This window comes from Pangasianodon hypophthalmus, chromosome 3 (genome assembly GCF_027358585.1).
Source record: "Pangasianodon hypophthalmus isolate fPanHyp1 chromosome 3, fPanHyp1.pri, whole genome shotgun sequence".
Classification (NCBI taxonomy): Eukaryota; Metazoa; Chordata; class Actinopteri; order Siluriformes; family Pangasiidae; genus Pangasianodon; species Pangasianodon hypophthalmus.
The window spans coordinates 19,857,590-20,001,768 of NC_069712.1; the positions used below are offsets into that span (position 1 = coordinate 19,857,590).

The 144,179-nt window shown below is 38.4% G+C and overlaps 2 protein-coding genes across 5 annotated transcripts in view; one reads left to right on the forward strand and one right to left on the reverse strand.

Moving 5' to 3' along the window:
• The first annotated feature begins 15,330 nt into the window (after window positions 1-15,330).
• gfra4a (GDNF family receptor alpha 4a) lies at window positions 15,331-103,332 on the forward strand. Its single transcript, XM_026933276.3, has 8 exons — window positions 15,331-15,786; window positions 85,734-86,012; window positions 86,172-86,252; window positions 92,675-93,020; window positions 94,169-94,278; window positions 95,266-95,400; window positions 100,441-100,625; window positions 100,966-103,332. Exons 1-8 carry the CDS (start codon window positions 15,729-15,731, stop codon window positions 101,098-101,100), a joined length of 1,329 nt encoding a protein of 442 aa, XP_026789077.3. The 5' UTR covers window positions 15,331-15,728; the 3' UTR covers window positions 101,101-103,332.
• Window positions 103,333-113,573: 10,241 nt separating this feature from the next.
• atrn (attractin) overlaps window positions 113,574-144,179 on the reverse strand; it is a 55,356-nt gene continuing 24,750 nt past the window's right edge. For 2 of the 4 annotated variants that reach the window (XM_053232680.1, XM_053232682.1), the window contains 18 exons: window positions 143,723-143,928; window positions 142,965-143,086; window positions 142,555-142,693; window positions 142,076-142,278; window positions 141,683-141,899; window positions 140,841-141,026; window positions 139,903-140,151; window positions 139,655-139,792; window positions 139,469-139,562; window positions 138,929-138,981; window positions 138,229-138,323; window positions 136,989-137,067; window positions 136,713-136,870; window positions 130,990-131,051; window positions 127,493-127,571; window positions 122,653-122,760; window positions 116,270-116,384; window positions 113,574-116,155 (listed from right to left, as the gene is read on the reverse strand). In XM_053232680.1, the coding sequence (XP_053088655.1) occupies window positions 116,031-116,155; window positions 116,270-116,384; window positions 122,653-122,760; window positions 127,493-127,571; window positions 130,990-131,051; window positions 136,713-136,870; window positions 136,989-137,067; window positions 138,229-138,323; window positions 138,929-138,981; window positions 139,469-139,562; window positions 139,655-139,792; window positions 139,903-140,151; window positions 140,841-141,026; window positions 141,683-141,899; window positions 142,076-142,278; window positions 142,555-142,693; window positions 142,965-143,086; window positions 143,723-143,928 (2,428 nt within the window). In that variant the 3' untranslated portion in view covers window positions 113,574-116,030. Of the gene's footprint in view, window positions 116,156-116,269; window positions 116,385-122,652; window positions 122,761-127,492; window positions 127,572-130,989; window positions 131,052-136,712; window positions 136,871-136,988; window positions 137,068-138,228; window positions 138,324-138,928; window positions 138,982-139,468; window positions 139,563-139,654; window positions 139,793-139,902; window positions 140,152-140,840; window positions 141,027-141,682; window positions 141,900-142,075; window positions 142,279-142,554; window positions 142,694-142,964; window positions 143,087-143,722; window positions 143,929-144,179 lie in introns of those variants that run through there. The other 2 variants (XM_053232681.1, XR_008301458.1) reach the window with 2 other exon arrangements.

Consider the following 144,179-nt stretch of genomic DNA (forward strand, 5'->3'; position numbering starts at 1 on the left):
TATTTAGTCCTGACAATTGTTATCATCATCATTTAGAGCTTATTATCACAATAATTTTGGTTAGTCAGCTATCACCTTATTTCTCTTTTCTTTCTACTTATCAACTAAAGTGCCTATGTGTAGAGTCCTTTCCTTCACCTCAAAGAAAATTTGAAATGATTATTGCTAAAAACTCTCCAGTAGCAAAATCATTGAAATAACATCCTAAATGCTAATATTTTCCTGAAAATACACACACCTGTAGTTGAGAGTTGCACTCTTGTTGTATGTGGTGGATATCTGTGCTTGTAGTAAGGATTATATTCGTAATCTTTACTGGAGGGCCTGTAAATAAGGATGGCCATTGCAAAACCTGATTTTCCTGAAACCATTTATGTTGATGCTGAACTGTGTTTGCAGTCATCTTATTGGTCTGCAACCAAGTCATAACCCCCTGGCAGAAGCAACCAGGGCTAAACCATCCTAGAATCCACTGGTGCCATCACTATCCTCAAGAGCCCACTGGCCACTAGCCACAGTTTTCTCATGTGTCCTTTTCCTTGCAAGTGTTCCACTGGTCCATAATTTTAAAAACTTGTCCTAATTGTGATTAATGGTATTTTAGGCTACTTATGTATTTTAATATCCATTGCTTGAATGTGTGTGGGTCAAACAATCATCAGTCGCTTGTGTTAAAAGAACTTCGATGATGGGTGACAAGAGGATTTTACATACAGTACTATGCAAAAGTCTTGGAGCATATGCAAAGAACTGGTGTAGAAAAGATGCCTTCAAAAATAATGAAATTAAATGTTTCTACATAAAAAAAATATTATAAAGAGCAGTAAACAGTAGTAAATGAGACAAAGTCAATATTTGGTGTGATGACCCTTTGCTTTAAAAAAAAGTAGTCTCAGGTACAATTTGTGCAGTTTTATGGAAATTAGCTGGTAAGTGTTACTGAGCATCTTGCAGAACCAGCCACAGTTCTTCTGGAGGCTTTGACTGTTGCACTTGCTTCTTATTTTTGCAGCAAAACCCAGCAGCCTTCATTATGTTTTTTGTCTAAAAAGTGGTCTCTTATGTAATATGCTGCTTTCTTTACTGACATACAAATGTTTTTCAGTAACATTTAATTTTGTGCTGGAAAACTAATGTTTGGAAATCTAGAATGTTTTTGTACTGTCTCGATAATGTAGAAGTCATAAAATAAAAATCTATGAAAGTTGTACTAAAAAAATAGGGTGCCTAAGACTTTTGCACAGTACTGTATGTTCAACTTCATATTTATACCCCCAAGGGAACTAGACATGGTAAAAGTCACGATATAGTTTCTGGAGACTAAGAGGGGCAAAGAGTACAGAGAGTAAAGCAGAGGCTAAAGCTTGAATACTTGTCATGCTGCTGCACAATAATTAACTGTATGTGGGAGAGGTTTCCCAGCAGAACATTGCCCAGAGCATCACACTGCCTCTGCCGGCGTGTCTTCTTCCCATAGTGCATCCTGGTGCCATCTCGTCCGATGCACAAGCACCCGGCCATCCACATGATGTAAAAGAAAATATATCCCACCTCTTGACAGGTGCCAATGTAATGAGATAATCAATGTCATCGCTTTACTTGTCAGTGGTTTTAATGTTATGGCTGATCGGTGTATACAGTGGATGTAAAAAAAGTCTTCACATCCCTGTTAAAACTGCAGGTTTTTGTGATGTAAAAAATCGATATCACTTCATTGATGACAGGTATATGATAATTACTTTTAAACATGAGTTTGAAGGCAGTTGGTTAAGTCTGAGCATAGTCAAATGCCCCTGTATAGACTCTTACCCAAGAAGACAGAGTGCTGTATTACAAGCAAAAGTTGCTTTAAAAAAACTATTAGCTAATGAGTGAGCACACGTATGCAATGAGGTTATTGTAAGTTTTTTCTTTTTCTTTTGTTATTCACTTGAATTTTGTTGGTTGCTATGTCACATTGAAGGTTGAAAAAAAGTTAACATGATTTATTTCATTTTTTACCTCACAAAAACCTGCAATTTTAACAGAGGCGTGTAGACATTTATATCCACTGCAACAGTTAATGTTATGATTATTGGTAATTGTCATCATATTTGATGCCAAAACAGGTTATCATAAGCATTTTTTTTGCCCAAGTGTGCTTTAAAAAGTATATGGCTTAAAATAGATGTTATTACATATACCATAACTGTCATATCAGTTATAATAAGTTAGTAACCCAAGCCCAGGATCAAACCAGGGACACTGGAGCTATGGACAATGCTGCCATTTTTTTTCTTTCATTCATTCATTTATCCTTTCTTTCTTTCTTTCTTTCTTTCTTTGAGCAGTGAGAAATTAATTTTATTGGCAATGCAAATAATAATTATGATCACTAATAACACAGATAGAAAACCATGAAGTAATCATATAACTGCTATATTAAAGGGGTTACTTTGCGCTATCCATTAGGGCTGGGCGATATCTAGAAATAATTTTAACAATATCCTTTTATAAAAAAGTGTGAACCTATTATATCACACTGACTGCATTCCATATGAAGGTCTGTTTACTGCAGGGTTGCCATGGTAACCAGTTTCTCATTGATCACACTGGTTTCATGTTGACAATCCTTTCAACACACTCCGTACTGTTTGGAAGAGTAGACACACTATCTGGTGTCACCTAGAAGGGGATGGATTTCCTTTTGAGTCTGGTTCCTCTCAAGTTCTCTTCCTCATGAGTTTTTCCTTGCCACTGTTGTCTTTGGCATGCTCATTGGGGATCTAAATATACAGTCCCCTCCGAAAGTATTGGAACAGCATTTCTTTTGTATTTGCAATACAGTGAAGGCATTTGGGTTTGAGATCAAAAGATGAATATGAGACAATAGATCAGAATTTCAGCTTTCATTTCTAGATGTGTTAAACAACTTAGAACATGGCATCTTTGGTGGCAGACCACCCAATCTTTAGGTGAGCAAAAGTATTGGAAAAGATAATCTTAAAGTAATTTTTTTTTGGGGGGGGGGGGTGGGGGGGGGGGGTGTTTCTCCCTTCTGTCTCCTATTCAGGAGGTGAAATGCATGCTCAATTGGATTAAGTTCTGGTGAGTGACTTGGCAAGTTGAAAACCTTCCACTTTTTCCCCTGATCCATTGTTGTCCTTTGTTGTGTGTTTTGCAGTGTGTTTTGGGTAATTGTCTTGCTGCATGATGAAGTTCCTCCCAATTACATTGGATGCATTTCTCTGTAAATTGGCAGACAGAATGTTTCTGTAGACTTCTGAATTCAGCCATGCAATCCCAAGCCATGACGCTACCTCCAACATGCTTGACTGATGAACTTGTACGTTATGGATCATGAGCAGATATTTTCTTTCTCCAGAGCTTTTGTGGCTCATATCTGAAGAAAAAAAAAACACATGGATTGTTCTGCCTTCATCCTGCCCTGTGGAAAAACCCTTGTTTTTGGGTTTTTCTTCACAGCTCTTTCAATGTTTCTGTCATCAGCTACTGTTGTTTTTCTTGGCCGACCTGCTCCATGTCTGGTTGTTAATACATCAGTGGTTTATTTCTATTTTGTGACATTCCAAACTGTTATATTGGCTATGCCCAATGCTTGTGCAATGGCTCTGATCAATTTTCCCTCTTTTCTCAGCTTCAAAATGGCTTGATGATCAGATATTTTGATGTTTTACAGTGTGAAAGCACTGTATTAAAATTAAGATGTCACTTTGATGTTCTGTAACGATTGCCTGTAGTGTTAAATATAACTAAGTGCAGCTGTAGCCTATAGGCAGCGCTCAGGATAATGCAAACTACGTAGCTAGAAACATGTTTGAATTCACATGAGATATCCATCTAGCTAATGAACTTAGCAAGCTACTGAAACCCCAACAGCATTTGGCTAAGTTAGCTAACTTTACCCTACTGTTGATAATCAACAGAATCATCGATAATTCCTTGGAGATCATTATACCTCATTGTGTGGTGTGTTCTCTCTGTCATGACCAGAGTACAGAACAGCTTCTCCACTGGCTAGGCATGTTTTCCCTTATCCAGTCCACCTTGTTTTGCTAAGACCTACCAGTGCTAGGTTGTATTACCTCATTTCTCCTGCCACTTGTTCTGCCTTTCCAGCTTCATACATTGTCCTGACATTCCATGTGCCTATGTGGCAAGTCTGTTGGATGTGAGAAGGAGGATCGGCTGTACAGCTTCCATGTGGCTTTCATTTTACTGCGTCAAGCTTGTCAAGAAAGGAGCTCCTTTGTGCCCCAACATGAGTCCTTGATTTTGTTTCAGTGTGGACGTTTCTGTAAACATGAAGCTCAACCAGCTTCACCAGAGCTCTTTTGACCAACAGATTCTTTTTTCTGTGAGACTGGGTTGTGTTACAGTATATGCCCATTATGTTGCTGTAAATGAGAGATGCACACAGTCAAACTTGTTTATTAAAAAAAAGAGAGAAAGCAAAAGAAAACAAAAGGACCAAATGACCAAACACAGAGACCGTGGCCCAGAAGGTCTCATCTACTCATTTACAGAATATGGGCATCTATGAGATAGGGTCAGTGGAGAAGGAAATCAGTCTGTGACCAACAATGAGGGTGGAACATACATGGTATTTCTATTGCCTGGTAGTGGAGGCTCAGATTGACTGGGGGAAAGGAACAAGACTTGTGATTACACAGGGGAACAATAAGTAACTGACACTGAAACTCTGGGTACAGAACATGGCTATTTGCTACTTAACAAGCTATTTCATTTTAAAAAAAAATAAAAAAAGTTGTGATGCAGCCACTTTCCTATAGGAAAATGTAAGTAAATTAATAGTTTATTACAGCCAAGCACTGGAGCTAAGTGCAAAAATCAAAACTCAGTCCAGGAATTTGCTTTAAAATGACCTTCTAGATTTGTTCAAAATAACATGAATGAAAGTGCACCACCTAGTATTACGACATAGGGATACATTAGATCCAATGCATTCAGGAAATCATGAATAGACCAACCTGAACATAGCTCTGCACTAGCAACTTGGCATTTTATGCCATCATTTACTTTAAACAATGCCAATTTATAACACAACACTACTGCGCAGTTTCTTCTTTCCTGCAAAGCTTCCTTGATGATTCACCTATTTTAAGTTTTTATCTGCTTTCACATAAACCACAGAAATTAAATATACAATGGGCTGTATACATAGTGAAATGCATTAGTATTCAGAACTCAAATATTACTATAGACTTAAGGGCTATTAAGTGAGTTGCATGAGAAGGCTGGAGTTTGCCTAAAGTAAACTAAAGCCCATTTTGTTGTGTGATATATGCTCAAACGAGGAGCAGTCCAACATCACTGTCTGACAGGTTGATGTAACCACAATATACTGTACTGAGATAAACATCAAATACATAAATATGACACCATTAATTAATTAATAGTATTGGCCCTTTAAAGAGATATTGCTTATCTCTAGGACTCTGTTTTTTTTTTGGATAAAGTTATGAATAAAATTAAAGTGAGCTGTGAGCATATCAAATGAATGATTGCTCTCCTTATCCTTCAAACTGTGGCCACATTTTCTTTACTGAAATGTGCATTAATAAATTTACTTTAATTTCAATTAACAAAATACTGTCATACTTTTATTAATTCAACAACTCAAACTAGTGAATTAAAAACGTGATACCGCCCATGCACATACTCAAACTTTCATGATCTCAATTTATATCTCATGGGTTCTCAAGTTGTTATATCTCGGGTTGTGTGCACAATTAACTATCAGTACCTGAAATCAAAAAATAAAATGCAAAATAATAAAATTTGCTAGATCTGAAGTGCTGTTTTTTTTTATAAGCTTCCAAATAATGAGTGTAGAATCCATATTGTAAAATTATATCAAATTTGCAGTGATTAATGTGATTGATGTGAATGTGTACTGGGATTATCCCTGATTATTTAAGGCGAGGCAAGGCTTAAAGGTAAGTGCTTGTTTTTAATGGTGGTAGTAAAGAGGCTATTGAAAAACTCTGTCTCAGATACCTCTACTTAAGAAAAAAAACTGGCAACCTTGGAGGCATGAACTACATGCAGGTAAATTGCATAATCTGAAAATCGAACCAGAAAATTGACATAACCCCTGATAATCTCTGATTATGCGTAATTATGCACATATTGTTCTGCATAAATATTGATGTTTTGGACTTCACCAACTCTGAATAAGTCCCAAGCTAAAGGTGAAACAAATCTATTCAGCACAATTTGTATTCGTCAATAATTTCTTTAAAAGGAATTTAATTGATTTAATTGTAAGAGATTTTTCTATTGCTAAATTATTTTAATGAAGGGCTCAATGTTTCATATTCATCACCATTTCAGAAATCTAGGAGCATGAATACTAACAAAAATTCAGAAGCACTCACAAAAGCGTTTGGGCTACCAACATGCAGTATGCTCATGCTGTTTGCAATACATGTGCTACAGAGGTAAGACATGTAGCTGAAGTGTTACAAATATAATCTATCTAGCTAATAATAAGCTTGATTTTTCATTGTAGTATCAAAGGACTTTCACACCAGGATTAATGTTGCTAGCTAGTCATCTCTCACCAGCCAGTGGAGAGACAAACAATGCAACCTGGGATTCTAGCACAACACTAGCCAGTTCTAAATAAGGTCTGATATAAAAGAATACGTATCATTTTTTAGCATTATTTAGGTAGCTGCTTTCCTGACCATCACAATCACCAACAGCTGGTTAAAAAGTCAATTAAATGAATGGAATTTGTTCATTTTCTGGTGGAAGTTGTGGCGTGAATGGAATTGAAAAAAATGGAATTTATGTTTGCTACATCTGCTACTAAAGCTTTTCTTTTCTCTCACTTTCTCTGTGCTGTCTTTCTGCTCTCCATCGTGGTCTAATCGACTGAACCAATCATTAGTAGGGCCTGTAAGTGTCCTAGTGGTGACCTGCTACATGTTTTGTGTGTGTGTGTGTGTGTGTGTGACTTGTCAGAGAGCATATGTAAGCAAGAAGAATATGCAAAAAAAGGGAAGAGGAAAATAGAGTGACCCACTGGGAAACTTTTCAAACTTCCTGAGTACCAGTCTGCCCCTCTGCTCTCCTGATTTTGGGTGCTACTCATGAGGATACTCATTTGCATTCTCTGTGAGTCCTGAGAGCATACATCACTAAAGGAGTCTCAGGGATTCTTACCAGATACTTAAAATGTAATATGCATTGGAAGAGATACCCCATCAACCTTCCAGGAATTTCATTATACTTGCTGCATAAGGGTAGCAACCCCTGGGCTGACAATACCATGTAAAGAGTGGCGAACTCTGCTCAGACATGGCTAGGTCTTCTGTAACAAGAGGCCATGTGCAGAGGGGAGAATCCAATCATAGACGTATATTAGGGAATATTAGAGAAACTCCAAGACATAAATCTAACTTCTGGTCCAGAAAACAGTCCAATATAAGAAGGGTATTTTTCCTCTTCTAACACACTAAATTCAGCTTATGAAATCCACAGCAATTTTCTGATCAATCAGGTCCGTTTACACAGGTACAGCACTAAACTGTGCCAGAGCTGGGCACCTCTTTGCTACTCTTTGTATAGGTGTATTATCTGTATCTGCATTATGTATTATAAGTGGATTATAGCCTACAATTTACCAAGATGCTACCTATCAATCAATAAATCAATTAACTATTTTTAGTTCATTTATTTCCTTAAGCCTACTTATTTTTAGCAAACTCTACAATGTTTACAATACAATAATATCCCATGGGGGGGAGGGGTCTTAAAAAATGTCAAACTTTAATTTTATTTACTGCATGCACATATTAAACTTCTGGCATCTCACTGCTGATCCAACTGGACCCCATGTGTAAAGACCTAGAGCTTAAATTCACTACTTCGTTGAGCAAATGTTTGGAATTTAACAAGAGGAAGATACTTGTATGCGTATGTCATTTTATCCCTAAAAATATTTTTAGCAGATGGTTTTCAGTTACAATCCAGGAATAACCTCCTACTGCACTGTTTAATATTTTTCCAGAGTGAGAGTGAGAGCAAGAAAAAACTTCTGTAAGCAGACTGTAGATAAGAGGAAGAGGAAATGCTTTAGATGAGAGCAGAAACAGTACTTCTTTTATGTTTAGGAACTTCGAGCATTACTTTATTCTAATGACCAACCTCATCTAGCATGTACACATAGTATGTAGGTGACTCTCTCTCTCACACACACAAAAAGGATGAGCACTGGATGTTATTTTGCTATTTGTTTATTTATCTAGTCTCTGTCTCCTGTGTCTGTATAATTGACAATCAAGATCACAGAACATCACAGTTTCTGAGTACCAAGTGAAAGAGCAAAAACTGCTTGTTTACAGCACACTGCTATGTAGGCCTGCATCAGCAGGCTGCTGTGCGTCTATCTGCATCGCAAATTGCTTTGTGTATGTACAATGCTGACAAACACACAAACTAGCTTGCTAACACTAGTGAACTAGAGAGAACAAAACTGTCATTGTCACCAATTTATTTTTATTACCTCATCTGTGTATTTTGTTCTCCTGTCTGTCAAAAATGTTAGGTACGAGCCAGGGTTAGCACTCTAGCCGAAACAGACAGTACTCTTGTAGTATCATATTGATTCTCACTTTGTCCCCTATTTGGTTTGTTTATGTCACACACCTGTCACCACTGAAATCACAAACTACACTTCCCCGAATCATCAGCATTTCAACTAATTAAAAACCACATCACATGACTGTTCACATGTTCAGCAGCCACGATACCAGTCTTCAGACTTCTGATTGCATTTACCTGTTCTCAATCAGCACACTCAGTACAAATAACCTGCACTCAGACGCACTTTGTTAAGTCTTGCTCCTGCAATTCACTGGTGTTTCTAAACCTTTCTAGTTTGGATTAGTTTGGTTTGAACTTCTGGTTGGTCTGCCCTGATTCTGTTAATAAACATGCACTTGCATCCAACGCTGCTGTTGTCTGATAAAAGACTTCACCTACCATGGACAAAGCAGGTTATGGCAGGTGGCGAAGTATTGGAGGACTACTGGGGGAACAACAACAGCTGACTGCCACTCATGCAACTTGAGATGAACTGACTCTACAAAACAAAAACTAAAAAAAAAAAAGAAAGAAAAAAGAAAAAAAAAAATACAATGCTCCTTCAGTGTCTTGAAATAAGATGGAGATCCCACAAGATGCCAATATTTTCAACAACTAAATTGGTCGCTTTATTTTTCCTCGCAAGATCACCTAACTGACAATAACAGGATTGCTCGGGTGATTTCCCTGCTCACTGGGAGAGCACTAACCTGAGCTAAAGCAGCATGGCCTGACGGGTGAGGTCACTCACTTCTATGATAGTTTCGCTCTGGTATACTACTACGTCTTTAATCATTCCCGAAGGGCAAAGAGTGAATGACTCATGACACTCAAACAAAGGCCAAGAAGCACAGCCAAGTATGCTATAGAGTTCAGAACCCTTGCATCAAGCAGCGGATAGAATGAGCCAGCCCTCATTTCCTCACTTCCCATCAGGGACTCAAACAAGACATTGCCATTCTAAGACATTCACTGATCTCGTCATATGCCTGGACAAGTTGTTAAACGAGAGAAGACAAGTGTCCCTATTCTCAAGTCCGCTGAATGAAAAGGAAAGTCAAAACCCTGAGCTCATGCAAATTTGTCACACACAACTCAACAGAACATCTACAATGTAAAGAAAGGGGTCAATGCTTTTAATGTGGATACTTCACTCACCTCATGGCACAGTGTCCAACATGCCATAAAGGTCATGTGGCTCCTATGGAAACTCAATCCTCTAATTTTCTGGTCAGAAAGTGAAATTCCAACCTAGACAACCCACTGGTACTAATCATGCATGAACTGTCCTACTATCACCATTAAATATACATCGATTGACAGCCCAGACACAGGAAAACCCGTTGTGATTTCTGGTGTTATTTAGAATTCAATGACATGTTCATGGATGAGTCTAAGGTCTGTGAGGTCACTGAATGGCCCACACCAAAGAATGCCTAAGACTTACAAAAGTTTCTGGGCTTTGCCAACATTCATAGGCAATTTATTAAATTTAAGCAATAGGCAATTTATTAAATTAGTCAGTTTCTGTTCCATAGTAGTCCTTCTCAGTTCACTACTGCAGGGAGGACTCTCTAAGCTGACCAGGTTTTAGCTTTTCAGTTATTGAAAAAGGCATTCACTACACCCCTTATACTATACATTCTGACCCAGCATTGCCATTTATAGAGAAGGCGGATGCGTCATAAATAGGGGTTAGGGTAGTTCTCGTACAATGTCAAGGATATCTCCCCAAACTGTATCCAGTGACCTTCTTTTCTTGTTGGCACTCTCTGGCCAAACGTAATTACAACATTATGAACCATGAACTGGCTCTCCAAATAGAAAGAATGGAGACACTTCTAGGAGCTGGACAGCCATTTGTAGTACAATGACCACCGAAACCTAGAGTATCGCAAAACAGCTAAATGTCTGAACCCTCAAGAAGAAAGAAAGGCTATGTTCTTCTCACCATTCCATTTCACATTCCCTTAGTTTCTTGAAATTGCTGATGCAATTTCAAGCCTGTACCCAGGTCCTCCACTGAAACCATTCTCCTATAATCATGTTTTGTAAGAGCCATTACCTGGATTACACAGATATTCCAAACATCATCCAAGATCTCCCACACCTCCTGAATGTCCCTCATGCAAGGCCTATGTACCTCCTAATATCCATGATAAACAAGTCACATGGGCTCATACATCTCAAGCCACAGGTGTGAACAAAAAAATAAACTTTTCCACACTAAGTACTGCTGGGACTCTCAGACTTCCAAAAAAATTCATTAGCTCAATCTGAGGTCCTAGAACTCTCCCTGCCAGTAAATCATTCCCCAGGACCCTTGGTCACATCTGGCTGTACATTTCGTCACAGATCTGACCATACTAATCAACAATTACAGGTTCTTCAACTTGCCTTACAGCCCTACCCATTGCATTTGAAATAGCAGAGCTTCTATTCCATCATGTATTCAGATACTTCGGAATACTCCTTTTCAGTGCTGGGATATTAGTGCTGGGATATTAGACCCCACTGTTTCCCTCGAATGCTACATTACTAATTCTTCTGTAGTTAATGAGTGGCTTTGGAAGAGTGGAGATCTAGATCTGGGAGACATGCCACAGATGCTTGGAACAAACAGTAAGACCACGCAAAGAGTTCGCAGATCGCCAGTGACCCGATACGTTTATGACTCCGAAGTAATGATGTTCATTATGCCGATGATGCAGAAAGCTCATACACTTTCATTTGATGCATTAACGAAGTAACAGACTTGTCGCCAGGGCTCTTTTTTTTTTTTGGAAATTGTGTTTGGCAGCACTGACACTGAGCTTACACAAATTGGTTTATATTGGATGTATATGTTGCAATGTAGGCTATTTATTTTTAAATTATTCGAATGTGGAGATTGTAATGAGATCGGCAACATTTAAGGTTTTGCACACAATTTGCTTTATAAAACGGACAGATGCCAGACCTTAAAAAGACCACACAAGGGAGAATGGAATCGCAATGGTTGCAATTAAGATAATATGATAGTATGACTATCATGGCATTAAACCATCTACAGCAAAAAGCCTACAAAACGATCAGACTAAAGGTAACAATTAGTCCTTATGTAGGCTAAAGCAATTAACATATGTAGAAGCACAAAGCACTAACCACAACAATTAACTACAACCAGAAATGCATAACAGTCAGTAACTAAAAAGCATTGTGAGTGCTGATGTGAACACACATAAATGCAAAATCTGAACTTCTCTAGACCTCTGAATCTTCACACCAACGTATCCTTCCATTTGCACTTGAACTTGCACTAAGATCTTTTCAAATGCAAGCTTAATAAAGTGTGACTTGTGTTTGTGCAATGTACTACACTGGTGTACCCAGTGCTCAGAGAAAAGGATTTTTTATCATGTTGCAGTTTATGCTCCCAAAGTTAGCACAATGATAAAAACTGTGATGACAGTTAGCATGGCCTGTAGTGCACAGTGGAACGTACCAAGAATATTAGCTATTGTCCATTTTCCATCTGAATGTTCTGAGTTTTCTGTACGCATAGCAAAATGCCAGGTCTTTATCAACAGAATACTCAAGCCAGTACTGACTGTCATACCATGATCATGATGTTATAATGACCGTATTTTCACCAAATTTGTCTGTGCTATTTTCAGATATCCATTATTAGCTAATATAAAACTTGTCTACATTTTAGGAAAAAAATCAACAACTGCTAGCTCCATGGATGTAGGCTATTACAGCTCAGCTCAACTCCTTTAAATAGCTTGGCAAGGCAGTATTCACATCTGGTCCTGCAAGACTACCATTTTACTGTTTTAATTTTTAGGGAATAATAAGTTAATATTTTTGTTAAAAAAAAAGAATGAAAATGCAATAATTAATTTTGACCAAGAATTGACCAGACAAAAGACAATATTGCTTAATAGTGCTTTGAATTTATTATTCAAACTAACTGGGGAGACACTAGCGGTTCTGTGGGAAAGCCAGCTCAGTAAAGCCCACCTGTGGCAAAGGGTATGGGTTTGTCCTACCAAGATAATATCACCTTCCCTGTATTCCTATTAAAACACTTCGTCACTGGTCCCCTGGTCAAAGTTTCATCTACCATTGTTCTGCCACCACCACTGAATCTAGAAGGAGAACAGGTATACACTGTCATGGAAATTCTGGTTGTGAGATGTTGGGTAGCCGAATTCAGTACTGACTGGGAAAGATGCTGAGTCCCAGCTTATTTTGGACTCAGTCCTAATCAGGGATCTTCATGCCCACCAGCTAGCACCATTCCAAGAGTTAGAAAAAGAAAAATATATCAAGAAAAATATATCAATGTGCTCCCTGAGTGAGCTTTTCAGGAATTACAAAATTCCTGCTAATTGCAACACCACTAAACAGCACGGACTGTGAGGACATGAGGTGACTCACAGAAACCCACGAACACCATATAAATTCATTTTTTTGTCCCCAACTCAACAGCCTTTTTTCCCTTTCCATCCACAAATCCAACATCATCATAAAGTTCGTAGATGACATGACCGTCATAGGACTGATCTCTAACAACAAGGTGTCAGCCTACAGGGAAGAAATCAAGAACCTGGAGACGTTTCTCAACTCCAAGAAAACCAAGAAGAACTAATTCTGGACATCAGAAAACAAAATTACAGTGAAAACAAAATTACAAAATTCACCATCCCATCAGCATCAAGGGTGAAAAGGCTGAGGCAGTCAACACTCCAGCGCATCAGTAAAAATAAAAACACACAAAAACATAACTGGATCACAGCTTCCAACACAGGAAGAAGTTTACAGAACTCGCTACACCCAGCGAGCCAATAACATCTCCAAAGACCTGACCCACCCCGGCTATAGCACTTTCACCTGTCTGCCTTCTGATAAACGCTACAGGACCCTGTAAACCCATGCATCCAGACTGAGGAACAGTTTCCTCTTTCTTACTACTCAACACCCAGCGTTTACTCCCCACACTGTAACAGCATCTCACACTACTCTGCAGTACACCACTGTGGACATCAGCCATCACACCATTCTGGCCACATGTATAATCCACGATTGTCTTCCAAGTGCAATTCAAACTTTCTAAGTGCAATAAATGTGATTACCCATTCTGTGCAATTCCCTATACTACACTTACATTGTGCAATTCCCTATACTACACTTACATTGTGCAATTCCCTATACTACACTTACATTGTGCAATTCCCTATACTACACTTACATTTACACCTGTGTACATATAACTACTTATTTACTTGATATCTCTTTACAACCTACTGTGAATACTGCTACAACCCTCTTCTGCACATGTACTTTTGTACTTTGTTATTACTCTGTTACTTTGTTACTTTTACCACATTGCACTTTCTACTTTATTTCTACTGACATTTTATTATTTTTTATATTTGAATATGGTCTTTATTTGTATCCTTTATTTTATATTTATTGTCTTACCCTTTACTCTGATGGCATCTACTGGCTTGCACTAAACAACATCTCACTGTACTTGTACAGTGACAATGAACGTATCTTATTTTTTCATTTTTAACAAAAGAAATCTTAAACACTATAGCTTTAAATACAATGGTATTTACTGCCCATCTCTATGACTTATAGCCATTATTAGACATGCCTATACTCTATATATTATTTTAAAGTTAGTCAGCAATGCTCACTTGAATCCTCTCACCATCTCTCTTTCTTTCTCTCTCTCTGCCTCTCTCTCTCTCTCTCTCTCTCTGTCAACAGATGGGCTATTAGTGTGCCTGTTGCCACGGACATGCAGTTTGTGAGATAGGAGGCTGTGCCAAACCCCTGCCGGCTTGACTTCACTTACTATGCTTCTTTCTCCCCTGCCAACTGCCCCCCTCAGTTTCCCCCTGTAGGTGATACTGTCATAACTGCCATAACTGCAGCACTGACATTATAACATGATTATTAAGAAACAGCCCACAGTGCAAAGCACTATGGCATATAGGGGCATGACAGAAAGAAATATTCTCTCCTCTCTCTCTCTCTCTCTCTTTCTCTCTCTCACACACACACATCTATTCATATCTAACTCCTTGTTTTCAGTACACATTCACTAACAAAGTTATAAACAGATCCAGGCATTTGCAACATGTGCCTTTAGGTTTGTCAAATGCTGCAAATTTCTCTTTTTCTCTTGCAAATTTTTCTACAGACACTCACCAAGTACACAAAGCAAGCATATGTGTGTGAGAGTGAGACAGATTAAAGATTTGCCAATCTTGGAAATGTGGAAATGTCACTCATGACTTATTTACAGTGAGGGTGAGAGTTGCAGAGCTCAGAATTTTCAGGCTCTGAGTTATGAATATTTCTTTTTAATTTGGAGCATCAGTTTTGGAATGATCATATGAAAAAAAAATGCTGAACACTGTTCAACACACAGGGACTATGCATGTCTGAAATGTCTGTAACGTTACAAACGAATAGGTGTTGTATTGTCTTATTTTAAACACAGATGGCATTTCAAGTGAATGCTTTCCACACCTAACCACTCTAAAATTCAGATTCAGCATGCAAACAAAGTTAGAGAGAACAAGATAGATAGATAGATAGTTAGATAGATAGATAGATAGATAGATAGATGTGTGTGTGTAGTTAATCAGGTGTTTTGATCCGTTTTCCCGCCTCTGACCCTTTCTCTGCGCTCACGCGCGCGCGCGCACACACACACACACACACACACAGCAACGCCAATCTCACTTCAGGATACAGCCGACACGTTCCACGCTCTGGGCACCATGTCCTAATAGCTGTGTGTGGATGTGTGTGTGTGTGTGTGTGTGCATGTTTGTAAACCAAACTGATTCCGATTTAGTGAAATCCGGTGCGAGTCGGTGGGGCTGCACCGCTCCACATTTTTGCGCAACTATTTTCATTCATCCAGCGTCACAGCTGAAGAAAACCATGATCCGAGCTAGTTTCTGCATCTGGCGCGCGCTTTGGGTCGCTGCTCGTTCCGGACTGTTAAAGCGGCGCTGAAAACCGCTGCACTCTGTTTGTCTAACTTTGATCGCGGTGGTGACGAGCGATCACTGAAGTCTAAAACTCTCTCCTCTGTTGGACTCATGGCTCTGTGGAGAATGGACCTGATCAGACTCTGTTTGCTCCAGATGCTTGTAATAGGTGAGTTTTCTTCATTTTCAGTCGCGCGCTCTTTAGTCTGTATTCTCTGATAGGGTTCATGCAGAACGCCAGTAAACAAGCCCAGCTGCAGCCGATGCGGATTGTGCGCAGAGCGACGAGTTGTAATTCTGTCCTCTCCATGCACGAGCCCTGCTTTTCTTATAGCCATGCTCCGTTTAGCCTTCTCAGTTGCTTTTCTTCCCTCTATAGCAATGTCACGATATCATCGGAGTTTAGAAAGTTAAGTCAATAACCTTGTGCGCGCTGGGTCTGTAAGCGCAGCTGTGGCGCATGTACAGCGCGTAAGACAGATCAGCCGACACGCTAATGTGATTATGTTTGTGTGTTATAATTACCTGCCGTGATGTTTAATAGCCTCGATCACGGCACATTAACCCCGTCATTAAACGGCAATGGCGCTGAAAGGCTGCGCGGCGTCACGCTGAGGAAAGCAGGTAGAGAGCAATGAGGACGCGGCAGCCCCCCTGCACAAATCAGTGCTATCCATGATCTTAAAGTTCCTGTCCATCTCTCCAACGACTTCTAATGTACAGTGTCCGTCCCTAATACCAGCAAAACCTCATCTTAATGTAGGGGTAATAGTGAACAAATTCTGATCTGGAGCGCACAAAACCATCAGTCCTGTCTCTATACTAATTATAATGCATTCCTGTATTTATGCCTCAACTGAGCCTACTACTACAAGTTAACCTATTTAGACCTAACTGGAAAAATGGTATGAATTAGGCAACATGGAAAAATCTGAAGGTTTGTGTTAACCTATAATTTAGGTTAATAAAAGATGGAATGAAGCTATTTTTGATCTACATTTTAAGATGCTAAGAAGCCTGTGCTAAGAAAGTCTGAAAGATGGCGTCAGATATTTCAGTCATATACTCCCTTAGTGGATGGAAATTCCTTTGAAAGCGTATATTGCATTTTCAGTGAAGTTAATCAAACCCCAAACTCAGTAAAACCCACATTTACTCCAGACAAAAATAGAGAATTTATTTTCAAACATGAAGTGTATGTAAACAGTGGCAAAAAGAATCCTGCAGTGAGATAACACTAGTCCTTAGGAGAAAAGTGAGAAACTTGCTGCATCACTCCAAATGCAAAGTGGAATTTCAATAACAGGGTTATATAAGTGTCCTCATCATTAAAACAGGTGTGTGCACGCACACTCCCTCGTTCACACAGTGTTCGAGGTGGCATATGAGAGGATGTAAAACAACCATCCGACTGCTACAATATCTGTAGTAAAGGCCTTTATTTGCTCTATGTACACAGCTTTCACAGTTGCCTGTACATCATTTCCTGTATTTCCCCATGTACGTTGGAAAGATTCATTAGTGCTTATCCTAACCAGCAACCTTAACAGACAGAAGGTGTCAAAGCTCACTTTGAGCCACACTTGTACCACTTGAGCAGATGTGGGTGAAATGTTTTGCTCCAAGGTAGAGCACTTCCTCTGGGGATGGGCTGCACTCTGCAGCAGTGAGAGCATGGAGCCCAAAACCTGTTCAACCACCCTAGGCACACCTTGTCTAATCAGTGTTACACACATGCTTTCTTTCATGTTCCATACACACACACACATACGGCCCATCACTGTCATAGCAGTAAAATGCTTTCCCTACTCTGTGACCTATAAACTTCACATTGAGATACTCTCCTTACAAGCTTGACATAAGCATAGTACATACACACAGGAGTGAAAACAAGCACATCCCCAAACATGTCCCACTAATGCCAGATGGAGTCAAATCTTCTTGCTTGTGTATTAGATAACATATATCTATGTGTATTGGCATATCAGATGGCAAAAAAGCTTGCAAATGCATGTGAAACCAGGGGAGGAGGTTTCTATATTATTTAATTAATACATTTTTAGAAACTAGTCTAATTCAAGCAAATCACTGGCAGCTGTAGCTTATAAAATTCACCTGAATAAAAGCAATAGCTGCAGAGCCAGTAAAGTTACCTTTTAGTTCACATTAATGTTAGATGTACTAAATAACTAGTTATATTTTCAGGTATTAAAAGCACTTTTAATATTTTATCAAAATACCTTACAACAATACGCATCTTGCATCAGTGGGACTTTTTCCAGTATTTGCGACAAATGATTTGAATTTTCTCGAAATGTTTTCAGACGGAGCTAAATCCTGAATTGCTTCAGCTGGGTGATTTGAAATTTTGAAATTTTTTTGATTGTTTGATTGATTGTTGACTAATCATGATAATAATAGTGATATTGAAGTGCTTGATGAAGTGGAATCTGTGATCTGTAGCTTGTCTTATTCTCAGCTGCTCTTTGCACTCTTAGGAGTGCAAGTTCAAGGGTTGTGAATGTATATTTGCAATACATTTAATTCATAAAAATTCATTTCTGGTTATGACCAGGGGTGGAAAATACTTGAGTAATTGTACTTTGGCCCTGTTCACACCTAGCATTAAACATATATCATGGGACAGCTCTAAGTACAGGTGTGGAGGTCCAGTGTGTATCAGAGATGCATTGTCACTCAAACCACCTTTGGAGGTGGTTTGGGACACATACGACCACATACCTTTTGTAGTGTGAACCCAAAAGCATCTCTCTGCATCCCAGATAATAACGAAGGACCACCTAATTCAACTGCATCATTGCCCTAGCTGGAAAATATATAATCATTGTGAGAATGATTGGAAATCGCACTGAACCGTAGAGTTGTCCACCATTAGGTTAATGGGTACAGGTGATGCTAGCAGATGAAAGTAGCTGCTTTTCGTAGCTTCTTTTGTCATCTCATCTCCCGTCTCATCTTCCCATAAGTAGATCGAAACATCTGAACAGTGGTGGCTTGTCCATAGAGGCAGGAGGGGCAGAGCCCCACCATTTATATGATCCATTCTACAAATATTAATCTTCATAAAGTCCCCATTCACAATGCCATACTTTTAAAATTCCATTGAAATACTAATGACTTCTTTTCAATCACCAATGATTTAAAAAATTATTTGACTAAACTGATTTTCCATTGATTTGCTCACGTTTGTAGATGTTGCTTAATTGCAGGGCAACATGCTCAGCAGGCCCACTTAGCTTCCCATAAGGTTATTATTGCACCTACAATTGGGCTAGTTCAAAGATGCCAAGATACCATCTTGTTTTTTTTAAGAAAATAATCTGAATTATATGTAATTATGCAAAATGGCAAAGTGTAAGGGCAGACAGTATGTCTATGATGAATAGAACCATATCTATGAAATACTGCAAAGACTGAGAGAGGGAAAGGGGGATTATATAGTGAATAATGTCTGTACATTAGAAATACGTGTGAAATACTTGTTTCCCACTCAAAGGCAGAGAAAAAGAAGAAACGTCTCTTGAGGTGTAGTTGAACTGGAAATTTTGCTGAAACTTGTCAACTCTGGTTAATGATATTATCTCAAACACAGTTGAACGAACCTACAACAAAAATCACTCAAAACTAGCTGCTAGACTATATGCTGAATGACTGTCAACTCACAACTACCTATTACATGGTTACTGTAAAAGTATACTACATAGTAGCCTATAGCATAGCAAGACAAGTGTGATAGCTCACAATTTAATTTTGTTTGACGCCATGTCGTTACTAATGTCAGCCTGCCCACCCAAACTCTATGGTCACGAGCCGCTGCTGCATTTTAAAGAGCCAGTACAGGTACATGAGATAGGATTCACAGGACATTTCTGCCTGAAAACAAATGTAAAGGAAGACTGACATAATAACTGTGCACAACACCCTTCCTCCAGTGGATATAATGTATGAAATCCAATTACAGGTGGTCACTAGAGACGCATTCAAAATGCCAGATGTAAACGGCTATGCTTTCTCGGCTGTCCGAAAACACATCACTTGAGACAGATGTTAATAAAAGGGCCTTGGCTACTATACTTAAGTATTATTATTTTAGGGTATTTATACTTTATTTGAGTATTATTGAAATTGAATACTTGTAGTCTTACTTCATTGGATTTCCATGAAAAAAAAGTCATGAAGTCTGTCTAATTTGAAAAAGTGTGCTGAGGCAGGTTTTGCTCATTTGTTAATGTTAACTGGCGATATTTTATTAAGTTATTAAAGGCAAATATTGGTTATTTACATGCTACATTACTTCTGTCAAAGTATGTAGCGTTAGTCATGCACATGACCAGCAAACAAGATTAATTGGTGTTTTAGGGCAAAATGGTGTAGTTTATATCAGTTATAAAGTAATAAAAGTTACTTTTCACATGAAGATGTGACATTAACTTAATTTCATCAGTTAAAATAATTTACTTTTAAAATTTTTAAAATACATTTAAAAGTAGAAACCTGTTTACTTGTTTTTAAAATGCATTTTTGGCTGAATACTTCCACTTTGAACTGAGTAAGAGTTTGACATATTATCTATACTTTCACCTAATTATAACTAACTAACTAAATTATAACTATAATTATAACTATACTTTTTTCACCCCTGATTATGACACCATGCCACTCATTGCAGTGCATTCAGTGAAGGAACAGGATGCTGTATAGTTTCTTTTTACTACACGATAATAGGCCAGGCCTAACAGGTAGAAAGAATAGCTTCAATAAGTCAAACATAATCTTTTACCACTGTGCTGTTGGTGTGTATGCAGTCATTATGTAATTCCTAGCATAATTCCTAGAATTCTAGCAACAGGTGTTAATTACTTCTGCAATTCTCTAACTAATGTTTACTTAGCATTTTAAGCTTTTAAGCATGGAATTATTTTGTTAGCCATACATTTAGTGAGTTTGCTGGAATATGAATTAATTCTGGTACAGCAACATCTCACCATGTTTAATGAAGACAACGTCATTACTCCCCCTCCTCTACTCTGCCCACACTCTGGTCCAACTGCTAATTAACCTCTGGTTTCTTATATAATAGACTAAACTCCCTATGTGTTTGAGCTACATACTTTGCCTGTGTATTTTACATGTAAATTTAAATTGATATATTTTACAAGGAAAATATATCCAGTTATATATTTTATATTTTATTATTATGTTATATGTTACAAAATATGTATTTTTATATGTAATTTGACTCATACAATTATATACAGTATGTATGTATTTATTTTTGTTTATACATGTATACTCATATAAGCATGTTATTTCTGTATTAGGCAAGAAACAGTTGTACAAGCATGTTTTACATGCCTGATCAAATGCAGTCCATACATAAAGAACTGTATGTGGTTGAATAGAAGGATATTTAAACCCCCAAAATAAAAATGATCCAATAAAGCTTTTTTGGAGTATGATGGGGGAAAAAATCACTGAAAAGAAAACACTGAATATTGTTTTGCAAAATTGTTTAAAGGATCATTCATTAAATAAGCATTTAAAATGTTGTTTATAATTTTTTATCACAGTCATGTTTACATCCATCAGTGGTCCATCACTACAATCCCCAGCATGCATTACACAAGTATATCACGAAGTCACTGGGAATCCACACCATGATCAATATAATACCATTCACACTTCTAGCATTAGTGGTATAGCTCAATGCTGTCTATGGTTTACAGAACAGCGTGGCATGCTTGCACAGTGAGTGGAGTTGCTGCCTCATAGCTCTAGGATCCCTGCATTGATCCTGTGCTCAGGTTACTGACAGTGTGGAGTTTCACATTCTCCTTGAGTCCAGATGTGGGTTTCTTCTGGGTTCACTGGTTTCCTCCCACTTTGATAAAAACATGCCTGTTGTTAGAGTGGCTAATCTAAATTGCCTAGGTGTGAAAAAATGTGCATATGTTTGGTGCTCTGTGATGGACTGACATCCCATCCAGGGTGTATTCCTCTCTGGTGACCACTGATCTTGGGATTCGCTCTGGACAGAATCCACCTCAGAATATTCTTAACAAAACTGTGATTTGGGATTTGTTCAAACTTTTGATTGTTAAAGGATGTTTAAAGGATGTTGTCTCTCATGAATGCATGTGTTAGTGTTTTTAAAGGTATCCTGCTAGACATTCAAATTAACATGGTTTCACACCTGTAGATTTATAACAGTTATCACAAATCAGATTGTAGGAAATCTTACAAATGTTAGTATTAGGATTGGGGATTGTAAGTCACAGTTATTTAAAGTAGGGTCCAGAAGTACAAGCATCCTTTAAGAGAAAGGGCAGGATGTTATATATAAGATATATATTATACACTGTGGTTCAAGAATTTTACTCAGCAATTGGAAAAACTACTTATCTTTCATTTAATAAAAATATTCTCATAATTTCTTTTTGAAATAATTGTATTTTCCCTCACAAAGAAATGTGACAAAATAATTAAGACTTATAAAAATGATTTATAAGATTTATATATGAGGTTGGACATATGTAAAATGCCTCTGTCATCCATTACCTTGTGGGGCTTTAAGCACAAAAGAGAGAGATGGCTGTACGTCTGGTAAGGAAAAAAAATCCACAAGCAGTTTAAAATGAGCACAAAGTCACATAAATGTCTTTAAACAGATCTATAATAATTTGTTTGGATAGTTTGAAACTTTGGCAGGAATTGGGTGCATGTGTGTACTGCCCAACCACAGTGAGGTGGATGATAATGGAGGTGAAGAACTACCCAATCACAGTTTCAGAATTCCATGATTTAGTTGTTTCTCAGGGTTCTTCTTGATCAAATGAAAATGTATGGTGATTTATGGTGCTTGCACATCCACTGTTAAATATGAATGTAGATTACTGATGTTTTGAGGCTGTTTTGTGGCTAGTGGTCCATGGGCTCTTGTCAGATTAATGGCATAGTAAATGCCTCTAAGTAACAGGATGTTTTAGCTCGAAAATTTGTTGCCTCTGCTACGTGGTTACGAGTTGGCAATAGAATAATGTTTCAACAAGATAAGGATCCTAAACACACAACCAAATCAACATAGAAGTTGTTGAAAGCACAAAAAAAATCAGTGTTTTGCAATGACTATTTCAGGCTCTGGTTTCGACCCCTGTTGAAAACCTGTGGTCAGAACTGAAGAGAGCATCCAAATGCACAAAGCTAAGAATATAAAAGAGCTTGAAATGTTCTGCATGGAGGAGTGTTTAAAAAGCTCTCTACAAGAGTCATCAACCTTGTTAGACAATGCAGGTTGAGGATCAGTGCTGTTGTTCTCTCCTGTAGATGCTTTGGCACATATTAGTTTGCCAATAATTTTAAAACCAGTGCTTAGTGTAAAAAAAAATGCACAAAAACATGCAGCATGACTGTACCGCAGTTAGTGATGGTGCCTTACAGGTTACTGTCTGGCATGTTATCCCACAGGGGTTTCCTTATGAACAGTTATAGTATGCTTGGATCTGTTGTTTTATTGTACGCTCAGTGACCCTTTACATCCAAATCTGCCCTTATAATCTATGGGATGTCTGCATGAACTGGCTTTGTGCAAGACTAAATGAGTTTATCTTTAGACAAAACGATTAGGCAAGAGTAGTAAAGAAAATAGGACAAATGAAGTTTTTAGATTCACACAAAATGAGGAAAAAAAAACAACTCTGTCGTCTGCACATCCTTGTGGACCAGGTTCGAAGAAAGTGATCGCTAGAGGAGGCGACAAAGCCGCTCATTATGTTAACAGCTCGTCATTCTGCTGTCTTTTGTTAAAGCGCAATTATGCTGCTGGAACAATTACTCGGTAAAAGGAACTGCTGCTTCTGTGGTCCATATCTGGCACAGAGACAGGGCAAATGAGAGGCCTGCGAATTGTCTGGGGTGATTTCATCTGTACAGGATAGAAGAAGAGGCCTGCCACCTTGCATGTGGTAAGTGTTCTTGTTAGGGAGGTGTGAGCTGCTGGTGCAGAGGGAATGGAGGGGCGGTCTCGTGCTGAGCGCAGCTCAACCAGTCACAAGAATACAAATGAACAGTGTGAGGTCCCGCAGCTGGGCTCTGTGTGTGTGAATGCGTAGCAGCCACAGGAATACTGATGAACAATGCAAGGTCTCCCGGCTTCTTGGGGGTTTTTCTGTGTTGGAGTGTGTGTATGTGCTGAAAAGATTTCCATGTTTTATAACTACATCTCCTAAGCAAGGCACACTGTTCAGTATACTTGATAAAATGAACGTAAGCAGGGGTCTTCTTACTGAAGCATCTGGAGTCTAAAGGCATGACAGATTTAGACACGGAGTTCAGACTCAGTGCTATCAACCCTCAGAAAACTGTACTTTTCCTTGTTGCTGTGGTGGTACCATCAAGTGTACATCTTTTGTACTTTTAGTATGTATTTTTATACTTTAATAACACATAACTAGATCTTAAGGATCATTTATGGTTTAACTCGAAACACTAATTATAGGTACACCACATACACCTTTCCAGGTAAAAGTAATAAAGATACCAGATACATAATAAAAGGGACAAAAGATGGTACCACACCAGCAACAAGGTAAAGTACAGTTTGGTACCTTTATTTGAGAGTGATCTGATAAGGACACGGCCACAAATAAAGGTAGATTACTGCATCTGTAATAGATATAACATGCAAACAGTGTCTCTGGAACCCACCTACGAACAAACAATCATAAGACAGATTCATAATTCATAAAAGTGATACCTGCTTTAGTTTTGCCTTTGGCTCTGCAACCACTCAGAAAGACAAAGTGGTTCACATAACCAGAGTAAAAGAGTAGTAAAAGTGTGTCATGAAGATAATCCCAGAATAATCCCTCCTAACCAGGTCACAATGTCCAAAATCCTCTCTGTGGGAAATGCCCCCAAACACTCATCAAAACTAGACCCAGCTGATACGTAAACGGTTTCTTCTTCACCATCATACCACAGGTAAATCAGTAATGCATGGCTCTCATACACTTTCTGCTTCCAGTGTAAATTGCACAGTTCCCTATATATGACATTGTGGTGTCAGTGAGGAAGAAGCATAAACAGGAAGCATTGTTAAAACAATGCACTTGTTCTTTTATTGGCAACTCACACTTAGAGCACAGTAACAGGTCACAGAAAATGCAAACATTTGTAAAACAGACAGGCTCCAAAAAATGGAAAACACAATATTAATAAAAAAATTCTGGTATACAACACAAATAAACACATAACACAATTCTACACTACACAAAAGACTAAATCTAATAGAGCATTCAAACTAATGAGCATACCACAGAGATCTAAGGTTACGCAAATCAGAGCTCACTCATGGAATCACAGCAATGCTGGAATATACCACATTTTTTCCTGCCATAATGTGTGTTATTAGTCATTTTGATGCATGTTATCTATGTGTATGTCTACTACTTTTCTCAAAAATTCATTCAGACCGTCATTCAGACTTGTAGGCCATGAATCATACCTTAAACCTGAAAACCTATTCACAGTCCATATGTTTACAGATGTGCACTCACATTGCTACCATTTGCTGCTGTCACTACTGTCACTGAACTGTATTCATTAGCAGCTGCAACTTGTATTTATGGCTAATGTCACTGGGAGAAGTGTACAGGCTTGCTATGTCACATTTAGAATTTGGTGAGGCCACATTGTCCTCTTACTTACTTTTTAAAAGAGTGAAGGATGATGCAGCAATGACTAATCAGACTCCACATTCAGCACAGTCCGTGGGTGGCACGACTAAACACACTTGACTGATTGGCTCTTAATGAGTAGTTCAGCTAAACTCTCTGAGCTGATTGGTTCCTAATGACCATTGGAAATGGAAGGGTGGGTGAACTAGTCATGAGCCATGTAGACTGTTATTATGACATGCAATATAATAATGCCAGTTGGCAATAATGTTGTCATCAAGAGACATTCAGTGGGCTATTTATTGTGATTTGATGTTTCCTCAATGACAATACAGCATAAATGTCCATTCTCAGTGTGTACATAATAAATAATTAGCAGTGAGCAGCCATGAATAGCATTCAAAGATCATACTGAGTAAAAGAATCAGCAAGTTAAATATCAAATGTGTGGCATTGAGGCAATATATTTGTAAGCTGTCTACCACCTAAAGTTGTACCACCTTTCCACAAACAAAATGGTTGAGCAGGATTTGAATGATGAATTTCTATTTGGTGCTCCTGCTTAATGATTTACCTGAGTATCTTCGCAAGAAAACATAATAAATTCTGGTAGTGTCGTACAGAACTAAGGAGAGCACAATGTGACAGACATTATTTGCATTTCTGCTCATGGGACATGATGGGTGTTTCTGCTTTGAGTACTTCATCTGCTGTTAAACCTAAACACAGTTTATGCCTGGTCTGAATTAAGAAGAAGATGGAGATGGCATTTTGTTCTGCTGATATTGTGAGGTCTTTTCATATTAAGTGCATTGAAATACACATGTAGGTATGATTGTTATTGATCACCCCAGCTATTGTACAATCCTCTCAAAAATTTCATATCATTACCAATAATTACCATAAATGCAGGGTAAGCCATTATATAACATCAAAACAACACAACAAATAGTACACATTATGGATAGGGCAAAGAAATTTAATCACATATTTTAGATTAACAAAATGTTTTCTGAATGTTACGCTTGTAGGAACATTTGTTCCCAAGAATGTCTGCTCTGTCATTTGTCTACATTTTCTGAGACCATGGTGTTGAATTCTCAAATCTCAAATAGGTCAGAAGGTGTTGAGAAGTTTTCTGTCAGCAACTCTGACAATAATTCTGGCTGTAATACAAATCACAGCTTTGTATTAATGTGATCGTTGAAATACGTTTTTGTTTCTATAGGAACAGCTCATTCACAGGGGCTTGTATGGCAGATGTTCCGCATAATCAAAGACTAAGAATAACTGGATTTGAAAGATGTGTTTTAAAATATTCAATAATGTGGTTAAGTTTTCTATTAGGAGAAGTTTAACATTTATAGAAGGAGTCTCAGTTGTAAGACTACAGCAGAGTCTTCATGGGATAGAGGCTAGTGAGAGAATGATTAAAGCATGGCCTGTGCTGTTTTATTCCTTACATAATGTTTATAAATGTTCCTAAGTTCCAGTCAGAAATTATGAAAATGACTTAATGACTTAATAATCTTGTTATGCTCTGTTTGCCAATGGATTCTGCTTAACATCTAGACCAGCTAAGAGAGAATGCTATTAGAACATTTAGTTGGTATTCACCAGGTTCTACAAAGGTTAGCACGCAACATTGGGGAATAATGTTCATGTTCTGTTCTAAAAATGTATACTGTAATAATGGATTGTATCACTATGTTGTTAGGATGTTGCTCACACAGTGTTTTGATTTCAAAGCACTTAATAAGAAATGACTTCACAATATTAAAAAACAACAACAAAAAAAACATCCTTCTTCTCTTCATTTCAAACTTGACATGCTACAAACTTGCATAACTGAGTTTAGGTTTTTCAGCAAATAAATTGCTCAAGGCAGAAACACCCATCATGTCCCATGAAAAGAATTGTAAATAATATTTAGTTTATTGCTGTTTAGCTCACCAATTTCCCTTTAAGAATTGTGTGCTGATTAGAAAGTCTCTAAAATGCATACAGACTTTTTATAATATCTATTTCAGCTTCTGTGTGAGCATCCTCAATACTGGAAAGCTCGGGATAGTCACTAACAAAATGCATGCTAAAAATTCAGTGTCACAAGGGATAGAGAAAAAGCTTAGTGCAAGGAAATTGGTGTGTGTCTTACATAAAACTCTATTTTGCTTCGCTCATGCGTTTATATACACACACACAAACACACACACATACACAGAGTCTGTGACAAACACAAGCCTTTACTAATTAGCCTGAATCAAACAGTTCTACCACATAGACACACATACATGTACAGGGGCTGTTGTGCTGACAGAGGTAATAGAGGCTGTGTGTTTGGCCCTGGCCACATGTGTACACCTGTTCCAGTTAAACAGCAGTTGTTTCATTTATCAGCTCCATGTTCCCTGACCTCTCTTCACTATAGCAAATGGCGTGTGTAGAAGACAGCTCAGATCACTGTGAAAGCATATACACACGTGGAGGGGCAATCAGCTGTTGGATAGTTTGCAATTACAAAACAATTTATTTCCCAGATCTCTATTTTCATTTCCTTGGCTTGTTCTATTTATTCAATAAAGCCCATTTCCAGGCAGTCATTGCAGAGGCCAAGAAACTGCTGTATAGATTGCTTAGATTAGTAGTGGACTGTCAGCTAAGTGAGTTAGTCACTCAGTTTCAGACTGTACTGGTTGACTTTCTGAAGTAGAGCAATGAATAATGAAAACAGCAGTGGATAGAAATGGATAAAAAGTGGATAATAATAACAAAACTGTTTTATTACATCTTTTAACTCTGAACAAGCTTTGCTAGTGGCCCAGGGCACAAATGCTTAACACTACAGACACAAACACAATGTTAGATTCTTACGTAAATTTGATTGCTTACAACCAAAACTTGATGTCATTGATACAGTTTTATATAGAGAACTCAAGGCTATCGGCATGCCGGTGTCAATTACTATCTCAACCTTCCCATATTTACATTTTACATACGTATTTGTTTTGGTTTTTTGCTGTCTTTGTATTAATTGTATTATTTGTATAGACTATGTTATTTGTATGGCTGTATCTACATTGTTGTATTGTCTGTGCAGTTAAATAGTTTGTATTATTTGGTATTGTATCATTTTACACCATTATTTTTTATTTGTATACTTTGTCCATCTATGAAACACCAATTCCACCAAGACAAATTCCTAGCACATGTAAGTGTACCTGGCAAATAAAATGAATCTGTTTCGGATTATGTGCTAACATCATGTGACAGTTATGATGCAGTGTGAAGGACAAGCAGTCCTTAATAACACTGAGCACTGAGCACATCTACAAATTATAGCATTTTTGAGGTAAACAATTCCTATAAGATGTAATCTCAGCGGTTATTTGATCTGACAAGAAACTAGGATCTTTGTATTTTAAATATGTTCCTCTTAAAAGGAACAGGAATGCCTACTGTCGTGCACACACGTAAATCTATTAAAATTAAATAAAAAATTTTGTTTAATTCATTATTAAATAAATACAGTAATGATTAATTATTAATTAATGTATTTCGTAGGAATTCAGTGATACATTTTTTTTTAAATTTTATATCGCATACTTATTTACAATTCTAGACCATGAGCACTAACAGTAACCTGTTTTCCTGTTACAGTTAGTGTTTGCACTTTAAAATATCTCATGCAGTCTTCCAACCTACACAAAGATCTGTTTTTTGGTCTAGATTTTCTAAATTTTCAAGTAAATACTTTCAAGTGTCAGGTCAGAGTTCTGGATTCAAGGCACAGCTCATGACAACAAGCACTACAACGGCAGAAAGTTGTAAAATGAAACAGTTTAACATCGCTGAGCATGAAATCAGTAAACATTTTACAGTGTGATTTGGAAACCTGATAGACTGAGATGTTTTGGCTCTGATGTGCCATCTACACTCTTGGGCAAAAAAAATAGGCCAAGTCCAAAATGGCAAATATTAAGCTTTTAATGGTCTTCACAACAAAGCATTAGTCAGGAAATTAGCAAGAATTACACAAATGCACTCCTGAGAGCTCCTGTGCCACCATTTGCTGGTTTACTTTTGCTGCAGTAACTGTTTGTTTGGGGAAAAGCTAGAAACAGGGAAATTCACTTATATAGTCTTCTTGTATGCAAAGGTAAAATCATGATAATGATTAAAATGTTTAATGTAAAATTCAAACTAACACGTGTCTGGGTGTACAAAATGTTCCAAAAATATCTTCTGGGATGTTTTTTTTTTTCTTAAAAGATTAATCACTTTTTGGTTATCTGCCACACCTGATGCAGCCCATCAGGGCCACAAGGCTTAAACATTTAAAGAAATCAAAGGGAAAAGCTATCCTATACTAAGTATCTATTTGTTTAATTCTTGCTAATCTTCTGACCAATGATTTGTTGTTAAGGCCATTAAAAGCTTAATATTTTGCCATTTTGGGCTTGGCCCATTTTTTTGTCCAGGAGTATAGTGAATGCCACATTTAATCCTCCAGATGTACATATCCAAACGAGCGTGTGAACTACGTCGCTCGTGTTGTCTCTGCTTCTGCATGCGCACACAAAGTCATATGTCACGTATAAACCAGGCTCCTCTGCTTCACATCAGACCATGTCACACCACCCCAGCCTTGAATATTTTCCTATAACGACACAACACTTCCCACTGGACTGGTATGTCAGTGCAAGGAATATTCCTTTGGTATTTAGTCACTTATGTTACACATATATGTTACGAACATAATAAAATGTTCGAATGTTACAGTAGTCCTAAATTATAAATCTGGAATTAAAAAAAAAAAAGGTTTTGTGTGTGTGTGTTGGGGGGTGTCAAGGCTGGGAGTTGCAGAAAATTCATAATGTCTACTTTGGCTTGTTTTGCCAAAACATTTGGGAACCCCTGTTATACATTATTATTATATGTTTTTACAGGTTTGCCAGAAAAGTGCATTAGGCTTCCTTACTGAGAAGAGACTAGTTTCAGTCTCTGCATTAGCTGCACTGAGATGAATGGATTCAATATTGCAAAGGAGTCAACACTGTAATCATTCATTCAGTCAGTCATTCATCTTCAAAAACCACTATATCCTGGTCAGGGTCATGGTAAATTGGGGCAGGACATAAGGCAATAAGGAATACACCACGGATGGGACACAAGTCACCATGTTCACACACATTCACACACATTCAGAGAAGTAATAAGTATTTTGTAATCCCATTTTTGGAGGATAGGAACTATAGTTTGTACAAGTTTTACCCTTATTGAAGAGTACACTGTGGTTTAATTAAATCTAGATAGTGTGCCAGAGATGAGGAACCCACACTAATATACACGCTATTTTAAAATAAATGTACAATACATAAATTATAGATCATTCAGCCTGGTTGCCATATAAGGGAAAAGGGAAAAAGAATCTGTGAGGGACTGTTGGATTGTCCAAACAGTCATCAGCTTGTGTAGTTGAAGAGCGGGACAGTTATTAAGCAGTGTCTATTGATTGCTGTCTCCTCAGCATGCTCCAGGGAGTACCCAGTGTCCTCCTGGAAGGCTATCAATGTTCATTAGTCACCATGACATAGAATGATGATCCTGCTGACCAAGAGGTCAGCAGAGATAGATGAACAAAGGAGGCAAGGATATGGATACCATTTTCTCAGTAGCACGTGGGAAGTGGTCTTGAACCTGATTTAGTGCCTCATTTAAACATTTGAAGGTTAACAGGAATAGCATAGTGGTAAAGACAGTTCATAAATAACAGTCAGCAATTCTGATTTTTAGAAAGGTGCATCTCTACCTTTAGAAATTTATCTCTACAATAACATGTAAAAAGGTGCAGTAAAGAAGCAAATGTCATGAGTATATTTGCAGTTCGCATATCATTGAACAAATAAATCACTTACACCATAATACACCATACTAGTGAACTAGTGAAGTGACTAGTGTGTTTTCATTGTTATGCTTCTATTTTTATTTAAATTCCTGTATCTTAATCAGTCCTCCTTGCTTTATTCTTATTCTAAATTTCTACACCAGTATATTGTGATGCTCCATCTTCTCCATGTCGCTATGCAACACAGCAGCCAATCTGGCATCTACATAGTTGTGTACCAGAGTTGAGCACTTAACATTCTCCTCAATCCTCCAGTAGTTTGAAAACACACAATGATAAGTTTTCTATGCTTTGAAGGAGGCTGTACAGTTTACATGATAGCAAGAGGTTTGCATCAACAGTTCCAGATATCATGAGATTTGCAATGACGTCTGGATTCATTATAATTCCCCAGAGGAATTTGGCACACTTTGATACTGTAGTGCATTTGGGGTTAAAGAAAGCATCTATTTTGAGAAACATATCCTCTACTAAAAATTGGCAGTAGATGTGTTATCTGCTGTTCTAATAACAAAATTAAATGGAATTTAAGATCATAAAAACTGCATTTATTTGATCATCAAAATTGGTCCATAAGAGATGGTTCACACTTGAAGCCATTCTGTGAACACAGTATTTAAGAAACTGGAAGAGAGAACCTGGCAGTAAATATTATCATTAGAGCTCAGTCCGAGCCCAAAAAAAAAGACTTTTTTTTTTTTTTTGATGTGTTCAATATTTCTACAGGGTCATTTAGCAAACTTTAACCCCCAAAGGGTGAAACAGTGGTTCTTTGTGTAGTAGATGAGAAAATCAGATAAGTAGCTATTCTTTCTCTGAAGTAGACTTCAAAACCTGCAGCACAAATCTGCATCCAACAAATCACTATGTAGCTGGTGGGGTGTGATTTAGCATGGGTCTGCACTGGGAGAGAGGTATTTGAGGACAAGCTCGAGGGGTAATGACTAACCTGGAACACCTGAGCCCTTTTGTCCCACATATATTCATGTGATTTCTCCCTCTGTCTGGGAGGTAAGCTGGGTGTGTATCTGTGTGGCTGTGAACAGAGTAAAGCCAAGGCCAAACAGAAAAAAGTGAGTAAGCGGGAAATCTGCAAAATTATTTGTTTTGAGAAAATTCTTACCGTATGTTGCTGATTACCATGCCAAGTTCATGAACCCAAATAAAGAGCTCGCGTGCGCTCTTGCCCCGAAGGTCTGCAGTGTTCTCTGAGTGGCTTACTGCCAAGATTGCTACACATTAAAATTAATGTTGCACAATGTATTATCTTGATGCACAAAGATGTAGAAAATGGCATATGTGTAAACAGTTTAGGTAAGGGCACTCTTTTTATGTTCATATGTCATTAGTGACTTACCAGAATCTGACAAGTAAATGTTTGGCCTGTAATGTTAACTAAAACAGCTTTACAAGTGATATTAGCAAGGCTATAACAATATCCAATGGCAGATTAGCAATTAAAGGAACAATAATTAACATCTATTCATTTTGGACCCAAACTAAATCTAGAGACTGTTACAGATTCACATGAATCAAATAAGATAGGAAAAAGGATGAGGCAAAAAGACAAAGTAGATGGTGTGCACTGAAGTCATTACAGGCAACACCATATTCAATTAGGCCTAAATTACACACACTATTTCTCTCACTCACTTTTTCCTCTGTCTCATTTCTATCTGATATCAAAACTGGAAGCCTGTCATTCATCTGAGGGCAACGGGTTTTTTATGTCGATGACCTTTCTTCTGTCTCATGATTTGATTTCTTTCTTATTCATTGCTCCCCATATCAGACTTGGTGACCTGTGTGTATATTTACTGCTGTGGGGTTTAGGCAGAGGACAGGGACTGAAGCTAACACATTCCAGAAAAAAAAGCTTCAGAGCATTTTAAAATAATCGGAAATTCATAATTGTCCACTTTGAACACTAGATGAATTTTGCCTTGGCAGTTGGCATTGTGTTTCCTGCAGTGCTGCAGTGGGAGGAAACCTAACAGAATGATAGAGATCTGAATTTCTCCTGCACGCTACCCTCTACTCATCAGCAGCTTTAAGCTTCATGATGTTTACAATACTGACAGATTTCATTTTGTCACAACTGTGTGCACACTAGATGATTAAACAAAGGACTATTATCTCATAATCACAAATGTCAAGGGAATTAGCACAATTAATCGTCATGTAACACAAATAAAGATGGATCTGGACATACAGCATTTTACAGTTTTAACTTTGGCCTGTTTTGTCCTTCTATGTAAAGACTAGTGTAAGAATTGAAAACACAAGCTGTGAATGAAAATTTAAGTAGGTGTGGACATCAGTCTCAGAGTTTCGCAAGCTCATGCTTAATCTCTGCAGTGCACTGTTAATGCAGAGCACTTACAACGATCAGCCATAACATTAAAACCACTGACATGTGAAGTGAATAACACTGATTATCTCATTACAATGGCACCTGTAATATATATATTAGGCAGCAAGTGACTGAGTGTTTGAGTGACTTTGACGTGTGATGGCTAGATGACTGGGTCAGAGCATCTTCAAAATGGCAGGTGGGGTGTTCTTGGTATGCATTGGTTAGTACCTATCAAAAGTGGTCCAAGGAAGGACAACCGGTGAACCAGCGACAGGGTCATGGCCTTCCAAGGTTCACTGATGCACGTGGGGAGTGAAGGTTAGCCCGTCTGGTCCGATCCCACAGAAGAGCTACTGTAGCACAGTTTGCTGAAAGTTAATGCTGGCTATGATAGAAAGGTGTCAGAACACACAGTGCATCACAGCTTGCTGCATATAGGGCTGCGTAGCCGCAGACCGGTCAGAGTGCCCAAGCTGACCCTTGTCCACCGCCGAAAGCACCTACAATGGGCACGTGAGCATCAAAACTAGACCATGGAGGAATGAAAGAAGGTGGCCTGGTCTGATGAATCACATTTTCTTTTACATCATGTGGACAGCCAGATGCATGTGCGTACCCGGGGAAGAGATGTCACCAGGATGTACTATGGGAAGAACGCAAGCCAGCAGAGGCAGTGTGATGCTCTGTGCAATATTCTGCTGGGAAACCTTGGGTCCTGGCATTCATATCAATGTTACTTTGCCACGTACAACCTACCTAAACATTGTTGCAGACATTGGCCTCCAAATTTCCCAGATCTCAGTCAGAATGAGCAACTGTAAGTCCAATCCTTGGAGACCCCACCTCGCAACTTACAGGATTTAAAGGATCTGCTGCTAACATCTTGGTACCAGATACCACAGCACACCTTCAGAGGTCTTGTGGAGTCCATGCCTCAATGGGTCAGGGCTGTTTTGGTGGCACAAAGGGGACCTAGACAATATTAGACAGGTGGTTTTAATGTTATGGCTGATTGGTGTATACAGCTATTGTTTATTTTTATTTTTCCTTTCTCTGTCATTTGTTATTGCCTGTGTCAGTTTCATCACTGTCTGTCAACACAAAAATTATGTATGATTTCAAATGTTGAACCAAATCAAAACAATATTCAAAAAATTAAACTAAAGAAATAAATCTTGTATTACAGCAGCAGTCAGTGGAAATCTGGAGTTAAAACTTCTAAGCCTGTTCCCTGGGGGCTGCACATGCCGAACCAATGGTCCCTAAAAATGCACCAACTGTGACATAAGAGTATTTTAAGTTGCAGTAAGCAAATTCTAGGTGTGACAGACTGGCTACTGGGCTTATCAGTATTTTAACTTACTGAACAAGACCCAACATTTTTTGCCAAAATCATTTATGTGTGATTAGGAAGTGTCTTAATGAATAAGTGACCACAAATGACAGTTACACAGGGGTAAAAAAGGGAGAGGGAGCTCAGGGGAGAGTGAAGCTTACCCACCATTGCTTTATGTGAACTGCAAGCATAGCTGAGTTCTTGCACTATAATCATTAATATAAATTTATAAACATTCAATCATTTTCTGTAACTGCTTTATCCTGGTATGGGTAGTGTTAGATCTGGAGTCTATCCCAGGAACACTGTGCATGAAGCAGGAATACACCCTGAATGGGATGCCTGTCCATCACCATGGACACCATCACCAAGGCACCATGCACACAAACATTCACACCTGGGGCAATTTATTTTAGCCAAGCCACTTGCCACATATTTTTGAGAGGTGGGAGGAAATATTTCACTTAATTCAAGTAAGTTGTTAAAGGCTACATTTACAGACTTAGTCATGAAAGCAAAATGCGTTGATTTTGTTACTTTAACGTCGTCTTGAATACCTTAATGTATTTCTGTCTCTGTGAGTGGTCTATCACTTACCTTTTTTCCTCTTTTATATACTGTCTGTCTGCATTGTCATCTATCTCACATTTCCTTCTCGCTTTGCTCTCCCTGTTGCTGTCTTGTCCTGCTAAAACAGGGATAGTAAACAGTAACTCTCTCCTGAATTTGAAAATCAATAGTCTTATGGTCATTTCACTAATAACTATTCGAGCAAGTGAAAAAAAAAGAATTCATGCCTCTATCAAATTAATGCTTAATACAGTGTTGCAGCAGGCAAAGCTACAGTGCTGCTACAAGCATGAAGTATTAAATGTTCCTAAAATATGGCGACACCTCATTTTCTGTTCATTCTGTCACTAGACCTTGATGCTCTAAACTAATGCAATTTATACACAACATATTCCATTCAGATTTTTTAAGTTTTATTTTAAGCAGGAAGACATCTGATTTGTGGTCAAAATGGGTGGATTTGCATACGTTGTAGCTATGTAGTTTATGCCATCATATCGCACTAGCCAGGGACTAACTGTGATGCCATGGCAACTGGCAGTATATACTGGCACAGAAATGCCCACGGTACAGTGACTTGACTGATGTGAAAAAAAAAAAAAAGAAAGCTGGTGAGAACCCAGGGAGCAAGAAGCAGCTTTGAAGGATTTCAACGAGTGAAAATGGCATGCATTATTACCCTTTGATGAATATTCAGGGTTTAAGGATCTGTAAGCCACCCCTTAAGGGGGGTTGCCAGGAATTGCTGATCATAATAGGGATTTGTACATGTACTACAGTTTAATGAATGGTTACCCAAAACGAAATAAACCAGCTGTACCATTCTTTTTTGTTGTCATTGTTTGGTTAGAACGCAATCTTATCCCAGTTTAGATCAATACCCTCTTTGCCCACTGCTTGCTTTTGACAAACATACACTATATGGCCAAAAGTATGTGCTTGTTGAACATCCCATTCCAGTGTTGGCTCCCCCCATTTTTGGGAAGGCTTTTCATTAGATATTGGAATGTGGCTATGGGGATTCGCCCATTCAAGTGAGGTCAAGTGAGGTCAAGCACTAATGATGGACAAGGATGCATGGGGCACAGTCGATGTTCCTATTGGTCTCAAAGGTGTTCAGTGGGGTTAAGGTCAGGGTTCTGTGCAGGCCACTCGATTTCTTCCACTCCAACCTTAGCAAACCATGTCTTTATGGAGCTTTCTTTTTTGCACAAGGTCATTGTTATGCTGGAACCGGTTTGGGCCCCTCAGTCCCAGTGAAGGGAAAGCTAGGGAAAGAAATCTTCCTTCACACTGCAGAACTAAGGTTAGGGTTGCAGAACAACTGTTACTGTTAGGGGTGCAGAACAGTTATTTCTTCTGTTACAGTAACACTGATAAGAATGAAGTGAAATTCAGCAAAAATGCCCACAGAATCAAACGCTGGATAAATATATCGATTGTCCCCATCTGATAACTTCATGAGCAGTGCAAAATGCAGAGCTAAGCAGGTCACATAATGGCCAGGGCCCCAATTACTCGGGCCATGTGACTTGGACGTCCCATCAGGGCCAGTAATAGGCAGGATGGACTTCTTGCTGAGCTAGAGAAACGCCTCAGAGAACACAGGGTAAGGGTTCAGTCCCATAATAGCGTGCAACTGGTGGCCTTGGAGGTGGTGCCAAGAAAACGTGGACGGCAGGGAGGTGATGGATGATGCTGGCACACACAGGTTTTATTGAGGTTTATTGGGGTTATAGGAGAATGCTCAATGTGAGTTCCATGAATAAACAATTCTCTATTACCGTCTGTCAGTACGCTAAACTCATCTGTCATTATTACTTATTCACATAGGCCACAATGCAGGTTACTGAGACACACAAACACACATGCACACACACACCAAAGACATGAGTGTGTGAATATGCAGCACTCAACAGGCAGATAAAATATCATCCCATCAGTAGGAGCATGACAGGCTCATATAGCCCACTGCTGCCTCTAGCTCTTAGCCTTGGAATATATCTCCACTATTATGAATTACATCAACTTAACATCTGACTCTCTGAGGGTTATGTTCTGTTGCATATTTAGAGTGCCTTGGTATACAATATCACAATGATTTAGCAATATTGTAGCATTTTATGCTTAAATTACTAAGCATAATAGCCTAAGGGACATTAAGGGCTTCATAGTGGTGTTTTGTTGTTAAGGATAAAATATTGATTGATGTTCCTCCATGAGTTATACGTGCAAAGAGTTACTCTACAGCTCACAAAAGCTCACCACACGTTTTGTGGATGGTTAAATTATACTTGTACCTTATATTTGCCCCCTGTCTGTTATCCCCTTATCATCTTTCTGATCCCTGTTGCTCTTCGCCATCGCTAAATCTTGACACATACTGTCTGCTCACACTCAGTCTCGCTGTGTCATACATACATACATACATGCATACACACTCCTGTATGAGAAGATTAAGTATTATAGTGCAGAGATCTTACCTCTGCATTACAGTTTAACAGATCTTTCTTGCTGAATAAAATATGCTTTTTATTCAGTTTGTACAAAAGAACAAGGGCTTTATCTAGTGACCTCCAGCATGGTTCATTCACAGAATTTGTTTTTTCACTGGAAACTGTCGACTCTTCCTTGTTTACTCACCCTTTAATTTTATTCTGTTAATGCACAGACTTGGACAAATGTGGTTCAGCTTTATATGATAAACTGGTAATTACCCCTGATGTACTGGCCTTGCCTTTCTCTGCCTGTGAGGCTTAGAGTGTGTGGTTTGAGAATGCAGCAACTAGTGATTATCTCTGATTGGTGCAGAGAGGTCATGCTGTTTGCACTGATTGCCCAGGGCCAGCAGAGGCGTCACTGCTAGTGCTTTTTGACCACTTAGGATCGTGTTGGAAAAGAAAATACAGAGGCTGGGAACTCACTAGTACTGATTATAAGTCTTCTTCAGACTAATACATTGTGACAATAAGTTTAAGATTTGGTTCCTTTCAGGATCCAAGTCAGGAACTGCTCCTATAATTTTGAGGTTAATGCAGGACAATCAGCCCAGTCCAAAGCATTCAACTTAGGAGTCTCATATTATAATGCCTGATTAAATTCAGCTAATTTAAAAATGGCCTTCACGAGTTCAGGTCAGTGTTCATTTTTAATCTTGGCATGGTTGTGACCCTCTAGAACCTCAGTTTAACAACCTGTAAGACCCTGCAGATTCACCTTGCACCCTAACTGTATCACTGACCTCCATTTAAGAGATTATAGAAGCATGCTCTGCTACATTAGCCTCAGCTCTTGAAAAAGGGGGAAAATATGTGGGCCCTTTTACTGTGTCCTTTATGAGGTTGACATGCTGCAAAGGAAAGCTAGAGATCATAACAGATTGGTCAGTCACTAAATCTGAATGTCTCCTATGGCCCCCAGTCCTAGCATTCCTTCATCAGGCTGAGATTTGATTTGTTCTTCAGCTTAATAATGGTTAACTGTTTATCCAGAGCATACATGGGAGCTTTGTGAGCCTGATTTTTTTTTTAGTATTTAAGGATATAATTAAATCTTGCACATCTATGGCTTGTAGTGCAGTTTTGCAATGGTATATGCACAGCTCTTTGTACACCTGTAGTATGTCCACCCCCACCCCCACACACATACACACACAGGGATATTCAGATTAATTAGAGTTGAGTCTTTGATCAAATGACTTTAGTTATCATTCTTCATGCTTAAGGTGCGTGTGTGTGTGTGTGTGTGTGTGTGTGTGTTTGCATTTGACTCAGTGGGTATGTATGCAGTTACTGGGCATGTTGTAGGTGGTTTCCAAAGAGGATTTGCATAAAAGACACCACATGCAAAGTATGGAAAATAATATTTAAATGCGTTTGTGAGTGCTAATTGTTCAATAGCCACAACAAGTTCAGAACTTAAAAAAAGGAAACAGGCTTCTTCAAATTTAATACCTGATTTTTAGTCGTATTAATTTGCACATACAATCACTGTTTCCTATGTGGATTTCAGGCTTAGTAAATTGCATTATGCATTATGTAATACTTTGCCCTGTATTTAGCATTTTCTGATTGTCCCAAACTGCATATTCATTAAGGCAAATGTGCAAACCTGAAGTGTTATATTCATATGAAAGACAAACTCCTCTTTAGAGCCTGTTACTGAATCAGCTAGTAAATCAGGGGCCCAGATGTTCTGTATGGATGATATTTTTGGTACAACTAGAAATGGATAAAATGTCAAGTTGTTCTTTGTTGAATAAAAAATGTAAACATTGGCAAATTGCTGTGGTATAAGAAGAATAAAACACTTCACGACGTGCTGTTATTGCGAATTAATTAACCCCCTATGTGTTTTATTTCTTACTTAAATTTCATAAATGTTGTTTACATAACACACTGTTCTAATGTAGCAGACTTGTAATGCTGTCCTGGATATGCTTCCAGTGCCCGTGACAGCAATTCACAATAAGGTACTGAAGTATAAAAAGCACAATTAAGGTGTTTATAAAGACATACTCTCTCTATCAGCAGTGACAGACCTCAATAAAGAGTTTTATGAGCACAAACACTGCCATTATATGACTTCATTAAGGGAACATTGAGGAGACTCCACTAAAGCTGTGCCAGTGTAAACAGATGGCTGCTGTCTGTCTGGGTTATTTATTACGTATTTACGTGTTTGTGCTTTGACAGATTGCTACTGATGTCGGGTGCTTCTTAAAATAGGGCTTTTTTTTTTTTACTAATCTTGGTAAGCTGTTGTCCTCCACCTTCACATACTGGTATCAGAAGCGTTAATGTACTGAATAAGCCTTTTTAAAACTGTAGACTTGTTGTTGCTTGCCAACCAGTGTTGAAGAATAAAATCATAAAAATTAAGTGGCTAATATCTGCTGCTGAAAGCCTGTAAGACTGCTGTTGGCTCCCTCAATCTATATGTTATTGCCTTCACTTGGTGTAGATTACCTCGATGCTTTGGGTAGCCTCTATCTTCTGTGCGTGCAAGCCTGTGGCTGGTCAGTGGCTGGTTTACTGGACAGTGCCAGAGTGTAGTGTGAATCTAGCAGATCACCTGTAAGAACGCACGGATGCTACTTTAGCCCACTTAGACCATATTGACATGAGGCTAAATGACCAGGCCACAGATGTATCTAAGCCAGGCTTGTATGTCGTTCCATCACACAGCTACAGTATCTGTACCTTCTATTGTAGACTGTCTGTTATCCAACCTAGACCTTCCCACTGCCATGTGGGTATTCTATATATCTCTATCTAGAATCTTCTCTGAAGTAAGAATGCGAAATTATTTTATTGAGTCTCTTAAAGCCTGCATGAGCCTGCTTTGATCTTGCTCCTTCATATGAGTTTTTTATTGCATCTGTCAGCGTCATCAAAGTGGAGCACAATAGAGCTGCAGGCTCATCCTCTGCTTATTTACCATTTGTTCATTTTATCTCTCCCTTTATTGCTCCTTGTGTCGACTCCTTAAACACAATTCGGGGTTTGATTCTTCGACAACAAACCAGGCCTGACATTTACTAGACCATGTGCATTCTCTCTACTCTGGCTTTAGATGGATGAGAGTGTGAGCTTTGGGGACTGCAAGGAAGGCTTCTCACTTCTCACTCAATTAATTTGGAGGGAAACTAACTGGATTGGATAAGACACCTATAGAATTAAATGATTTATTTGTGGGACTGATAATATTAATACAGAGATGCTTAGATGCTCAGTTCAGGAATAGTGAGAGATATACATTATTTTTATTTATTTTTTATTTGTTCAATGATTTTAATGCATATCATCCAAATATGGAGAGCAAAGGTAACCTTAAATGGTTAAAGGTAGATTAATGATGACAGCAGTTGTTTTTTAATTTCACCTTGAAGATATGCTGTATTCATTCAGATAAATACACCTTTGGGACATTAATTAAAACTTGCACACACAAACAGAACTACACACATACAGTTTAAACAGAACTGAAAGAGATGAGTGAAAGGGTAAGATAGCGAGAAATGGCTAGCTAATAGATTACTCCATATGGAGGTGCTTGTGTAACATTGCTTGTCCTTGATAATTAAAAAAAAACACACTATTATTTGCTAGAAGGTTGAAGTGTTTCTATCAGAATGAGCAACATTCAGTAATTATACACATACTCAAGCTAAGCAGATGTCCAAGTTGAAACATGACACCTGTAGGACACGCTACAGCTGCCTACTCCAATTACTGACCTTAATGTGCAAATAATATATCACAGAATGCAAATAATATATGAGGACTAGCTGCTTCTAGGTTTGTCATGTCTGTCACTTTAACAGATTACCTTGTACTTACCCTTCACTTCTCTGCTGTGTTTATCTGATGACTTGAGTCTCAAGGTCTGTTTTTTTGTCATCGTCTGGACTGTGCAGTGATCACAGGGACATCTTTCAGGATCAAAACGTGACCTGCAACAGGGCTGGATCCTTTTTCACTGTGACTTTGCCATGGAACATAAGCAATGCTGTCAATACTAGAATTATCTCTGAACAACGGCACTGCTTCTGTTCCATAATTTGCATTTCATTTTTCAAAAATTAAACAGAACATGACTAAATAGTGGGGGCATGGTGGCTTAGTGGCTAGCACTGTTGCCTCACACCTCTGGGGTTGAGGGTTCAATTCCTGCCTTGTATATTCTCCCTGTGCTTTGGGGTTTCCTCTGGGTAAAAGACATGCATGGTAGGCTGATTGGCATTTCTAAATTGTTTGGAGTGTGTGTGAGATTGTGCACTGCCCTGCGATGGGTTGGCCAGGGTGTTCCCTGCCTTGTGTCCTCAATCCCCTGGGATATGGTCCACACTCCCCTGTGACCCTGTGCAGGATAAGCAGTACACAGAATGGATGGATGGATAAATACATAGCTAATTATGCATGCTTAGCATTGTGAATAAAGGATTAGGGTAAATAATAAAATCCAAACATTTTGGTAGTAGTTTCAGTTTTGGGGCATTAACACAACCTAAATACACATGCACTGAGACACATACACTTATTCAAACACACAGTCACATATTTGTAATATGGATCTAATTTTAAGAAACTGTGTATATAGTGTGTGTGAGCATGTTCAGGAGAATTGCCTGTTTCAAATTGCATTGCATTTGATTCGATGTGCCAACATTCAACCTTCCAGCATTTGAAGTTTTATCTTCCTCCCACACTATAGTAATCCTCCCCTTTTCTGTTGCTCTGAGTCTGATGAGATACTTGAGTAATTAGACAGGCATCCTGTGCTGTGCCCTGGCTTATGACACCACATTAAATTCATACTCAGCATGTCCTTCAGGTCTGGCCCTATGTGACAGGGCTTAGTGTGCGGGAACCTCAGGACACAAGCATTTATTCATTTATCCAGTATGATTCTTTTATCCAAAACACTTTACAAGTAAGGCAGAAACATACAAGCATTTCTCTGTTTGAGGAACATGGCAGGCAAGTAGTGCCTTCCTTTCCTTTAGGGAGAAGAGGGCCATATCTCACAGCCTATTAAAGAAGAGATTTTTATCCCACACTGCTAGCACATAAACTTGTAATATCTATGCATACTGTATATATACAGTATAAAAGTAATACAATTTAAAAAAAAAAAAATTGTAGAATAGTACATAAAGTTTCTTGAGAAACAAAACATTCCTTCTGAAACTGAAGCATTTCTACCATAGCAACAACTAACAGTGTTAACAGTGATGCTTTTTCTCATTGCTGTTATACTGTACACCTCCATAGCCACTGGAAATTAATGTCCTTGATTCTAACGTTTCAAAATATAGTTTCTTTTTGTTTGTCCAGTTCAGAGATAATGCCATTACATCGTGATTGCAGTCATACATTAGGAGTGATGGTGGATAATAATAATAAACAGTTTAACCCGTTACTCATTTTACGGTAACGGGCCACATTACATTTAGTTTATTGACAGGTGGGCCAGAACAAAAAAAAAGATCTGTTTAGTAGACCAATAACATATGAACAACTCCTCTTAAATGTGCTCATTTATCTGCACTTATCTGAAGGGTATATTCTGAATGGCCAAACAGATGAAACATACATTACCTCTCATGAACAGACTGCATTAAATTACTGTTACAAATTATGGTTTTAACATATACCATATGTACATTTTTACTGCATATCATCCAAACATGAGCAAAGGAGTACACAAATAAGATGAGATGCATGAGATAAATGCGTGGACATTAAATGGCTAAAAAAGTTTGATCAATGAATGGGTGACAGCAGTTGTTTTTTAAATTCACATTGATTATATGCTGTATTCATTCAGATAGATAAATTGACCCTGGCAATATTTCAAATATCTACTGCTTTCACCTCCTACTGCGTGAGAAGCATTTGGCATGCACAGCTGATGAAGAATTTTTGTCAATGATGGCAGCAGTGCAACGTATAAAATCATGCAGATACAGGTCAAGAGCTTCAGTTAACGTTCACATCAAACATAAGAACGGGGAAATAATGTCATCTCTGTGACTTTGACTGTGGCATGTTTGTTGCTGCCAGATGGGTTGGTGTGATTATTTCAGAAGTGGCTGATCTTCTGGTATTTCCATGCTCAACAGTCTGTACAGTTTACATAGAATGGTGTGAAAAACAAAAAAATGGCCTACCTGCTATATGAAGGCCATGAAAGATAAAAAAAAATTCTGATCTTAAATTCACATCCTGAATTTTATTTTTAAACATATTTAATAATACAAGCCTCTTTTAGAGGGCATCTCACAGCTCAGTAAAAAAGCCTCCACATGCACATGGGGTCTTTTAGTAGATCAGGAAATGCTTGGAGGCTTTTTTCCTTCAAACCTTTGAAGTAGTACTGCCTGTTTTCCGGAGAGCTGGAAGCAAGGACATGTAACACACACTGTCTCTATTTACAGACAAATGATCACTTAGAGCTGATTTCATTAGGTGCGGCATTGAGGTGGTAAGAGGAACAGCACCCGAGTAGCCCCTGGACAGTCTCTGGTATGAAGGGAGTATCAGTGAGGTGTAATATTTTCCTGCTGGCACTGGTATGCTTGGTTTGTAATATTTTCTCTGTGGTCGGTATGGCCTCTGGTCTGACAGCTCAAATAAAGATGGAGTCACTTCAACTCATTTCTGCTGTGCCAGGCAAAAGCTACTTGCCTCAGCATCACATTTCACGTCCAGGCCAATACACACACACACACACACAGGCATGGCTGGAGTGCTTCAGCAGCCCAGTTGACCTTCGATCAGCCAGCGGCATTCTCCCTCTGTCATCTTAGGTCAGTCCATCAATGAGCCTGTTTAAAAGATTAAAGAACTATTAAAGTTTCAGTAGAAATCAGGCTTCAGGCCATCAGTGGTGTGATGTGAGCTAGTTCCACAAGGACGGCAGGCAGAGAGACCAACACAAGGACTTAGGTGCTCGCCAGGGATCTTGATGGGAATAAATGCAGGAGGATGTAGGATTCTGAGTGCTTTAGAAAATGTGCTACAGGGATGCAAGGGCTGATGATGGATTGGTTTCCTTGCAAATGTGTGTTCTCAAAAAGTTTCAGAAGAATGTCCTTCAGAAGCCTCTAGACCTAGAATGTGAGCATCCAATACAAAAGTGCTTGCAGAAATGGCATGTTAGGTGGGAGATCTGTCCCACTTACAGCATGTTTGTGTGCACACAGGACTTGCTATAAGACTCCCTATGGCCAAGAGCACAGAATACAGGTTAGGCTTGGAGTAGAAGTGTTCAAGACTAGGATCCCACGGGAAACAACAAAAAAGTTACAGCAAGTGAAATTTTTACTCTCATGTGGGTAGAGCAAGTGGGACAAAGAGAAATGACACATTTCCAACAATATTCAGTAAGACTCTATTAAAAGTCTTATTCCAAATTAATAAAATATTTGGGATTTACATTTTTGTCTTGTTTGGGTCATTCTGGTGTCAGTGGCTGAATTGGAAATAAGTCTATTTGTCTGCTTTATGTGCAGACCAGACACAAACCAATGTTCATACTGGCAGCAATTTATTTCTCCATGCATCATTAAAATCACTCTACACTGGTTGCTAGTGGGCATTCCAATCTTCAGTTTATTAAAGATATGACCACACAAACAATATAGAAAACTATGCAAAAGCATTCATTTGACCACAAATCATGTCTTCCAGCTAACAACGTGGCACTGGCTGCAGTTTGTTTTTTTGGGGGTTTTTTTCTGTATTTTTATGACAAAGACACAGGAGAATCAGTGGGGTATGAACTGGTCTTGCTTCTTTTCTTATCAAAGAAATAGTCGAAAACATATTACTTTGCAAACTGGTCACATAATCTATTTTAGTTTCCATGATTACATTTTAGAATAATAACCCATGCGTCCGTTTCTTTACATGCATTCCCCAACACCGTAGCAAAGCTTGAACTAGACATTAAAGCACCTCATGATAAAATGATACTGTTTCAATAAACAAACATTCACACATTCGTTTTCACTTTTAAGATATTCTCTTCTTAGTGACAATAATATGCCAGTTGTATTGAGCATAAACAGAAGTCATTTGACAAACTAACTCACATGCTAACCCGGTGAAAAGTGCATAAGCACAGTTAATACACAGAAATAGAATGGAATAGAATGGAAATAGAAATAGTATAGAAACATAAAGTAATCCTTACAGAAATATTCCTTCTGGTATACTGTACCACATGACTGTAAAGTATCACACTGCTTGAACTCCTATGGATAATTGTACATAGGATAACATAGCGCTAGCTACAGTTTCATTTAGCTAGCAATTATGTCATGTATTTTGTTTATGTTTCAAAGTCTCACCTTATTTTAATAATCTATTTTGCATCTACCTGAACATGTATACTCTCAAAATGGATTTTCTATTTTCAGTAAAGATACTACTTACTTATATGATATTTATGATAAAGACACAGGTAGACTCAGTGTGGTATTCAATCTCTTTTTCAATTCTTTACTTCTCAATGAAATAGCAAAGCTCACTTTGTAGGTCCACCCTTAGTGTCACCAAATGGTACTTTCTCTCTGTACACCCCAGCAGTAGTATCATTTTCTTTTCCCTTTTTTATGTTCCAAATTAGGGTGACATAGTGGTGTCGCCAGGTACTTGGTTTGATTCTGAGATGACTGTCTGTGGTTATTGTCTATACGGGGTTGGCCTGTTCTCTGTGTGTTCGAGCAGGTTTCCTCCAGGTTCTCCGGTTTTCTCCCACCTACCAAAAACATGCCAGAAGGTGGACTGGCAAATCTAAATTGCCCCTAGGTGTGAATGAGTGTGTGTATGAGTGTGTGCATGGTGCCCTACAATGCACTAGCGTTCTGTTCAGGGTGTGACCCTGGCAGTGGTGGCTTGATGGTTTTCACAATAGGGGAAGCACAGCTGTCTGTGCATCCATAAGGAAGAACATCAAAAGACTTTTCCAAAATCAGGTTGATAACATTAGCATTGTCTGCCATGTTGTGCTAAAAGCAGCTCAGCTGATAACTAGCTAGCTAAATTTCACTGAGCAAGGTGGCTATAAATAAATCTATAAATAAAAAAAAATCTGAAACAAATACCAATAATCAAACATAACTTTAACCTTACAATTATTTATAATATTTACAAATAACAAAGATTTATATAATAAGAAGCTTGTTTATGGCAGTTGTTTATGAGGTTTAGCCCATTTGAGAGATCTCCCAATCATCATATGGAGAAGCTGTGCATCTGGGCATGTTTAAAAAGAGTGCACACATTTAGAAAGAGTGCACTCTCGAATAAACACTGAGATATTTTGATATGTAAAACCCACACCTGAAGCACGCGTTGACTCCCAGTGAAGTGAAGTACATCCAGGCGGGATCTAAAATGACCAAAAATATCAGTACAGCTCAGTATTGCAGTGAGATATTTAATATTTTAATTCGCTAAGATATTGAATTTTACCAAACGTGATGAATAATATAAACACATTTGTAAACATTTGACACTGACCAGGATAAAACAGTTACTGAAGATGAATGAACAAATGTTCTAAACTGTCATTAATCGGTCCACCTCCTGTCTCATTTTCAACTCATGTCGAAAGTGAGTGACAAATGCTTTGTCCCTGCTAGGATTCTTACAATGTTGTCATTGTAAGAAGCATGTAAGCCTTATTATTGCCTACATTCTTAAAATACTTTTAAAAAAGGATTCTTTATGGGATAGTTGTAGCAGGGAACTACTCTGTGGCATGGTTTTACACAGAGATATCCAGAGAGACAACCAAAAACCCTGAAGGTTCTAGAATCAATCTTGTTTTTTTGTTTTGTTTTGAGAGTACAAGCAAGTAGCTTAAATGTTGCACTTTAATTAATTAGTCTGTTTCTTGTATTATTCGCTCCTCTTAACAGTGTTTAAATTACTTATTTATTGACATTTTTGGAAAACTGCACCAGCTGAGGTCATTATATGTGAGAAATATTGGGTTCAAACAGAATGGATGGATGGATGGATGGATGGATAGATAGATAGATAGATAGATAGATAGAAAAAATAAATAACAGTCTAGCACTTAGCTCTAGTCTGGAGATGATTAACAGCATGTAGCATTTTTAAATGTGAATCAGTTTTCTGTCCAAACAGCATACAGAGACAGGTACAGTGCTGGAAATTATTACCAAATAGTGCTAATAGTGAAAACTAAAACAAAATACTCATTATGTAAAACACCTGTTTCTTAATTAATTATGTAGACCTATTGACTTTCCTTTACATATTCATCACACCACATCAGACTTTGTGATTCTGCCCTACAATAATGTATAAGGGAGTGAAACTGTGAGCCCTCCAGATAGCTATGGAGATAAAGAAATCTAAAGGAGGTGGAGCTGATTTATAGACAAATAGATATATAAGAAGGGTTAAGACAGTAAAGAGAAAATAATGGCATGTGTCCTCTCAGTGATTACAGCTATACAGGTCAAACATGGTTTCAGATGGGTGCAGTAGCACTATCATTGTGTTCCATGTCTTCATATGCAGTAGGTGTCTTATCACACATGCATACACACATCCATACACACACACTCTATCCTTGTGAGGATCTTCCATTTTTTATTTTTATATCCAGAAGATATGTATGTATTACAATTTGCATCAATACTGAAAATCAATTTACTGAAACATTTAAATAGATCTTCTGCTTGACACACTTGGCAAAACTGACTTTCTCATGGATGATTGCTTGAATATAAAAATATTTAACAACCTGAAATGTGATTAAAGTGGAAATTGGTTTCTAAATGAAAATTATCTGCATCTCTATCCTTAGTGTCTCATTTTGTCTCGATTATGTCTATATTCTCCAAATACCTCAGAGTGATCAATACAAAAAGAGCATAATCACTGCCAGCTTTCATCACAACACACTACAATAGCCATCTACCTTTTTCTCTCTCTCTCACTCAGTGAGTTTGTGGAGTTCTGCCAAGAAAGAGTGCAAGAGAGAGAGAGAGAGAGAGAGAGAGAGAGAAAGACAGAAGGAGACAGACAGACCGACAGAAAGAGATGTCCACTGTAATGAGGAGACTGTATGGTGCATCAGCACTAGGCTGCTCTGCCCTGAGCTCCAGCCTAATTACAGTGTGTGCTTTAGGGCCTCAGTACAGGTCAAAACCCTGCTGCATGACAGGACAGAAATCCCTGTAAACCCTGAGACATCACTGTGCCCTTAACCAGCTCAAATGCTCGGCAACTGCTCCACTCTGCACTGTGGTTATCAAGACATGAAGAATTTCCCTTCTAAGATCAACATCTACTGCAGTTTTGTGTGTAAAGGCATGTGTGTATTATGGTTTTCCCTGATAAATACATGCACATATATATATGACTGGTAAAACTCAAATTAAGATCCTGCCAGTAAAAATTTTCACTTTCAAAGGATATACAAATTTCAAAGTAAATTAAATATATTACATTAGAACATTAACTGCAATTAACTGCGCATCTTAAAGGAATTTGACAGCTCTAGTGTGCATGTGTGAGAGAAGGTATTCTGGCTGGTCTCAATGAAAAATGCTTTTAGCAAAGAAATAAAAAAATAAGTGAAACAATTCAGCTTTTACTTGAAAAACTGAAAGACTTTGCATCACATGCAGATCCTTTTGAGTTACTGTATTCCAATGCCATTTGTGTGCCATATGTGTGTGCATATGTGTGTATATGTGTGTGTATGTGTGTACAGTGCACAAGCAGCCTAAATAACTAAAATAAAGACGTAAGCAGACTGCTGACTATCACTGTCTTTGCTGATGTATGACTGCACACACCTATCTGTGGCTAACAGGCGGGTGGAGGGCAGGCTGTTGTTTGGTTTTCCTCTATTTGTTATTCTTCAAACCCGGATAACGACATTAGACCTGGAGCTGATTACAGGGTTCTACTCAAGCATATGCACATTTCCTGATAGCCTAAAACTGAGAGAGTATTTCCTTTCATCTAGTTTTGCAGTTGTGCTGAATGACCAGGCAATCAGGCATGTAATTTCCTTTTCTATTACTAGATAAAATATTGGGTTCCACGGCATTTGTTGCATTTCTCCAAATATGCAGTATCTTTCAATATCTCAATATCTTTGCATATAACTACACTCATATAACTATATTCAATTTCACTGAAGTTGGTGGATTAGTCCCAGCTCCATAGTGATATTACAGTGTTTAGAAATCCTACTAACGGCAAACTATTGCAACACCCATTATCATTTCAGTGTGACTGTGGTGCTGTTGGGCACAGGCTCACCCAAATCACCTGGTCTTTTTCCAGTCTTCAAATGTCCAGTTTAAGTGAATCTGTGCCCATGTAGCCTCAGATTCTTGTTCTTGGCTGACAGGATTGGAACCTGATGTGGTCTTCTGCTGGTGTAGCTCAGGGTTTGATGTGTTGTGCGTTCTAAGATGCTTTTCTGCTCACCACAGTTGTAAAGAGTGCTTATTTGAGTTACTATAGACTTCCTGTCAGCTCAGACCAGTCTGGTCTTTCTCCTGTGATCTCTTTCATCAATAAAATGTTTCAGCCTACAGACCCTCCGCTCACTCAAAGGTTTTTTGTTTTTCAAAATGATCTGTGTAAACTCGAGAGACTATTGTGTGTAAATATACCAGGACATCAGCAGTTTCTGAAACACTCAAACCAGCCCATCTGGCACCAACAATCATGCCACTGTTAAAGTCACAGAGATCACATTTTTTCCCATTTCCGATGTTTGATGTGCACATTAAATGAAGCTCTTGACCTGTATCTGCTTGATTTGCACACTGCCACATGATTGGCTGATTAGCTGAGCAGGTGTACAGGTGTTCCTATTAAAGTATATATATATATATATATATATATATATATATATATATATATATATATATATATATATATATATATATATATATATACATACACACACAAATATATATATATATAGTATTGGAACAGCAAGGCGTATTCTTTTCTTTTTGCTATACACTGAAGACGTGAGATAATAGAATAGATCAGAATTTCGTCGTTCATTTCCTGACATTTACAACTAGATGTGTTAAACATCTTAGAACATGGCACCTTTTGTTTGAACCCACTCATTTTTCATGGGATCAAAATATTGGAACATGTGACTGACAGGTGTTTCTTGTGCCCTGTTAGCTTGATTGTTTAAACAATTAATTGCACTGAATGTCTGCTCTTTGAGCACTGGGTTTCGCTTGTGAAAACTGCATTTGTTGTTAAAAAAGATAAATGAGCATGAAGACCAGAGAGCTGTTTATGGGAGAAAAGCTAGTCATTTTGAAGCTGAGAAAAGAGGGAAATCAATCAGAGCGATTGCACAAGCATTGACATTGAACAGGTCAGCCAAGGAAAACAGCAGCAGTTGATGACAGAAACATTGTGAGAGCTGTGAAGAAAAACCAAAAACAACAGTCAGTAATATCAGCAACAGCCTCCACAGGGCAGGCATGAACGTATCACAATCCACTGTTTGAATAAGACTTTATATAAGACATAAGATATAAGACATAATGTTCAAACAAGGCATTTGAAGAAAACTTTGAGAGCAGGAATATATAGGCCATATCATAAGATACAAACCACTCATCAGCAGTAAGAATCAGAAGGCCAAACTGGAATTCACAAAGAAATACAGAGACGATCCAGAAAAGTTCTGAAACCAAGACTGACCTCTACCAAAGTGATGGAAAGACCAAAGTGTGGAGAAAGAAAGGATCTGCTTATAATCCAAAACATACAAGCTCATCGGTGAAGCGTGATGGAGGTAGTGTCATGGCTTGTGCTTGCATGGCTGCTTCCGGAATGGGCTCACTAATCTTTATTGATGATGTAATTCGTGATGGTAGCAGCAGAATGAATTTGGAAGTTTGCAGAAACATTCTGTCTGGCAATTTACAGAGAAATGTGTCCAATCTAATCTAACTTGCAGCCAATACAACAAAGGACTTCATCGGGGGAAACAGTGAAAGGTTTTAGACTGGCCAAGTCAATCACCAGACCTTAACCTGATTGTGCACGCATTTCACCTCCTGAAGAGGAGACAGAAGGGAGAAACCCCCCCAAAACCAACAACAACCAAAAGAAGCTGCAGTGCAAACCTGGGAAAACATCACAAAAGAATGCAACAGTTTGCTGACGTATGTGGGTCGCCAGCTTGATGCAGTTAGACTTTCAGCTTTACTTCAAGGAGTTTTTCAAAAATATTGCATTAACTCTTTAGGAGTTACAGCTGTTTTTTAGATAGTCCCTCCAGTTTCACAGGCTCATTATTATTAATACTTGGATGCAAATCCTTTGCAGTCAATGACTGCCTGAAGTCTGGAACCCATGGACATCACCAAATGCCTCCCTTGAGATGCTTCGCCAGGCCTTTACTGCCTTCAGTTGCTGCTGGTTTGTGGGTCTTTCTGCCTTCACTTTTGTCTTCAGTAAGTGAAAAGCATGTTCAACTGGGTCGAGGTCACATGACTGACTCAGCCATAGTGGTCTTTTGTTCATGAATGAATCAGTGTTTCTGAACGAATCTTTTAAGTGAATGAATCGTTCTTGTACATTTCCACGTACTGACTCATTTTTCATTCACGTAAGTCCTGTGTAAAACACGTGACTGCTTTGGCAGCTTTTTCCTGTTTTTTAAAGACTGCATTAGAGTGCGGGCTGTGAAGGAGCATGCCATTGGTTGGATGTATTGAGTGAATATTTGTATTTGTCTGGTATTTGTCGTTCGTGAAAAAACAAACAAACTAGGTACGAAGGATCTGCTGACTCAGTGATGTCGGCTCAGCTGACATATGCATGTCATTCTTCAATTCGCCACGTTTCAACAAGAAGAGAAAGGGCGGAACAGTGCATTCAAAAAGTGTGTACCATGAAGACAAGTGTGTACCATGAAGACAAGTCTTTTGTTGTGATGTTCATAGCAAGCTGCTATACATGCATGTGTTGTTCATAGCATAATCTGCTATACGTGAATGTGTAAAAATGACTGAGGGCTATTTTTTAAAAATTATTGTAGCATTGAAAACTGCTTCATACATGTATGTAAAAACCTTTATTTTTCACTGCTGCTGGGGGTGGCCCTACATGGACGACCTGAAGATCATTGGAATTCTGGGGATGGTATCGCTTTGGGGCCGTGGAGAGCTTGGGGATCTCATGTGGGCAGTCCCAAGCACTGTAGATGGCTTGGGACTGCGATTGCTGTGGAGGCTTTGGGGCTGCGGTTGCCATGAGTAGCTTTGTACTCAGGACTCCATCAGTGGACAGTGGATAGGTTTAACAAACCGAACATCTTGTGAAAACTGTGATGAATTTATTGGCTGCACAATTGAACTATTTGTCCATATAGTACACAGTTACAGAAGGGATTTATTTATTTATTTATTTATTTATAATCGTACTACCCTTAAGCACCCAGATGAGGATGGGTTCCCTTTTGAGTCTGGTTCCTCTCAAGGTTTCTTCCTCATATCGTCTCAGGTAGTTTTTCCTTGCCACCGTCGCCTCTGGCTTGCTCACTAGGGATAAATTCGCACATTTACAATTTATTTTGGTTTAATTTAATTTGAATCTATTTGTTTCTGTAAAGCTGCTTTGTGACAATGTCCGTTGTTAAAAGTGCTATACAAATATAAATTTAATTTAATTGAATTTTTTTTTTTTAATTACATTCATATCCTGCACTGACTAAAATGTCTTTCTTGAAAATAAAATCACCGGACCTCTTTGTGGATTGGACATGCCAATTTTAATAAGTTATAATACTAAAACTTGTCTATTGAAAACTTGCCATTTTTAAACGAATGTATTGAGTGAATCAAACAATGACTTGCTCATAATATCTAAAAAGACACTCACTGGTCCCACCTACTGGTGCAATGATGTAACTTACGGAAAGGGTAACTGAACAAATCAGCGAACAAATCTGAACAAATATTTTTGGTGAATAGAATCAAAAGATTCGAGTCACTGGGATTAATCGAAATTACCACCACTACTCGGCCATTTAAGAACATTCCATTTCTTTTCCTTAAGAAGTCCTTGGGTTGTTTTTGCAGTATGTTTTAGGTCATTAGCCCTCTGTACTGTGAAGCACCTTCCTATGCACTTAAGAATTCATCCTGCCACTTCTATCAGCAGTCACATCATCAATAAACACCAGTTACCCAGTTCCATTGGCAGCCATATATGCCCATGCCATAATGCTGCCTCCACATTTTTGACAGATGATGCTTTGGATTATGAGCTCTTCCTTTCCTTCTCCATACTCTTCTCTTTCCAACATTCTGGTACAAATTAATCTTGGTTTCATCTGTCCAAAGAATCTTGCTCAACAACTGGGCAGGCTTTTTTTTTTTTAGATGTTTTCTAGAAAAGTCTAATCTGCTCTTTCTGTTCTTAAGTGTTACCTGTAGTTTGCATCTTGGGGTAAACTCTCTGTATTTACATTGATGAAAATGTCTCTTGAATGTAGACAATGATACGCCTACCTCCTCCAGAGTGTTCTGACTTGGCTAGATTTTGTGAAGGGGTTTTTCCTTCACCAAGGAAAGAATTCTACAATCATCCAGTTTAATTTCTTATGAGGTCTTCCAGGCCTTTTGGTCTTGCTGCGTTTGCCAGTGCATTCCTTGTTTTTAAGAATGTACCAAATTGTTGATTTGGCCACTCCTAAAGTTTCTGCTATCTTTCTGATAGGTCTATTTTCTTTTTTCAGCCTAATGATAGCCTCTTTCACTTGCATTGACACCTCTTTGGACACCTCTTTGAGTTCCCATGAACAGCTACAAAAGGCAAATTCAACAACAATCAACTCCAAACGTTTTATCTCCATAATTTGGCATGATATAACAAGGAAACGAACCACACCTGGTCGTGAAACTGCTTTTGAGCCTGTGAAAATGGAGGAATTATGTAAAAATGGCTGTAATTCCTAAATTATTAAATCAGTAAACCCCTTGAATTAAAGCTGAAAGTCTACACTCCAATCATATCTTGATTGCTTCATTTCAAATCCAACGTAGTGGTGTACAGAGTCAAAATTATCAAAATTTTGGACCTGACTGTATATATACAGTATATAGTACCCATTTTCACATCACATAAGACACAAGCAAAATACTCAAACTATAGTGGGAATGATGGGGAAGAGAAAATGGATAGGACTATGGCCCAGAGATTAATTTTCTGCCAGTAATGGTGGTAATTTAAATGGTGGTGATTTTATTCAACCATGAGTTTTAATGATTGCTGCTTTCAAACCCTGCAAGCACTTAACAAGTGCATTCCATTTACTTAAAAGACAGACCAAATTAAGCACACAGAAGTAACACAGACATACACAGAGAAAGAAGTCCAAACTTTCAAAATCTGACCTTGTTTTTCCTGAATTCTTCTCTCGATTCAGTTTCATCCAGAAGTAACCTGTGAACAGAATGTTTTTCTTGTTTTAACCTCAGTAGCAGCACTCCAAAGCTAGGCTACAGCTTAGTCACATGGGTCCTTGTAGGTTTTTACTATGCATCCTTCCTTCTCAGTATTTGGCCACAGAGAATGCCATAGACTAACAAGACTGCACAGCCGTATCACTGGTAAAGAACAAACCCAGCAATTGCAACTTAATTATAAATTATAAAACTGTTTTAAAGTTGTGTAATTTAAAACAGTTTTATAATTTCTAGTTGTGATTGCCATTGTGATGAGCTCATGATCAAACCCTGAAACCTGAATTGAGATGCAGCAGCACTACCTGCTGCACCACTGTACCCAATAAGCATACAGTTTGTAGTAAATTCAGTTCAAATATGACACATTTGGAATGAATGAGATCACTTCCATTAGTTGGCTTATTTAGAGTTTAGCTTTTATGGACTTGCCTTTGGCTTCTGCCATTTTCTTTCAAATTTCATATAGATGGCTCCTGCCAATTTTTTTCAAAATGCAGAGAACTGAAGGCTATGATGAAAACATTATTTGTGACCTAAAAAACTCTTGGAATGTGAGCTGCACTTCTTGGCTGTATTTAAAAATCTTACGAAACTAAATGGTCTTCAGTGACATAGCAGCCAAGAAATTCAGCCTATATCAGCCACAGCATAGATGTGGAGGAACTGCTGCATAATGAAGGGTTGCAGGATGACCCACTCAAACAGAAATGTCAAGATATTTTTCTCCTGCAAAATATAACTCTGGGGACTTCCTGTCCTGTCTAGAACTTTTGCTCAATTATTTAAAAAAAACAATTACCTGTATAGTCTTTAAATAACACAAATATACTTCCATCATGGTATTGTCAGAACAGTAGTTTATGTCATGCTATGATACAGACAGTGAGCTCCACAGACAGAACAAGTGCCTGTAGCAGAGTAATGAGTGCTGGTGTGAGGAAGATCAGCAGTGTATTGATCAGTGGCCTATGCAGGAAAAACTCCAGTAATGATGGATGAAAATGAAATGCTGCCAAACCGCTCTCTGATTACAGTCCTCTCTGCGCACAATACAGCAGGGCTTCCTCTGTGACTGAGTGAGAGAGAATGATAGAAAATGACCTAAATGAAGAAGAAGAAGAAGAAGAAAATATTGAATGTGCTTCCTGCATGATGCAGGAATAGAGAATAATAGAAAGAAGAGTGGAAAAAAGGATTCTCATATAAAGAGGAAAAAATAAGTAAGAGCTTGTGAATTTTTTTTTAATCTGTAGCTTATGAACTGACTGGGTTACCAGTGCAAGAAGCTCTGCAGAAACCCAGAAACCACTGCTGTCAAATGTCAGATCACCCATCCTTTTTTATGATTTTCATAGTGAATTATAGACTAAAGAAAGAATCAATGGATTCCAAGCACCACTAACACTGCAATTACTACCACAGTGTCACCAAAACCTAATGAGCTATGGCTATGAAGATTGATCAAGATCAGACCAAGCTTCTAAGTTTTTTTCCCTTAATGACCTCAAAAATCATATCAGAATAAGTATTTTATTGCTTATATATATATGTAAGCCAAATTAAATAAAATGTGTATTCCATTGTTTTTAATTTTGAATTCTTGTGAGGTTGCATCAACTTAAGAGACTCCAGAAATGGACAAACCATTCAAGTTTTGTGAGAATAGGGCCGTGTTAAGCCTATCCAATACTTTGTAAAGCGTATCCAATAAATGCTCAAATCTAAATCCATCGAGTCCTCCTTAGACAGGAACTTAACACTAAAATGCATTATTCAAAATTTCAATTTGACTGGACAAGCAATTCCCATGAAATAGCTATTTGACTTGGTATAATGTTCACTATTATCTACTGTAAGTTTCATAAGTTTCTATCAATACATTCATGAACTACAACTTTTCAATCAACCAGGCTCCACATCAGAAGGTTTGATTGGAGAAGATGGGTCATATCATCAAGAAATGTCAACATGTTTTGATAATTATTGATAATTTGATAATCCGTTTCAGACTCAAAAAAAAAAAAAAAAACTCTGGGATTGGTTTGCAAAAATATCAAAACCTTGACTTCCATCAGATTTTCAAAATATGTTCTGTTCCTTTCTTCTTTGTCTGCTAAACAAACAGCAGGAAAACTGCTAACACTTCATCCCATAAGGTCACTTTCTTTCGCCCACCTCCTAAATTCCAGTTTGTCCCTGAGGGGAAGCTGATGCTAATTGAAATGTAAGGAATCAATTTGCCTTCTGGAGATATCAACAAGAGACCTGGATCATTAATGTTTAAATGGAAATCATTTAAAATCCTGTCTAAACACACACACATACACCGCTAATTAGTTTGTTACAATTGATTGCTTTAGTGTTTAAATATTCTACTCACAAATAAAAAAAAGAGAAACACAGGCACTTCCCACTAATTAACTGCTATTTATCAAGCTCATTCATTCACATTTCTCAGCATTCACCTTCCATTTAATAAATCATTTAATGTCATTGATACATGCAAGAGGAGTAAACCCTGGAGAACCATTACCACAAACTGAGAAGTAAAGCACTATCAAACTCTAAATCATGTCATACACAGACACACACACACACACACACAAACTGAAAATTGAAAAAAAAAATTTCCCATTCCCACTATTTTCCTACGGTCTATATAATGTTTATTGGTCCCACTGAAACAAATTAAAAGAAGAAGCATTAGTTCTGCTTCATGCATAGCTCAGATAGGTAGGCATTTGTGTTTAGTCAAGACACTTCCATTGAAATATAAGTTAATGACACAAAACTGCCACATCTAAAGCATCTAACATACTTTGTACTATAAAAGAAGTTACAAAATGAGTGTGTGGTTTACGTGTGTGTAGGAATGTGTTATTATTGTCAGCTTTCCCCTTTGAATCAGGAGAGTCACTAAAACATTACAGTTCTGTACTTCTTACACCAATTCTGATGGGACCAGGAAATGTAGTCTTTTTTTATGCCTCTCCAAGAAGGTATCAATCGGTAAACGTTCTGTTGTACTTTCTCTGGGGATGACTGTGCATACACTTCAGCTCCACTTCAGCAAAGAGATGCTCTGGACCATCAATACAGAGGGGAAATATGTAATCAGACAAAACCATACAAATAAATTCAACAACAAACGATAAGAATGCAGTAGACAGTCCAAGTGTAAGACCCATGATATCATTATCCTTTATTCTTTTATTTTTCTTTTATAATTTTTTTTTCCTTTTATTCTCTCTCTTTCTTTCGTTGAAAGGGAGGGATTATCAGGACAGTGAGTGAAACGTGATCTGACCCTATGCATTTGACACATAGTAGTTTCACAGAGAGCATTTCAACTAGTCTGTCAGCATGATAGGATGTACCCATAGATGTGTGTGAAATAAAAATGAAAAGAGAGGAAAAAATGGGAAGAAAGAAGCACAAGAAAGAATCATGTTGGTTTTGAGGATTGTGTTTCGAACTAGAGATTAAATACATTTCTACGAGCTAAATCACATGTTGTGTGCTAAACTGTATTAATAATATTTACTGTTTATATAATAATATATACTGATTATACTGTTGGCAAAAGTTTACATCTCCTTTTTTTTTTTTTTTTTTTTTTTAAATCATGACTTTATGTTACCCTTCATTCCATTCTTGCCAAGCAATCTGACGCAGTTTGTACAGATATCTCAGGAAGAATGTGGTTATCATTTTGTGTTTTGCTTGTTTGTTTTTTTCACAATTAACACAATTAATATCTTACTGTAACATACATTGTTTGACAATTTTTGTTCCTTGTGTATAATGGAGGAACATCTGTGAAGCCTATTAACCTAAATGTCTTGTTTATTATCAAATAAATTTCATTGTCTTCTTCATTTTATTCTAAAAGTGTGATAACCTTTGCACTCCACTATAAATTATAGTCATCCTCTCTTGTTCTATGTGGTGATACTTGTATAGAGAAGGAGTTATGCAAATATCACTTCAGCACAGGTATAAATTAGTGTCACAGACATATAGTGAGTCAAGGCAGGCTAAGAGTACTAAAGCAGTCATACTGACAGGAGGTTATAGAGCACATCAGAGCTATGGATGCATGAGGCATAGGTGACAGGCTGTAAGAGCTGAGAATGTTAATTAATGTTTCTTTCACGAACCTTTGTCAGAACAGCCGGAATGTTCAAGAACACATAGACAGACTTGACTTAGGCAAATCCATAATCATGACCACAGTAGTAGACAGACAAGGTCAACACAATAACAAGGTGCCAGGAGAATCCACGATTATAAATAAGGCCCAGAATGACTCATAACGGTGCAAGGTCTTTGCAAAGACCAGAGGCTAACTCTGAACTATATATGAGCTTCCTAAGGAATCCATAATTACAGAGCAGGTGCTGATGCTAGCAAGCATCCGTGAAGTTGGATTTGTTGTAGGAACAAATCAGGAAGCAGAGCAGGTGTGGAGTCATTCAGGGCAGAGACTTCCAGACACCGGATGTGAGCTGGATAGATATATTCCTCACTGTGTGCATTAGGAATGTCTCAGTTTTTATACATCTCCTTGTATTATTATAAGAAGCATCGTACAGACACACACAGTGAAGAGGATTTTTTTTTAGCAGTGACTAATTGACAAAGATGTAATTGATGTTCTAAACTTACAATATTGTAGCATATGTAGCAGCAGATGCTTAGAATCTGCTATACAGGCCTTCACACTTATGACAAGGCTAAGACTAGATGCAGGTTAGTCAGAAAAGTGTCTGAGTGAGAAAGACAGGCAAGGATAAAAAAGGATGGAAGTATGGGCTGAAATAAATAGCAAGATAATTTTAAAAATCTGAGGTCTTATTTATCATCTGTGAGTAAACAAAGTTTCATGCATAAACACATTTCTACACACGTTTCGCCAAACAGAATGTGATTTATGAAGATATTCTTGTGCATGAGGGTGTGCATATATAAAGAACTGTTTCTGGCCATGTGTTTTCAGAAACTCCTACTGGCAAAAAGTGTAAGCACAGTCAAGCTGATTACTGTCATCATAATTGACAGGGTATATAAAAGCGCATATAAAAGGCACTTCTAAAGACTGACTGGAGTGAAGCAGACAATGGTTCACCTTGCCATGCTTGGAGATTTAGCACACACAGCTTTGCGCAGAGAAAATTTGTTAAAGGGCCAGAAGAATGTCTTTTCTGAGAGTGATGAGCTCATCAGTCAATTTCATTTGCCCAGTTGATCGCTTCCAGCAACTTGTCCCACTTTTGGAGAGGCAGCAATAGCATCCCTGTACACACTCAAGTCCTTTCTACTCTAGGGTTTTTAGCCATAGGCACATTTCAGCGTGAAAGTGGAGACAGATCTTGCATTTCCCAACCAACTATGAGCCAAATAATGACAAATGTTTTACATACATTCATATCGCTCATGCCGCAGTACATTACATTTCCAAATAAAGCAACAGAAAAGAAAACAGTAATGAAGGATTTTCACACCCTCGCAGCTTTTCCAAATGTAATTGGGACAATAGATTGCACACACATAGCCATAAAATCACCCTTTTAAAGGGAAGTGGTTTACCATATATAGTGATTTGGGGGAGTTTCTTTATACACAGTCAAGTATTTAGAGAGTGACACAATTTTAGTAATTTTGCCTCTGTACACCACCACAGTGGATTTGAAATGAAGCAAACAAGATGTGATTGAAGTGTAGACTTTCAGCTTTAATTCAAGGGATTTAACAAAAATATTCCATTAACCATTTAGGAATTAGAGCCATTTTTTACAGAGTATCTCCATTTTCACAGGCTCAAAAGTAATTGGACAAACTAACAATCATAAATATTAGGATTATTTTTAATACTTGGATGCAAATCCTTTGCAGTCAATGACTTCCCGAAAGTCTGGAACCCATGGACATCACCAAATGTTGAGTTTCCTCACTTGAGATGCTTTGCCAGACCTTTACTGTAGCCGCCTTCAGGTGCTGCTTGTTTGTGTCATCTTTCTGCCTTCAGTTTCGTCTTCAGTAAGTGAAAAGCATGCTCTATTGGGTTGAGGTCAGGTGAGTGACTCGGCCATTTAAGAACATTCTATTTCCTTGTCTTAAGAAGATGATACATTTTGGGTCATTATCCATCTGTACTGTGAAGTGCCGTCCTAACAGTTTTTCAGTATTTGACTGAATCTGAGCAGAAAGTGTAGCTCTATACACTTCAGAATTCATCATGCTACTTCTACCAGCAGTCACATCATCACTAAACACCAGTGACCCAATTCCACTGGCAGCCATACATGCCCATGCCATAACACTGCCTCCACATTTTTGACAGGTGATGGGGTATGCTTTAGATCATGAGCCCATTCTAGTACAAATAAATCTTGCATCAGAACTGCATCAGAATCAGAGTTTTTTTTTAAGCAAAGTCCAATCTGGCCTTTCCGTTTTTGAGTGTTACCATTACACTTTGACAATGATACGCCTACCTCCTCGAGAGTGTTATGACTTGGCTAGATTTTGTGAAGGGGTTTTTCTTCACCAAGGAATGAATTCTGTGATCATCCACTTTAGTTGTCTTCCGTGGTGTTCCAGGCCTTTTGGTGTTTCTGAGCTCGCCAGTGCATTTCTTGTTTTTAAGAATGTACTAAATTGTTGATTTGGCCACTTCTAAAGTTTCTGCTATATCTCTGATAGGTCTGTTTTGTTTTTTTCAGCCTAATGATGGCCTCTTTCACTTGCATCGACACCTCTTTGGACCGCATATTGAGAGTTTCCATGAACAGCTACCAAAAGCAAATTCAACACCAACCAACTCCAGACCTTTAATCTCCTTAATTTGTCATGATGTAACGAGGATACAGGCTGCACATGGCCAATAGAAACTGCTCATCAGTCAATTGTCCAATTACTTTTGAGCCTGTGAAAATGGAGGGACTAAGTAAAAAATGTTGAACCCCTTGAATTAAAGCTGAAATTGTACACTTTAATCACATCTTGATTGCTTCATTTCAAATCCATTGTGGTGGTGCACAGAGGCAAAATAATGAAAATTTTGTCACTGTTCAAATACTTATGGACCTGACTGTAAATATGTGTGGTTGTGCAACATCTACTGCATACAGCTGTATACATATACTTACTTATATTTGTGATATGCCAATTTTATGTTGTGTTCTGGTGGTTCATATGCAAAGAATTTTCAAACTTATTCTACATATGCTTTGCTAAACGAGTCTCCAGCTTTGGTGTCTGAAACCAAGAAACTGCAACTGGGGTTAGGAAGGAGGTACTCTGTTAAAGACAGATAGACACTGTTGGATATAGGAAAATAAACCTATAAACAGAGTGAAATAAATGTTGATGAATATATATGGAGAGTGTACTGTATGTGTGTGTACAGATGTGTTGGCATCCCCCCAACAGACTGGTGGTGAAGGAACCTATTGCTAATTGATATATAAAGATTCAGCGTACTTTATGGAGATATCAACAAGAGGATAATTAATGTTTAAATGCAAAACCATTAGCAACAAAATCTTGTCATGTTGTGTCAAGGACCTTCAGAGACAGCATTACGAGATGGAGCTGTCATAAGCCTTTAGACCGTCTCACACTCATGATGCATGAACAAGCCAGAAAAGAGATGTATTTTACTATACTTTAGCTCACTGAACCCCCAAAGCTACACATACTGCTCTGAGACCAATATTAATACCGGTGTGTTGAGGGAGCAGAAATAGAGGCATTAGACAAAAATGTTAGCTTTAATTACAAAGCACCAAAGTTTTAAACTGTTTCATGCCTTTATGAGTATTCTAAAGTAAGCAAACTTGAATGAAGATGTAACAGATGAGACGGATGTGAGAGGGTCAGGGTCTCTTTCCTATGGTTACACTCCAGTTGCAAATAAATGTCTGTCACTCTTTTACCACACATTTATTTGCAACTGGAGTGTAACCATAGGAGAATGATTTTCTCCAAATTTTACTCCAAATCCCATCCACTATCTAGTTCTCCCTTATTGCATGACAGCTACCAGCCTGGGATGGCGAAGGCTAGAGTGTGCTTCCTCCAAGACACTTGAAGCCAATCACTGCATCTTTTCAAACTGCTGCTCATGCAAAATCACAAGGCAGCTAAACACTCAGAGGAAAGCGCAAACTGCCGTCTTCCTCATACACGAGCTCACAGAAGTTGGTTAGGCTCACTCTGATTGACAGGGAAGAGAGTAATACCATCCCACCAGAGAGCATGAACAATTAGGCTACTCCTGGCCACAAATCCCAGCTGCGGCATATTGCTGGGATTCAAACCCACAACCTCTGGATGATAGGGTGAGTGCTTTTCTGTTGCGCATCTGTTCATGTTAAATACATATAAGAAGTATTTTAAACTAAATGTCTCCATACTGTTATTTACTCTAAAGACTCTACAGCATTCACAGACAGAAAAGTCCAAAGCTAATATACAGCCAGATAACTAAGCAGTCAGAGTTACAACTCTGTTTGCAATTACAATGAAAATGTTTACAAGCCTCGCCCAGCCCTCAACCACTACCATCCTCTCTGTGGAAGCTTCTGTACATGTTCAGTTCCTACTTGTTCTTGGGGCATTTTGTCTTTAGTTTTGCCTTTAGCAAGTGAAATGCATGCTTAATTGGATTCAGGACTTGGTCATTGCAGAACATTCCACTTCTTTGTCTTAAAAATGTCTCGGGTGGCTTTCAAAGTATGCTTCATGTCAGTGTCCATCTGCACTGTAAAGCACCATCCAATGGGTTTTGAATCATTTGGCCGAATCTAAGCAAATGATATAGCCCTATACACTTCATCCTTCTTTGGTCAGCAGTCGCATCGTCAATAAACACAGGGGAAATAGTTCCATTAGCAGTCATGCATGCCTATGCCATAAGATGAGGTTGTATATCAGATCATGAGCAGTTCCTTCCCTTATTCATACTTCTTTTTTTTTTTATTTCCCTCACAGATTTGTTTTAATATTTCACCCAAATGATGGTTTGCTTCACTGACAGCAACAGCTCTGTACTTCATATTGAGAGCAAACAGGAAATGCCACACATGAAATCAACTCCAGACCTTTTATCTGCTTACTTGTAAATGAAATAATGAGGGAATAACACACACCTGGCCATGGAACAGCTGAGCATCTATAGGGAGCACCTATAAAAAGTGCTGTAATTCCTACATTGTTTATATGATATGGATGTAAATACTCAAAGCTGAAAGTCTGCGCTTTGAGCTCATATTCATTATTTAATTTCAACTCCAATATACTGTGGTAGACAGCTAAAAAGAAAAAAACAATAACTTTGCCAATGTCCAAATACAGTATTTATAGACCTGACTGTATGCTACTTCACCTTTAACACTGTAAAGTCACAAAAAGCCACAACATCCCATAGGCTTTACTTCATCAGTACTTAGCTCTGTCATCTCTTAGAAGTGTTACTCAAGGAGTCACTGGATAAATAAGAGTTTCTTAGCTTCCAAAAAATGTACTACTTGGAACACTTTCTGATAGGAAAGCATTCTGTTAGATGTACTGTATATTATTGAGCAGCGTCTGTTCTATGTGTGTGTGCATGTGTGTGTGCATGTTCAAGAGAGACAGCGAGAGCGAGAGAGAGAGAGAGAGAGAGACAGAGAGAGAAAGAATTGTAGATACACTGTAGATTTTCAGTCTCTTTGTTCCCTATGTGTGTGTGTGTGTTTGTGCATGCACACACACGTGAGGGAGAGAGAGAGAGAGAGAGAGAGAGAGAGAGAATTACAGGTATACTGTAGGTTATGTAGCAGTCTCTTTGTTCTGTTGCCAGCTAACAAAAAAATCTGGAATTTTGAAAATCATTATCACTATGAATTTCACTCTCAGATCTTTCTATCAGATTTGAAACCTCACAAATAAATATTGTTAATGGTATGGGAGCTTCTAAAAGCTTATTTGCAGTCAGATATAGGAACATAAACAAGCGTTTGAATTACAAAGGAGCCATAAAGAGACATATGGTCCCTTGAAAACAGTAAAATCTACAGTTTGGGGATAATCATGGATGTTGATCATTTTTAACCATTCTCTTTTTGGTACCACTTCTTTCTTCTCTAGCAATGGTTTACATAAATAATAATAATAATAATTTTTTTTTTTAAAAAAAAAGCTCACGTCTCATGTCTGGTCCTGGATCTTGTGTGACATAACACAGTGGTCATTTCCATCCTAAGGTAGACCTCCAAATACGTAATATTGGGAGTAAAACTAGGTTGCTCAGTCTTCTGCAAACCCTCAGAGAAAGCTTCATCTACCTCATTAAAACCCATCTCATCAACAGACTGGCAGTGTGACAGTGGAGCACTTGAGCATTAGACCTGTGTATTCCTCCAGTCTGTCCCTTGGGATGATGGTGCTGCTATAGAATTCAGCGAGAATGCTCAGAGTGAATTCAATTGTATGTAATGAGTGTATGAGTGAGTGATGCTGAGTGAGAGGGTAGATGGTCCTTTTCAAGTGCTCCTCATGGCCAATACAGACGTGTTAAGAGGATGCTGATAGAAGCTGGAGAAACAAACACTGAGAGGACTAAAGCAGCATTCACAACAGACTCAAATACAATCTCCTTTAAGAAAAACTTGTTCACCTGAATGGCAGAGGATATGGTACTAAAAAAGGATTCACTATCAGTAAATTTCACTTCCACCTCCTCTGATTTTGCTATGTATCTCTTTTCACTCAGAAACAACAAATTAGCTATCTGATGTTAGTTGTTCACTGAACCACTATTTTCTCTCCAGAAAAACATGATACCAGGACCACCAATAATCGCCTGATTTTGTTCCACCTCAGCTAAGAAATTTACATGGTAAAAATCCAGCGTGACTTTAAGAGTTTTAGGGAAATTAATTTTCAGGATTAATTGCTGAAACACATTTCATAAATCTTATGATATGCTGAAATGTGATCACAACATGTATAAAATGATCCTGTGTGTTAAAATTCTCTTCTCTGTGTGATCATGTGAAAATGTAAGTCTGTATGCCCTACATTTGAAGTAATAGTTGATTAAAGCTGTTCCAGAATTGCAGTGAACGGACAAATTGTCATTGTGACAATCTTTCTCAACTGCATAGATGCATTTCTCAAAAAGCTAATGTCATAAAATTACTCAAAACTAAAAAGATGTTTACACAACTGGTCACAGCACTATTTCAATTCTCATTGTTTTTATATAAAATGTAAAAGCTAAACTCATTTGTCATTACATAGATGTAATTCTTATTTAACCATGACATGCTGATCAAAATAGTGCATTTGTTTAATTGGCTTTGCACAGTTCACACTTACTCAGAGTCAGTGTTCAGGCAAAATATTTTTTACAATAAGCATTATGGTTGTAAAAAAAAATGTGATGTGTGATTTCAGCGAATAACTTGAAAATTGAAAAGTACACACCCGAAGTTCATTCCAGTTCTCAGAGGTAGGATAAACGTTACCTTTATTAACACCATAAGCACATATAAACACAACAGTGCTGTGCCATAATGAAGCAAGAGCCAGGTGTCCAACAGAGACAAGAAATTGTCCTTGCCAGAGGAAAAGTGTTTTCAGATGTGTGTGGCATGGCAAATGAGAGAGAAGGACAAAATGAGGAAAAATATCTGAATCTGATACACTACTGTGTACTATGTAATCAGCCATAACCTAAGTCTGACGGAAGCAGGTCAAAAAGAGTAGCTTCAGCTGAACAAGTCTTCTGGCCATCAATAAGATAGATGTTCAGGAATGAGTATTCAGTGTGTGTGTGCATGGTGCCCTGTGATGGACTGGTGTCCCATCCAGGGTGTGTTCCTGTTTAGCGCCCAGTGTTTTAAGGGTAGGCTCTGGTTTCCACCACGACCTTGACCAGGATAAGGTGGTTACTGAAAGTGAGTGTGTGAGGACTGAGTACTCCACATCAAATACACTGTACACACTATTTGTAAACATGGTCATAGCATGCTATAATATTTGTACTGTAGAATCAGTGGGGTCTGACCAAGTCATATATTTAGGATTGTATCACAGATGCAATCTGGTGGCAGAGTATTCACACCAGAACAGGATATAGCAATAGTCAACTTGTCAACATAGTGAGGACTACTAAAGCCTTTAGACTTGTATATATAAAGCCTTAGCATGCTGTTGTCTTTGTAAATATCTCCTCTGTGAGTATTTCTGCTGTAGACAGGGTACTGAAGAGGCACATGGCTTCATTCAGGGGAACTACACAGTGTTCCTTTCAGAAGGAACATTCAGGGGGTGAGAAAACTGAGATTCTTATCAATTTACCTCATCTTGTTCATTACAGGTTGTGTCACTGTATGGAGCTTTCTGATAATGTGTTGATTTATTTTCATTACTGTAGCAAGGCTTGGTTTTGTTGCATTTTTTTTTACTTTTTAATACTGGAAAAAAAATTCTTCTCTGTGGCGGGTTTAATTCTATTTGTTTTGTCAGCAGTCTGACAAGCTTTTGACAGAATTTATTAGATCAATGTTTAAGCAGTTATCAAGAGTGCTATCTATTTGGTGAGACCTAGTGATTGACATTGTATGTTTTGACATATGTTGATGTGTTTAGTGTTTCAGGGTTTTTTTCTGTTCTAGGAATTGAGAACAATGTTAGTGTTCCGGGAACTGTATCTAAGCAGTTCAGAACTGTAAAATGTTGCCGTGCTATGAAAGAGAAGTTTAATGCACAGGAGGATTGAGTTTACCAATTGTGATAGACACAGACAGACAGACAGACAGATAGATCAGCAACAGCTGTAAAGGAGCAACAGCTGTAAAGGGGGCAAGTGAATTCCGAAAACTGAGTTAAAGCTTCCTGGATAAAAAGGCGGCTACAGCAGAAGTGTTGATAATCAAGGCAGTGTTTTAAAAAATGGTACTGTAAAAAGAAAAAAAGAAAAAAAAAAAAAACCTTTCACAGCATATTGAATGAATGGCAATCTGTATTAATGTTAAGCATTCACATGTCAGGAGCCTTCTAAGTGCCGCTTTATTGTTGGCAGAACATGAACTCAAATACTTACAGTGTAACAGTAATCCATGGCTGGAAGTCCAAGGCCCAAGAAAGCATCATTTGCCCTGCTGTATGCAAGGATGGCATTCCTCTTTTTGTTCATCCAGAGTTACACATTACAAAAGGTGTGGGCTTCTTTGAGTTATGTATACAGATCAGGGTAAGCTATGGTAGTAGGCTTCGCATGTGTTTGAAGAAGCATATTTTAGAATACTTTCAAGAAATACATGTCTTGTATAGAGCAGGATGAAGAAGAAACTAATAGCAGCTCACATCTAGACTTGCGCAATCCAATGCACTAAATCTAGGACAGCTCATGGTGAGTCTTGGCACTGCACACTGGCAATGTTTACAAGGTTAGCTTGATAACAACACTATCTAAAAAAAACAGCAAATGGAAGTTTTCTGTGGCACTTTTCATATTATTAGGTTACGTGTATCTGAACATTGGATTTCCAGCAATTCTTTGTCAATATAACAAAATTTTCATCAGATAAAAATATGCTGTTTCTTACCTCTCCTTGATTTCGCCTCACACAGTGCAACTGTGGTTCAGCCTGTGTAATATTTAGAAGATAACAAAATAAGCTGCAAAATATTGCAACCAAAAATGTATTAAAATTTAAAAAATACACCTTAATTTGTATATTTAAATGGACATGCTCAGTTGATAATGACAATAATAACATTCTGCTAGATTATGGCTAAACCTTAAAGTTTGGCTAAAAAGTGTGATTTTGATCTAAATTTTGGATAGTTACAATCTGTAGAGAAACAGACATAAGGCTAATCAGTTCAGTTTGTAATCAGATACCAGTTGTCAAAATGTCAGTGATGCACCTGCTCCATTTGTTTTGGTTTTTTTCTTCTTTTTTTTAAAACATGGCAATGTTATTTTTCCAAAAGAAAATACGATTTTCTCCTTTTTCAATTCTTGAAATTTTAAAATTCTATAATTACTGGTTGAGATGCATACAAAAGAGAAACCTACTTCAGTTTTCAGAACTATGTATAGTAGTATATAGTAGTATATAGTCTACTATGTATAGTAGAACATGTCAAAAATGGACTATGTAAATGGTTTCTGCAGGCCACCACGGCCAAAAGAACTATTTAGGAAAACTGTATGTATATAAATTCTGCTTGGTTAAATTGTATTGTGTGATGTTAAGAAACGTTAAGAAACATGATAAGAAAATTTCAAAGCAGAGTATAAGGCTAAGAAGAAACTTATTTTGAATTTTGGCTATTGGGCTGGTTTCTGGCCTTGTTTTAATGGCCACTGGGCTGCATGCCTGGCAACTCCGCTGTTAGCAGCTTCATGTGAATATTTAAATTTTTTGTTTTGTGCAGCGCAGTGAGAGTGTATGCATCATTAGCCGCTATTTTGTGACTGTTTCACCAAAAATAAGCCCTTTTTACATTTTTACCAAGTGTTTTTCTTGTTTGACTGGTTGTCCCAGCATAGTTGCACTACATATTATCAGAATCATTATTATCGTGAAATAATTAACTGGATTATCACATTTAAATGTAGTATGGGTTATTCTAATGACTTAAAATTAAGCTATTATAAAATGTGATAGTATGAAGCTATGAGCAGCAGTTACTTTAGGGGAGGCTGCTCAACATTGTTTCATTAATGCTACCCTGCATTGTAAATCAAAATATCAAAACTTACAAAGTTCAGTTCACTTAAGCAGTCAATCAAGCCACTAAAGTGTGTCTTCTGCCAGCCATTACCTCACTGAATAATGTGTTATTTCTCCCTGTCTCAACACCATGCACAAGAAACTGTCTACCATCCATCTACTCCCTGATGTACATTAAGAGCTTCCTCTACTCCAGCTCCCTGACTCCCAGCCAATGCTCCACCAGACCCAGGAAACACTGAACACTAAAATGAGCTAGCACTAGAGTGCTGCAATACCCTTCAACAGATTAACAAGATGCTTTACACTTCCAACAGTACCATGCAACAGATTTTCATCTGTCTCCTGAAGACCTTTGTGTACAAAGCAAACTATTTATAACACATTTAACATTCATTACCAAAGAAGCCATACTGGGCTGGTGTGACCAGGTCGATCACTGAGGGTAATTAGCTGTAGCCTACTGCTTTACAATCTGTGAGTGTATTTGCAGCTAATTATTCCTGCACTGTCCATACAATGTTAGTTCATCTCTGCTGTCAATCACTTCTTTACTGACGATCTATAAATGAACCATCCCTCTAAAGATCTGAGGAGCTTTTCTGAACACACACACATCAAACACGAAGCATTTAATCCAAGCTGGCAAATCACTACCGACTGCACAGCAAATCTAGTAACCTGGAAGCAGCCCTGGTTACTGATCAAGCTGTTTTTTTTGTTTGTTTGGTTGGTATTTTTTGGTATATTTGTCACTAAAAACATTTTATTTTCTTGAGACCACTTGTACACACTGCAGTGGTGTTTTCTAGTTTTAGGCAAAGTTAAGAAAAAAAACAATACAACACATCAGTGTGGGACCTTTTGGCCAGACCCAGAACACAATTATTTTACTGTCAGTGAGGGGTGGAATTCAGAGTGAAAAAAGAGCACCTATCTTTCTTTCTACCTAACACACACCAACATACACAAACAATTCTTTCTCACTTTACACATTTTACACTTCACTGCCAAAGATGCATCCTGTGTGGGTGTCCAGTGTGCAGTAGAGGAGAGCAAAGGACATAAATGTGTACAGACTGTGTGTCTTTATGTAAGAAATACAAAGAGAATGAGGTTTTGTTTTTGTGTTTTTATACCGCAGTACACTCATAATTACATACCTATAAAATTGGAAGGACTGTAGCACACAGAGAAGGAAGGTAGGGGGAAGAAAGCTCACACCAGCCAGTAAGCGATTTAACAGTCAAACCAACGGCTTGCTGGTGGTCAAAAGAAGAAATCTGATTGAAGACAGAATGTTTAAATGCTTTGATAGGATTTAGAGAAAGATCGATTTCTGCGTATTTGCCTTTAGTGATAGAAGCTTCCACAGCCAAGTGGCTAAGGATACATTCACAAAAAATCTCTAGTTTTTTTTTTGTTGTTGTTGTTGTTTTCCTAAATGTGACAGCTATTTTCCTGCAGAATAAAGCTGAACAAATTTGTTTTATTTCTGAAGTCCTATATATAGACCAAGTGTTTGCATTGAAATTACACGCAACCAAATCCGATTATATGTTTGTTCAGATTGCAGTACCAGTTTCTCACATATCTATAGTAACAAAGCAGGGGTACATACACCAATTTGTGCAAAGGTTTGGTAGTGCACTAGCTATCAACATTTGTTTTCTGGAATTTTGTTGTAGATTATGTTTTACATAAAGGTAATTATCAGTGATGCTTCTGAATGTATTCAGTTCATGCAACAGCAAAAACTTTCTTCTCTTGAGCTGCCTTCATGCTGGTTTTCATCCATGTTGGTGCTGTTGCTGTTGTAAATGTAAATCTCTGACTTTAAGAAGCACTGTGCTATAATATATATATATATATATATATATATATATATATATATATATATATATATATATATATATATATATATGTGCTGGTTTGCCATTTGCTTAAATCAGATTATCAGATTAACCAAAACATTGAATTTGAGCTGCCAGTCTGAACATTGCCAAAAAAAGCAATAAGATTTAAATTCATGTATTTTTTGCACTTCATTGCATACACCTCTTATCATGATCCACTGTTGGCTGCATGTCAGCAGCAATTCAAACAGATCCAAGATAAAAATAAATACACCAATCAATCACTGCAACTGGGCAATAAGGTTTGAAATGTGAACATAGTCAATGGAGTCTCCTCAGTAATATATTCACACTTTGATTTACAACCAAGAAATTATCTTGAATTAGCTATCTGTTAATTTTTTTAAGTGCAACACAGTGATAGTTTTACTGTTAAGACAATCTATAAATTATAACATCAATTTTCACATCAATTTTCACCACAACTGATAAAACTGATAAATTATCCATTGAAATAAATGGATCACTGGTGTGACTATTAGCATTACACCCATAATTATGTCTCTGCTGAAGAATATCATGAATAAACACCTGGTTGTCACCACAACGCTGCCTCCTTAGCTGCATAGTAGATTTATTGTAGATTCAACTACCCTTTCATCTAAATACATAATTCTAACTCAAGGGTGTTACCAATATGACATTTAATTGAGAAGACTTTTCACACCTACAAAAGATTAGCCTATTGTTGTTACACTGTTGTCATATTCACTCATGGATTCATTTCTGTTAGACTAATTCATTTCAGGTTTTTCAAAAGTGATACCTCCTGGTGGTAAATCAAAAATGATTCCACAGACGGTTTTAATTCAGATAAAAAAAAATACATTTTAACCTTGGTTTAAGATGACAATGCAAATGCAGTAATGGCATAATTAGCAAAAAAATTAAATTGTCTATTTCTTTTGTGTATTAGATATTAAGATGTCAGCCAATTTTAGGGCTTTTTTTTTTAATAATAAGGATACAAACATGAAGTCAAACATAAATGTACACACTAAATGAACCACAAATTCAGAGTTACTGAGTTCTCATTTCCCATGTGTGGATATAGCATCTGCCGCCTTTCTCGCTTCCCTGCATTCCCTCATGTGGCCAGCAGCATCAAGAGCCACATGCAGAGTTCAAAGAACACTTCTTTAATAGGAAACCTTTTCAGTTGCAGGTCATCTGTGACCAAAGACTTTTGTTTTTGACTGCATTTACTGGTATATATGAATCCCTGCATGGTGCCCTGAAGTGGAGCAGCTCCACCTCCACTCAGTGCATCTTTCAGGATGGAGGTTTTACTCCCACCAGTTGTTCTCTTCAACCCCTACAAGTATATTATATTCATTATAGTTTTTTCTAAGATACATAGAAGTTAATTTATCCCAAGTTTTTATCATATTTTAATTTTACTTTTTTAGTAACTGATGTAGCCACCTCATCTAACAACGACTATGATTAACAGTTAATGGTGTGCTGTCAGGGGGTGAGGCCTAAAAGGTGCTTCCTCTAAGATACTGGAGTTAAACATCTTTTCATACTACTATTCATGCAGTGACTTAGGGTAGTTTAACATGAAAGTACTGGGCTTCTGAGTGGAGCAAAGTGTTCACCTTATTATCCATGCATTCAAATCCCAATTATGTCACAGCCATCTGTGACCATGAGCCAAGAGAGCCAAGAAATTGGCCAGGCTCAGTGAGAGGGATGACATATCATCAGTCACAGCAACACTAGCCAATCATGGTTGTCTTCAAGCTCATGCATGCAGAAGGAGGTGGATAGTGCTTTCCTCCAAGTGTGTTACACCACCCCATGACGCAGCATGAGCAGTAGTTCGAAAAGATGCACTTCGCTGTCGTGTGATAGGGGAGACCTAACTGGTGGGTAAAATTGGCCAGAGTAAGTTAGGGGAAAAATTGGGGGGAAAAATGAAAAATACATGAGAGTGCTAACTGCTACATTATGTGTACACGGGCTAATGAGGAATGTAATTTTTATTTATTTATTATTATAAAATTGTTATAAATAATAAAAACGTTGTTGTTGTTGATTTTACTAATTAGTAGTAACAATGGTTCTATGATTGAATGGAGGACCACCAAGCCTCCAGCTTCTTCTCAGCTTGTGGAGTGTTCGTATTTGCTTGTTTCCTTGCCACGTACCAACAGAAAAGTCATCACCTCATGTCTGTGACCCCATGTGGGAAGCCTATTTTATTGAGGATATGAATTACTCAGCATTCTAACACTGCTGTCTGTTGAGGGTGAAAATAACAGAAGCTGCTGATATTGTACTCTATTGAGGATAAGAATCTCAGTGTTTTAAAACTGTATTCTATTGACTCACTACAGAGCTCATGGGTTGCAATGAACAATATTAGCCTGTAAAATCTGGCCAAGGTAGACGGTGAACTCCATGCCACCACTTCACCATGACTTCAACTGACATTCCTCTTAGTGCCTTGCAGGAGGTGGCCATAACATGAATCAAATTAATTTTCAAGTAGTGCTTATTTTTGAAATTGTCAATTTCAAGTAGCGCTTCAGAGCCTTGACTGGACACAGGGCTAGCCTGGGCACATTCCTATGCAAGGGCAGATAGTTTGATAGGTTTATTGATATATTGCAGCATCAGTATCTTTGGCAGCAATGCTGGGTTTAGCCACAGTGTGACCTGAATCAATAGCACATCCAATTTGCCTACCTGTCTGGCTGTGTGGATGGCCATTAAAAGGTGGTCTTAGATGAAGCACTTTATATCTGTATCTGCCATTGATTCATTTGGGTTCCTGAAAATGTTGCAGTAATACCTCAACAGCTTTATTTCCAAGGACATAGATATCCTGATAACGAGCCTCATTTTTTCAGCTTCCTTTTCTCCTTCCATCTTTCCACCCCACCCCACCCCCCATTATTTCTGACTGCATTTATGATAAAGACAGCTTTTTATTCTGTCAAAAAGGCTTGCATGGCCCATGAGTCAATTTTCTTGCTTATGAAATGTGAAGTCTGTGAAGGTGTCAAATGACTCATCTCATAATTGACTTTCAGTTCTAGAGCTTCCACATCAGAAGAAGCTCTGTCTGAGCTCTGTCTGGCTCTTCACCTGCTGTTGAGACTGTCAACACAGCAGTCAGTCATCCAAATAGGGGAGACCCTAGCATTGCAGGGGCTCTAGGGCAACTCTCACACAGTTTGTGAACACCCTGGGTGCTAAAACTAACCCAAAGTGAAGACTCATAACTGATATGTCTGCTTATGTGGAAGTGAAGGAATCACCTGTGCGCCACAGCATGTGCAATGTGGAAATATGCATCCTTCAGGTCTATGGTTACAAACCAGTCATGTTTGTTTACAGCTTGCATCACATCTGGTATGTGTAACATACAGAAAGGCAGTCTCTTTAAGAGGACATTTAAGCTCTTAGATCTAATGGATTCTGCCTCATTTTTTGGGCATCAAAAACAAAAAACAGAACTTCTTGTTTTTCTAGTAGCAACTGCACTTCTGGAGTCAGTATCACAAATTGGCTTGGTTCTCCTACCTTTGTGAAGCAAACCCCTGTGTTTGGTGGTGACAGACTGTGATACCCTGTGTGGTCAGTAGGCACTAGTCTGGTGTTATCAAGCTCCAATGCTCCATTTGCAGAGGGGAGACCCATCCTACCATCGTCCATATAATTTCAGAATTGACATTAGGATCCCCCAGCAGTTTTGGTAAATTGTGCTTTAGAAGCTTGATCATGTTCTGTTCTGGCACAAAACCATATTTGTGTTCTGAGCTGCTGTGGTGGCTTCAATGTGATCTGCACTGCATTCCACATAGTTCCTTTGAAATAGAATTTGGCAGGAACAGTATGCCTAAAAACAATCTGATGTGTCTTTTTTTTTTTTTTGTTCATGTCTCAGACAGAATGACATGATAATTTAATGCCACATGGGCCTGTGCACCAAAGACCTGTGAAAGTACCAATTGCAGCTGGCACAGCAAGTTTTTAAACTTGTTTTAAAGTTTCCTTATCTACTTTAACAGCCCCAGTGATTTTCCGCACCTTGTTGCTATGGCTCCCATAGCTTAAAGTGCTGTCTGTAGGATCTCTGTTCCCATTGTATCTCTAGCTGTGGGTATTCTTTCCTTAATGGTATTGGAGATATTACACTTGCCAGTGTACACTTGCAAACCACCATGTGAGCACCCACTCACTGCAAGTTGAGAATGAGCTTATTAGAGTCTGTTGCTGTAAGTGAGGCAAGTGTACTAGGCTCCCTCAAGCTCTGTACTTCATTTAGCTGTTGCATTGTAGCTAATGGTTTGTGCATTTGGCCCCTGCCCACTGCTAGCTCCTCCAGTCTGCAGTAAAGGTACTCACTCTTCCTCTTCTTTCCAGGTGAGTATCTTTTTTGTGTCTGCTGCTACAATGCACTGAAGGAGCGTACCTTGCTTTCCAGTGAGATCTGCATCCATATTTACTGCTTGCTTTACTCCTTGCTGTAGCAGCACAGTGACAGATAAAGGTGATGCACACAAACACTATATGGCCAAAAGTTTGTGTACACCTGACCATGAAATCCATATGTTCTTTTTGAACATCCAATTCCAGATACAGTCCCCCCTTTGTTGTTGAAATAATCATCTCTTCTGTGCACATCTTCCATTTTCATGCTGGAACAGGTTTGGGCCCCTTAGTTCCAGTGAAGGGAAACTGTAATGCTACAGCATACAAAGACATTCTATACAATTGTGTGCTTCCATCTTTGTGGTAACAGGTTGGGGAAGGACCACATATGGGTGTGATGGTCAGGTGTCCACAGTCGTCTACTTTTGGCCATATAGTGTATCACTTTTTCCATAGCCTGCTAGGCACACTTTGTGTGGTGCTAATGGCATTATGCTGTAGTTAGGGCAAAGCTCTGTAAGTGCCTGTCACAAATGTTCAGGTCCCAAACGTCTTGAACATTGATCACATCTATCATTTAACTGCAAAGGAGCTTGGCAGAACAAAGTTCACCATCCTTCCATGAAATACAGGAGCAGTTGGGAAAGTTGACAGAGCTTCAACAATTCACACAATTTATTGCTTTTGTTAAGATTAATAAATTGGTTTCTAAGATTAGATTATAAGACTCTAAGCATCTGCAGACTATAAGCATCTGCAGCACTGACAATGCTACATGTCAACTCAAACAATAGACCACGCGTCTAGGCGAAAATAGTAATAAAGCAAATACTAGAATTACCTTCACCTATACTGCACAGCTATACACTCTATCATACAGAGTAAATTTTAACAATAACATGATTAGCAAAACGTTAGAGCACTACATTCAGTGAATCCACTTCCTGAACTCCTCACCAACACAACAATGGGAAAGAGGATGAGCACACACACACACACACACACACACACATAGTGGGTGTATTGTTTTAAAATGGGTTTAAACGATAAAGAATAATCTATGTATCAATGTTTTCTAAAAAAAAAAAAAAAAAGGCTAAATATCTGGCCTCTGTAATGCTTCCACATCCTTTTATATATATATATATATATATATATATATATATATATATATAAACACATACACAAATATTTACAAAACTAGCTACACTATTGTTAATGTGTCAAACTGGTATGAATAAGCTATTCTGATAAAAAACAGAGCATAAGCACAGTATTGTTACTGCATGATTTCCATTTCTCTTATTTATACTTTTACATTTGTGTGAGAGAGAGACAGGGTTTTAAAGGTTCACTCAGCAATTTCTTAGTCAAAACAAAATGTAATATTTGGCAAGGTTTTCCTCACAAATATAATATCTGCAAAGAACCTCCAATCTCTGTGGCTCTGTCATTCTGTGAAAACAAGATCAAAAACAAATGAACAACAACAATAGAAAGATCCCTGTCTTGCACCAGTAGTCAGATGCTGGTACTGTGTGGATTTTGATAATAAAAGAGCTAGCTTCAGCAAACACCACCAAAATTGCTGAATGTACTTTTAATTTGAACTTTTAAGTTAATGTCACAGCTGGCGTGGCTGAGATGCTTTATTCATAGTGTGAAAAGGTTTAACTTGTCACTTTCATGTAGAAATGTAGAAACACACACACACGCACACACACACACGCACGTCAACATTCCATATATCCATAGAAATTTGGTATGTTTATTTTGCAGGAGCAGCCAAAAGAGAAAAGTTAATGCAGCTCCACACTGCTCCACTGCTCCTCAATAGACCTGTTCAGTGAAGGATTAATTTCTTGTGCTCATTCTGTTCATTTCTATTTTTCCTTTTACCTCACAGCAGAGATTCCTGAACTGTGGGCTGCAGTGCAGGTGCTTAAATTTAATTTCCTTTATTGTGTTCACTACTCTTCTGCCCTGTGCTCTGAGAATACTTCAGTTTTTTAAAAGTTAAAAGGAGGGGGACTTAACCAATACACTGGCCTTGTTAAAACAAAATTATTTTTCATCTAATTATATCTATTAATAAGCAGTATATTTAAGTGAAAATAATGCTATTACTTTGCAGGGTTGTTAGAGCCCACAGCTCAAAATAGCTTTACTAGCTATCATGCTAAGTAAATGCCCAGACTAATAGCCTGGGAACATCTGACTTGCATGCAGCAGACATAGTGTGATGAGAAAACTGCAGTCACTTCTGTATTCTCTACATAGTTTTGGTGTTTGCATGAAATTCTACCGAATTTAGTTTGTTTTTCTAAAAACCTGCAGTGTGTGCTGACACTCTTATATATGGAAGCTCATATTTTGTTGCTTTACGCTGTCTAATGGCTCTGTTATGCTTTAATTTGATTCTACATTACTAATTGGTTAACTCAACATCTTTGTCTTGTTTCAGTTATTCATTCCAGATGTTCAGTGTTGTGTTGATGCTTTGGACGCACAGCTGGTGATTGTCATGGCAAAAACATTGATTTTTACAAAAGTGCAATAATTTCTGGTGGCATGTTTGCACAGCAGATAGCATTGCCGCTTCACAGCTCCAGGGTCCTTGGTTTGATCCTCAGCTTGGGTTAATGCCTGTGTAGAGTTTTGCCTGTTATCCTCGTGTGCACATAGGTTTGCTCGGGGTTCTCTGGTGTCCTCCTGGTAGCTGAACTGTCTACTCTTAAAATGACCCCTTATTTTAATGGAAACGGTTGAATATTGGGTGGTTTCACTGTGGAGGGATTCATAGGCTCATCTTGCTCTCATGCCACTTGAATGCTATCATCTCATCATCAGATTTCTCTAAAAGACAGGAACTTTTGCATACACACCAGAATATACACACACACACAAACAAATATTGTCATGAGTGCTTGGAGACTGCTTGGAGACTGCTTGCAGTATTGGCCATCAGACACAAGTAATTGCTACATTCGTTGTGTGTCATATTCTGCAGCTCCTGTCTGTGCGAAAGGCAGAGAAGTGGGATGATGAGTAAACAATTCTGGGACAACAATGTAAGCAGCTGAGGTTGTGTGTCGCTCTCTTAGCCTGCTAGCAGACGTTTCAGAGTAAAGTGACAGGCTCCAGCATCATCACTAGGGAGAGGGGGGCATCCTGCCCTCTCTACTCACACACTAATACTTATAAACACAAACACACACAGAACAGGGATGTGACGTTAATGAGAACAACATGTACTGCTTGAAGAGAGACATGTCAGAGCAAGATCCGCTATTTTGGAATAATTTGGAGGACTGAACTGTGCTTAGTGTGTGCCTGTGGAGCGAGATTAATTTTGTCTGGTTTCTATTGCTGGAGTTACGTGCTTTACACCTCCACCTTGCACTGACACACACACACACACACACACACACACACACACACACAACCTACAGTATATGGCTGATCCATTTCACGCCTCAGTTTGAACAACTATGAAACCTGGGACTCCAACATTAATGAATCAAAGTTCACACACACACACACACAGTATAAGCACCAGCACAGGACCTAACCACTAAGATCTGTGCACTCAGAGACCAGACCCACTTTAACTGTCTATAGACTCCTAATTAGTACCTCCATCCCATGCTCATACCACAACTCACATCTCTTCCAATCCTACTGCCAATAGTCATTAGGAGAAACCACCCCACTTTCCAAAAGCAACCATTAACACCTCGCTAACTGTGAATGTATTCTAACACCCACCAATTTGTAGAGGTGTCATAATAAAATCATTAAATCCTTTTTTTTTGCCAGTAGTTACTTTCCAAATTAACATTACTTTGGCCAGTATACACGATAACCAGTTCAGAACTCATGGCCGCATGTATGTGTGTGCATGCATCCAACACAGGTAGACACGCAGAGTAATTATTTAAGTAACAAGAATAGATAAAACACTATAGGATTTTCCATTGCTTTTTGTTTTATCAAAAACCTTCTCTGTACTGTGAACAAAAAAGTCACATCTGCCCACTTCTTTGTGTATAATAATGTTTCAACCTATTTCAGTCTGGAAAGTGCTAATAGCCAGCAGCTACTTATAAGATTCACTAATAATAAACACCAATAATTTCATCTCAACCCATTTTGTATCATTCTCCATCATTCTCAGATTAAAACACCAGAAAATAATCTTATAGAATACTGTTTTTAAATGTTAATAGATAATAGTGTCTGCTAAATGAATAAATGTTTCTGTATTACTTTCACCCTTGTGGGCAAAGGAGCAGTGCCCCGGGCCCGAGCCACCCAGAGCACGTACTAGTACTACAGAGGGATTTGAACATAAATGGATGGAGAATGACGTAAAGTGAATTGAGATTAAATTATAGGTGTTTATTGTTAGCATGTCTTTCTACATTCGATAAGGAGGATCAGTGTAAATTATGAAAGTAATCCAGCGCCATCCAATGATGTTTGTGTACGCAGCTGCTTATGGCAAATTATATAAACAATTTGAAATTATGCATGTTGAATTTATGTTCTTTCTTATAGACCATATTTGATTAGTTTACCCCTACATGTTAATAAATACAATAACTAAAAAAAATGTACTAACATACTTAAGGTGGTCATTATTCATTATTCACACATGAATTCATGAGACTCTTGTCATAGTTAAGGTTAGCTCTTCATTAGTTCGTAATTAGTATATGCCTTAACTCATCATTTGTTCATATTTAAGTAAGTATTAATTCAGGAATTAGTGCATGATTATTCATGTACTGTTACTGTAAAGTGCTACCAATTAACTTAAATTGGCCCTGCTGTCTGTGTGGGAAGGATGGAGTTACTCTCCTCCCTGTAAATCAGAATGACATTAGCCAGTCATGCATGTCTGTAAGCTCATGTCTGTGGAGGAGGACAGTTATCGCTTTCCTCTGAATGTGTTCAGCTGCCTGGTAATGTTTCATGAGTAGCAGTTTAACAAGATAGTGGGTGGGCAGTGGCAATGATTGTGCTTAGACAGCTAGCTATATTAACAGGATTACTATGTTGCTGCGAAACTAACTGTAAATTTATAGTCCAGTATTTTCATTATATGAATAAAAAATTAAATAAACATTTCAAGTTATTTAAGAAATCAACAGAGTGAAAAAACTATTTCAACAAATTTCTTACCAGTCACTTGAAATTTTCTCTTATGAGGTACAAAAGTACTAATATGTCGTTTACAAATAAGAGCGAATTTTGAGTTGAGTCTTTGAAGTGAATGTTGGTAGATGAAAGAACTGTTTTGGTTATTGGACAGCCAATAACCAAATAATGTCAAAAACTCATTGGAAACATAGAAATATTACTAAAATGTGCATTACTATACACTGCTAACCATAAGGCCAATCAAAGTGGAATGCAGAGAATACATTCACACAGACACAAATGCAATTTAAAAGATATTTGTTTGGGGATGAAAAAGATTAGTATTTTTTAATTTCACTCAGTCCTCTAAAATTGAGCTTTCTTTCTTATGTATTTCATTAAAGGCTTTTCAGAACAAATTCATGCCAATGACCAAAAAATGCAAAAGATGACAGACTTGTTTGTATAATAAGGGAAAGTGTCTGTGTCAGGGGTTGTGAGATAGGCATGCTGTGAAGAAGCCAGTCACACTGAGATAGCATTTTAACACTGCAGGGGAGAGATCACGTGCCCATGGACACACTCACACACACACACACACACTAATCATTCACACACGCAGAGTGTGAATTCAGCACTAGGTTTGTTTTCAGGTCTAATTGAGGGGAAGAGCTCATAGACACAGGTTTTCAACTCCAGTCCTGGCTTACAGAGTTTGAAATGTTCTGTACTGCCAATCCACCTGATCCAGTTGCCAAAACCATTCATGAGTTGGATTCTAGTAGTTGAATCCTTGGTGTAATTCATCTATCCTGCAGCTGGAGAATTATCCTAGTGCTTATCATCATTGCATCAGCCTAGAACCACACCATCATCACCAGTCTCTCTCTCTCTCTCTCTCTCTCTCTCTCTCTCTGTGTGTGTGTTTGTGTGTTAATTTCACTTATGGACACGGATTAATTTCAATGCAAAGATGTGAAAGGTATTAGAATCAATCTGGAGGACAAAAAATGGATTGCTTTCGGCAGGCTGCTTTGAAGCAGTAGGGGTATTGCGCTGAGACGTTCATGGCTGCTTCAAAGCTGCGTCGCACAACATCAAATCACTTCATAAACAAATGACCTGATTATAGAATAATCTGTGCTTCGGGTTGATCTTCCACACAAGATTAGCCTCTTTTTGTCACAAGGGGATTGCTGTTAAAGTGATGCATTTGGTTTATGTGTTTATCTAATATGAAGTGCCAGATCTCTGCAGAGCTTCTTCTCGTCTTTTTTCGTGTTGTTCTTGTTCCCTCTTTGTCACTGGTTAGCCTGGTTTCATAAACCCTCATCTCTCCACCCACAGCACTGTGACTCACTCAGTGTCAGGTGCTGCAGTGACTGCGTGTGTGTGTGTGTGTGTGTGTGTGTGTAAAACTGCAAAACTGTAAAACCAGTTGTATGCCATTCAGCAGCAACCAACCTACTATCACATTTAGCCATGGTTAATCTAAAAGTCAATAAAGTAAGACAGGCTGAGTAGTACATTACACTGTTATGCACACACACCAGGGACTGTATAAACTAAACAGTACCACAGCAGCTCTATTAAATATAATTGTGCGAATACTGACTGAACATCTGGCAACCAACAAAATGACAAGCGGTTGTCAAGCAGTCTTCTCTTAGCAGCAACACATTCATTTGGCTGCCTGCAGCAGTCCACGCTATACAGCAATACTAATGCTCAGCTAATTATCTCCAATCTTAACATAAAGAGTTTATTCTTATTTTCTGGTCACAGCAATGAAAATTTTCCTTTTCTGAAACTTTAGATGATGATGGTGGAACAAATCATGCCTAACATTAAGCATGGCCAGATCTGTGTTCGTCTTTAGACCATGCAACATTGCATTCATCTGTTCTTTGTGTATTGAGAAGCTGTATATGTGCAGGCTTATATCTGTTCTTGAAACATTATGATGTTGGGTGGCAAACTCAGTGTTATCAAGCATAATGAAAACACTGCGCTCTCAAGCATAATGAAAATATTGTGCTCTTGAGCATATTAAAAACAGCAGCAGGAGATAGAGCCTCATTTGAGTGATATCTATTTCATGAAGGTCTGCAAAGTTTCGTTTTTCCGTAATATGAATTACTTTACGTGCTGTACATGATGTGCATACTGCAGCACTGCAGCTCTGTGTTACTCAAGTGTATCTATAGTTCAGTGGAGCTATAGACAAATCACCTAAACAATATTCCCAAACTTTAAATCAGAGACACTGTATCATGGTGTGGACACAATATGTTACCTATAGTACAGCTAAGCTGAAGGTGGCCAGGTAAGTGTCATTTAATAAAGACTCCTTCGTGCTTTGGGCCTTGTGAAATCAAGAAAACATAACAGGCAATCATTACTGAATTTTATCATAGTTTTATCATAGTTCCTGGCCTCATAACTTTCCTAGGCGTGTCTGAGCCTTTATGTGTCAACATCGTGTCATTATAATGTCATGGCAAGGCTTTTTATGTGAAGCAGCTCTTTTTTATGCCACTTGGAGCAAGGATATTGGTGCAGCAGGGTTACACTTTTTATTATAATTCATGTAATAACTCAGGGCATTCTATGTATAATTTTAACTGTATCGTTAATTAATTGGATATTGAATGGACAGTTGGTGCACATTTGCTGGAATAATAACATTATTGGAATAATTTAGAAATTACATATCACAAATCCCCTCAAAGTACAGTGCTTTAGCCATGTTCTTATTGTGACAAATTTTTCATTTCTCTTCCTGTCTCCGCCCCTTGTGATCTTACATGCGTGTCATCCCGATTATTTCCACCGTGCTCTTATTGTGACATTACACAGCTGCACTGTATTGATGGGTTTTAATGTAGAGCAGATACCTTTGAGCAAGTAATTACATTGTATTTTATTTTTGTTGGTTTTTTTCGTATTTTAAGAGTGGCTTCTCCAAATATTTAGCTTAATTTAACTAGATTATCTTTATATTAACAGCACATTGCATAGAATCAGTTTTAGATTGATCAGAAAACAAGTATGTGTGTTAAGTTCCTTTTTGGTTTTGGTCAAACTGACTTCCATTTAAATATGATATCAGCAGAATTGACCATGTTGATGAGCGTGAACTTCTTAGTTTTTATTTTGAAGTCCAAACTGATGTGCAATCTCTCATAACGTCTAGTGTTTTGAAATGAACTCTAAAATGTCACGTAAAGGCTGTGAATAGTAGTTGGAAAATAATAATGATAAAATAATAATAATAATAAATATTCCCCCAACAATATTGGTAACATTTTACAGTTAATTTGGGGTAAACTCAATTTATCAACAGACATTAAGAATGTGATTTTAAAAAAATGCATGGCGAATTCGAGATGGAATGGTGTAGAAGAACATTCAACAGAATTTCCCATGTTTATGATTATTTTTAAGTAATAAAATTGGCAATTTCTTTTTCTGGTCACTGTACTCTATTATTTAACATTTTTTGTAGTGTGTTTATAATACAGCATATTCAAATTACAAAGGCTAATTATGCTCAATAGCTCTGGATTTTAATACCAACACCATTTCTTCACATAGAGAAGATCAGTGTGATTTTTGCCTGTGGATTTCTGTCTCATCCCATTTCAGAGGCTACAACAATCTGTGGTTCTGAGCCACCAGGGTGACATGCCTGGTGATTATGCAGGCCATTCAAAAACTGGGACGTTTTTAGCTTCCAGGTGTTACAGATACTTAAAACACAGGGGCCTGAATTATCATTAGGTGATGGTGGTGGTAAATTGCACTGGAGTGGACTTTAGGGCTTGAACATCTATGGATGTGTAACAAAACTGCACATTTTAGTCTAGAGTTTATTATTACCCCAGAACAAACCATGCCTATATAATAATTATTATGTGAGCATTATGTAGATGTACCACAGCGCTTATTTCTACTGTAATTGCTCCAGGTTCATGGAGCGTGGTAAACACTGATATATGTAGAGCCAGTGTGATGTGGCGTAATTGCCCATTTCCTGTGTGCAGGAGTGCCCTGGCTGGTGTTGGCGGGGCAGTGGGACTGCCTGACTGCAGGCGATTCATGCTCCAGTGATGAAGCGTGCAGTCCACGACTACGCACTCTGCGTCAGTGTGTGGCAGGCGGGGGGAGTGTGAAGCTGGGGCCAGGGGCTCGTAACCACTGCGAGAACGCTGTGACCGCTCTGCTAGCCAGTCCTCTCCACCGCTGCCAGTGTAAACGTGGCATGAAAAGGGAGAAGAACTGCCTCAGCATCTACTGGAGCCTCAAGCAGTCTGTAATACACGGTAAACACACACGCAGGTCAAAACAAACATTGACAAAATCACTAATACATATACAGTAAACTATGATGTGCCCAGAGCCACTTTACTGAGTAATTAAGTTCCAGCTTGTACGTGTGTGTGTGTGTGTGTGTGTGTGTGTGTGTGTGTGTGCATTTGTAGGATTGAACCTTGTAGAGAGTTACCCATATGAGCCTGTGGAGAGAGGGTTTGATTATGTTCGCCTGGCTTCCATCGCTGCAGGTATGTATTTTACACACACACACACACACACACACACACACACACAAACACACAAACATATGCACACAACACACAGTTAATCAGTGTGAACATCTTCACTAGCTAAAACAGATTTGCAACCCTCTGTCAAGAATGTTGAATCATATCAGCCTGCAATTAAATCTGCCTGTTCTGTGTATTATAGGTTAATTTGTTGTATAAATATTCATGTTTCTCTAATTGGTTCCAAGACATATGGCTGTGTGCTTATCACGCATTTTGTTAATATGTTTTTTAGGTGAGAAGTTTATTTGTGATCATTAAAACTCTCAGCTTATTATATCAAAAAATAAATCTAAAAGCATAGTATTCAGTCAATGCTATGAATTATTCTGTGAAACTAACAGGAAAGGTAAGTAGTGATGAGGGTAAGGTATGTAAATCTGGACCTGTCGATGGACCCTACAGGGTTTAAGGAGTTCATAAAAATGAAAAGAGAAAATAGTGGACTGTAAGAAGCAAAATGGGAATGTTGAATATTGAAAGAGACATGGTGAGCTGTAGGTTTGTCTCCAAATGCTGTCTCTTCACCTGCCATTGTCTCTAATCTTCCTGTCTTTCCATGACTACGCTGACGAATGCTCAAAACATAGTTTAGACAGAAACATGTTATTGCACGGCACAGAAACACAAATAAAACTGTCAGTTTGTCAGTCTGGGGTTGTAGGTGCTCGAGGCATGAGCTGAATTATATGGGCCTGGAGGGCAGAACATAATGAGATAGTTACTCATCAGCAACCTCACACACACACACACACACACACACACACACGCACACCCACCCACACACACACACACACACACACACACACACTGTACATACTCTGGGAGCTGGTAAAGGCATATATGAAATACTTCGCCTGTAGTGCAAATGATGGGGAAGAGAAAATTTATAGGACTGAGGGTCTAAGATTAATTTTCTGCCAGTAATGGTAGTGATTTAAATGTGGACTATTCAGGCATTAAGGATTTGCAGCTTTCAAACACTACAAACACTTAGCAAGCGTACTCCATTTACTTAAAAATGACTAATATATACACACACCTAGACACACACAGGTTTGTGTGGAAGGAGTTGCTAATATGGACAGATGATAATTCTGGAAATTCAGCTTTACATGTGTGAGGGTGTTATGTCATGTCATGTGTGGTTCACTGGCGTCATTTTGGTGATAAATATGGTCATTTTAATTGTAACATTCAGGAAATACCTTTAAATTCTGCTGTAAAACCTTCACATACACAATGAACAAAATGTGAAATCACTAGGGAAAATGATTCAAATAATCTACACAGGCAAACCAATGAAGTGTAAACAGCAAACGGATCAATGATGGGGACGAAGACAAGACTAGAACAAAAATGAAGGCATATTGCAAAATATAAATAAAAGCGCATGGAAAACACAGAACAAGTGCAAGCAGCGCTCACTGTGCTGGGAACAGCGCTGCACACTGAGAGAGGGACACTGGGACAGTAACATGGGTGCCGAAGGCATTTTAGAGCCCATTATACTGATGAAACATACACTATATTTTGAAATACAGTTTACAACACTTGCTTAGTTAATGTGAAAGAAATATTGTGGTAATGGGGTCTTTTTAGTTTTATTACTCAGTGAGAAAGGCCCACACAATAGCACGAATATTCTTCTTTGCACTGCACAGTTACATCTTTGTGTATATGTGTGTGTCAGTTAAGGCTGGAACAAGGTAGGCTGTAGGTTGTGTGATGCTATGATACAGACAGTGAGCTCCACAGACAGAACAAGTGCCTGTAGCAGAGTAATGAGTGCTGGTGTGAGGAAGATCAGCAGTGTATTGATCAGTGGCCTATGCAGGAAAAACTCCAGTAATGATGGATGAAAATGAAATGCTGCCAAACCGCTCTCTGATTACAGTCCTCTCTGCGCACAATACAGCAGGGCTTCCTCTGTGACTGAGTGAGAGAGAATGATAGAAAATGACTTGTAATGAAAAAGAAGAGGAAGAAGAAGAAGAAGAAGGAAGAGAAAGAGGAGGACTCTTGAAGAGGGCTTTCCAAATGGAAGTGATGAATCCTACACAGGGCACTTCGTAGGGGAACTGCCCACAGCTGTCATTTGGAGGGTTGTTCCAAACTGAAGTGATGAAAAGCATTTACTTTGAAGGGCCCTTCAAAATGATCATTCTCAAAGGGAGCAACCTATGAACACTTTACCCCCAAGATTAAAAAAAACGGCCACAGCAAAAGACGGGTTTATCTATAAATGTAGGTCAACTCTGAATATGAAATATTTCGTAATACTGAATTTTAGCTAAAATGAACAGCTGAAATAGCTGAAAGTGGTGCTGCAGAAAATGTTTTTTTTTTTTTTTTTTTTTAGGATTTATGTTTTAGCGCTGCTTAAGGTCAAATGTAAAGACCTATAAGTTGTGTATTTGTTTGCCTTTGCGAATGTACAAAACGTCTAACAGCAGCTCCTAAATGAAACCGCGTGGGCAGGTTTTTGTTGATTTCACCATCTGTTCATCATTAATATATTGCGATACTGGTAACACTTTACAATAATAGTACATGAATAATCATGCACTAATAACTGAATTAATACTTACTTAAATATGAACTAATGATGAGTTAAGGCATATACTAATCATGACGTGAGTCTTATGAATTCATGTGTGAATAATGACCACCGTAATACATGTTAGTACATGTTTTTAGTTAATGTGTTAATTAACATGTAGGGGTAAACAAAATCAAACATGCTCTATAAGAAAGAATATGAATTAAACGTGCATAATTTCAAACTGTTTATATAATTTGCCATAAGCAGCTGTGTACACAAACATCAATGGATGGCGCTGGATTACTTTCATAAATTACATTGATCTTCCTTATCGAATGTAGAAAGACACACTAATAATACCCAAAACACCCATAATTTAATCTCAATTTGTTTTATGTCATTCTCCATCCATTTCTATTCAAATCCCTCTGTAGTACTAGTACGTGCTCTGGTGCTCTGGGTTATTCATTTAGCAGATGCTAACATTTAAGACCAGTGTTCTATAGATTATTTTCTGGTGTTTTAATCTGAGAATGATGAAGAATGATGCAAAACATGCTAAGATTATTATTAGTTGTGTTTATTATTTGTGTGTCTTTCTACATTCGATAAGGAGGATCAGTGTAAATTATGAAAGTAATCCAGCGCCATCCAATGATGTTTGTGTACGCAGCTGCTTATGGCAAATTATATAAACAATTTGAAATTATGCACGTTTAATTCATATTCTATCTTATAGACCATATTTGAGTTTGTTTACCCCTATGTGTTAATTAATACATTAACTAACAAACATGTACTAACATGTATTAAGGTGGTCATTATTCATGCATGAATTCATAAGACTCGTGTCATAGTTAAGGTTAGCTCTTCATTAATTCGTGATTAGTATATGCCTTAACTCATCATTAGTTCATGTTTAAGTAAGTATTAATTCAAGTGCATGATTATTCATGTACTGTTGCTGGAAAGCGCTACCGTGATACTTATACTTGTTTACATAAATGTCAGTGACAGAGAAAAAGAAAAGCAATGGCTCCAGTTTATGAAATGATATTCTGTTCCAAACAGCAGTTAACTTTTACTCATAGGGAGGGGGACTCCATACAGTTGTCAGTGTGACAGGTGGAGCATTTGTGTATGGCATAGTAAAGACAACTTCACATTCAGAGAGATGTAAATAAAGTCTGAATTAAGAAGAAGAAGAAGAAGAAGAAGAAGAAATTGATCAGAGAAAGGAAATTCTATAAAGGGGAGTCAGAAGATGGAGGAGATTGAGCAGAAGGATGGGAGAAAAATGATGCAAGAGAGAATGATAAGCAGAGCTCTATAGCAGTAATGCTAGCAGTCTGTCTCAATGGTCTACATTAGTCTTCCATGAAAAATGAAGCAGCAGCAGAAGCAGTCTCAGCTGGGATGTTCTCCCTGATACAGAGACCAGACTCATTCAATTTTTATTCTTACTCATGTTCTATTCATTAGCAGCACACAGGCCATGGAGGACTGACATCCCCTTATAGCTAACCACATCCTATATTCATTAATAGTGTGTAAGGGGATTTGAGATGGTTGTTGTGTTATATTATGGGTGTGACTCTCCCTCTATCTCGCTACAAGGTATACAGTATAATGCAAAACCAATACAGTTAAACAAGTAATGACTCGATACACTTCAATTCACTACTGATCTGATATGATTCACTTCAGCACCGATACTATTTGATTGAGGCTTGATTTAATTCCACAGGAAAGTTCAGAAGAGAGGAGTTTTCTCTCTCTCTCTGTCTTGATAGTTGTGTGCCTCCATTTTTTATGGTGATATCATGATCAGTATCTGAGAAAAAAAGTAAGTTGGGGTATACATCAGGTGGTGTAAGTGTTAAATTTGTTATATATGTTCAGCAAAAACAGCCTCAATAATGGCTTCAGCAACACCTTGAAAAAACATGTTAAATGGAAAAAGGGTTTTGTATGTATGTGCAAAAAAGAATTCCTACAATTTCACTCAGGGTAATGAGGTACCACATGCAGCACTACACTCTGGTTTCCACTTTTTACAAACCTCAGTAACGATATGAAGGCAGAGCAGAAAGGCTTGTGAAAGACTGAGACTCTTCACCTCAATGATTTACCTTAGCTTGCCTTTCTGACTGCAGCATGCTTGTGTCTGCAGTGAAGGAGTGTTTTTGATATTGATGCATCCACAAAAAGCAGCTGGACAGAAAGGCTGCAGAGAAATGTCTCCTGCCACTGCAGAACTAGTTCATAAGTCATCAACCACATGACTCACTTCCTTCAAATGTGAAGACCACAGTGCCAGACAACTGATAAACGCTCCTGAGTTCTGTCATCTACAGGCTACAAATAAACTTCCCAAGAAACAGTTTACTTCTCAAAAACTCTTTAATATGGCATGAGTTTTCTTGTTTTTGTCCAAAGGTAGATATACTTTAAGAATGTTCTAGGCTTTTAGATATAGTGTAATCACAGTTATGTAATTTATTTTGCTATAGAGCTATGATTATGAAGGTTAGCAGTGGTATCATATTAACAGTAAGCAGATTGATGTTTTTCATGGAGTTAGTTTTCAGCACTGGACAGTTCCTCTGTAGGCGTTGTGAAACTAGATAGAAACTTTTGTACATTTGGAGTCAATAATGTGCCAAAAGTATTAAACAAAATGAGATGATTCAAATTTGGATGTTGCAATTTTCCCAGGTAGGCAGGTCTTAGAAGAAGCCATACACCTAAATTGTTTATTGGTTAGCTGGAATGGGGAAAGACATGTCTTCTGACACCACAGGCAGTGATCCAGGTTGTGTCACTCAACGTTGCAGACCCATCGGACTGAGTTGGACGATTAGACTTGAACAGGAAGGTGACTGTAATCACATGCTATAGGATCCATCTCTCAAATGCAATGCATTTGGTACTATTTATTTTTATTTTATTTACTTTTTCATAAACAGACTATCAGACAATTAACAAACTTCATATGATGTAAAATGATTATGTGATTAATACAATCACGCTTTTATTTTATGATTAGGTGCTATCTTTATTTGTAGGTGTATACATGTGCCAAAATGTGCCAAAAACATAGAAACAAAAAATGATTCCAGCTGCAAGAAAAAAAAAGCATTCAGAAGCAAAAAAATGCACTGGCAAAATTCATAAACCAAAATGACCGAATAAATAAACTATTAAGTAGTATTAAAATATGATGCTTAATATTTTACTCGCAGATCATGTAATTTTGTTTAATACTTTTAGCATAAATTTGGCTTTATACATTTGCTGCACAAATCAGTTTGCCAGTTCAATTGAAAAGTTATATGTTATATATACATAGATGGACTAGTGTGGGCATAAAATCCTATAGCAGACTAAGTGATATTAAAATTTGTTCCTGCTCATGATTTACTGAAAAGTTTTGTCCAGAGAAAAACCCACAAGTTTCCAAATGGCACCCTGAGCCCCATAGTCCTTCAAGTCATCATTTTGGTGGACAGCTTTTTCTCCACATATGTTGCACAGCTAACACTGATTAGCAAGTTAAATTACTGATGAACGACATTTTAACACACATTTTGCCATGCTGCTTTCTGCTATTAATAACGCCATCAAATATGATTTGTCATAGCCAATTTTGGGGTTAAAAAAAACACATCCACATCAGTGTTGCCATTTTTCATGAATAAAACCCTTGTGCCAAGAGAGCTTGTGCACTCATACTGTATGTTGACATGCTTACTCACAGAATCTCACCTCCATGTTCCATAAATGAGCCAAATGATTGATGCCTCTGCTTCTCCTTCTTCACCCTATCCTGCAGAGTCCGATGCGGGTATGGCGACAGTGAATCACTGTCTGGATGCGGCTAAAGCCTGCAATGTGGATGATACATGCCAGAAGCTGCGCACAGAGTATGTGTCAGCCTGCATTGCCCCATCAGTGAGAGCGGGGTCTTGTAATCGTGCGCGCTGCAACAAAGCCCTGCGAAAGTTCTTTGACCGTGTGCCACCTGACTACACACACGAGTTGCTGTTCTGTCCGTGCTCAGACACAGCATGCTCTGAGCGGCGTCGCCAGACCATCGTCCCTGCATGCTCATATGAGGAAAGAGAAAAACCCAACTGCCTGGCTCAGCTCAGCACCTGCGAGGATGACCTTGTGTGCAAGTGAGTATGCAATCCATGCAATACTAAGATCACTTTCATTTATTTTCATCAAACAATGATGGATGATTTAATGGCTAAAAATTCTTAATATCATTTTAAACGGTGCCAAGCAAAACCTGTGTAGGATAGTAATGGCAGTTTTGGATGTAGTGTAGAGCCATAAAATTTTGACATGCTATTTGACATAATATTTATCAGTCCCACAGCCCCAGTTTCAGTTAAGGGAAATGGTGTAGTGAATAAACATCCTTCTGCTTATTGCTTTTCAGCCATTTTGTGGTATGGGGCTGTTCAAGAAGATGTGGTACTTAGCTAGTAAATTAGAGTGGGGCAGAGAGGGACTACACTGACAGCAAAAGTCACTTCACAAGACTCTCAGTGGAGTTGAAAATGAGAGCTCAGCTCCCTATCCTTCTCTCTCACACACTCTTCATGTCACAAACAAAAACACTTTCATCTATCTCTCCTATTGATCACAGTTCTACTACTCTTGGCCACTGGCATGCATGAGACACACCACATCACACAGCATGTGCACTTATTGCCACAGCCATCTCATTATCATACGCAATCAGGACTTAGGGACAACCCCTTTAATCAATCGGCTGATTTCCGTTACTCAGTTCTCTTGGCTGGTTAAATGTCTGGAAGCAATGGCAGCTCTCCACCAGTTTTTTAATGCCTGCCATGTGGCTGATGACAAAGAGAAGGCCCAACAAATCAGAAGGTGTGTGTGTTTGCAAGTAGAGAGAGAAACAGAGAGTGGATAAGTTAGAGTATACTAGGGCAGATCAATCTTGGCACCCACCTTTAGTCCAGTGGCAGCTGGTTTCAACAGGACTCCACAGATGTGATATAAAAGAAAAAGCAGTGTGTCTCCTTTTATGTAGTTAATTGATTTTGTAGATCAAAATGACTGCTTTTTCATTGGCACATGTTTCTACTGTCTGCATATTTGGGGAATGTTGATGCCAAGAAATTGAGCCTGGTGTGACCCAAACTACCTCCAACTACCTCACTCAAAAGTGGGAAGCATGCTTGTGTGTGTATGTGTGTGTGTGTGTGTGTGTGTGTGTGTGTGTGTGTGTGTGTAATGGAGGAATGTGCTGGCTGGTTGGATGATGGATGTGTTGTTATGATTCCCCCAGATCTCGTTGGGCCCAGTTCAAGCATGACTGCCAGCCCTCAGAGCTCACTGCCAGCGGCTGCCAGCAAGAGAACTATGGGGCCTGCCTCATTGCCTACACTGGTCTAATAGGTGAGAATGTAAAATTTAAAGAGAGAATCACTAAAACACAACAAACACAAACAACACTTCAGACAAACACACTTTAAAGGCTATTCGTTCACCTTAGCTAGGTGACTTCTACCATTGAGTATATACGGTTTATTGTGATGTTTAAGCAGGAAGGTATAGTCTGAGAAGTGGAAAAGGCAAGGACATAGGGAAAGAGATGTAAGGAAAAGTAGAGAAAAGACACATGGCCTAGTTCTTTAGCATTAAAGTGGTATGTTGTGAGGTGTGCTGTGCAGATGTTACACTTTTGTGTTCTGGGACAAAGGAAATCAATGTCTTTAAACAAGTCCATCTCAGGCCACAAAAGCACCAAAGTGCAGTACTTCCACTTTCCCCCCTTTCAGCTACAGTCAAGTCTTTCTTCACACAGACAATGAGTACAACAGCGGCATTTTTATTCCCCACAGAAAACGCTCGCACACATCTCACAGAGCTGGAAATGTCTAGAAAAAACTACAATCTCTAGTTGACATCCATGCAGACAATTCACAGTGGATAGCAGAAAAACATGTACACAATGTAGTCATTTTTTTCCTTCCTTCTGTCTCTGTCTCTCAGTCTCTGGGCCTCACACCCACACACATCGTATAAAGGTGTGAATGTAAAGATTTTCTGAACCTTTCAGCATCCCTACAGCTGTGATGGTGGAGTAGTAGATAAAATGATTGTCTAACAATGTGTAAAATCACTGCAAACTGGGTTTCTGAAAGGCAAGCATGAGGAACAGGAGTCTCTCTACAGAGACGCCTGCACACAGTGTGTGCAGACAGTGTGTGCAGTGTCTGGAACATTTCAGACCCGTCAGATGGAGGAAAACGTTCCATTACAGACTACACAGACATGAATATTCTGACTAAGAAGAAATGGGTTTGCTTTTATTTTATTTATTAATTTTTTTAAATGATCATTAAATATACTTCTTTTCTCTCTTTCTGACTTCTTCTGCAGGAACCACTATCACTCCAAACTATGTGGATAACTCCACATCTAATGTGGGGCCGTGGTGTTCATGTGCAGCCAGTGGGAATCACAGGGAGCAGTGCTATGACTTCTTAATTAATTTCCATGAAAACATCTGTCTAAGTGAGTACCTTCTTCATAAGCATAATGATCTAAATATGCCATAACAAAATCACTAATCACATACAGTCATACACTCCTGAAACAGTCATAGACCCCTAAAATTCAAACTAAAACATGTCTGGGTGTAGAAGATTTTCCAAAAATATCTTCTGGGATGTTTTCTTTTCTTAAAAGATTAATCACTATTTGGTTTTCTGCCACACCTGATGCAGGCTTAGACATTTAAAGAAATCAAAGGGAAAAGCTCTCCCATATTAACTTCCTTTATCTATTTGTTTAATTCTTGCTAATTTTCTGATCAATGATTTGTTGTTAAGACCATAAAAAGCTTAATACTTTGCCGTTTTGGGTTTGGCCCATTTTTTTTTTTTTACCCAGGAGTGTACCGTAGCACAAACTTGCCAAGTGATTGACTTCACTAAGCCACACAGACGCAATTAAGCTTAAAGGGCCACTGACACAGTTTACTGGCTCTTTCAAGTATTGGGCCTAAATATGAACTGACAAATATTTTCATAGTCTATTTAAAAACAGTGCACATCACAGTTTTCCCCTTGAATTATGGTGGAGGCATTGGAATCAAATAGATTTCACAGATGTGATGTGACTTTAATAATTATTCAGCCCTCAAGAACATGGGCTACACATTGGGTTGTTCAAGCCTTATTCCAATGTCTGTAATGTAGTTAAGAATATCATCTGGACCTGCATTCTATAAGGCTTGAAAAGCCATCAGAGGCTTTCTATATAAAGTGTCTGAGTGCTTAAAGCCTGACGATGTATAATTGAGCCTGCTGTCTTGGAGGGAAGGATGGCACTGTTTTCCTCTCGCGCTGTTGATTAGTGCAACACCAGTTGATCCCAGATGTCTATCTGTTCATGTAAATAGATGGATAGTTGCACTTATGTTGTCACGTGAGCAACAGATTTAGATGTCTCAGAGGAAGCACTTTGCCGGGCTGTCAGCTGTCATGTGATTACAGGAAACCTACATACTAAATACTAAGCCTATGTACAGTATGTTGTTTAACTAAAAAACAGCACTCTAAAAATGGGATAAATGTAACCCAATTTGCGTCATTTTTATAGCCTAGTGCTGGGCCAGTATATACAGCAGAACACATGTCGGATTAATGTGACTGCACACTGTTGGGTTATGTATAGAATCCTATGTATTGGTTCAATATGACCAGCTACAGGTCATCTTCCCCCTTATTTCTGTATTTCTGGGTTGTTCAGCCTATTTATAAGTATTTATGATGCAGATGGGGGATTTAATCATTCATTTATATTTACTTACCACTTTGTCCTAGTCATGGATGCAGGGGATCCAGAACCTATCCGGGGAACACTGGGCATGAATACATACACACAAGGTCCATCATGTAGCACCATCCATTCATTCACAACTAGGAGCAATTATTATATTATTATTTTAAAATATATTTTACCAATACAATATTTTTGCATTACTTTAAGCAGGGTACACACATACACTATGTAATTTTACATGTACATGCATAGAAATAGAATTTAAATGATCAAATGCTTTTTTATATAAGTATAAATGGTTAATAATCATCTGAACAACACACAATTAAAAATGACAAAATACTAAGCAAAGAACATGTGTGATAGATGAAGTCAGATGCTAGCTAGCTGATGCTAGCTAGCTAAAATTATGCTAAATTTGAGTAAATTCAAGCAATCCTAGCTAATACAACTCAGAGAAAACATAAGCTGGGAAATAAGGTACTCACCGATTTTATGTCAGCCGTGCACTCCATGACTGCCTGTTGAGAATCCTCAGCAGCTTAGTGTTCTATCCAGTAACATTGCAGCAGTAAATCTAACCCAAATGCTAGGTTGTTGTGATGTTCCAGCAGTAGAATTAAACCAAATGCTGGATTCTAAAGGCAACCCAGATGTTACGTTGCATTAACGACCCAAACGTTCAGTTAACATAATATAGAATAACTCAGCAAAATGTCCTATATCACTGGCCCCAAGGATTGGGTTATGTAAATAAGGAAGTAACACAGGAAGAAAAAAGACTATTCTTTTTGCACAAAATCATCAATACAAGTCCTTCTTAAAGTAAATGCTACCACATTTTAGCACAAAATTTAAAACATAGTTCAGAGACATCTTACTCTGGAATCTTGTGAATCAAGAGTTATTTTTAACATATTAAGGCGAACTGAATTGTTTATTGTCTATATACACTAATCAGACATAACATTAAAACCACATGCCTAATACTGTGTAGGTCCCCCTTGTGCTGCCAAAACAGCTCTGACCCCTTTGAGGCATGGACTCCACAAGACCTCTGAAGGTGTGCTGTGGTATCTGGCACCAAGCCCTTGCAGCAGATCTTTTATATTTGTCGAGCACATACCTTTTATGAAGCTTACTCCAAACTTCATAACCAGCACAGAAAACTATTGTTGAGGTCACACTTATCTGTCCTTGCAGTGACACACAGAAGCAGTGACAAAGCATTTTTCACTTAGAAGTTTTGGCTCACAGCTCAGTGGTATGAAACAGTGTAGCTTGGCTGCTTGCAGTAGTGCTAACTCAGAGGCAATAGTGAGAAGTGATCACAGATACCAGCCCTGAGAACTCCTGCTCTCCAGCAAGTCTCTATTTCTGACATGTCTGCTACTGTATTTTAATTGCTCCAGGTGCACTCTTCACTGCCGTCTCTCTCTCTCTCTCTCTCTCTCTCTCACACACACACACACCCACCCACACACACCCACATAGACACAGACACACACATTGTCAGAGGCTCTGGCTTGTGAGAGAGTGAGTGTGTATTGGTTTGAGTCTAAGAGCTGACTCTGATGCCTCAGTAATTGCGCGTAATTTGGCTCCCTGCAGTAAAACTAATGGTGCAAAGAGTCAGAGAGTTGCAAAGAGGAGAAAAGCAAAGATCAGCGCAGAAAGCAGCTTAGGTTTTGAAAATTCACTGAGACTGAACCTCAGTGCCCAGCTTCCCTAGAGGCATACAGCTCACAGGTGTACAACTTAACTGACCACCATCATCAGTGTGACGTTATCACTCTGGCCATTGAGACCATTACACATAAATGATGAGATAATAACAAAACAAGTGCATTGTAGCTTTATAATATGAATACACTCAAAATCATCACTTTCCTCTGCATGGCACCTCACCCTTTATTCTTTATTCTACATAGGGATTAGATTGGAATGGTGTGTACGTGTGTAGCCACATGGTCTTAATACTAGTCTCTCTGTTTCTCCCAATTTAGTCATCACCAATTCCCATCCTGTAGCTTTGTCTCTCACTATCACGCCATAACCACCAGCTTGAGACCTAGCTACAGGTTATAAAACGTCACCTAAATTTAGCTAGCTTGTCAGCAAACTAAAGTCAAATATCTACTGTTGGAGGTAGTATTAGTTAAGTTAGCTACTTAGATGATCACACAGGACAGTGTTGTGTTGGCTAATGTTGCTAGATAAAAATGCGCCAATTCTGTTAAGTATACACATTATTTTTATGTTTAAGGGAATAAAAAACTGTACTGTGTGGCCAATTATATTTTCACCTGTGTAAATAGGCACTTTAAAACATTAGCCTGTTGGAAATAAGTTGTGTGTAAGTGATTTATTTCAGTAGAAAGGGAAAATATATGAGATCTCTATGTTACCAGAACAGCTAAGCACATCACTTGAATTAGAATCCAGTAATGTTTTATTCACTACTGGCTCATTTCAGCATTTCACACTCAGCTGTCAGATCACACATGCTGCATTCCCTTACTGAACACTGGAATGTGCAACCATTTACTTAATAAAATAATATAATAATGGACAAATAATGGACCAGTTTCTTTGTAAGTGTGAAATCCCTCTGTGTTGCTGACACAGTGCAATGTTGTGCACCAGAGGATTTCGCGATGCCAGCAATCATTTTCATTTTGTTGGGACAAAATACTCCAGAGTGCTTATTCATTCCAGCCCTGCACTCACTCCACCTCCTGATTCCACTCACAACATTTCCTTTTTTATTGAGGAGCTCAGCTCATTTGTGAAATCAGGCAGTGCTGTGAAGAGTAAATATCTATAGAGGCTCCTGCCGTCAGTGGATGAACTCCCCCGAGTTATGCATTATGCCAGGGTCCTTGTAGTAAGTTCTGTCCACTCAGTGGCCATCTTGGCAACGCTCCCAGGCACTTATTTTCAGTCTCATATCTATGAGAATGGGGATACCCATATACTATAAACAGACAACATGACCTTTCAAACATGGATTTGAAATGGCTGATGAAATCTACAAAAATGGCATAAATAATTTAAAAAGTTCATGTGTCACAGTAAGAATCTGAATTCTGCTAATGTCTTTACTATTCATATGGTCTGTCTCTACTCATACTGTCTCTAATTATGATATATATCTGAAGACAGTGCAGCTTCAGTCATATGTTTTTAAGAGTCTGTTACAGAGTATGTGTATGTGCATCAGAAGGTTGTCTTGGCAAGCTATCACCAGACTGAGTAGTCTACTACTGTGTGCTGTTGCAGCACCAAACTGTCAGGTGTTAAATGTTATTTCTGCATCAAAATCTATCAAAATCATCTGAAATAAGTTTATTATAGATGTAGTCAGTATGGCACAACTTAGACAGCACTCTCTGGTCATCTCTGACAGAATGGGAAAGCAGTCAATTAGTGGTCACATGACTTTAGGACAATAGGAAAGGGAATGTCATCCTTAATTTATTTAGCTGTAGACAGCTTATTATATTCCACATAAAAGCAAAACCTATTCATACATACCCATCTCCACACAGGACATTCTGTGCTAGTGACACCACTTTTCTACTGATTATTGATCTGTTGTTCATTCACTGTGCTCTAGATATTCTGAAAGCTTTTGTTGGAAAACAGTGCATCCTGAGCCTGGTGTTCAGAGAGGCATGACAAAGAAACACAGGTTAAACAGAGAGCTAACCGAAGCAAGACAAAATCTAAAGCCGTGTTTTTCTCCTCTTACATTCCTCAAAACAGAAAATGCTATCCTCGCCTTTGGCAATGACACTGACTCCAAATCAGCAGCTAACCAGCCAGGAGCAGCCAGTCCAAGGAACAACACTCCCAATCAACGCCTAGCTACCAGCACCATAACCACTACCACCATCTCAGTTAATGTGGAGAGCCAGCAGAACATCTTCCATCCACAAATACCCACCCAGGTAAACAAATTATCTATCACCTGGAGGTTCTATGTGCTGCGGTTTCTGTCTGTGTATGTGTGTGTGTGAGGTTGAGGTTTATGTAGGTCAATTCCTGCTGCGCAAGTTACTCTACTGATGCAAGATACATGACCAGAGGGTAAAACTGTGGGCGTGATGATAAATAAAAGGAGGTAGACAAAGAAACTGAAAAAAGAAACGAGAGGAGACAAGGCACACAGAACAGACAGAATGTCAGTACAAACAAAAATGACATGAAGAGACATGCAAACTCTTATGCATCATGGAGCTAAATGCCCTCCTCTCTCTGTGTTTCTCTGTCCCTTTTTCTCTCACACAGATGAACGAGAGAGACAGACTACTGAGTGACTCTACCCTCCCATTACCTGATCTGTATGACAGCAGCCCTGGATGCACTGACCTGGCAGTGACAGCTTTTCTCCCCCTCATCCTGGTGCTGGCTCTTCATTTCTAGAATCAAGCCAGCCAATCACAGCTCAGCAGCATGGAGTTGGGTTGGGACAGTGTGTGAGGCTTTTCATCAAATCCCTCTGGTGAGAAAATAGACAAATAAATATAAGAGCACAAAAGAGAGAACCATCCAAAAAGACTGCGACCCAAGTTTCCAGCCCACAATGTGAAGTAGTGATTTATTTTATGAGCACAGTTCTATGACTGATACTTGAGACTGAACTGGAGTAAAGAGAGTGTAAATGTGTGTGTATGTATGTGTGTATGTCTATGTATAAAACTTTCTATGAAGGCCTGTGTAAAAAAAAAAAAAAAAAAAAAAAGAAGAAAAAGAAAAAAAGAACACACTTTGAAGTGCAAAAATCTTACATAACTTTGTGGTTTATCATATAGTCCCTAATCATTATTATTTCAATACCTATTTTTTCAGATACAGTGATTTTGGTACATCTGTATTGACGAATCAGGTCAGTTCTGCAGCATGTATAAGGGACAAAGCACAGTGATGAGTGTCTCATTCGAGAGCTGTAATCATACACTAGTGTTTGTGGTGATGATGACTCTTCACAGGAAGACACTTTATCGATGGAATCGCAGGGATGTTTAAATAATATGATGTACTTTATTTTTGTAATGTGTAGAAAATATTCATTTATCATTAGTGATATCCTCTCTTGTTAGTCATGATTTTTGTCTTCAGTGATGTCTGCAAATTACGCACCTTTGCTTTAACCTCAGACTTACTGAACTGCCATGTATTTGACCTTTTCAGTGAATTATGAGTGGAAAATCACTTTTCTTTTAAAGAAATGCTCTGTAGACCACACGTGCTGGGATAAAACACAAGAGTTTACACTGAACTGCTAGTTTGTTCCATTAACCCACCCCCCATCTTCACACAAATGAAACGTTCCAACAAGCTATATGTCATGTGACTGTGATGTGTGGTAAATCTAACAGACCAGCACCAGTTACTGATCAGATAAGCACTGAGTGGAATATATTAAATGCGTGACCAAGGTGGCTATCGTGGCATGATTGGTGTTGCTAGATGTGACAGAAAAGCATTTCACAAGTGGATCTAGTCCAGGCTTCTCATGCACAGTTGGTTTATAGAGAATTTGTGTGAAATGCAAAACAACTACGAGAGATTAGAGATCCTATGGACAAAAACATTGTGTAGATCAAAGGTGAATGGTGATAATTGTGCAAGCAAGCAGACATGCCACAGCCACAAATCAACAGTGGGGTGTGATCTCAAAATCCTCCATTTACCAGCTACAACTGTCAAAGGCCAGCAGCAAAGGGTAAGAAGGCACGTCTTGTGTCGGAATTGGAACTCTGAGGACTGGAAATTTTTTACTTGTCAAATGAATCCTTTTGCATCATGATGCACTGATGGAGGATCAGTTTGAGAACAACATGATTCCATGGAGCTTCCTGTTTAGTGTGACTAATACTTCAGGCAGGAGATGGCAGTGTGATGATGTGGGGAATGTTTTCCTTAATGTAACATTATGACGTTAATACACACTGAATACCACCTGAACAGCACAGTGTACCTCAACAATGTTGCTGAGCAACACCACCCCTTTCACGGTTGGTTACAGTTTATCCACACTCAGACGGATACTTCCAGTAGGATAACGTATCGTATAACACAGCTCATGTTGTTGCTGAATGGCTCCAGGAAAATGAGAGCAAATTGTTATTGCTTCAGTGGCCTAAACAATCCCAAGACCTCAACAGCAAGATTGAGGCGCCACACGCTACTAGGTACTTAATAATCTGGCAACACAGTGGCGTTGAGGAAGCCTTAGAAAAGAAAAAAAAAGACATGCTTGTTTCTTAAAGAAGGTCCACAAGAATTAGTCACACAACTAATATATATTGGATGGCATAATTTCTCTCAGCTTATGGATGTCATTATCCACTTTAACACAACGGCAAAAAAAAGCATTTAAAACACAGACACTTGGCTGCATGGCCTCCCGGAGCCAGTGCCCGTGGATGTGGCAATCTAACAGCAGCCAATGGAAAATGAAGCACCGCTCAAAAAATGAAACCTTCTGTGTATTTGATATGCAGGAGCCATATTTCTTTCCTTTTTTTCCCCCCAATCCGCTTCTTGGGACACAAAAAAGGACATGGTGTTGGCAAGTGGGCAGGGTTTGTTTCTAATATAATATAATTGTAATTTCTTGAAAAATAAAGCTGCCATATGAAAATGTAAGAACTGCATCATGAGTGTTTTAGACTTCAGCATACAATGTGAGAATAACAAAACAGAGGAAGAAAAAGAGGTGACACCCATTTTTTGTTGTTGTTGGAGTCTAACATTTGCATAGCCTCCTGTCTGTATTTGGGCTGAATGTGTCTCCAGGCTATGTGTCAGCAAACACTGCTGCGCTTCAGCTCTGGTCAGCAACAAACAACAGCCACACACTGAAAAACCACATACAGAACACACTACTGCACTGCTCTGAAGCTTTCCTGATAAATATATCTAAATATTCCCTTAAGCACGTGCTTATTTTCTGAGTTTGTTTAAATGCAGTCCTTCCTGTCTTACATGGCCTGTGTGTCCATATTGCAAACCCTCAGCAGTTGATAGTCATGTTTCCTGCCTTGCATTCAAAAGGCAGCTGTCTTTGTAGGAAGCATGATGGAGCATCATTTGTACACTTCAAAGATAAAAGCTTTCACTCTCCATTATCAGGATAAGTCTAATATGTTATTTTGACAATTTCAAGGAAGCATTGCAGATATCCTTTTGGATGAAGGCAAGTCCATAATTCTGTCCAATAGTAACTCCATGCAAATTTGAAAAACATCAGACAGAAAAGCCTCTCTGACTGAAAAAATAAAGACTGTTGGCTATACTGCCTGCTTTATAGCTGAACTGATGTAACCTGACAGCAAGTGTGAAATGAAAAACGTCCTGTTGTCCCAGGGACAAACAGAAAAGTTGGCAATGAAGCGAAAAATGTAATCAGTAACAATGACTGCTCTATTTTGAGTATCCAGTCCCTGAATAACAAGACACAAATCACAAATCTTTAAATAAACCATAATGAGCACGGCTGTGATTGCATGGTGGAACCTAAAAAAAGCCTTAACAGCAAACCTACTTCATTGGGTAGCTATTTCAATTAACCAAACTTTGTATACACTGAAAAGCATAGAGTCTCATAGACCACCTCCAACAGTGTAACAGTCCTGATGAAGAAAATTAATTCTGGCAGATTATATTATTCAGTTGAACGTCAGTTAGCTATTATATTAACAATAACATCACTCTGCTAGCTAGTCTACCTTGCTTATAATCCTTTACAATACGGTTTGTTAATTAACGCTTAAGTACTTACTAAATAAGCAGTAAGTAATCAAGTGTTACCACAGTAGTCCTTCATTTATTATTAATCACTATATTAAACTACTATGTTGACTACAGTGTAATGATTTAGTAATTAATATTAAATTACTATGCTGAGAAAACTATAATGACTTGTTATTTTGAACCACTGTGTGGTATCTAAATAAAATTGGGTACTCATCACTACTATGCTGACAAAACTGTAACAACTTGTTATCCAATTCTGGATACTAGTTACTAGTGATTAAATAGTAAAGGTAAGAGCATTGATTATATCACTTTACAGTGATTAATACGTCTGTAGTGAAAAGTTATATTGATACATGTAGATAACACAGTGGTTCAAGTCATTATGGTTTTGTCAGCATGGTAATTTAATATTAGTTCCTAAATCATTACACTTTAGTCAACATAGTAGTTTATTATAGTGATTAGTAATTATTGAAGGGCTACAATCATAACACTTAATTACTTTCTGCTAAGTTAGTAATTATTTATTCTTTAATTAAGGAACAGTAGTGTAAAGTGTTACCACCTCACTTGTTATGATCCATAACAGTAAAAGTCTTAAGTAGGAATAATGTGTGTGTCAATAAGCTGTGATTTGAATATTGAATTAAGAATTTCTATTTTTAAGTTAGGTACTATACCGTGGATTTGCACTTTATTCTTATTGTACTTGACAGGACAGTAATGACTAGCAGGACAGTAATGACTCAGATCGAACATTAACATTTTGCCCTGAATGGAAACATTGAATTGCTGTGCATAATTCACATCAGTGAACTGTGCCAGAACAACCTCTACAGGGGAAAAAAAAAAATACAGCTTTTAAAATCCAAAATGTTTGAAGCATTCAATTTTACATTGCATTTTTACAGTGGTTACACTAAGACGGACTCAAGTCAAGACTGACTACTGACATTTTTTAAAAATGAAATTCTTTTACGTTTCTGAGTTGTCATGGTGTGAACATTATTCACTCCATGACAACTCAGAACGTATTGTTTTACAACTTCTAATAACGAAAAGTGTGGGATTTTATGTCTGGGACAGTTTTAGTTGCTAGAGGCCATTAAAATTGCTCTCTGAGAGAATTTTAGGACAGTTATGGGAAAAAAGAGGTTCATTTCATTCTCTTCTCACAAAGTTTAAATATATGTATACACAGTACCTTCCTAGCTAAAGTTAGTTTTTGAACTAGATACCTATGTTGTTCAAGTCACACTTCTTTACAATAACTACCCTTAAAGAGTGTCAAGACCTGAAAACTAGCTGCCACTAGCCTGGAATTCATTATCCTGCCTTTAAGCTTAAAAGCTAACAAAGGAAGTAAGCAAATGTTCCATGCACATGGAGTTATAAAATTATTTAAATGCTGCCCAATAGGTACCTTTGCTGGCTGAGTAATAAGGCACCTGCTTGCAGAATGGAATACTATGACCCTCTTCCTTCAATCCCACAATAGTCCCTAAGGGCAGTATTTAGAGTCGGAGACTTAAGTTCAATCAATATTTAAATTGAAAGTTCTCAGTAGTTGAGTTACTCAGTTGTTTAAGTTGATTTTTCAGGCTAACCATTCAGATTAATAAAATTGCTTGTGTGTAGTCCATGCCTCTGTGGTTGCCAGATTTTTCTAGAGTAGAAGTCTCGGGTTTTTTAATAGTGATTAGACAAACACGTTAAACGCAAGCACTTGCTTGGGAATTGAAAATGCTTCTTTCTATTTTCCGCTGTCAACTAGAATACAATGTAACATGAAAGCAAAAGACAATTGAATAATAAACAAATAAAAAAAAAACGAATATGATGATATACAGTATGAATGAGAACACAGCAAGCATTGAAAGAAACATGTAATAGGAGTCAGTTATTTTGCTGATATTTTGCAACATGAATAGTCGTAGTTGTAATTATCACATCAATCATCACATTAATTTAACAATATGGCTTCCACCCTCATTATTCAGCAGCAAAATAGCACATGATCCAGCACATCCTATTGTTTTGTACAATGAACTAGAAGTTCAGAAAGTGTGAAGTTTAGGCATGGGAGAAAAACACTGTATCTACTGGTGATAGTTGCAACAAGCAACTAGACAGGGTATGAAATTTGTATATTGTGCACTGACAGTTAATTGGGATCATGAAATCGAAATAATTAACACTATTTTATCATAATTTTAATTTGTTATTGTTATTTGTTGAATTAATAAAAATGATTGATTTTTTTTTTAAAATTCAATTTGGATACTTACTTAAAGTATAAGCTACCTGGTGGTCACACAGCTAAGGATCCTGCGCTCTCACTGCTGTGGCCTCGGTCTGATTCCTGGGCAGGGAAACACTGGGAGTGTACTCTCAGCGCCTGTCCCAAGCCTGGATAAAATGGGAGGGTTGTGTTAGGCAGGGCATCCTGCATAAAACCTGTGCCAAATCAAACATGCGGCCCAATGATCCACTGTGGCAACCCCTAAAAAAGCTGGCAATGAAGTGAAAAATTTAATCAGTAAATAAGTTTAATTATTTAAAATCAATAAATAATTTTAATTCATCAGGATAAGCAATGTCTCTGATTAAGGAGCTGTCTCCGCTGATCTCCTCTGTGCAAAAGGAAAAACATTTCCATGGACTTCACAAGGAAAATACTATTAATTAATAGTAAAATGTATGTATTTAATATGGTATATATATAGGAATGCCTAGAATGGTATTCCATTGTTTTAGTGTATTTACAGTCCAAAACATAAATTTTAACATTTTGGCTCATTTTCTCAAGGAAAATCAACTTAAGCTCAAAGTCACAACTGAAACCTTTGAAACTGAAACCTGTTTTCAGCAAATTCCACCTCATCTGCGGCAACTGCCGCACAAAGGTCTGAATAATGTGCAAGTCTGTAATTACATGTGAGGTCTGAATACTGATGTGTGCAATTTTCAAACTATGAACTCAACTCTGAAGTACTTGCTCAGAACAGTTCTCTATCAACAAGGATATTATATTATTAAACACACACACCAACATCTCTTTGCCAAATTCAGATAGATTTAAATTGTGCTAAATTTTGTCCAATTATGTTGCTGCAGAGCTTGCAAACCTGGGTGAACAGAGACATGTGCATTTGTCTGACAGCTTCCTCTCTAAATCACACCTTTACAGCACGGAATCTAATTGGAGCCAACTCTTCTGCAGAGGAGGCACATCGAAGCGAATGGCAGGAAGCCCAACAAACTGCTAATGAGACACACAAAATAAGCTGCATTTCTCTCAGGAATTTAGAGCAACAGTGACACAAACATGTCTGCAGAGGTCATGGGTAATTTGTCATAATATGGTTGAATTATATCAAGAGTTGTTTTGACAATCCCCAAACCCCAGGTGTTGATGGCAGGTAGCGTTAGCACACACCGTGAATTAAAAGTGTGAAGTGATATATTTGGTTATTGCAAGCATAAGCATAATAGTAAGTCTTTGCATTGAGTTTTCACAAATCATAAAGTTCAGCATTAACAAAACATAAGTAATGTTCACAACGTAACAGCAAATTAATGTTAATTTTATGTTTGTATGAATGTTAACATAGTAAACTCGCCTTGACTAATACTTAAAAAATAAATGATTAGCAATAAATAACCAAAAATAAAATTACAGCATGTTACAAAATGTTATTTAAATGTTAAACATTAAATCTTAAATTAATGTTAAATGTTATAATTAATTAGACACTGGTCTTCAGGTGTAAATACTGGAACTTGCTTTTCAGCCTCAGGTGTCAACCAGCAGTATGTCAGTTTTGGTGTTGGTTAATGTCGGTCATTGTGGGATTAATTTTATTAATTGATGATATGAACATTGGGTAATGCAAGTGTTGATCATTCGGCTTATTATTAACACACTAAAAAGTATTTATATTATGTATACAATTACAACTGTATATACACTCACTGAACACTTTATTAGGAACACCTGTACACCTACTTATTCATGCAGTTATCTATTCAGCCATCTATCATATGGCAGCAATTCAATGCATAAAATCATGCAGGCCAGCAGCTTCAGTTAATGTTCACATCAACCATCAGAAAGGGGGAAAAATGTGATCTCAGTGATTTTGACCATGACATGATTGTTGGTGCCAGACAGGCTGGTTTGAGCATTTCTATAACTGCTGACCTCCTGGGATTTTCACACACAACAGTCTCTATAGTTTACTCAGAATGGTGCAAAAAAGAAAAACATCCGGTGAGTGGCAGTTCTGGGGACGAAAACGCCTTGTTGATGAGAGAGTTCAGTGGAGAATGGCCAGAGTGGTTTGAGCTGACAGAAAGGCTACTCAGATTAGGCTACTCAGATAATCACTCTGTACACTCTGTGGTGAGCAGAAAAGCATCTCAGAATGCACAACACATCGAACTTTGAGGCAGATGTGCTACAACAGCAGAAGATCATGTCAGGTTCCACTTTTGTCAGCCGAGAACAGAAAGCTGAGGCTGCAGTGGGTACAGGCTCACCAAAACTGGACAGTTGAAGACTGGAAAAATGTAGCCTGGTCTGATGAATCTCGATTTCTGAATTTCAGAATTTGGTGTCAACAGCATGACTCCATGGACCCAACCTGCCTTGTGTCAGCAGTCCAGGCTGGTGGAGGTGGTGTAATGGTGTGGGGAATGTTTTCTTGGCACACTTTGGGCCCGTTAATACCAATCAATCATCACTTGAATGCCACAGCCTATCTGAGTATTGTTGCTGACCATCTGGCTTCTTCCAGCATGATAATGCACCATGTTACAAAGCAAAAGTTGTCTCAAACTGGTTTCATGAACATGACAGTGAGTTTAATGTTCTTCAGTGACCTTCCCAGTTACCGGATCTGAATCTAATAGAACACCTTTGGGATGTGGTAGAACGAGAGATTCACATAATGAAAGTGCACCTTAAAAATCTGCAGGAATTGCATGATGCAATCATGTCAACATGGAATTCGTGGCAAAAACGTGTCGATGCAAGTGAAGGAGGCCATCATTAGGCTGAAAAAAATAAAACAGACCTATCAGAGAGGTAGCAGAAACTTTAGGAATGGCCAAATCAACAATTTGGTACATTCTTAAAAAGAAGGAATGCACTGGCGAGCTCAGCAACTCCAAAAGGCCTGGAAGACCACGGAAGACAACTAAAGTGGATGATTGCAGAATTCTTTCCTTGGTGAAGAAAAACTCCTTCACAACATCTAGCCAAGAACACTCTGGAGGAGGTAGGCGTATCGTTGTCAAAGTCTACAATCAAGAGACACCTTCATGAAAGTAAATACAGATAGTTTACCTCAAGATGCAAACCACTGGTAACACTCGAACAGAAATGCCATATGGGTCTTTGCTTTAAAAAAAAAAAAAAAACCTCAAAAACAGTTCTGATGCATGGTTAACTTGTACCACAATGATGGGAAGAGAAGAGTATGGAGAAGGAAACAGAGGGCTCATGAGCCAAAGCATACCACATCATCTGTTATGGCATGTACGGCTGCCAGTGGAAATGGGTCACTGGTGTTTATTGTTGATGTGACTGCTGATAGAAGTAGGGAGATGAATTCTGAAGTGTATAGAGCTATACTTTCTGCTCAGATTCAGTCAAATGCTGAAAACTGATAGGACAGCGCTTCACTGTACAGATGAATAATGACTCAAACGTACCGCGAATGCAACCCAAGAGCTTCTTAAGGCAAACAAATGGAATGCACCTAAATGGCTGAGCCAGTCACTTGACCTCAACCCAATTGAGCATGCTTTTCAATTACTGAAGACGAAACCGAAGGCGTTAGCAGTAAAGGCCTGGCAAAGCATCTCAAGGTAGGAAACTCAGCATTTGGTGATGTCCGTGGGTTCCAGACTTCAGGCATCCAAGTATTAAAAATAATCCTAATATTTATGATTATGTTAGTTTGTCCAATTAATTTTGAGCCTGTGAAAATGGAGGTACTCTGTAAAAAATGGCTCTAATTCCTAAACGGATGCAATATTTTTGTTAAACCCCTTGAATTAAAGCTGAAAGTCTACACTTCAATCACATCTTGATTCCTTCATGTCAAATCCATTGTGGTCCACACACACACACACACTGTGTGTGCGTATATGTGTGTATATATATACTGTCAGACTGTTTAAACAATTAATAACTCTTGGATTGATCCCTGGGTTTCGCTTGTGAAAGACTGCATTTGTTGTTAAAAAGGATAAACCAACATGAGAGAGCTGTCTTCCAGAGAGCTGTATATGGGAGAAAAGCAAACCATTTTGAAGCTGAGAAAAGAGGGAAAATCAAACAGAACCATTGCACAAGCATTGGGCATAGCCAATACAACAATTTGAAATGTCCTGAAAAAGTAAGAAACCACTGGTGTATTAAGAACCAGGCATGGAGCAGGTCAGCCAAGAAAAACAACAGCAGTTGATGACAGAAACATTGTGAGAGCTGTGAAGAAAAACCCAAAAACATCAGTCAGTGACATCACCAACAACCTCCACAGGGCAGGTATGAAGGTATCACAATCCACTGTTGGAAGAAAACTTCAAGAGCAAAAATATAGAGGCCATACCACAAGATGCAAACCACTCATCAGCAATAAGAATCAAAAGGCTAACCAATCCTCTACCAGTCGGAAGATTAACCACTACCAAAGTGATGGAAAGGCCAAAGTGTGGAGAAAGATCCAAAGCATACAAGCTCATTGCTCAAGAATGGTGGAGGTATTGCCATGGCTTGGGCTTGCATGGCTGCTTCTGGAATGGGCTCACTAATCTTTATTGATGATGTAACTCATGATGGTAGCAGCAGAATGAATTCATTGAACTCAATGAATTCGTCTACAGAAACATTCTGTTTGCCAATTTATAGAGAAATGCATCCAATTTAATTAAGTGGAACTTCATCATGCAGTAAGACAATGACCCAAAACACACTGCCAACATAACAAAGGACTTCATCAGGGAGAAAAACATGGAAGGTTTTAGACTGGCCAAGACAATCGCCAGACCTTACCCCAACTGAGCATGCATTTCACCTCCTGAAGAGGAGACTGAAGGGTGAAACCCCCAAAGCAAACAACAACTGAAAGAAGCTGCAGTACAAGCCTAGAAAAGCATCACAAAAAAGAATGCAACAGTAATGTCAGTGGGTCAGCAGCTTGATGCAGATATTGTAAGCAAATGATATGCAGCCAAATATTAAATGTAATTTACTTTAAGACTAGCTATTCCAATACTTTTGCTCACCTAAACATTAGGTGATCTGCCACCAAAGGTGCCATGTTCTAAGCTGTTTAACACATCTAGATGTAAATATCAGGAAATGAAAGCTGAAATTCTGATCTGTCATCTCATGTTCATCTTATGATCTCAAACCCCTATGTCTTCAGTGGTTGCTCAGTAGACTGTAGCTATGCAACAGATTCTCAACAGTCTTTGCAATATTCACACTTTAAGTAGGCTTTCAGTAGTATCCACATAGCCACGCAAGAACCGTTTTAATTAACTTTGAATAGATTCTCAGTGGTCTGTATGTAGCTGGAAAACAGCCTTTCAACAGATGTTTATTTGTCTTTTTTCAAATAATTGTTTCTTAAAGCAGAAACTCATTTCTAAGTATAAATGACTTATTAATATACAGTCCATCAGAATTAAAGGAAAAATCTATTCTGAACAACTGGTGACTTTTTTAGTTTAAACATCTCTCAACGTGTTCTATTTTCACTTCGGTTAATACTTTCCTACAATACCCACAATGCCGTCACTACCTGTTGATAGTAGATAATAGAGTAATGCAGCAGCGATTTATTCCTTTAGACTGTCAAGTCTCTCATCTCGTCATATGTACACTCTGCTCAAACAGACCAGGCACCAAAACTTTCATGCTAATACCACCATCAACAGCATCATTCTTGTCATCTCTTAGATCGCTAACTAGCTGAGTCTCTGCCATAACTCAGCACAACTGTGTCATTGTTTTCTGAAACTTGGAGTCCAATGTTTGCTGTCTCCACTATTTCTATGTTGCATTTCTCATCAATGTGACACTGAATGTCACTGGAAAATGGTGAGAAAAAAAACTCTTGCTCTTTTGTTTTTGGGAGCCAAAAAAAAAAAAAAAAAAACTGATAGCAATCACCTATGTCTAAGATTGTTATTTTTTCTTCTATTAATTGCCTTTGTAACCGTGCTGGCAATGCCCGCTGTGACATCAGCACAGCACACAACTGCAAACTTCTCACAGGAATAAGAGAAGTACAGCATGAATGAACAAATCAGCACCAGAATCAGCACACACATTTTAAAATAAACATATTTTAAGTATTTCCGGTTGGAGTTTTCCTTTCTTCTAAACACCAAATATACAATTATACTTGCATTCAGAGCATCAAAATAAAGTGCTAGTAAATTTATTGTCTATAGAGCTTCCATTAATTCCTCTACCTACAGTTTATAAAGATCAGTGTACTTAGAGTAAACTACCATATTATTATCAAGTTAGTAATAGTCAAAAGGATATCTACTGGGAGATCATCAAAAAAGGGTTTGCCATTAGCTAATGTTTTGCCAGCTGTTCATTTGTGATTTGGCACACTCTTTTTGCTATATTTTTACTTAATATAATTACGAGATATTACAAGATATTGTTTAACATATTTTGGGTGAGTGCTCAAGAAAATTCAATACTAGTCCTTATTTAGACTTTTAAAGGAAAGGAGGGGGTGAATATTTATCCATTATATATTATATTATATATAATATATATATATATATATATATATTTTTTTTTTAATAAATAATTTATTATTTTTTCTGTAGAGAGTCACTTCAAATGGAGCAGAAAAAAATCCAATTCTAATATGCTTAAATTTGATGTTGCAATATAGCAAAAAGAGAAATAATCCCTAGCAGTGAATAGTCCAGTGCTAAGATCATATTAAAGAGGCTAACTGCTATTTCTAAAAAGAGAACTAACTGGCATTGCAGGCTAAGATGCTGTGCTTGTGTGCACACCTGAACATTTGGTGTTTCTCTTTAATTCATTAAACTTAATTGTTGGTAAAAGTAAATAGACAGGACCCTTAATTTCAGCATTTATTATAGACAAAAATTGTCTTTCTTTATGTACATGTATAATTACAGCTCCAGTTATAATTCCCAAGATTTGTTTTACTGTTTTTTTTTACACATCATATTTGTGCTTAATTTAAGGTTTGTTCATGATGACATTCGCTATCTTACATACAAAAAGAAGCTGCAGTGAGCTCCCACTGTAAAAGCTGGGGATACTCGCCCTGCCAAGCAAGTCATTCAACGGAAATGGCATTCACATTAATGTTCATCATTATGTTACAAAAAGAGTGCATCAGCTGCTACATTATACACATTATACTATAGATCCCAATATCTACAGTGATTACTGTACAGAAAGCAGGTGGTGGGGCTGAGGCGTAGGACTGGGTAAAGATCTCTTTGAGACCTGAAATAATCTGTTAATTGGCTCCCACACCAAAAGACTAGCTCCTTTCATGTCTGTGTTCTTCATTATGTGTGTAAAAGCATGTGTGTGTGAGTGCTTGTCATACCTAGTTTCTTACAACTTATTATATGCTGCCTAAACCTGCAGAATTGAGCTTCCATCTCACTTTTCATTGAGCAGTTATTGAAGTGGACAGTGCTGTTCTCAACCGCTCCCAAGCTATTGGTGCTACTTCCTCATTTTGATGGATCTTAACATTTAACCCATCAACATGAAAGGCAGTTTCCCATCACAATCATAGCAGTTCTCAGTTCTGTGTGATTTAGCCGTGGAAAGTCTTGTTTGGTTGCAGCAGTCTGATCGACCATGATGTTTGTGAAAGGCCTGTGTCGCGTCAATCATGGCTCAGCCATTGCAAGGGAATTGACAGCAGGCAATCGGAGACACATAAAACCAATCTCAGTTCCATTCTACAGGCTCGTCACAACTCGTTATATACAGAGTGCATGACAGTGTAATACACAGAGTAATAACTGAAATGACACTTGCATGGAACAAACAAGAGAGAAATAAATGGTTTCTGCACCTTACTTCATTAGGCTGTAATGAAGTGCAAAAGACAAAACACGCCTGCATCTGAACATATTCTAGCGGAAAAAATTATGAGGTTAGATGGAATTCAAATCTACATGAAAAAATAAACTTCTCAATAAACTGGGATGTTAGTACCCTCAGGTCATGTAGAAAACTTTACCAGTGAAGAGTAGAAAGCACAATGAATTGAGATTTTCCTCTAGACAACTAAAGAGAACCTAATGGAATGAATGGAGAATAAGACATCTCTAAAAATACATTTTAAAATAATTGGACCAAATATGCACATACAAAACATCTAACAAAAAGCTGTATGATTCCCACTGTTATACATTTTATAATGTCATATTTGTCTATTTCTCATCTGCCAGTGTGTCTACACTAAAACCTGCTCTTTAGCCCTAATAACCACAAATTCCAACAAACACACATATATGCACACACATTATAAATGTAATTGCAAGTACTCTATCACCAAGTGTGTGTGTGTGTGTGTGTGTGTGTGTGTGTAGAAATCAACAGTGTCTAAAATGGCATCTGGCATTTTGAAAAACTCTAAAAGCTGCTGCCCAGATTTAATCCTGAGGCCTTTGCCTTTACGCTCTCTCAGCTCCCTCAGGTTCTGTTTGAGTCGGAAGCTAGAATGAGTCTAAGAAATGGCATGGGGTCTCACAGGGGATACAGAATGTGGGGTTGGGGTGGCAGAAAGAGAGGAAATCAGACTGAGAGAAAGGGGGAAAAAACGTATGAGTCTAAAACACTGATAAAATGTTCCTGAGCAATGATCTGTGTCAGAGACCATTGAAAGCGACTGAAGTGAAAAGATGAGAATAAATTGGCTGCTTTTCACAAATAGAGAAATGGCATGACGTCGTTTCACTGTGAAAACGACCCTCTCACACATGAAAACATGCACAAACACACACCTTCAAAAGCCCACAACACCACAGAGATTCTACTGCACTTAGAGCCATGATTTAAGGGACACCGACACACAACCTGCCTCATGAATGACCTTCGTTTGTGTTTGTTTTGGCAAGTAATTAAGGGTAGATGTACGTATAATAGCTAGCTATGGGTGGTCTGGCTGTACGTTGCCATGGAGACCATGGTGCAGCAGTGCAGGGGAACCTCCTCCTGAGCATAAAAAGGGACTAAAACAGGAACAACAGTAATAAGTTAAATATCACATAGCAGATATGAGTCAGAAGTCCTATCTGCAGTCAGTCAATTAGAGGTGAGAAAGGGTTCCCTCCATCTCCGTTTCTGTGCATCTCTCTCTCGCCTTCTTCGGCTTTACTTCAACATGTGGGTACATTTCATGGGCTGGGAGTCTCATTTCTCCAATCAGACTGCATCCTTGCTCCACCTGTCAGTATGTGACCTCCGCCATGTGGGTTGCGTGTGTCCGTGGCTTAGTCCTGGCGGAGGCCAAAGCTCAGGAATCGGGGATGAAGGGTAAAGGTCAGATGCACGTAGCCGGCTGTGCTATTGGCTGCTGCTTACGGTTGCGCAGCCCTCCAGATTTCTCCTTATAGCCCACACACAACTGCTGAGACACGTCCACCAGGGCACTCGCTACTGCCAGGCCTGAGACAGACACAGAGAGAAAGAAAGCTTTTACTGTAACTATGTAGCATGTTCAGCATAAGTAGCTGTCTGTGAAGAGCAGATTAAGAGCCTTAGAGACTATGAGACACACACCTGACTGTCCTGGAGTTGGGATGCCTCCAGGGCCTCTGGGTAGTCTGATAAAGATGGACAGCACCGCTGCTTTATTCCCAAAACATGGTTCCAAAGCTATGGGCTTTGGCACTGCCTGCAGACACAGACACAAATCAAGAAGTCTAATTAATTATTAATGACACTGACATGATTAAGTTCTAACACTGTAGATACTGCTACCGCTATCGCGCACACACACACACACACTTTTCTTACTATCCGTATGAGGACCTTCCAATGACAGTTATTAATGTAGCTAATTAGTGCTACGCCTCCACCTAAATCTACCTCTAAACTTATAACCTCAGCAACCAAAAGGAAACATTTTGGCTCTTTTAATTTTTAAATAAAAGCTGCAGTTTTCCTCATGGGAATCATCCAAATGACCCCAGTAGGTCAAACCTGCCAGATGTTCCTGTCCTTGTGATGAAAATTGCTCTCCACTATGATATAAAGACATGATCACACAAACACACATACATACTAGAGGTGGAACTGAATACAAATATATTATTTGGATTGAACAGATATTATGTCCTAAGCAAATACAGATACGGACAGTAGGCAGAATATCCTTTTTTTTTTTTTTTAAGAAAGCTTGCCACCCTCAGGAACAGGGATCTTGCCAAACTAATCAAACAAACAAAAAAAAGAAGTTGCAAGGTTTTTAATTTTAATGTTGAACTTTAACAGAACTTTAACTGAAGCTCATGGGGGGGGGTTGCAAGTTTCCAGTAAAATTACCAGCCAACCTTCAATTCAGAAACCACACAAAAGACTTGACACTAAACTAAAATATACAATGATTTTGTGAGACACATTTTCTTTCATGTTTTTAAAGGAAACAAGATAACAGTGGTGTGCATTTCTGATTTTCAGTATACTATATCTACAATAATATTACACATGGAAGCTGGCACTCCTGGTCTCTGAACTTTGAAAAAAGAGCAAGTTGCACTGCAAAACCTCTGTGGGGCACAAAAAAAATATTTAACTAATTTAAAAAATGTTGTAAAACTTGTGTGTTTATTGTGCATGTTTTTCAGCATTCTAAAATGATCATACTCCAACTATACTAAATATTATGTTCTGAAACTTGCCATTTGTTGTTATAATTTGAATGAAAAATGACTTCTATTAGGAGGAGCCCTGTTTTTTTTCCAGTGTACCATAAAGGTAACAAAGACCTTCCAGTACAGACCAGACCCATGTTGGCTTTAAATCCATACACAAAAATGGATATGAATATTTTCAGATAAAAGCACTGTGTTACACCCCTAATACACACACACACACAGCTCATAAACACACCCTGAAATAGCTTAATACAAGTTTAATTACTGTGGACTCTCTAGTCAGTGGGTGTATATAATCTGGTCAGGACTAAAAGCACATGCCCTCTTCCTCACTTGGAAGCGAAATCATGGAATAACTTCACTCTTCCACTCAAACACATTCCAACACTCACTCGATTTAATCATTTATTTTGCTTTGAGTCCCTAAGGCTTACTCAGTAGCTCATGCTCCATCACACGCGCACTCTGTGCAAGGCCTCCTTTTGCCTTTACCTTGCACCATTTAAACTCATGTCTTATTCTATTGTGGACCTCTTGATTGTAAATGCAAACACACATCTAATTCTGGGGTCACAGTAAAACAAGAAACACTTCAGAAAATTTAATTACAGCCTTTAAAGAAATGTGTCCAGAAACATATGTGTACATTTTGTTTGGACTAGGGAGATTATCTAAGGCAACCAGACTGAGCCAGCAAAACACAGGTTCTGTTTAATTAACTCTTATAAATAAGGGGGTGGGAGACAGAGGAAGAGAGGAGAGGGAGCGAGAGAGAGAGAGAGAGAGAGAGAGAGAGAGAGAGGACAGCTAGAAAGAGACAGGTGAAAACAGAAATGAAGCCTACAGAACAGGAGGCTAAAGTTACTAGGTGGGTAGCATCATGCATTTTGATCCTTCGGGAATAGCCTAGAAATATCATAGAACTATTTCAGAAGATAACAGACTGCAATCTTATTTACTCTTTACGACTGTAAGGTTACACAACCAATCAAGCAAGGGCAGGACTGAGAACATCTGCCACCTTCATTTTTTGGGACAAACAAGGTGTAACATATAATAATCCCCAGAATTACTGAAGAGGGAAAACTTCATTCTGGCTCTATCACTAGCAGGACATAAAGCTGTCCTTCATTTTCTAACAATCCCCACTGAGTAATGGTAACAGCAGTTTGCTTGCACATGAGCCAGACGACGCTATCAGACGATGCATACTTATTTGCATTTTCCTTTGTGATTTAATATCATGTGGAGGGGGTCGTGTCTCGCAAAACAATAGCAAGAAAAACATCTTGTGGAGGAAATGTGGTGGAAATTTAGCGCCAAGAAAAAGAATGTGAGAAAATATTTAGAAAAGCGCTATGAAACTCTTACATGAAATTAAATGAGACAACTTGGTAATTACAAAATCTGCTAAAATTATTTTGAATAACATCTTTAGCAGACTTGAAAAGATACATCTCACCAGGTATGCAAACAACTAGGAGGTTCAGAAACTATTTTTTAAATAAATAAATATATAAATATATTTACAAAAAAAAAAAAAAAAAGCTTTGTTCCGAGACACATCACACAGTTGTTTCATGCACAGTTTATCATTCGGGAAGTACATATTGGTCATTGGTCATGTGTTAATGTGCCTAATGTGTGTCAATACAGGACAGGACAATAAAATTTTGTGCTGCGTAATACAGGACAGGCTGAAAACGTACATATTCCTCCTACATGACAGACATTCCTGAAGATGCGGAGAACATCTGCTCCTCTTTCTCCATATTCATTGGTTTAAATGTTTTTTCCCTTCAAACATTAAAATCACCTCAAACAGGTTTGAAGTAAAAGTCCTGTTTCTGGAGATCCACCAGCCCACAGAGCTTCAACACAACCCAAATGAAAGACTTTATTCTGGCTACCGAAATTGGTTTTCCAGCATTTTTACTTCTGCAACTTTTCATTAGGAATATAACACACTGGGCTGAGCTAACAAACATAAATCCACTTTGGTCTCTTGATTTGTCAACAGCAGAGTGTAATACCAGTCACTGTCTAATCAAGAAACCACAAGGACCTGTGCAATCACTCCTACATGTTTGCACAAATGCATGTCTTACGGCGGTGTGCTTTTTAATTCACAGGTGCATCCATGCCATTTAAACATGGAGCTGATTGAGTCATTTCACAGTCTAAACATACAATTTATGCATTATATCATAAAAGATGACATTTCTAAAATGTATCATATTTATCTATTAACATACTGTATTTTAGTTATATATAGCAAGGACATGATTACATGACTCATGGTGTTCCAGCACTCATTCTGTTTGCACCTGTCTGTGAATCCCCAAATTATCAGAATGCACTGGGTTTATATGCTGAAACATTGAAACAGGAGCAATGAAACTCTTTCACTCTTAAAAGGTACAAAATGCACATTCTAACATCACAAAAATACCAAAAAATACCAAATGATGCAGTGATGCATGCATATTCTGTATGAACAAACTTTGCCTTTAATACAGTTTGGTTGCTTACTCAATGGGTTATGTACAGTATCGGGTAAGGCCTCGTAAATGGCTCTCTGTTAGACCTGAGAGTTAAACTTGCCATTTTCTGGCCACTAGTGCAGAGTAAACAGTGAGCCTTGACTTGTTCAACAACTTGAGAATATAATGAAAGAAACTACTTTCATTAACTACAGAGTTCTGAAAAAGATTCTGATGCCGTATTTGTAGCAGTAAACAACGTCGTTATACTGCAATTAGGAGGGAAATAAACTCAGCAATTTCTTGAACATAATGCAGATTGGATCACAAGAGTGGTACATCTTCTGTGTTCTGAATGGACCACATTTTTGTTCACACCATCAACAAGCCATTGTGTGCAAAATCTGTCCCGCAAGCTATTACTAGCACTATTATAATTATTATTACTGTTACAATTATGAAGCATCTGCTTCATAAATGTACACCTACTGCCATCTAGTGCTTAATTCTTAAAGACTCTTAAACAGATAACTTTAAATTCCAGTCTCTTATGTTTTCTCCATCTCTATTTTAATGTTTCCTGGCAAGTTTATTCTTAAGCTATTTGACAATATCTTGGAAATACTTAGCCAACTAGTGTCTTCTGTGTGTATCTGGCAGTGTGTATCTGGCTGAACTTTAGAACTGCTTGATGCTAAGGCAGCTGCCACATAGCTGCATCACTCAGATTTCTGCAGCATAAGCTCATACATTCACTGATCAATGCCAGCGTGGTTATCAGTCCTCAGTTTCACAAAAGTCCATGTATTCAACAATGAGTGCTTTTTTAGCTGTTGTGAGATGTGAGGTTTCCCATGGGTAAGAAAATGTTCTGCACCCTGTGTGAACAGCCCATAGGACAGGAAACATCAAAACTGTAATTCGCTTTCTTTCCATCTAGTATTTGTTCCATTTTAAGGATTTTTTTCCTGAAACATGTTAAAAGCAGAATACACTATAAGTGTGTGTGTGTGTGTATGTGTCAAAGAGAGAGGAGACAGAGGCAGGGAGAAAGAGAGAACATGGAAAAGAGGTAAATCTAAATTGAATCTATGCTTCAGGGCTGTCCCACTACCCTGGGAAAAAATTTGGAGAGTTCCAGTGAAACTGTGGCCAAGATGAAGAACATCAAAATATATAACTATGTTTGCTAAGAATACTAACACACACACACACACACACACTATTCTGAAGCTCTAGCTATATTCCTGTGTGATGATGTATTGGTCTACACATACACAATGTGAATGCTCAGTGCAGTTCTATGAATGATACTACCATTCTCTTCTTCTTCTTCTTCTTTTTTTTTTAAACATAAAACTCAGCTCAATATATAAGACTTTAAGTCAGATGAAGCTGTTGGGCTCAGTTTAAATGCTTAAATTTACGTCAGTGACTGCAGATTCTAAACTAACCATTTACATGTACCGTTTACATATTAAAAGCCGTCATGTGATCATGCAGGTAGCATGCATGGGCTGGCATTTAATGTCAGTGTTACCATAACAACAAGCTTATGAATCCTGTCAGAGTGTATCAAGCAGCTAAGTTTTCAATTGCACTGCTTGCGTTTTTAACATTTGTTAAATGTACTCAAATGTCTTACTGAACAGAAGGTAGTTATTTATGTCCCACAACATTCTGCTTAATAAATAATAATTAGTATAATAATAAATAATAATTAATTATTAATAATGTAGTTTGTGTGCGGTCTTTAAAACAAAATCTTTAAATTAACATTACACATGATCTTTCCTTTACAGGCTCAGTTTCCTTACAGCGAGGGATATGCCAGTTCAGTAATGAGTATCAGTACTGGTGGTCAATACTAGCTTGAAATTCTTGATCTGTATTGGTATGAAATGGACACAGTTGTTTTTTTGGCTGTTTCCAGTGATTTTTTTGGCTGTGCCATTACTCAGTGTTGTGTTGATTGACAACGCAAACCTTTCACATTGCCCTATAGCATGTTATCATCATGGCTCCAATGTTTCACATAACTTTGCAACAGAAGCTTCAACAGAGTCAGAGTGGTTACTTAGAGCACGGTTTCCCGACCCTGGTCCTGGAGTACCCTCTGTCCTGCACATTTCAGTGTTTCCCTGCTCTAACACACTCACTTCAACTCAGCAAAGGTTGTTAATTAGCTGATTAATTGGATCGTGTGTGCTGGGAGCAGGGAAATCTAATATGTGTAGGACAGGGGGTACAGGGGGTTGGGAACCTGTAATTTAGAAGATGTTAGTAATGGATATCAGCCAGTACACAGAGCTCTGATAAAAAAAAAAAAGCATAAAAAGTGACATCAGAATATCTCAACTTCCATGACCACTTTCTACACTCAAAGTGTCATTACACAAACACACATAGGCAGATTGTATGCAAAAGTTCCAAACATGAAAGTAAACACTTTCAAAAGGTTTATATGCCTTCTATATAACAATTTATTAAATGCATTATCCACCTTATTCAAACAGAAATTTAATTGCTTGCGCTCAATTGCTTTACTCCATTCCAATTAAGGTGTAACAATGAGGGTGTTGTTTTAACTGAGCTATCAATTATTAGGCTGAAGACAAACAGAACAAGTGAGACCTGAGGGAAATAGGTGAGTAGCTTTGAGTGTGTACAAAATGGTCACTCCGGCCAGCTGACTCAGCTGGTTAATAAAGATGTGTGATGAGGTCTAACCTTATGAAAAATGTAATTATTAACGCACTCTCAAGCCTAGCCATAGTGTCATACTCTAGAAGGTCATACTCACCTTCACGTTTCCACCAATCAGGTCAGGCGGCTCCTCATCCGTCTCCAAGGCAACATTGATGGTGGCGAACGGCCGACTGGCCATCTGCTGCATCTCTCGCAGGAGTTGCTGAGAAAGTAGAGAAAGAGCAAGATAATGCAGCAGACTTACAAATACACAAACCATCCACACACACTCAACTTCGGATGCAGATAAAGGCAAGAAACAATCATGAATCAATCCCTGTCAGTGAAACAAGCCGCTTGTGATATGTAAATACTCGCAGAAATGGACCGTTTGAGAATCAAATGAAACATAAATATCTTGTGTTTCAGTGATATCAAGTGACAAAAACGACCAAGAGGAAAAACAAAGACACAGAAAGAGAATAAAATCTCATCATAGTCAACCACTCAGTATTCAGAGCTCCTTACTTTTTCAACGCCTCATCATCAAAATTGTACACACACAGTAGGATTTTAAAGCATAAATATAATGTGCCCTTTGAAGTATTCTGAGCAGTAAAGATGGGAAACTGATGCACTGATCCAGCATCTCAACACTTGGAAGCACATTTTTGTATGTGCAATGATTGAATATAAGAAGGGAACTTGTACTTACACAGACAATTGTACCTTCAATTAAACTACCCACAGATCAGATTTCCCTACCTGTGAAAGCCCTTCTTTACAATTTACAGGAAAAAAATCCAACTGAAGCCACTGATGTCTGAAGTGAAACCTCATGCACTGAAGTGTATGGATTACATGCGCACCAAACTGAAGCTGTTTGGTACAGCTCATGGATTTCAACCTGTTGTAGACAGGAAAATAGGACTTCATTGCAATTTTACTTCCAAAATATTTAACTGTTTAACAAATATCGCATTGTTGGCCTTGGACTGTCATGTGTCATGTGGCAGTTTGCATATTTCTATGCCAAAGAAGCCTTTCAGTAAAAACACTAAAGCAATTAACAAAGAATGAAGGCAAGGGAAAGCAACCAATGGCCACTACCATTTGGTGTATTTGGCCAAGCTAATCCTTTAAAGCTTCTAAAAATTGTAGCCTGTGATTGGCTCAACATACTAATCACTACTAAAGCTCTACAAGACCCGTCAGAGCTTGCTCTCTTAGCTACAGATTCCAAAGGAGAAAGCTTATTATGTTGATAGGTGACTTTGATTCAGATATATTTGTTTATATATAAACACTTTTATTCTTCATTATGTTGAAGAGAGTTGGTTATCTATCATCAGCTAGGCAAAAGTACAGCTGGTGTCTGGGTGAACCTTTCCTACCTAAAATGTATATAATGATAATAGACAGTGCCTTGCAAAAGTATTCACCCCCTTGGTGTTCTTCCTGTTTTGCTGCATTACAACCCGGAATTAAAATGGATTTCTATTTGGATTTTATGTAACTGGCCTATTACATTATAGTAATATAATAATATAAATAATTGTTTAAGTGGAATGAAAATGTACCTTGTTTAAAAAAATATTAAAAACTGAAAAGTTGTGAATGCATATGTACTCACCCCCTTTGCTATGAAATCCCTAAATAAGATCTGGTCTAACCAATTAACTTCAGAAGTCACATAATTAGTTGATTAAGGTCCACCTGTGTGCGATCAAAGTGTCACATGATCTGTCACACAATGACAGTATAAATACACCTATTCTGAAAGGCACCTGAGTCGGTAACACCACTAAGCAAGCAACATGAAAACAAAGGACTTTCCAAACAGGTCAGAGAGAAAGTTGTGGAGAAGTATAGAGCAGGGTTGGGTTATAAAAAAATATCCCAAATTTGAACATCCCACAGAGCACCATTAAATGCATTATAATAAAATGGAAAGAATAGGGATTCACTACAAATCTGACAAGAGAAGGCCACACACCAAAACTCACAGACTGGGCAAGGAAGGCATTAATAAGAGATTCAACAAAAACACCTAAGATAACACTGAAGGAGCTGCAAAGGTCTACAGCGGAGATGGGAGTATAAGCCGTACACTCCACAGAGCGGGGCTTTATGGGAGAGTGGCCAGAAAAAAGAAAAAATAAATAAGAAAACATGTTTGGAGTTCGCCAAACAGCATGTGGCAGACTGCCCAAACACATGGAAGAAGGTTCTCTGGTCAGATGAGACTAAACTTGAACTTCCCGTCACCCCGAGAACACCATTCCCACAGTGAAGCATGGTGGTGGTAGCATCATGCTGTGGGGATGCTTTTCATTGGCAGGGACTAGAAAACTGGTCAGTATTGAAGGAAAAATGCATGGTACTAAATATAGGGCAATTCTTGAGGAAAACCTGTTTCAGTCTGCCAGAGATTTCAAATTGGGTTGGAGGTTCGCCTTCCAACAGGACGAGAAAAAACTGACCTTGAATAGATGTATCCAGAGAGATGCTGCATACACTAACAAGTTTTGCATGCATCATTTCATTATATGCTCATACACTTAAGAACCCCACAGGTATAACACTGTTGGCTAACTGGAGTGTTAGCAAGCTGAGCCAATAAAAATGTGCACCAAATCGAAGAAGTCACCTTGAACCTTTCTGCTTTTTCCTTTTTACTTTGCCCCAACTCCCCAAACGCGTAGGAACGGAGGATGGCATTGTGTAATGACAAATCAACAGAACACAAACCCCTGTGACCCATGCATAAGCTTCATGACATTTTTGTGATGTCACAGATCCGGTGGAGAATTTATCTGGATATTGCTCTTACAATGAATGCTTGACTAAACACTCCTAAATGCTATGTGCAACCTTTTACATTACACATGAGAGGACAACAATGTTTCAAAGACAGTCAACTTTTCTGTAAACACACATTTTGCTACCATCAGTAAAAAAACAGTTTGTTAACTCTTTAAGCATAGTTCACTGGTGAACTGCAGCCTGTTGAAAATGCACTATTAAACTGAATGAATTCATCTTTAGGAGGAAAGTGAGTTGTTTCTAAGAAAAGTGAGTAAGACGAAGCATTTCACATTAGTACATACACAAATATTAAAAGATATTCCCACAGGGGTTAATTTACCAGCCAATGTCTATTTAGTCCATGCCCTTGTCAGTAAGTACTGGGTGTCAGATTACAAAGAAATAATTCACAAGAATAAGAATGAATGAGAAAGTATAGATAGGTGATAAAGGAACACACAAAGTGAGTGAGACTAAGACCATCACCAGCCATCAAAACAGCTTCAACACACCTTGGCATAGATTCCTGAAGTCTTTGGAACTGTACTGGAGGGATGAAACATCATTCCCCCTAAAGGCATTGCCCTAATTACTGCTTAGAAAGTGCTGTCTAACAAGTCATGTGAAAATCTCACATACTGTAGGTGTTCAATGAGGTTGAAAACTGGTGACTGAAAGCAATAATATATGATTTAAGTCAATTCAAATAAATTTTGTTTATATAACACTTTTAAGAATGGACTTTGTCAGGAAGCAGTTTTACAGAAATCCAGATATAAAAATTATATTTATCCCTAATGAGCAAGCCAGAGGAGACAGGGGCAAGAAAAAAACTCCATGAGGCGACATGGGGAAGAAACCTTGAGAGGAACCGAAATCAAAAGGAAACCCATCCTCTTCTGGGCGACACTGGATAGTGGGATTATAAATTATTCCTCTTCTGTAACTGTATACTATATAGTCAAATAGTGCAAAGTGTGTTAAAAGGAACTTGAGTATGAGCATCATCAGAGTTTTAATTTATTTAAGTCTATTGTATCAAACTGAAGTTATCAACTGTCCAGTGATTGAGATTTGCACGTAAACTGTTCTTAGCAATTACAGTCTATCCAAGGAAGAACATCAACCGACTCATCAACTCATCCAGTGAGGCCACAAAGCCTGTGGATTGAGGCACTGTTATCCTGAAAGAGACCACACCCTTGAGGATAGAAATGCCAAGGCATATATTATAAAGCTAGTAGTCAGCTAAGTAACAATAATACAAACTCTCTTGTATCTATCTCTAGCTTTATCCTAGTCACATGCTCCAAATGGTATGATTCAGGGGGAGTCCAGAGAGAAGGGGTTGCGAAATTCAACCTACGTTTTTACGGAATTGCAGAACACCACAAAAGGCATGAGAACCACTGGAGTAAGGAACTTGATAGATTCCTCTTTCAGGACTGATAATTAACTGGTTGACATGAATTTGTTTACAGGAACATTTTATTTTTATATATTTATTTGTTTGATGAATTTAACAGATTACTTGGAAAGGCCATAAACAAGTCAGGCCAGCATGCATCAAGTTCTAAGTGAGCCTTGACAACCAGCAGGTTTAAATTCATAGAGTACTTGGTAGGAGGTAGAGATGCACGAAGACAGCATGGTGAAGATCGGTGATGCACCAAGGTAAAGATCATTGACACATCAAGGACTTTGTTCCTAATTTTAGAGGTTATAACCATGCTTTTGATGAATTTGACAAGAAAGGGAAACTGGACAGCATTACGTAAGGAGAGAGGACGGCCTATGCCTCACTATAACATGCCCTCTTTAGTTATCTAATCTTATACCCATCCAAGCTACAGGTGTCATGCAATATAGATCGATATAGGAGCCATATTGCTGCAGAAATATGATGGCAAATTGTTTCCTATATGCTATGCCAGCTGAAATTTCTTAGTGAGGAAGAATTTCTTACTGACAGTAGATCAGCATTGCTTAGCATTTGTTTAAAAAAAAAAGATCAATGCTCTCTATGGTACAGACATTGTAATTTGTGACAAAGGAAATTCATATTCTTTGGTGTGTTAAGAAGAGTTATCTGTAGTGTGAACACAAACTGAGTTTACATTCAGTACAGCTGTTGCTAAGGCACTGACCTCTCGTCGTCGTGATGCCCAGCAACTCTGCTTGATCTTCCATACAACTGCTGCCACCAGCAGAAGGGACAGGAAACAGCTGCAACAAAACAGGAAAGAAAGAGGAAAACATAATTTCTCTAGATGGAATCCTAACCAATTCTTTTAGAACCCAATACTTTCCATTATTAATGAAGAAACAGTTTCTGTACTAACTAGGAGGACTAAAGGAATATAAAGACAGACTATGCACAAAACTTTCTACCTTCCTTCTCAAGGCCATAGGTAATATGTAAACATTGCCCATGTGTGTGACTTTTCCTAAATAAATGTGTATGATTGTATATTAGTTTATGTATGCAGAAGTGTGTGTTTGTGCAGTTTGTCTCTCTTTAATAGCCTGTATGTTAATCTTAATGTAAAACTTTAGATTTTTTTCACTTTGCTCTTTCCTAACTCATTTTTCACTTAAAGCAATCAAAGGAGGTTGAGGGGAGTATGAAGAATGACACGGGCGCATTCTCCTTGGTGGTACAAAAAACCTATAGTGGCTTTTGGAGTGCATCCAGATCTGATCCACCATTTATTTGTAAGGTTCCAATCCCTGTGCCATTATTGTTAGGACTACCTCTATATAACAGGTCTGTGCCTGGATTTGTAATTCCAGGCAGAGGAGTCATTTTCAGTCATAGAAAGCGTGCTCTGCATCACTTGGTCATTTGGCATGCCAAATTATGCAAATAACTGGACCACAACCCCCCCTGACAGTTAATATGGTCCACTACTGCTTGAACAAGAATGAAGTGCCCCTCCAAGAAAAGGAGAACATCTTTCAGGGCCAAAAAAACCTGCTAGAAGTTCCACACAGTTTATATAGGTGGGCCGGAGGCACAAGCTCCATACTCCACGTACTGACCTGCCCATGTGAATGGCCCCCCGGCCCTGAAGAGATACAGCTGAGGTGACAGCCTTTTTGGACATGATGGTGCCCATCAGAACTCATTGCAAGAAAAAGCCTAGTGGTCATGACATGTTTGGTCCAATCCAAGGGAGGCCACCCACACCCTCATGTACAAGTGACCAAACTGGATTGCAACCTCAGCCTTGAAACACATTTATCAGAGAACACTGTGTGCTTGTGAGACTTAAGGTTGCTCTGAGGGAACATCTACTTAAACAATTTCTCTTTCTTTTTGCAGGGCAGTGCAAAGCAGGTTTCAGCTGAGGCTCTAAACACTGGAACTGGCTCAGGAACTGAAAATTTTAAAGGGAAGGAGACACTAGTGTCTGGCCAGACTGGCAGCTCACTTCCCTCTTCAATGCACTAGACAGGGTGTTGTTTTTTTTCTTCTCTCCCTGATAGGGTGGAAGCAAAGACAGGCTGATTCTTCTGGGCCAGGGTGAAAGGGGGCCTTCTGTGCAGCCATAGAGTTCTTGGGATCCTAAAGATACAAGTGGACTCCCTGCTCAAAGGCCTGGCAAGGGGCAGGAGGCAGAGCAGACTGCACCTGTCTAGAGAGACATACACTATATTGCCAAAAGTAAATGGACACCTGAGTGTTGGGCATTAATATTTAGTTCCCCCTGGCTGTGGTGCTGCTACAAAGAAATCTGGCTGAGGCAAACAATAACAGTTGCGTTTGAAAAGGGTTTCAAATGACTTCCAAAAATATTTCATCATCTTCATCTTCATTCTTCAGCTGTACACAGAATGCCAAGAGAAATGATGTAAAATGTTAAATAAAAATATAAACCAGCTCTTCTCTGCATTCTGGAAGTACAGACAAGAGCTGCCTAGCTCCCCAATTGGCTTTGGGCAGCCACTTCCCTTCACAATGGGGACTGGTGGTCAGCACACTGGGCCAGAGAATGCCCAAGTTCTCTGCTGACGTGTTTGCACACATTCTGCAGGTCCCCGCTTAAAGACGGGGTCATGCCAGCATAGTGATCATCAGCCCCTGAAGCATCCATTTGGGCTGCCTGGGGGTCAAGGAATGAAAGCAAGCTCACTGAAGTCTTCTTCATCCAAAAAATAATCCCTCCAATTCCCCAAAAGCCAGTGAGAGAATTTGTGCCATAACTACAAGGCCCTCACTGAACACCTATGGTTGGGGGATTGATCTCCCCAACTTGCACTGGTTGTAGTCTCCACAATCTCTACTCCTATCATGAAAGTGATGTGACCACAAGCAACTGGTCTAACAAACTAGTCTGCATTAGAGGCTGTATCCTCCATAGTCAAATGTTTTCTTTGTGAAACACTGGCAGCTACTTTAGATACTAGCAACTAAGTATCAAGAGTAGCCAAATGCTTGCTGGCTTGTTTACAAGCCTGAGGTTATCATTTGAAGCTGAGCAAGTCTTCTGCTCAGTTGGTAGCTTGAACTGTGGACTCTTTACCCCAAAGCGACCATTTCAAGCGAGAGCATTCTGAGTAATGTGAGAAGAGGTATTTGAATGACACAATGACATTGCATCTGCCATGAAATACAGGGTAGGGGTGCCCCTTTCCTGATGCATACGTCGCAACTGTCAGTCAACAAGAGTTGGTATACTGAAAAATAGGGGCTTCTCAGTACTATACAGAGAGTTGTATCACCATAGTGTAATACTGAAATGAATGTCTGAATGAGAACTGCCAATCCTGATACTAAAGACTGAGAATTGGATTAAAAGTTAATTTTGGAAAAATCACTTAACTAGAATCTGGAAAAAGATGCACACAAAATTTTGCAGTGTAATTTAACAGTATAACTCCACTAAATCTGTTACACAGATATTTGAGCACTTGATGTAAGCATTCAATTCTGGTATTTCAATATATATTTTATTTCATTAACTAAAAAAATCTTAAACAGCCAAATTCATGCTGGCATGACTAATTAACACCACATGAAATGTACATATTAAAAAGCGATGGTCTTTGCAATTTAACAATGCAGACATTTCCCAATGTGTTCTTGTGCTATAAGTATTTTAAAAAATGTTAAACATTAAATGTTTTTTTTCCCCCTGCGGTTAGACATCTGACAAAAAAGGGCTTTGAAATGTTTTTTTTAAAGCCACATACTGTTAAACTGAATAAAAATTCACACATGCACACGCACAAAGGCTGAGAGAGTGCAGAGTAAGTGTAATTTATCATAAGGCCTGTACTGACAGAAACAATGATGGAGAACCATGGTTGACCACTGTGTGCATTGCATAGTACACATCTAAGTCTAATCCAAGTACTTTCTTTGTTGCTGAATAGGGATTATGAGACAAACATCTGAGAGTTTTTTATATGGGTGTTAAATAGTGTGTGTTCTGCGTACTATACTTATTCTCAACCCTAGATTAGTAACATATTACTAAAGTGGCAAATTATACCTTAGTACCTCTAAGTACACTCTACTGAGGAAGTGCATAAACACACACACATATACAAACATTTCAGTGTTACAGATTTTCTGTGTTGGAAAGAGATTATATTGATATTCATTCATTCAGTATGGGGATGGGGGGTGTTTTCCTACCTGAAAAATGTGACAAAGAACTGTACCAGATCCATGAAGTTACTGTGCTGGGAAAATGCAATCTGAAAGGGAAAGAATAATAACTAAATGTTAAAACTTGGGAAAAGCCATGAGCATTATGCTGCATACACACACTCATTGGGTGTAAAATCTAACATTAACACTGGACCAACATTGCCATCTGCTGACGATATTCAGCGGGTGGGGTGTGTTGAGAAATGCTTATTAATTTCCCTAAATAACCATTATAGATTTCTCCTCAGATGCAAGCACATGCATTTGTAGTATTCTCTTCACACAGTGTATATGATTTTCTTACTAATGTAAAATGTATCTACATATATGTACTATATATACTGACAACATTTGCTTCTATTTAACAATCATAGAATCACTTTAGGACTAATTGTGGTGCAATTAGTCCTAAAGTGTCAAAGATGTAATGCATTGTCATTTATCTTATTGACACACATCACACAGTAATGTTTTGGTAGGAAAGCCCCTGGTTTCAATGCATGTTCTGTTATTTCATACCCTGAACTAGTAAATCACTCATATATCAAAAACCCAAAATCCACTCAAGGCCCCATTTGCCTTCAGTTCTTAACTTAAGATGGCCTGGATTTCTGGAATGTGCTGGCATAAGCCAGCAGTGTTCAGGTGAACAGAGACAGAACTCATAAGATCAGTGGACTGTGGACAAACATCCACTTCCCCCTCTTCAACACAGGTAGTGTAAAGGACACACTCTATAGCCAGTACCTGAACACCAAATAGCAAAAGGGACAATACCTTGTGGTTTGAGACTGGTCAGACTTATAAGGAACAATGGAATGTTTAATTAGGGACACTGAGTTCACAGACTAATTATTCCACTGTCAATGAGCAGTGCAGGAAACAGACTCATAGAATAATGAGTCATTATGTACATTATGATATACAGTCATTACTTACTACCAAACTTACTGCCATCATATAAATGCTACACAGTAAAATTAAATGTGCAGGTCAAAAGTTAAATCTGTTTTTCTTAATGTTTGAGAATGCAGCATATGTCACTTGCATGCTGAATAACTTTTACTGCAACACATGGTATTTGAAAGGTATCGGAATCCTCTTTGGCAAACTAATCTGACTGGGAAAACTGCCAGTCAGAACAAGATTACACCTTGATTGTTTTCACAGCTTGAACAATGCAATAATTACAAGTAAGTAAACAAAACATATTTGAAAGCTATGAAAACAGGGTAACAATACAAAGAGCTGCCTATAAGCATGCCAAACATTGAAATCATATGAGGGAAGAAACAACTGCAAGCCTCTCCATTGCCAGATCAAGAGGAGAGAGTCACGACTGAAAAGCCTTCAAATCTTATTGCACCTTCACATTGTTAATATTCCGGATTCAAATAAAGCTAGAATACTTTAAGCCTACAGCTCCCAATGACTCAGCCTCTATTGCAGTCATACAACATACGGTATTAAAAAAAATGGACATATGAAAGGTTCTCACATGCGTGCACGCACACACGCACACACAGGCACACACACACACACACACACACACACACACACACACACACACACACACACACACACACAAAGCTGCTGGCCAAAAACTACAGACGGCACTGAGCCTTTGACCACATGCAAAGAAAAGCACAGAAGGAAACAGAAGGCTGGAATCTTCCTGCTGCAGACTGAGATGAAAACATACTTCAACTTTCTCATCTCCCTTTCTGTGCCATCTCCTTCATCTGTCTCACTCTTCCTCTTCTCACTATTTCTCACTAATGCTCTCTCACTCATTCTCTTTCCCTCAAAAAAAAACTAACCAAACAAACAAAAAAACACCACCACAAAAAAAACATGTGTTTCAACTTAACATTCCATTTGACTCCAGTTTCCTCTTTGTTTACCAAGGACCTTTTCAACATTAGTTTTCTAAGGCCTCATTCAGGAGAACATTTTCTCATCTTTCTTTCCATAAGCTCCCCCTTTTTTCACAAAAGCTCCTCTGTCTTGCACCCACTCACCTCCTGACTGACTCTTCAGCTTCTCATGATCTCGCTTATCCACATGCACTCTTTTCCTTAGATGAGAAGTAATATCCAGAATTCAGATAGTCGGGTAAAATGAGAAACATTACTGTTCTGAAATCTAGTCATCCTCAATAAGGTGAAGAGAGAATGTGCCCTTTTGTTGGGGGGACAACCAACCCACATCCTCAGTGTTCCAGTCTCAGTACAGCAGATCTATGCTGGCCTCCAAAAGCAGGGGAGGAGAGGAGAAGGAGAGGCAGAGAGGAGGAGGGAAAGGAAAGCATAGACAAATCACTTCCAGACCAGAAAGCCAGGCCAAGATGCAAAGAGGGAGAAATAAGGAGAAAGACTAAATCATTTTAATCAAGGGTGGTCCTAGAAGGGGACTGGAGGGGACACGGCCCCTCTTAAAATGTGATGGGCCCCACCACATCCAGGTACCATTGTCAATGTACACCTTGCAGACATCCGCTTTAATGCCAATTAAACTTGATGAGATTATGCTTATACAAACCCGGGGTCTCATTTATCAGTGGGCACAAAACAAGTACTAAATCTGGGCATAATAGCCGCACAAGAAAATTGGTATTTATCACATGTGTGTACACAGCTGTATGCAATGGCCAATAATAAATCCCACACATTCTAAACTGATGTGCTCGCTCATTTGTATAAAGAAATGCCCTCAAATCGCCATATATGGTAAACAACTTCCCTTTAAAAAGTAGCCTGCTCGCAAGAACATGCCAAATGTCTAAGAAGATAAACTTCACTAACAGTGATGTAAAGATACTGTAGCATGAAATAGAGCAGAACAAACCTGGTTTATTTGGCACTTGTAAGTAGTTTGTCTTATAATATATTATAAATACATGTGTGCATTCTATTTCCCCAATTACATTTAGAAACTCTGTGACAGCATGAAAATTTGTAAATTTTGCTGCCTTTTCCACTCCTGGTTTTGAAAATGTAATGTAGTGTGAGCGATATGAATGAAAGTAAGACATGTCATTATTCAACTTGTAGTAGGTTGAGAAATGCCAGTGCCATCTCCAATTTCTCTTTGAAATGTACCTGTAGCTCAAAGCCCTAGAATAGAGATCAGCTAAAACTGCACTGGGCAAACGAAATCAACTGATGATCACTATCAGCATCGAGTTTCCAGTGGCATTAAAAACATTCGTTATGCTCATATGACTGACAGTTTTCTACCACTAGGGGTTCTTGCATATGCATGGTTAGGATTGTGCGGAAATATATGTACATCCTCACACTTAAGCAAAACTTGATCAATCCAATTCAATGCACAGAAACATGAGTATGGTTTACGCACAAAACTATGCGTACGCACGGTTGATAAAGGAGTGCTCCCATAGTGCATCCGGGTGCCATCTCTTCCCCAGGTAACTGACACACACGCACCCAGCCGTCCACATGATGTAAAAGAAAACGTGATTCATCAGACTAGGCCTTTTTCCATTGCTCCATGGTCCAGTTCTGATGATCACGTGCCCATTGTAGGGTTACACAGTCCCATACACTGTGTGTTCTGACACCTTTCTATCATAGCCAGCATTAACTCTTTCAGCAATTTGTGCTACAGTAGCTCTTCTGTGGGATTGGAGAAGATGGGGTAGCCTTCGTTCCCCACTTGCATCAATGAGCCTTGGGCGCCCATGACCCTGTCGCCGGTTCACCAGTTTTCCTTCCTTGGACCACTTTTGGTAGATACTAACCATTGCATACTGGGAACACCCCAGAAGACCTGCTGTTTTGGAGATGGTCTGACCCAGTCGCCTAGCCATCACTACTTGGCCCTTGTCAAAGTCGCTCAGATCCTTACGCCTGCCCATTTTTCCTGCTTCCAACACATCCAACACAACTTCAAGAACTGACTGTTCACTTGCTGCCTAATATATATCCCACCCCGTGACAGATACCACGGTAAAGAGATCAATGTTATTCACTTCACCTGTCGGTGGTTTAAATGTTAAGGCTTATCAGTGTGTGTTTCTCAAATTAAGAAATTATTATTTAAATTTGTCTACAATAGCCATCTAATATCTTAACAGATTTTTGTTATATTCCAGAAAATCAGAAAGGTTTGCTGGATACACTATCAAAATCTACTATAAGGCTGGGACACAGTACTTCTACATTATAATGGCCATGATTATCCGAGATCTTCTTTTAAGAAAGTTAAAAACACATGCAATGAACGGATAAGTTAGTATTTTTTTATATTTATTAAATTATTTTCTGGAGAGGCAGCAGTGCATGGTCTGTGTGAGATATAAGGCAGCTCATTAAAAAAAAGGCATATTTCTTTTGTGTGTACAGAAATATGGTAGAAACATGGTTTTATAATGGAGCTCAGTAAGGCAGTCTTTACATCGGGCTGTGGGAGCAAACCACTGATGAAAAAACAAATAGCATGCCTCCTGTTTGTAATAAATGTGGTCTTTAATGAACTAAGCTGGGTTGCCATGTTCCACATATAATGGCTGCATACTGCAAACATACACTGCTTACCACAAAAAAGACTGAGGAAAAACAAGAAAAATTAGTCTACCCTTTCCTATGCCAAAACATTTTGAGTTACTTCTTTGTGCAGTTTCTGAGTTGTAGCTGGGATGGGAATTTTGCTGAAACCACGAGTCGTCTCAGCTAATATTTTTTTGTTTATTACTTTTAAACAATGAGTATGTGTATAAGTGTGGTTGCATTTTTTCCAGACATTTGTATGAGGCCACCACTCATTTATATCCTCAGCTGGGCCACCCACTGTTAATGCCTTTGTACCCCCCTTGGCACCTCTCCACCAAATGGAGGAGGGGGGGAGGGAAGAAAATAAATAAATAAATAAAAATAAATAAAAAACTAGATGGATGTAGTCTTTTGTCACTATTGTTGCACCTGCTATTAAACTTGTAGTGAAATTTAACTATTAATTAGCTAGCAACTAACAACTCTGATCCTAGAGAACTGCTAGTAGTCAGTCATGGTTATGGTTTCTGTCACTGTCTAAATAAAATGTGTTTTTGTGTGTCTAAACAAATTAATAAGGTCCTCAGATGTTTTGTACAATAATTAATTTAACATTCAGTATTGATGTAAGTTAGTGGTGCAGCGGGTAGTGTTGCTGTCTCACAGCTCCAGGGTCCTGGGCTCAGTGGGCGCTTACTGTCTGTGTGGACGTATTGTACATATTCTCCCCATCTCATGTGGGTTTCCTCTGAGTTCTCCGGTTTCCTCCCACACAGGAGTGATTTAACTAGTTCACTGAACAAAATAACATAACAGGGTCTGGAACCAAAAAATTTGCTACAGAAACCTAACTGTACTAACTGTTACTTAACTGTATTAACAATACGACTAATTACAATCTTTGACATAAAAAACAATTAGTTTCTCTGTGTTCACATGGGTTTCCGCCAGGTTCTCAGATTTCCTCGGCAAACTTTACGCTATGTTCTTTTATTAGCTTGCTAGCTGCAGCGCTTAGGACAATTACAGTCTGTCCTGAACGGAAATGTGTTGAATAATCAAAATGGTTGAAATGGTAAATGTATAATTTCCTTTTAAGTAACTAAATTCAGGTTGACACATGAGCTATTTCTGAGCCAACATATAACTCTAAAAATCCCCAGTAACACGCACACCAGCGTTACTAATGCATACCTGTATTTTGATCGGCCAGGTGAAGTTGCTGACATAAACAAAGAAGGTGATATTAACATTGCTCCGAAAATCAAATTTTTCATTGGAGAAACTGTCCTTGAACTCTTTAATATTGTTGAAAGAGACAATATGAATCTCTTCGCCAGATTGAGTACCAGCTGAGGACGAGAATAACAAAAAAGGAAAAAAGAATTAGAGAAGAGGAGAAAGAAGAACGCAACTTGAAAACTACACAAAACATAGTTCAGTATCATGCTCAATTTGAGAATTTTATACCTGCAAAGCTGGTTGCCCAGGTGATGTTGAGGTTAAAGTTCTTGGAGGCATTAATGATCATGTCCAGATCTCGATTTTGCTAAAGAGATACACACAGTAATAAATAATTATAAGTATAACAAGTAAGTATAACAACAAAAAAATTGCTACAATTTTTTTGTCTAGCACTTGCACAAACACACTAACATTTTTTAATCTAAACTACGTAATGTAAAAATAGCCTTTTATAAAACAAAAGGCTTCTAAATTCATGGGTTTCCATGTTTAAACTACAACTAGGTTTACAGGCCACTGAAGTGAATGGAGGTTAATAATAGATGTTTCTCAGGAGAAACTGGCATGTTGCATTATTATAAAATTATATCAAACAGAGTGATCCTGTCTAGAGATGCAAATATGAATAATTAAACCATTATGTTTCTATGGTTTAAAAAAAAACATCAGTGTGAAACTTCAGATAATACACTACAACATATTGTACATCGTACTGGCAAGCATAAGTGTGCACGAATTTTGTGATGTGCATGGACGGATAGCCTTAAGAAGTAACTTTAATAAAGAATATTGAAGCAGAGCAGAGGTCTAAATGAAAGTGGTAACTATATGCACTCACCATCCACTTTATTAGGAACACCTGTTCAACTGCACATTCATGCAGTTATCTAATCAGCCAATCATGTGGTAGCAGTGCAATGCAGAAAATCATGCAGACAAAGGTCAAGAGCTTTAGGTAATGAAGGTTCACATCAAAATGAAGAAAAAATGTAACCTCAGTGATTTTGACTGTGGCCTGACGAGCTGGTTTGAGTATTTTGGAAGCTGCTGATCTGTGATTTTCATGCACAACAGTCTCTAGAGTTTCCTCAGAATGGTGCGAAAAACAAAGCTGACAGGAAGTCTATAGTAACTCAAATAAGCACTCTTTACAACCGTGTAGAGCAGAAAAGCATCTCAGCATGCAAAAAACATAAACTTTGAGATGGATTGACCTATATCTGCATGATTATATGCAGTACATTGCTGCCACATGATTGGCTGATTGGATAATTGCATGAATGTGCAGGTGTCCCTAATAAAGTGGATGCTGAGTGTATGTGAGTTAGCAATAGGCTTCATATAAATCATAAGGATGTACAGTTTTTAATGGTTTACAAACAAGCATATTTTGTTTACATCTCTTTGTATCTGGCTGGATGCAGTCATAATATATATACAACTTGAGAGTGAATTTGCAGCTCACCTCGTCTGGTGTGGCTACAAAATTAATGGCAGTGTAGTAACGGTCATCCTCCTGAGTCAGGCTGAAGGTGAACTGGTAGTCTATCAGCAACGTGTCTGTGTGCAAGAGGCACAGAGTGGTTAGGTGTGTGTATTTCTTCAGCTTGATATATAGAATTTAATATGCAATATAAATTAACTTATATTTACATATTACATTTACTTTATAGGCTGAAGTAGAACAGAATTCCTGAAGTTTCAGATACATTCAGACAGACCTGCCTGACTACATGCACATGTATACAAACATTCAGTTACTCGTCTCTACAGCCTCACCCTAGCTCAGCCCAACCCTCCCAGACCCCAGGAGTCATGGCAATGTGTATGTTCTGGTTAAGCTTTTTGACTGGTTAAGTAGCTGACGATTCAGCAGGTTCCAAATCAGTGGCCCCTCGTTCATTACCGGAGCAGATCAATTGAAGATTTATCCACCATCTACAGTTAACAGCAGTGGGATTAACCAGACTGGGTGACAACAGCATGAGGAACCCCAGCGTCATCCTCTGCAGTACTCTGACCCAAAACCACCCACTCCAACAAAAGTAAAAGAGGCTGAGATGGGCAATTGAGAAAATGAGTAAAAGACTTGAGCACTTTGTAAAGAGCCGGCAAGTCTCCATCGGCCTGTTTTTGTGTAATTGCTTCCATTTTAGTACACTCACAATAACAGGTTCCTTTTAAAGGGTTGCCCTGGTAACGATTCTCCACTTCACACCTGAGGGATAAATGAAGAGTGTGTGTGAGAGAGGGAGAGAGAGAGAGAGAGAGAGGGAGAGAGAGAGAGAGAGAGAGAGGTGGTAAAGGGAAAAATAACTAATTTGAATAAAAAATAACATGAAGAAATAACACATTTTGTAATATAGAACAATTACTCACTTAAGGCTGATGTTAGATATATTTTAAAGAGAGAAAGTCATTAAAGTGAGAAACCAAACAGTGTAGGTACACTTGAGAGTATAGGTAAGCTGAACTCCTTCCACACATGAGCCACTAATGGTTGTTTCCTAAGAGTAGTGTACCTGGTTTATATTCCCCACCTACAAGCTGCCTTCATTCTATGCAATTTTTTTCAGATAAGAGAAGCATGAGGTGAAGGCCACAGTTTTGGAAGCAGAAGATTTAAAAAAAAAACACCTATATGTAGCCACTTGTCTCTTTAAGGTTTTTTAAAGAGCTTGTGTGTGGGAGTGTGTATTACTCACTGATGGCAGCGGTCTCCTTTGATGCCCTTGGTGGTGCAGAAACACTTGCCATTGTTTGAATTACACATGCTGGCATGGCCATTACACTTACAGGCTGCAAAAGACACATACAGAGACACAGTTGGCAGTCTGATGCGCGTACAACCTCCACTGAGTTTAAAGTGCCAGCTCTCCTCAATCACTTACGCTGACAGCTGCCCCCATTAGTGGGGTCACCATAGTAACCGGATATGCAGCTCTCACATTGCTTGCCAGTGGTGAGATCTTCACACCTCTCACATACACTCTCATTGACACATGCACTGTGGCCATTACACTGGCATGCTGTAGGAAAAGAGGGAGAGGCACAGTGTGAGACACCACACAATCACAAAAGATTCTATATGAAAGAAAGGTGCCACTGTCTGACCATGTGTGGGCAATGATATCTATACCCGGACACTGGATAAAGGACCAGTTGTACTTGTTCTCGTGTGGACACCAGCTCACATTCAACAGCGCTTGAGGGGCTGGTATGAGGGAAGGTTTTGAGGATGAGGGAGCATGCAGGAGGGTTTGGATTGGTCCACGGTATGAGCCCTCCATGCACTGTCCCCGCCCTGTATTGCTGGGGTCAGTGCACCATCCACAACCAGGCTGATCCAGACACTGCGAACACGTCCTATATCCAGAGCAATTTTCCGCTGTGGACACACACACAACGTTAAACGCATATTCCATACAAAATGTTTTTAGAAATATTGGTAGGAAAACCATTCTATTCTTTATCATTTGTTCAGGAAATTGTGTTGTAACATGTTATAGTAAAGTGAATAAAGTGAATTGAAGTGAAGTGACTTGTGGCCAAGTTTGGTGACCCATACTCGGAATTTGTGCTCTGCATTTAACCCATCCAAGTGCACACACACAGTAGTGAACACACACACACCGTGAACACACACCCGGAGCAATGGGCAGCCTTTTTTGCTGCGGCGCCCGGGGAGCAGTTGGGGGTTCGGTGCCTTGCTCAAGGGTCTCACCTCAGTCGTGGTATTGAGGGTGGAAGAGAGCGCTGGTCATTCACTCCCCCCACCCACAATCCCTGCCGGACCCAAGACTCGAACCCACAACCTTCAGGTTCACCTTCGGGTTGCAAGTCCGACTCTCTATCCATTAGGCCACGACTGCCCCAAATAAAAAGAGGAGGGGAAAAAAACAAAACAAAAAAAACATAGAATTCTAGTTGACAGGATCCTGCCTCTCTGTTTCTGTTATAATTTTGTTGTCCAAGCCTAACTTTAAGTGATTGTTTTTCTACTATTTATTTTGTATTATTACAGGCTGGTAACTTAATAAACAGATATCTAGTAGAAAGTGGGGCATGAATACATACGTGGGCAGCTGTTCATGGTGTACCATTCCATGCATTGACCATAGGGGAAGGAGGCCACATAAGCATTGGAGTCGACACACTGCCTCATATTACTGCACCACATGCACTCTGCACCTCCACTTGTGCACTCGCTACAGGAGGAGCGCAGAGCACAAGGAGTTCGACACTGCTTCACACTGTGGTTGGCTAGATCCCACAGAGAGAAAGAGAAAGAAGGAACAGGAATGTTTCCATGATGATTTTCAGTACCTTTGTTTTTTAAGATAATTAAAAGAATCAAGTAAGAAATAAAACATGACGAGGCATGCTGTTATAGGAAAATAGTCCACCCTGGGATTATTGGATTATTTTCCTGTAACAGCATGTCCCAGTTTTATTGCTCTCAAAACACAGCAACCAACAATCACAATCTTTGTTAATGAATGACATATCATGCTTTTTAACTGTTAATAGTTACATTTAATGTTATAGAACATCCATGAGTTCCTCTTAACATTTACTTTATTAGCATTAGAAACACACTGAGCCTCATTCTATAAATATTAAATAAAAGTGTCAAACAAACAAAAAAATGATTGATATTAACTATTACATGTTTTTCTTTAAATAATCTCTGTGAACAAGTGCATTAACATAAACCTATCATTTAAATTACAGCCGGAACTACCATCAGAGCCGTTCTGTTACAGAAAATTAATCAACACTGTCTGACCAATCAGCTCTGAGAGTTCAACAACACTGGTATAAATGGAATTAAATCATTATTAAGCTGTCTGTTAGTCCACTGATAGTTTAAAGTCAATAAATCAGCAAAATTAGATTTCTTTTCCAGGTGTGTTTACCTGATCTTTCACATAAGCTGCCATTGAAGGAGTTGATGCAGGGCGCTGCCTTCAGGCCGCTGGAACTGGGCTCGGCCAGGTAGCCACAAAAGCCAGCATCACTGGGTTCCCCAGGTAACCAATGCAGTGTGGTGTTAGTGAACGGGGACATGTCCTCCCAGCACCAGTACGACACATTCACCTTCCTCAGACCAACCCAAGGAGTCACCAATTTGGACTACACACAATACAAAACAAACACACACACACACACACACACATGAAACAGTAAACCAGTGAGAAAGCATTTATAATATTTTTAAAAACATATGTCATATACCACCAGTTAATACAAATGCCTGAGTAAACAGAAAAGGTCAAGATAATAAGCCATCAGGGATGGTAGCTGCCTACTTGATTTAGAGCCTCACTCACATGTGCACTTCTGCTCTGCAGCTCCTTGAGGACAAATTGCACCTTTTTCTGGGTAGTTAGTGAGGCTAGCACGGCGCTGTGACTGCGGCAGGCCAGCTTGGCATTGTCATATGATTCCCGAGCCGTGATAAGCTTCATACACGAGTTCCCCACCAGGTGCCAGCTTTCCCCACAGATATTCTCTATAGTACAAAAACCACAGCACAGTTTCATTATTCAGTATTCAGAAATGATTAGTAATGTTTTAATTGGTTACCTAGGACTTAAAATTAACCATAAAATTGGTTAATTTTTACTTGTTTCAGTTTCACTGTCTCCAAATCTCAAACTTAATTAAGCATCTCTTCACATTAATCATGCTCTTCATTATTATAATAAAATGTTCTTCAATTACACTTTAAACCAGGTACAGAAAATATCATGCACTACTGTGTATTCAGTACATATACAGTTAGTACCAGGCAGAGGGATGCATTCCTGGTTCCTGGCTTCCCACTGGCAGTTCTGGTCAGTAGCACAGCTCTTACAGCTGGTCTTTTTATTACACGTATAGGAGTGCGCACCTTTAGGACACGCTTCATACTCTGTTATTGCACCCTGTCGTGAGTAAAACAACAAGCAAGCATACAACACTGAATTATGACTGATGCAAAATTCTATTTTCTTTGTTTACTTTTACTTTCTGTTTCATCCCTTTAGTAAATTTTTGCTTTCTTTCTTTCACTCCCATATCCCTGCAGCTTGTTTATACCATTCTTTCTTTCTGCATGCTTGTCACTACAATTCTGAGCATTATCACATTTCCTCCAGTTTCTCTAACATGCTCTCAGAACATCCCCTCACTGGGAATATTAATGTCCAGTCTCACCAAGGAAGCAGTGCAGTTGTTGTGGATGGGCACACAGCGTTCAGAGCACCACTGACAGCCATTAGTGTTAACTGTGCAACTGTAGCAGTCAGTGTACTGGTCACACTTATCACTGCTTGCATCTGAAACACATGCCCACACAAAGTTAAAAACACAGAGGAAAAACACACACAGAGTTAAAAACGCTTTTCAGCTACAGGTGTAATGATCAGATAATTTGGATCAATGCATCGATTTAAAACACAACGACTGAAATGAATCGAAGAAACAATCATATATCAATTATTATTGATTACAATTGATTATACATTAATTACCATCAAAATAGGAGACACAACTTAATATTTTTATGTGTAAATAGGCTAGTAAGGATGACTTGCCCACAACTCTCACACTTAAAATAGTTCTTCTCTACAACATCATTCACAAATTAACAGTAGGCCTACTCAAGATTCTGAGCAAACTCACGTATCCATCAGAGGCTAGTAAATCAAATTGTACAGTATCATATCCTTATGAAATGAAATAATATCGTATCATGTGGAAACCTACAGTTTACAGCCCTATTGTCAGCAGTCTATGCAAGCTTTAACATGCAAGACATACAAACTCTTATATATTCTTATGATGTCCTAGTGAAACGTAGGGCTTTCATAAAATTACAGGCTTAATGGAAGTCCTAATCCACAGAAAAACCAAACACTCTCCAACTACTGAGGTAACCAGTGCACTAATGTTTAAGGTGTAGTGCTACTTACACACTCGGGGAGGGCAATCTGGGTCTTGGAGTTTGCCTGGCTCCCAGGGAAGGCATGTACTGGTGGTAAAATTCCACAAACACCGCACACCTGGCACAGCTGTCATACACTCTTCAATTTCAGCGTAAGCAGAACAGCTGGCAGGAGTGAACCTCAACATATCACTCAGCATCAGGCTGTTAAAGCCTCCGTACACATACATCACCCTGAGAGAGAGAACAGAGAGAGAGAGAGAGAAGACAGAGTTTTTTAACTGACAGTAGACAGTTAAGTAGAAGATAAAAGGGGGGGGGGGGGGACACAGGGTAGACTGAAATAAAAGATAAGAGGGTAGAATGAGAACAGTGAAAAAGGAAAATAGAGATAAAAAGGCTAGGTGTTCAGGAGATCAATAGCTAAAGATGAGCTGACAAGTGAAGTTCTACCTTTACAGGGAAGTGACAAAGTCAGAGAGATT

Bases quoted from the DNA above. Each gene is read 5' to 3' on its own strand.
- gfra4a (XM_026933276.3), top strand. From the start codon at position 15,729: ATGGCTCTGTGGAGAATGGACCTGATCAGACTCTGTTTGCTCCAGATG. The intron at 15,787-85,733 runs GTGAGTTTTCTT...TCCTGTGTGCAG, and splicing joins GCTCCAGATGCTTGTAATAG to GAGTGCCCTGGCTGGTGTTG. The intron at 93,021-94,168 runs GTGAGTATGCAA...TGATTCCCCCAG, and splicing joins GAGGATGACCTTGTGTGCAA to ATCTCGTTGGGCCCAGTTCA.